Source organism: Hippoglossus stenolepis, chromosome 11, assembly GCF_022539355.2.
Source record: "Hippoglossus stenolepis isolate QCI-W04-F060 chromosome 11, HSTE1.2, whole genome shotgun sequence".
In the NCBI taxonomy this organism is placed as follows: domain Eukaryota; kingdom Metazoa; phylum Chordata; class Actinopteri; order Pleuronectiformes; family Pleuronectidae; genus Hippoglossus; species Hippoglossus stenolepis.
This window is the reverse complement of record NC_061493.1, coordinates 22,411,548-22,555,726: the sequence shown is the minus strand read 5'-3', so window position 1 is coordinate 22,555,726 and position 144,179 is coordinate 22,411,548. Positions and strand designations below refer to the sequence as shown.

The following is a 144,179-nucleotide window of genomic DNA, read 5'->3' as shown; positions in this document are numbered from 1 at the left end:
ATGATATATTAAGAAATGTACACAGCCACTTTTCCTGTACATATCAAATTTAGAATAAAGCGGAAGGCTGTTCCATCCTGTTTACAACCTGCCTCTGCCTGTCCCACCTTTTCTTTTCCTCTTTGAACCGGGATCAGACGAGTCTTCGATTAAGCAGGAAGTGGTTTCTGCTGTCGGACGTCAAACCTGTCACGTCTGCTCGCTGACGTCTTGTTTCCGAGCGCGGTGGAGAACCTGACGGACACTAAAGACACAACTCACAATGTGAAATGTCATTAATTCCTGTGGGGAAACGTCAAAGCAGCTGATGCACAGAAACCAAAAACCCAAAAGGTGAAGTGGAAGTAACATTTGGCTTCTGTGTAAACGATCTGTTGAACGTTGGGATGTAATCTCCCCGCACACCTCCGTGCTTCCTGTTATTAAGTCCAGCCTCGCTCCCATTGTCCCACACAGGGGACCTGTTGAGCTACTGTTTTTGTTCCGAGGGTCAAAGGGGACATCCTAACCAAATACCAGTAATGCTACTTGAGCCCGTCGGCTGGACGTGCTGGGAGGAACGGAGAGAGGAGGTGGAAAGAGAGACGTGGAAGAAATCCCTCCACCTCATCCTGGGCTTTCATCCTTCACGGCAGTCTGTTGTTTTTATCGCCGACTCCATGGTGTGAGAGTCAGAGGGAGAAGAACGTGCAGGGAACTGTCATCACGCCAGATTCAGACCTGAGGATGTTATTCACTCTTTGAGGTTTTGAATTATAGGACGTCTTTATTATTCCTAATTTGAGCATTAATTCAAACAATGGAGGAAAAGTTCATATTTGAACTGTAACGTTTCGTTCAAATTCAAAACATTAACTCTAGAAGCTCCGTCTGAAGTAGTTTGTACTTCGTGATCCAGCAGAGGGAGTTTACCGTCGGTAAGTACGTCGGTAACGATTCGTTGCTTTGCTCTGAAAATGGAGGACGCTCGCAATCAAAGACGTCCTGAGGCGAACAATCAGGACGCCGACGCATCCGAGGAACGTGTGTGGAAGTGTCTTACGTTTACGATTTTCTTCTCTGCAGTCGGTTCCTTACTGAAGTTTTCATGTCCGTCTGTTAGTTAGCAGCTTTACACAAAAACTACCACACGGATTAGCACGAAACTTGGTTGAAGGACGTAACGTCGGCCCAGAACGAACTCCTCACATATCGTCCAGGGGCCATTTAATTTGTTTTCACTTTCTGTAACATTCAGCGAAATGGTGTTTTTTGACATTTTCACCAGTTTCCCAGGGAATCATTCATTGATTTTGATGGAAAAATGAGTAGGGGCCACATGTGTAAACGAACCTCCGTCCTGTTCTGTTTCACTGGAGTCATTAATATTCCAGTGTTGCTGAGAGGCTGGCAGATTATACAGAGAACTTCTGATCTCTTCCCAACAGCAGCCGTCCAACAGGTGATTCCTTTCTACCGGCGTCTGGGTCGCTTCTTTTGCCAGAAGCTACGCGAGAGATTAAAAAAAAAAACCCTCCACGAAAGAAGGAGTAAGAATTTCCCCTCAATTTAATCACGTCTTTATTAAAGGTAAACACAGGATCACACTTAAGATACTTGGCCAGGTTTTTATAATATCTGTGGAAAATTACAGATAATCCCCAAGAGTGTGGGTGCTGCTATTTGCTGCTTTAAAAAACAACTTAATAAAAAGCTGTTTTATCTTTAAAACACGTGTGTACAGTCCAAGGTGTCACAGTCAGATTCTAATAGGAACTGAAACAGAACATTTGCATTTAAATGACACATAAGTAATTAAAGTAAAAAAAAAAAAACTAGCTGCTTCATTATTATATTTAACCTCTTATTCTGTTTTTAATGATAAAATAGTAATTGAATTTCACACAATTCATTTGCTTCCTTCCATAGTTTGATTTGCTTTCATTTGAAGATAGAGCTGAAGTCCGGCCCACAGAGCGGCAGCAGGAGCCGTGATTGGCCAGATGTTACACCGCCGAGGTCGGGCCAATCAGAATTAAATTATAATCTTCGCTATTGTCTCTTTTATCTAGATTATTTTTTTCAATGCATTAATTAAATGCAAATGTAATTTATGTTGTAGCTGTTTGGAAATTAACAGTTTTTTTTTAATTTCATCAGGCCCTGTACACACACACGCGCACACACACACACGCGCACACACACACACGCACACGCACACACACACACGACCTAAGAACAGTCGAACTACAGGATTTGTTGTAGGAACAGAACATCACCGAAGCCAATGAGGAAGTGGCTGTGAAACCTGTGTTCTCTCGAATCACCTGCAGGGGGCGACTCTACCCGTTGCAAAAAGATTTCTACAGAAGTCTACGAGAAAATGGTGTCAGCGATTGACAGCTAGTACCGTCCAATGGGTGCAGGTCTCAGGTGACTTCAACTGTACATGTGGCTACGAGGGGAACCAGCCAATCAAATCACGTTCAAATAATCACCCAAGCGCGAACCAATGAAATTACATTAACGTGAAAGCAGAGGCAGAAGCAGCTGCATTGTATTTTACGTTTACTTCTCTTTAGCGTTATGTATAGTGACACTGTTTTCCTGGATTTTTGCTGTTATGATGACGAACACACCCACTGTCAAAGCGCGTCAGGCTCCACCCCCCGCTCCTCCATATATGGTAACGTCTGATCTCAAAACAACCAGATGGCGTTGGACACAACGTCAAACTGGAAGCTTCCCAACAGCAGCTCACAAACCAGTGGGCGACGTCACAGTGGATGAAAGGCCGCATGCAGCAAGTCAACTTTCCCTCCTGTGTGTTTCTTTTTGCTCCTTCTCCTCTGGCGGCTGTGCAACATGTTCATGTGCTTCACATCAGCCCCGGAGCAATGTCACGGATCATTTCCACCGCGGCCTCTCTGTCAACAGACCGAACGAGGGGCTGCTAAACCTTTTACTTTACAGCCACCGCCGCCGTGCGAGCACCGTGTCGCCGTTAACGAAGCCTATTGTTTAGTTTAATGTCACGCTCACCTCGAGCAGAGGGAGGCTCCACCGCTGAGCTCGCTGGGAGGTCGGATAAGGTCCTATTCAGAGGTGACACCTGTTTCCCCCCCCAGCCCTCCTTCGAGGAGCGAGAGTTCACCGATGACACCATCCCTCTGGAATCCTGGGAGGAAGCTGGAGAAGCGGGGGAAGACACGGGACCGTAAATCAATACGGGAGACAAAGGGAAATTAACTTAGGAAGTTCTGCAGATATAAACTCCTTCACAGTTGTCACACATCTGGAGAGACTCTCGACCTTCGTGAAAAAAAACAGGACAAATTCTGAAAGCGAACGCCGCTGCCTCCGGGTTCTCACTTTCAAAACGTTCAGAACTTGTTCTCCAACGTACGTGCACCAGTTTTCAGATCCATCCTTCTCAACGAACTGAGAACAATAATGAATTTAATAAATAAGACATATTGATATATATCCTGAACTGTGCAGTCCCTGGTTAGGATTTGGTGCTCTCACCGCAGGTTCGATTCCCAGTCAGGGAACTACTTCTAAATGGCTCATCTGCTTCGTGGAGCCTTGAACTGAAGCAGTATTCCCCCCCCCCTTACACTTACAAACATGGGCGGCTGTGGCTCAGGAGGTAAAGTGGGTCATCCACTAACCAATCTGCTAATTACTCTACTTTTGCTTTTGAGATTTTCCCTCCTGAGATTCCCGGCACATATGTATAATTTAATAAGAGTCTTGCACTTATTTGACGTTTTTATTTAGTTTCACAGCTGTTTTACCAACTCAGACATGAAATTAGCCTCCTGTGGAGAATATTATGCAACAGAGATCTGCTTATTTCTCACAGGTATCTGTTGTTGGGCAGATCATTGGAAAGAGGTTCAGTGTTTGGAGACTGAGCAGGATATGTGACGTTATTGTAGCACACATTAAACTCATTTAGGTGCGAAACTCAAAAGAATACATTTGTCTCCGCACCGTCCTCAACATATTAAAAAACTGAATTAGACCCAAAAGAAACATTAGAATACTGATAAACTCAGAACATCTCCCTCGAACACGTCGCTTCACCAGCACAGAGCAGGAAAAACAACTTCCAGGAGCCTCAGATCCTACAAGCATTGACTCCGACAGGATTCTGTCCAACTTCCCTCCGGCAAATGCTCCATGAAATGACTCTAACACGCCCTGCTCTCCCCTGCTTAGCCCCACTTAGCCATGAAACCCCCCCCCCCCCTTCCTGGGTCTCATGCCTCCCGTAGTCGGACACTGAGCCGTCTGATGCTGGCAGGTTCCCAAGCCTCCGAGAGGATGAGCAGCTTGTCTCCGTGGTCTCCTGCAGGAACTCTGATCTGAAAGGAATGAGACGTAAACGTGAGTCACATAAATGTTCTGCCTCTCAGTCGGAGGAAGGACTAACCCGTCAGCGGCGTGGGATTTCTCTAACCCGACAGGAAACTACTGAGGTTTACCACCAATCAGCTGCAGCCGGGGCTGATCTCAGAAGACGCTTTGAAAGTTGTCCTGAAAAACCTGAATTTCTTTTCCAGTTTTTATTCTGTAGGGAACCAGACATTTGCTGAGAAAAATTATTATAGACAATTGTTAATGAAAAGGAGCAGAGAAGCAATGAAAATTGGTCCGATTAACTGACTTGGACATTTCTGGACAATTTGTCTTTGCAGAGACACTGAAATGGAAAAAGTCTGTGGTTTGTAAACTCACCTTGTCCAGATGTTCTCAGGAACGTGGTGTTGAAAAGCAGCTGACTGCTCCACCTCTTCTCCAGGTTGTCGTGACCCGCTGCTGCTCTTACGCCTTCACTTCCTAACTTTCACCGTCCAGTAACAAAAGTTAAAATAAAGGAAATGACCTCGGGGGTTCACGCCACAGTTTTATTAGACGGAGACAAGTTTACAGTGTTCGCTGGAAACCAGATGTTGAGTGATCACAGGGCAGAGACAGGTGAACAGAGGGGAAAGCACCAGCACCTGTGGAGAGAGACCATCTGGAGACAGTAATGATCGTGTACCAGAAGTTTGTGTGAGATTCACAGCCTCAGTGTTGCAGTTGGATAAATGATGAAGTGCTTTTTAAGGACAGAGACATCGTCACGGACGTTAGTAAAATCTATTTAGTGTTGGTCTTGATTTCCAGTTTTTACATGTTGGACTCGAGTTTGTTGTTTTTGTATTTTCCTCTTCTTTTAAAATATTTGTACCTTCTGATCTTCGGGGTCATGGACATTAACACACACGAGTTAAAATGACCTAAACAAAGCTTTAACGTAAAGGTTGACTTTCAACTTTATAGTATATTTATTGAGAGCGTGTGTGAGAATAATTTAAGAGAAATGGCCGAATATATTCAAACTGTGAGCGACTTCTAAAGTATCTGTGTGGATTTGCACAGATCCCATTACCTCCTCTCTTCCTCCCACCTGCTGATTTAAAGATGCTGATAGCGGAGGACTGCGTGATGATGCATCACTTCTTCTCTGTTCGTCCCCCGTCTTTCTTCCCAGGTGAGAAGACGCCCGCCGGGGGAACGTCTTTATCCCGTGTTAAGTGTAATGTCAGGAGCCGCAGTGCGACACTCACTGTCGGCGAGCCTCCTCTTCCAGGTTCACATTTCTTCTCGTTCGCCACAATAGACTCGTGGATCAACCCTAAGCAGGGTGTGATTAATCCCTGAGCCACCGGACGAGGTGTCATCCTCTCTCTTTATCCCATCAGTCATCTGACGCCGCTGGACGTTAATCACCTCTCGCGTCCCGGCGTGACCCCACAGACGGTTGGTTCCTGGTTAAAGAGCCACAACGAAAACCCAATCGCGGGCCGGACGCCGCCTCCTGCTTCCTTTGTGTTATTGACAATGAAATGTGTAGATGTTGCAGAGGACGGACGGGGAGTGAGTTCTGTGATGGTGCCAGCAGGGATGAAGATTAATGACAGCGCCAGCCCCGTGTCTCCTGTTTAATAATGCTTGTTCATCACTGTCGCCGCACGCCGACGGCCCCTGCGCCGCGCAAACACGTACACAAATGAGCTAAACGCAGCAGATTCCACACACATGCACACAAACACACCTCATAACCGGGCTGAGAGATTACTTTTCCCACTTCATAACAGTGTGTGTGCACGCCGGAGTCCCGTGTGAAGCGTTTCCCTCTCGCCGCCGCGGTCTGGGTTTTTAGCAGATTTGCATACAATCGCACGGAACAAGCGAAACCGCGGGGACGCGTGGAGCACGTGTAAACATCTTTTTTTCTTTTATACCAGTTGAAAGCAAGGTGCTCAACCATATGCTTCGCTGAGGAGATGAAAGACGGCTCGAAATGAAGAGAAACAACCGAATGAGGAAAAAATAGGGGACCTCTGGCCTTTACTGCTGTGAGAATGAAAGCCATTTTGTCTTCAGTGTTTCTGCCCCCCCCCCCCTCCCCTTCCCCTCTCACTGTGTGTGTGTGTGTCTGCCGCACACTTTCTTTCTCGGCTTCCACTTTTCTCGCGCAGGCATTTCTCATCGTAATGGAAAATAAAGACTGGCGAGTGGCCGAGATAGCTGCTCCAAATGAAAAACATGGAGTCAGTGACCCGAGGCCGACGCCTGTCCGTCTCGGTCCTCAAAGCCCCGGACGAGCCCGGATCCCACTCCCGCCGACGTCCACCTGATTCAGAACATACTGTGGTGAGACGTTATAAAGCTGTTTGGAAGAAGGGCGTTGAAGAGGAGAATCGTTTTTTATTCCACGTGTAAGACAAATTCCGACGGGCCTCGATGTCTAACGGGAACTTCACAGACGCATCTCGCCTCCTCATCTCTTTCAATTCTCCGTTGGCGTCGAGTGTTTTCTTCATTTTATCTCCCGCGAAGTAGCTTTCATCAGTTTACCCAAAGTTTTTTTTTTTTTGCGGCTGCCGAGAGATAGGAGCCGAATAAAATGACTGCGGTGCCGCTGAGATTTCAATCAATGGTACGAGTGCAGGTTGTTGTGAAAATGTTGTGCTGTGGATTTGACAGCCTGATCAATTCCAAGTGTCTACGGCGAATCTGCAAACTGATCACAAGTGGAGAGACGATGCCGCGGAGCCGCCCTCGCTTCGGGGCTTTAATGTTGTTTTTCAAGTAAGTTCTCAACAGTCAAGGGCGATAAAGAAAAAACACTCGGCTGCGTCTCCGCGTGTTTTCTGATAAGATTCCTCTATAGGAGGCCGCTTCATATAAAGAAATCCACACAAATATCCACATTTCATCAGCTCTCCTCGTCCCTCCAGCCTAGCGTTTTGACAGATTGCCCTCCAAAACCCCCAAAAAAGCTAGCTCGCCCACCGCTGCGCCGCCATTGTCCAGATTTGGCCGCCACTCGCGGCGTGTAATGGCTGAGAGGGTTAGTCTGTGCTTAGCCCACACACATCCGGCTTATCTCGGACTGCAGAGACCCAACGAAACAAAAAGGTTAAATAAGGGATTTGGCGCCATAGCGAGGCTGCGGCAAAACCATTCTCCCGCTAGCACGAACTCCCTTTCCAGATGCTGGTTTAGTTCCTTATTTCAGTCGCGCGGGCTTTAGCTGCAGCGCCGTTGTCCTCGTGTGGCTCCGCAGACTTTAATGCTCAAGTCCAGTTCGTCGCCTGAAGCAGGACTGTTGGGATTTCAGGCTTTTGTTTCCCAGTGGGGTTTGAAGTGGTCAGATTTAAATATGTCTGACGCTCTACTGTCAACAAGTGAATATATATGTGGATTCAAATAACAGGAGAATGATTTGATTAGATAACGTTAAACTTGTATATAAATATATACATTAAACACAATTTATTGAATCAAATCACTCAAGTTATTTGATTTATTCACACCCTTTACATTGAACTTGTGTAATAAAGTTACCTGGATATTCAATATGTCACTGAAATACATAAAGTCAATAATAATGAGTCTATTCTGAAAGAGCCACACAGACTTCTAGGAGATTGCTGAGTCAAAGGGGGTTTCTAATCTTCTAATTGGTTCAAGATTTTGCATATTTCCTAAAGAATTATCTTTATTCTCATAATATTATATATTATGACTTTTTTTCTCATTTAATTATGACTTTATAACCTTAATATCTTCTCGAAATCTCAGATTAATTTCTTTAACGTGACCTTTACCCTCCGTTATACTCACGCACTAATTTGGATTATGCATATTTCACGTTACAGTGTGTTATCGCCGTGGTGTCTCCAGCCGGCTGTCGGGACAAAGAGCCAGATGAGACAATCTCCTCCTGCTGCGGCTTTTTAAATTATGTATTTATGATCAAATGTTATGTGCGGAGAATGAGATTCAATACATTTGGCAGCGATTATAAAGAAAATCAGCAGCAGTGGTCGGTTTGAGGCCTGAAACTTAATCTGTGACACATTTTTACAGCGAGACAAAAATGCTTGTATAACTTCGCACCGGGACTTGAACCCCCGGGGGTTTCAGACTCTTTTTTTTTTATCCAATCAGCACATTATTACATATGCTGAACATCCCTGTTATCACACCCATCTCGTGGAAACTTTAATTACCATCGAGGCTGGAACTGGAAACACGCTGCCCACATTTGCATATATGTAAATCGTTGTATAGATTTCTTTTCTCTTTTTGTGTGTGTGTGCATGCGGTGGTAATAGATTTTTTTTGTTTCCGCCTTTAACCCCATGTTAACGAAGGAGTGTAACAAATGGGCGTTGGGGTTCCTCCCCTCGACCCGATGTCTGCGCTGTCAGCAGAAGCGATTAGGCTTCCTGTGGTCAGACACGACAGTGAAACGGCTAATTACACTGTCGTCGTCTCCTTCTGCCGGCGTGCAGCTCAGCCAATCGCTGGACAATGAAATTAGCCATCCGGTTCACTAAAGCTGTCTAGAGGAAAATATTGTGTGTGTCTGTGTGTGTGTGTGTTTGTGTGTCAGCAAGTCAGCCGTAAAGATTCATGTCTGGAATCTGAAAGCTCGTTTTTTTTAAAAACATAAAAAGCATAGAAATTATCTCTTGTTTTCATCTCACTTTTGAATTTCATTTCCCACCACGAGTCGGTCTCATAATTTACGAGACGCTCGCAGCGGACTGTGGGAAACTGTGTTTTTAACTACAGACCGTGTTGTGGTCGTTTCTTCTCTCTCTCTCTCCCTCTCTCTGTCTCTCTCTCTCTCTCTCTCTCTCTCTCTCTCTCTCTCTCTCTCTCTCGCGCTCGTTCTAACAAACAAAGCTGCCAAACACCAAGTCTTTCATATTTTCCTTTTATGATATTATCATCCCAACCCCTTTGAAACAAGAGAACGCGACGGAACCACTGGCTTGAATGACGAGTTGTTTATTTTACATTTTTGATTAATGTGGGTGAGATAATATCTCGTGTGATATCGTGTTGTATCTCCTCCGCTGTGATGTTGCGTCGTGTTTGCTTTGAACACCGTGATGTGTGGAGGCTAAGATGTCTCACACAAGCACATTTATGGAAAACAGGAAAAGCCACAGCACGACAGAAACGAGCGACAGCGGCAAACATCGTTGGACAATGTTTTATGACGAATCATTTAGGTTCATTAGACCAATTCCCTTCTTCTTTTATACTTGTACGATAAGAGCTGGACGGTCGTGTGTGGGACAGTTGCGTCTTGCTGTGGTGGCTCGTGCTCCACTGACTGACATCGGTTCTACACTCAAATAAAACTTGTTTCACATGTGAGAAACATTTAGTTTAAAGTCCAGAACAGACTGAAACACTGGATTTCACCAAAATGGATGAAGAATGGATTCTGGGGTCGGAAGAGACATGAAGTGATGTCTCCACACCGTCACCAAGACAGTAAGTGGATCTGTTATACGTTTAATAAGGTAAGAAAAGCTCCTCTGAAGTGGTGAAGACAGAATATGCAGACGTGTATGATCCGGTGTGATGGAGCTTTGGAAACTACATAGAGTGTGACTCCATGTTTCCCTCTGACCTTTCTGTGAGCTCTGCTAATGACGTGGAGCTGCTGCCCCGCTGCGTGTGGATCTCCCTCAACACGTGGATGTTTAGCGATGCTTTGACATTTAACCTTTGCTCACATCTGCTGTGGTCCGCCTGCTGCCAAATCGGATATCATTGATTTCTGTGTCACATCCACGCTGGGCACGTTACCTCCTCCTGTTCGTTCAGACGTCCCCCTGAACAGATCGGGTTCCCCACGTTCTCTTGACATGTAAAGTGGCTCCTGAGCTTCCTCTGTTCGCAAGTATAATCAGCTCGGCCGTTATAGATCTTCATCCCTCTGCTTTTCTTTGTTTGTAAACTAGATTACACAAAATCAACTGTCCTCAAATAACCTTTTTTTCACTTTCATTAATATCGCGAGATAGGATTTCTCAAGGAAGAAAATGAATGGATCCTGATGAAAATAATCGGGCATATTAAGAGGACTAATATCTATGAGTGTGTGTAATTTGGTGCAGCTCGATTGAATTTAAAGGCGACTGTTGACGAAGACGATGCAGTTGTGTTTCATGTGGGCTTAAAAGAAAATGGAAATGGCGGGATTTGAACTAGGAACCTTCTTGCTGTGAGGTCACTGCACCACTCCCGCCATCTTGCTATGTTCAATTCCAATTAATTCCTCAAATGTTAACAGGTCCTTCCTTGGGTCGTCTGCCACCCGTCCCCAAAGTTCCGGAGGAATCTGTCGCGTAGCTTTTGAGTAAAGCTGCTGAGAATCGGTTTTGAAAACACAACCTCCCAGTTGGAGGTAATTAGACACAGAGCACCTGAAGGTAGAGTTCTAAGAAAAGGTCCCTGATGAGTGTTGGAAGTTCAAAGATTGTGACTTGAGCTCACCACCGGCTTCAGTCGCAGAGCCACCGGTGTCCCTCTGCAGACCTGAGAGGAACAAATCACACCGTCGGGCTGAGTTCTGCTTTCAAAGCCTTTTTTTTCCATCTTGAGTTTGTCTGAAATGAGTAAAATCCTTTCTGTCAACATTCAAATCCATTATATCTACAGGCTGCACCCGCGGCTGGGGCAGTGAAACAAAGGAGACCCGGACACTGTTGCATTTAAATGTTGTTCTCTGCCCAAAGCATCATATCACAAAAATACCTCTTGAATATGCGACCCTCGGTAAAAGGTACAAAATCTAATTTACACTCTGACTGTTTCCCTCCGGTTTGCATTAGGAGGTAACCAAAACAGAATCGTGCCAGAGGGGCTGAGGTCTAAAATGGTTTAAGCTGTTAGTCGTTGCCAAAGGTCTCATGAAAAATATCATAATATCATAACCGTATGTAGATGTTGCTGTTTGGAATCATGCATTTGTATAAAATAACCCAATTAAACTTTGACCAGACTGGAAGCAGATCAACGAAATGTGCATTACTTGCATACATCATGCAGAAATATGTTTTTTATTGTTGTACATGCGTGAAGTCTTCTGCAGGAACTCATGTTCACTTCTGCTCACATCCTCACATCCTCACGTTTGTCATGCATCAGATGGTTCTGTCCATTTACACGCTGTCAAAATAAAAGCAAGTCCACGAAGGCTGTGGTTATGGATATAATGTAGATGGATGTGTTCGCCTCGGTTGTTAGGAACTGCAGCAATTTTCTGATTCCATCGTGCAAAAGACTTTCAGCATGCACAAGTGTGTCGGGTTGTTTTCTTCAATATTAAAAAGTATAAGATGCAAAAGTAGCATTTTTAATAAACCATATGATTAGGTATCAGATAACCAGTTACAAGAGATGTTGATGGTACGACATGCGATTTACACTTTTTGTGAATTAGCTTCTTGACAAACTAAGAATTCGAACAATTCACAACTACAACGTAAACGGAGATAGAGAGATAGAGAAGTCTTGTTCTGCTTTAACAGCGTCGGCCCCTCGTGATTGCAGATGGCCCCGGTGGATCCATCCCCTCTGTGTTCTCCGTCTTCTGCTCTGCCCTCTCTTCTTTCTATTAAATGCTTCAGTGGGAGTTACAAGCCACTCAATCATTTCCTCCCCCTTTGATCGAAGCTGATGGAGGGAAAAGAAAGTCTCATTGTGCTGCGGCTCCCGGGTGAAGAGGCTGGACCCCCGGGGGTCAGCTGCGAGCTCGCACTGATATTACATCATGTTTATGCAGGAGGGGGCACCGGCTCATCCTCGGCCATATGTGCCAGCGTCCTGCAGGAGGACTTTGATCTCGGCTACCTACTGCCCCGCTGCTTCCCCGGGGTCAGATACAAGTGAAGGCCATAACTTCTCCTAGATTAAAGCTGCTAAACTTCGCCAGGGGCCAAAGATGCTGCCGGCTGCCCTTCGACCTTTGACCTGTTCCGTGAGGGCTGAAAATAAGGAATAGAACCCAGCGTTAAGTGGCGTTGTGGAGCGGCGAGCGGCGGTGCAGCACGGCTCCTGGTGATATGAGCGTATCAAGTCAGTTCTGTTTTTATCCCTCGTTCCGTCTCTCTCTCTCTCTGACCATTTCTCGCTGTCAAGGTGATGTTGCCGGGCAACAGCCAAAAGGAAATGGGATTCGGCATAGCAAGGTCAAGACTGAATGCCTTAAAAATCTTTCACTCGCTCTCACACTCTCACACACACACACACACACACACACACACACACACACAGAGACTCACATGCATACAACTCTGACCGTGAACCTCGAGGTAGATGCTGCAAATCCCCTGAAATCCTCCTTGACTTTTCTTATTTCAGGTCTGATTCCGAGGTGCTCGACTCCGTGCCCCGCCTCTATCCGGCCCAGGCATTGGCTTCCTCCGGCCACTTGTGGAAAAAAGAAAAAGGGCGGGGGGGGTTGGAGGAGTGGGATGTGAAGAGGAAGCCGACTTAATGCGCCGAGAGAGCGTCTCGCTTTTCCACTGCAGAGGTGTGGAGGGATTACCGGCCCGGCTGCTGACCTTGACTGAAGAAGAGTCACGGGGACGATCGTTTGGCCATTAACCAGCTGTGCTTCCGCGGTGATGGTACAGAAACACACGATCACTTACATGAATCATTGAGAAGTTCAGAGAATCTCAAGTCCAGACTAAAAGATTACATGTATCTCCGGATGAGAAAGAGGAGCCGTGCAAGAAGGAGACTCCAACAAAGATGTCGACTTGGAAAGACGAGGGCGGGTGTCGATGTTCTGTAAACAAAAACACGTGGAATTTCGCAGCAGCATTTCTCATTCCTTGTCTCCTCCCTATATTGATTGAGATATTTGTATAATTTATTTTATCTCAGTTTCTTGTCCATCTCGAGTTGGAAATGTTACACACACGCCCACTCACTTTTCTTCGTACATGTTCGAAACATCTGTGCAAGTGTCCGGAGCAACTGACTCTGACATTAGCTGTTCTCACACACAGACCCTGCAGGAAGAATTCTGGGAAAATGTCTGGACTTCACTGAAGGTCAGAAAACTGCTCTAGAGACAAATCTGAGAGACAAACATAGTTAGTCTGGAAGTATTTTGCCCGTGTAATAATCATCTAATGAAACAACCTGTTGTGGGGGGTCCCAGCTCCTGCAGTAAGAGTTTGTCCAGTGATGTGTCAACTTCTTTCTCCCCACTTTTATTTTGTAATGTACACAAAGTATTGAGCACATTTGCCTTTTCTCTGATAGGAGACAGTAACATTTTCCTTTTACTAAATAAGCTCAACATAAAACATGTTCCAGTAACAAATGGATCCAGAGAGAATCATCAGTAGCATCTGCTCCGGTTGTCGTTAACTCTTCTTCCTCATCAGGCGCCGCTGAATCGTCTCAGTTCCTCAGTTTCTGCTGCTTCTTCTTCATCCTGTGAACTTTTCCTGTCCGGATTTGAAAGATTAGCAAAGATGTTGAAAATAAAAACGCTATCAATTTTAAATTCTATTAAAATGCTCCAAAACATAATTTTTCCTCGTGTCATACTCGCAGCCAACCGAGCAGCAGCTAATTTAAAATGTGTGTTGATGGATCCTGTGCCGGTGCATGCGACACCATTTCCTTTAGGGGGTTCTCAAATATTAAAAGCAACTACATTTAGTTCTTTGAACAAGTAAAACTCTGGGTTACTAATGTCAGCTTTGATGATCCTGAAAAATGGCACCTGAGGTCGCAGCACTGATTCAAAGCAGCTCGTAAAATTAACTTGACTCCACTTATTTCCAGTTTCCTCATTAATCATCCCGAGCAAGTTGTGGCCGGTGAGCAGGTCCGGAGCTCAGGTTTATGCAAAGAAAACAAAAAGAATGCAGAGCCGCAGAGGAAAAGAGCCTGCGACGTTTCAGCCCTTCGCACGCCGACACTTGATGCTGTGGGGATTTTTTTTTAGTTTTGTGGTGCAGGTATTTAATTTGTCTGGCAGGTATGCAGGGAGCCGAGCGGAGCAGGAGGGGAGCAGGAGGGGAGCAGGAGGGGAGCAGGGAGGCCTCATGGGCATCAGGCAGGAGGGTAAACAAGCTTCAAAGCCCCAGCAGAAGCCTCAGACTTGACCCCTGACAACTCATTAGTTACACGCCAGGCAGCATCTGGAGAAATGGCACCAGGCATCATGGACCGTGTCACTGCGATGCTCCACACACAACCACAGAGATCTGCAAACAGGGCGTTCTGTTAATGGATAGAAAACAATTATACTTGTTTAATCCGGGAGGTAATTCTTCTAGATATTAGAGACACATTCGCTGCAGCTAAACACAACAACAACTTCCCTTCATGTCTTTCTATCTGCAGGATCTCACTTGGTTGAATGAGGTTACAGGGACTTTCCCCGGCTGCACATAAACGCACCTCTCCGGCAAAATGACAACACAGCGTTTCTGCAGAGTTCATATTTTAAATGAGATTTTTTTTGTCCCGCGCCACGATACATTCCAGCTTTATTGAGGCCATTTGCTCCCCGGACCACATGGATCAGATAAACCTGATTGTACAGTGTATCCCAGGCACTTGCATGGAAATCCATCAGCGCGTTCTCTTATCATCGCAGGAAATCATTGATTTATTACAGGCAGAGAATACTGTACTTGTCAAGGCGCCGCAGCCCCGCTATCGCTTTGATCGTGTAATGACAAAATGCAGCGATGAAAAGCTCATACGGTGTCGCCGCGTGTCCGCCTCCCGCCTTCAGACCTCACGGCTGAGCCCATCAGCCCCTCCGACGGATCCTCCGGTCGTCCCGTGATGGATAACCGCGAGGCAGATGTTTCAGGAAGTAGCCCATTGATAACGCTCCTGATTGGAGAGCATCACCCCCCCTCCCCCCTGCCCCACCAGCCCATCCATCACTGGCTGAACTAGGAGGCTGCCCTCGAGTGTCAGGGACCAAGTGTTGATGGAATAGGTGCTGATGAGACGCACTGATTTGATGTGAGGGCTGCGTGGCGTCCTGAGCTCCTGCAGTAAGAGGGGCTGTGCACATGCAGGATGTAATGAGATGCACATGTAGCAGTGGTGTGTTGTGGCACTATATTATGAACAGGGTAGAATAACGGATCGAGGCACAGACTTTTATTTTGAAATATGCAGATCACCATTTCCGCTGTTGTGTTTGTTTTGTGTCTTAACGACTGTTGAAGTCTTGTTAGTCGTGATTCTTCATGTGTTGCATGTACGGGATGTGCTGGGCATTTAAGTGGAGACGGTTGAGCAGCTGTCTTAGGTTTGTAGAGTTGCATCGATAACAACATCAGCAGCTGACAGCAGCTTAAAGCTCCGGTTGGTAATCCTGGAAGAACTAGCATGAGCAGGCTACACTTGTGAAATGTGCAACCGATACCCCCCTCTCCTATCGGGCCTCTCGCCAATAAACGCCCCCCAAACCACATGAACGTGCTCTGCCTGACAACCGCTGGAAGACGACTTTTCTAAGACTCGCTCGCTAACTTCTGGGTATCGTGGTATCGTCTCTCTGGCTGAAGTCTCCGTCCAGGCAGGTCGGTTAGTGACAAATGAAACCAGGACCACAGGCAACTTTATTTACTGATGCTCTTTCAACAAATAAGATTAAAAGTGTTTCAGGAACATCTCACCAAACCCTTTGAGGAAACTAAAAAGCATAAAAGAGTCTTTCCAGGTCGCCAACGTTGTCGTTTCCAAACCAGACAAAGAGATCCGGCCCTCGTGTGCTGCTGCTGTATTCCGCTGCAGCGTTTCCTCTGAGCCTGTCGGTGGGGCGCAGAAAGCATTCAGCTCTGAAGGATTTGAGAAACAGTGCAATCGTCCTGAATTTAAATAGGTTCAGGGCCCCGCGTGCAGATGGCTGCGTCCACAGCCAGATACGGCGTTCAGTAGTTCAGAGCCCACTCTCTTCTCCCTCTAATCACACCCTCTCTTTTTCTCATTGCTGTCTTTTTTTACAGCCTCTTTATCACCCGGCTCCTTCGTGCACCTTGCACACAAACACACCTTCAGAGGCACAGGCTGTTTTACTCTTTTTCATTCTCTTCTCCTCTCTCTCTCCGTCTAACATCCCCCTTTTCCTCCCCTCTCATCTCTTTCTATTTCCCAGTACTGAGGAACGAGATAAAGAAATGTTTTTTTCTTTCACCACCAATCAAGTCGGGACAATTACACAAACCAGCAAACACTTTCTCTCTCTTTGTGTCTCCCTAACGTGCCGTCTTTTATTCCTCCCTTCTTCCTCCTCCTCCTCCTCTGTATTTCCAAACACGAGGAAATTAGATAAAGAAATCACTTTTGGTGGCAGGTGCAATGGCACAAAGTGGCGAGAATACACCTTGAACTCTACCTTTCTTTCCCCAACACACACACACACACACACACACCTGTGTACACTCCCTCAAACATTTATTTCCTTTGCTTCTCTTCAGGCGCACAAACTCAAACTGTGCAGATAAGACTTTGCATCGCAGACTTTCACATTTCGCTGAACAAACTCTGACACAATGAGGGAACGATGTTGCCGCCGCGCAACCGAGTGATAGATTAACACCAAAGTAGCAGATTAAAACAAATGGGGACCAGCGAAGGCTTCCAGACATCTCGCATCTCATCTGATGTAACAGTCCGGGAAAATGAAATGTGCTGCGAAGGGGCAATTCCACTATGTCATGCATGCTAAGTTGTGTTACTCTCTGTCACCGTGATGTGCTCAGAACTTCAGTCGCTGGCGGGAAGAGGCACAAACCGGCTTCATGCATTTAATTTTGCAGGAGCATTGAACAAGTTTAATACAACACCACAAACTAAAGGCTTAAAAATCGAATTTTATTTTAAATCTGTACTGGAAGAGTGTTTGCAAGGGCTTCTGTTTTTCACTGACTCTTCACTGGGTGAAAGTCTGAAATCTGTCTGTTGTCATCGGATTTGACTTGACAACAGACAGAGGTTGATACTTTATCATTTCGCACTTGCTCATAACGCTCGTGAGACGTTATGATGTTCAGGACCTTTGCTTGAGGAAAGTTTCTCTGTCCCGGACTTCCTGAATCCCCCCCACACCCAAAATAAAACTTAGACAGAAACGCAAAGTTGCTGCTGATGGATTTGGTGCTTAGGCTTGTGCAGGAAGGGACGATTCATTATTTTCAGACATAACTTTTATTTGAGTCATTTGTGCAGCGGTATTGATGGTGGGCACGCGCACGTGTTTGCATCCTGCCTGGCGTGAAGAGAAGACACTTAATCCAAACAAGTTAATTAGCGAGGAGATAGCATCGGCTCGAACGAGGCTAATGAAATAAACACTGTCCTAAAAGAAGAGATTTAGCAATTAAGCTATTGGAGCGCAGAGTCATTTATGTTCCATTGTGCTGTCGTCTTTAATTGTGGCAGTGTGATGAATACGGCTCCTGTCTTGTATAACTTTGTGTGTGTGTGTCTGTGTGTGTCTTTGTGTGTTGAGTAATAACAACCCTCTCTGCTATTTGTTTACCAGCCTTTGTGTACTGAAGGACAGTATGGCTGTCTCCTGTCTTACAGCAACAACACTGACACTTAGTTTGAAAACTATTCTACACTTCCTGTGCGTGAGATCATGTGTTTGTATTAAACGGCGAGAGTTGTTCGCGTTGTTGTGAAATTTGTGTGTTTGACTTATTGAAAGTGTATAAGTGTGTTTATACAATACTGTATATTTACGTCTGCACACATTTGTGTCCTCTTACATGCAAGTGGGTGAAATTCCGGTGCTCTCACTGTATAAATACAAAACTCTGACATATGTTCCTTTGCAAACTTAAGTTCAAGTTCAAGTGTCCTCCATTCTCAAACACACACACACACACACACACACACACACACATGTAGGAAACACAGCCTGCTCTCGGCTGCGTGATGTCCTCTGCTGTGGTCCTGTTGTGGCTGATGAATGGCGAGCAGAGGCCTCTACGCGACTCCAGGACCCACTCCACAGGCAAATCCCTCGACTCCACAGCAATCCACTTCACACATCAATTTGTTTGTCCAGCCAGCTTGAAAGTCATAGCAGTCCTCTGGGCTCCGGAAGGTTTTCACTGCTCTGGGTTTTGTGTGACGTCCTCGTGTACTGCACCTGTTGCTGTGAATGAAGAGCCTGATTGTCCATCAGCACCTGAAACCTTCGTGGCAGCTGCATTTTTACATATATACACATCTTATCTGCATTTATTTACTCTGTAAAGTTCCTGTCGTACAGAGAGAGAGTACAATACAAACCCAAGGTCTGATTCCGATGTGGCTGAACACCTGAACGATACCCAGAGCCGTGGGTCACTCAAATAACTTGAGCTTAGGGAAACATGGTTTTGGTTAAATAATGAAAAACTTCTCATGCCTCAAATGTTTTTGATACTTAACCAAGAACCCTATGGGAGGGACAAACCTCTTTAGATACAGTCTGTAGGACAAACGCAGGACATGTGTTGATAGCGAACGTCTCACAGACACATTCACGGTACTGTAAATACATTTAAATCGATACCTTCAATTCAAACACTGTTAATTTCTAAAATAATTCAGTCCAGCGTATCAAATTCATTGTGCTCCAGTGATTTGGAAGCCGGTCGTTCAGTGGTATGTGTGTGTGAGTCTAGTTTCTGTCTCTGCCTGATTAACTGACGCCTCACTTTGTTTTATCTCGTGCATTAAACCCCAACCTGTGTTGTTATTTCTTTTATTTCACAGCCAAAGCACATTAATAAACATTCAAATTAAAAAAACGAAAACTCACTTTGTAGCTCAACGATTAGAATCATCCATTATGTCACAGTTTGTTTGTTGTTGCCTTTATAAAGAACACGCTGCCTGTACACATGCATGTGTGTGTGTGTGTGTGTGTGTGTGTAGTTAGCGCGTCTCCGTCCACCCGGTCGTTCCGTGTACGCGTGTGAATTCAGGTGAACGTAAACCTCGGAGACAGATGCTCCTGCACAAGTCATCTCTCATGTCCCCCTCCTGAACAATAGCCCATTGTGGCACCTCGGCAGACTGACAGATCCAATATAGCCCCGGCAATAGAAAGCAGATTAAGTCACTGCATCATTGCTTACGGCTCCTTTTTAGACGCCATTAATTGCCTTGATCATTGGCAGCCATTCTTTAGCTCCGAGTAAAGAGGTTTAAGAAAAATGAACGCAGGGACGGGGACCGCCATTTCAGCGGCGGTGGCGGCGGCGGCGGCGGCGGCTGAGCTCGTTCACTGTCGCCGTGCGTGTGTGTGTGTGTGTGTGTGTGTGGAGCATGGAGGCCGAGCACAGGCGTAAAACCTTCATAACCAACGCGTCAAGACGGCAGCCAGAGATTTCATCATGACACATTAATAATAATAATAAACCCGCTCCTCGTCTTTAGCTTCAGACCCAACAGCCTCAATAAAATTTTTATTTCTATTAAAAGTCCTGATACACACACACACACACACACAGTCTCTTAAATCTGACCCTATCTACCGGCCTCTATTCACTCGTCTGATTCAGCGCTGGGACAGTTTTTGTCTGTCGGCCCCGGTGCGATGTCGCTGCTCGAGGATTCGTCAGCTCCGCTCCAGAACACGAGGGCGCAGGCGGAACTTTAGAAAAAAAGTTCAGACAGTGATTCACTTTCAAACTAGAAACAGGAACCACAAAAACCCCAGATTCTACATATACACATGCAGAATCTGTTTATAGAGATTACACACTGACAATAAAAGATTTTTAATACTGGAACTGTGGAATATTTCTGTCTGGCTGAGTCACCTTCTCTCAACACTACATAATGTGTGTGGAGCCAGAAAGGGAACAATCAGAGAAGATGGAGGGTCCGAGCTGATGTCTGTGATTCACAGACGTCTTCTTTAAGATTTCAGCAGAACAGCCTCTGTCCTCCGTCCATTTCTTCGTCTGTGGCGGCTTCTCCGTCTCCGAACGTCTCCCACGAGCCTCAGCACCAGGACGATCCCACTGGATGAATATTTCTCTGCGAACTTTTCTTTTCTTTTCCTCTCAAAAGTAAATTGGAAGCCTCGGCCGTCAGCACTGAGCAGCACTTTGTGATGAATGGCTGTACTCTGTGAGGAGCTCCGTGGAGTAAATAACCACCAGCAGCAAAGACGAGGGCCTGAAACGCTGCAGACAGCAACAACTGAGGGCGTAAAACCTGAACTGCAGCAGTCGGAGGGAGAGAAGACACGTTTCTTAATATTTATTATCGCAGGGACGGAGGGACAGAGGGGTATTCATGTAACGCCCTGCAGCCGTCGGTTAACGGTTGAAAGGCAACTGAAGAATTTAAACTCTAAAGTGCCAGAAAAGTTTCACTTCTCCCTCCACTGGCATCAGAGGAGCTTGTTTTTTTATTCCATTCCTCCTCGTACATTTAATTTGCTTGGCACCGGTTTGTTTTGTTCCAGGATTTCAACCAAATTCATTTTACAGAAGGCTACGTTTCTCATTGGAGTTTAATAGATGCCGTTTGATCACAGGAGCAGGATTTTTACATAAAATCCCTAAACTGGGGGGGGGAGCACTTTGTGAAGTGCACGTGTGAAGCGTGCACGAGGCGAGGAGAGGTTGTACAAGCGATGTTGTGACGGTTGGTGGGTTTGAATTAGTTTTTAGACGGTGACCGACCACACGACTTTGTAAATAGTTGCATCGTGATGATAATGTTTGATTGTGCTGCTGAACATCCAGCGAGTATAAGACGATACCGTGGATTTAGAAGGGTTTACTTCCAAATTACCGAAATTCAGACGTCCGCCTCGAACAGTATTACTTGGACCTAACCGCTCTTCTCTGGTATTTGACGGATTGTGGACTTTATCGCCACCTTCTGGCCCAGCTTGCTTGTCGGAGAGTTTGTCTGTGTTTTTGTGTTCTCGCTTGGACGGAGATAAAACGTGGAGGGGAAAGTATTTGTTCCAAAATATATCCACTGAAGAGTGAAAAGCTGTTTTCCTCTTTACTGGCTAACGTTAGCTAAGAAAGAAAGCGTAATTAATTCACTAACTACAAACAGCTATTGGCGAAATTATGTTTTCTTGCATGTAACTCAATAAAAGTATTTTCCTTATTTCCATAACAACTCTTATCTATATTTTTCAAAGGCTGGATTATAGGTCATAATTAAATAAATAGTTTTAAGCTTATTAGACGATGAATCAGATTTCAAATCTGTTGTTAAAATACGAAGCTACAACCAGTAAGAAAAGTTATACTTTCCGCTTGTGTTTTTTGTGGAACTTTGACGGTTGGTCGTGGCGACTGTACGAACTCTACAGACGTAAGCTGCAAGCTAGCAACAGAGCTTCTTCAACTTCGTCCTCTGACTGAACTCAAAACTCAAGAAAAGTACGACAGGAAGTGATTTTAGCAGTTATTTCCATCTCCGCTCGTCTCTGTATATTTCAGGAGCAGATTCATAAAGTTAAGCATATGCTCTCATATTTAAACTCTTTCAGCAGCTCGCACCAGACTTGTCGCCCGCGGCAAAAAATTCACATCTCACAGCGTCTCCACATTGTCTGTGTATAATTGCTCTGCCTCTCAAATTTCTACTTCAATATTCCGTCCAAACACGGAGCTGGAGATACTGGTGGGTGGATTTGTTACGTTTTTTGAAAAGAGCCAGAAAATTAAATTCCCGGCTACAAGTCTCTGCAAACAGAACTTAATGGCTGCACCTTTAATATTCATCGTGCGGATACAGTTCTCCGTGCGAGAAAACTCAAAACTGTCAAATGAATCCTTCAGCAGTTAAGATTGTTTGTCTTCGGCGAAGGCTCACACTGGATTTCTAAAGTTTCCTTGGCTTTATTTTTTAAGTTCATGTCTGATCCGAAGTAGTTTCTGTGTTTTGTTCCATTACTTCCTCCGGTTGTGTTTCGTCGTCTCCTCCCCTCCACGCTGAGCTTCGTGCAGTCGGCCGGTACCAAGATTAATTTGATAGTAACCTGGCTCCGACTCTTTTGCTGGAAGTGCAGAAATATCCATTTGGCAACAGCAAGCAAGGACTTTTGGAAGTTCGCTGAAATTCCTCTGTTGATAGCAGAGCCAAGATACTTTCGCTAAACTCCGTCCAGGTCGTCTCTCGTTTCCCACCTCTGGAGAGAATAGAGCGAGAGATGTGGAGGAACTTAACAGCTGCTGTCGCTCTTACTTCTCAGAGATGCCGGTTGAATGACAGAGAGACATTCTGGGCTGTGGACAGAGCCTCTGGTGAGTGAGTGGTGTTGGGTGAGAATCAGTGGGAAGCTCTCCGCTCGTTCTTCTTCATCCACTTAAAGTGAAATGAAATTCTCGACACCTGCGGCACAGAAGTTGTCGACCGGTGAAAACAACTTGAAACAATGAGCCGCTCGGACTCGGCCTCCGACCTCTGACACCAGAACAGGTGGATTCTGTCATTTAGCGTCTTTACTGCAGAAAACTGTCTGATGGAATCAATAAATCTTTATTTAAAGTTGGTGCTCTCTGATTATTTTTTAAATTTTGCCTTAAAGTTCCCTTAACTTAGCCCCTGAATTGGGAAGATAGTGAATCATAAAAACCATAAAATATTCATGATGTTATCCATTAATCATCCCAAAATGTTTTACCTTAATTAAAACATGATGGGTCTTATATTCAGGATTTTAAGAGAAACTTTCTGAATTAAACTCCCTAATCAATGTGTATAAAACTTAATAAAAGCCTGAATGGTTAATTTAATTGATTTATAATATTGACCTATTTATTAAGTTTGAGATTATCTAAATAATAATTCTGACAGCCTAAAATATACACAGTATTAAATGCTCTTTTTAATTCAATTATTTAAATGAATTTATAAAATACTTAAACTAAATAACCCTTGAAATCTACCTGAATTGTCAATGGTTTATCAAACTGAGATGTTTTACCAAAACATTTTACCTTTTGGAGAAGTTGAGGCGTCTCTAACATATAAAACACAATTTGATTCACAATTATTGGTTCAGGAGTGTTTTTGATTTAAGTTTTTTTTTTTAAAGTGGATTTTATTCTTTCACACTAAAACACTCTGAAGTAGCTCCATCTCTCGACAAATATATAAAAAGCTCGCAATTTCTTCCACCTTGATTAAATTTAGTTGCAGATCACATATACGCGAGCAAACTTGCGTTACCTTGGCAACTCTTGATCCCTTTTATTATTCTCATAGAGCCGCTGACTTATTTACAATATCCCAGTTTGAGGTGAGAATATTACGAACACTATTGTTCATCCCTGATAAATGAAGGCAGAGACTTGTTGTTGATTGACAGTAAAGTTCTTTCTATTCCGAGCATCTAGTTATTTCCCTGTTATATTGGCTCCATGCACTTGTGGCTTTAAAAAACATTTCCAGGGCTTCTGGGCTTCAGTAAGAATTACCAGTGATAATATTCAAAGCTTGTCAACATGCAGGATTCGAGCAAGACGAGGAAGTTGTTGCTTCCACTTTTCAGGTGATTTTGCTAAACTCACAGTAGATTTGTAATATGACAGTTTTCTTTGGCTGCTTTTGAGGACAGATTGCGTCACAGCGTCGGGACCGGTCCGTCCTATTTTGACTTTCTTGTCGCGTCCGGCTGCAGCTCTGTTGCTAGGCGACAGCAGTTAGGTTCAGGACAAGCCGGCGATGGAAATCCCGGGGAATGCCCCGTAGACCAGTCCGTCTCCATTTTGGTTTTGACCTTCGCGATCTATACGCGGATTTGGGACTCAGCTGCAATAATTAAAAATAGAGTTATAACATGTACTACTCTAATATCCATCAGCACAACGTGACCAACCTGAACCTGAATGCATTTCTAAATGTTTGTCCGAACCCCACCCTGCCTCATCGGGATCAGACGGGCTCGGGTCTGGTATCTGTATTTAATAGTTTGATCTTCTGAATAATAATCCTTCATCAGGTCTCTGTACATTCCGACGGCACCATCCCTACGTCCCTCGAGATGATCACTCAGATCAAATAGTCATGTTCCTGTTGACTTCATGTCAAGTGACTCGCTGAGACGATGGAGCAGGAGCAGCCAAGACCAAACAAAATCCAACACGTGCTGGACTCGGCCTCAACAGGCATCTTACCCACAGACTCTGAGGCTGAAATGAATCTTCAATGCCTCAAACCCTTGATCATCCAGTCGACTCTTTTCTGCCAGATCCGTCCATTTTCATGCGGACATCATGTACTTTGATCCCGTGTTTAAAGACTCTCAGTTTGGACGCTGCTGCTCCTCAGTCTGTGTTTGTGCTTCACGAGATGAGAGAAGCTCAGGATCAAGAGTCTCCTAATTGATGCGCCTCTTCCTGATCTCAGCATATGGCAGCTGACACACTGGGTAATGTGGCTTCCCAGGCAAGAGAGAAGCCTGGTGATTCACACACGCACACACACACACACAGACACACACACGCACACGGGCTAATGAACATGTTCAACAGTAGATTGTAGTGAGAGTCTCTGCAGACAAATCAAGGGAGACTCTTAAATTGGATAGAAGAATCATGCATGTGCACGCTTGTTTAATCCCCAGGGTTTGTTCCTGCACACACACGCCAGATACCATCAAGCTATCTCATCTAGGACGAGTGTGCCGCGCTTTGTTCTGCCTGGTGTTTGTTCCCAGAAGAGGCGGACGGTAAATTTGCGACTAAAGCGGCTGCGCTCTGCACATTAGCATAAAAGACGGAAGCAACACGAGGGATGAAGCAGACGGAGGACGGATATAGTCATTCTGGTGTTTACATGTCTGCTTTAATAAGGTATCTGATGGTTTCGGGGGGGCTGTCGAATCAAAGCACGCGCGTGTGCACGTTCGGCAACAAGTGTGCGTGCACGTGCGAGAGGGGAAGATGTTTACCGCGCCGCACGGCGGGGGGTGTTTGTCGGTCCGTCTGTCTGAGTGTGAAGTTCAGTCCGCCGTGTAAATTCTCCTCCCGTCTTTTGATCAGCGAACAAATCAAAGCTGCTCAACTTTTTCATTTGTGCGGCTCCTCCGACAGAAACACGCGGGATCAGAGCGAGGATTCCTGCGCTTCTGCAAACAAGCTTTGCTGTTGTTCGGCGAGGAAGGTGCCAGCGTTCAAAGTCGCGGAGCGTCGCTGACTCACAGAGACAAGCTGTTGGCTTCTGTTTTATCTTTTGTTTTGTTTTGTTTTCACTCCCCACACAAAACCGACGACTTATCTCACTGGATTCCCATACGGCGACACAGCCAGCCAGAACATTAGCCAAGTGACAAACACTATCCCCTCCTCAGCTCGCTCTGCGGAGGTCGGCCGTGTGGAGCCAGGTGGCAGCTTCCTGAGCGGATTTCCACCAATAAAAGGACAACTGATCAATCTGGTCACCGGGCCATGGGGGTAATTTCCAGTCGGGCCAAGTGGACATTTGCTCAGGGAGAGTGACTCCAGTGCAGTGCTGTTAACACCGGCATCGACTTGTTACTGCGGTGGTGTGAAGTGGACAGTCTGCGGTGGGGATGGATCTCCTTGTTTCTGCTGTTTCTGGATTTGAAATAGTTTAGAAACTAGAAGGTTGTTATCGACCACCTCTGATGAGACTGTGATTGGCTCTGCACCAGGTGTAGGATGATAATAATGTGAATGATAACAATGAACTGAGATTTAAACAGCATCTTTCAAGGAACACAAGGGCACGTTAGAGGACAAGCAAAACAAAGGACGTAATAAATGAAAAAGAAATGATGTTAAGCAACAGAATAATAGAAATGCTTGCTGGAGATTTTAAGAAGTGCCCAGAGATGGGGTGATGGGATCTCTGCCGGTGGAGAGTTCCAGAGGATGGGTGCCGCCACACTGAATGAACTCATGTCACCAGAGGTTTGCAGGCTGGTGCAGGAGATGGAGAGCAGACCCGTGTCTGTGGACCATAAGGAACAAGATGTACGAGGTCCAGGGGGTCAGACAGGTACTGGGACACCAGGGCATTGAGTTTATAGGGAGGAGGATTGATTTTGTGGAAGATGCAGGACAGTTCTGGACATTCAGGAGCCCGTGAGTGGTCCAGAGCTGAGGAGACAAAGATGTGGACGAGTCTCTGCCACGGAGTCAGAGTGACGATCAGAGGTGGATTTAATGCTGATGGATCATGTGGGTGAAGTCCTTGAAGTTCACGTGTACCTCTCCTCTCATTTCCACACATACGTACGTGGAAATGAATGATTGCTCATGGACCACAATGCAACATCCAAACAACAGATGCACATGTCGAACAGCTGGTTAAAGCGTCCGGTGGTTAACCCCGCCCACCTGTCCCTCCACGTGTATTCAACATGTCGGATCTGCGTCCACACGTCATCTTACATGTCTGCTGTTCACTCCATAGATGATGACGTATTGATTCACATCCAGCAGGTTGAGATGCATGTACATTAACCTCTGTGGGATGTTTTTTTTTTCCCATGATGCCCTGCTGTGCGATCAATAGGGCCGCGGACTCGTGACATTTGATGTTTTTACAGTCTGTGTGTGTTTGTGTGTGTGTGTGTTATCACAAGTCAGCACTGCACAGTTTCATTATTCTGTTTTTAAATGCGTTGCTCCACGCGAGGAGTTGACGTTTACCATCCAGCACTTTATGCAAATGTGTCGTAACTTAAAAGCGGCGAGCGAAACGAGTGCTACGTCAAGGTCAGAGTCCACGGAGAGCCTCCTTTATACAGCGCGGTGAAGATGTTCTGTCTGCAGAGGGGGGGTTTTGCTTGTCTTTGCTTTTCATGATGTAATAATTAGTTATAATGTGATTTTCACCGTCTGATATAAAAGAAGAAGCATCACCCGACTTCCAGACACAAGCTTTAGATGTCGTCTGGGGCTGGAAATGTTTATTTTCATTAGAAATGTCCCCGGAACACAAAGTGTGGCGGCCTCTCTGCGGCTGTTTGGCATAAATATTTGACATAAATCACTTTCCCTCTTCAAACCACCAAGGAAGGGAAGTGAACTGGGTGACATGCAGTTAATGGATGGCTTCTGGCTGCCTGGAGCCTCTTGCTCATCGTGACTAATCCCAGTGACTAATCTGGTTGTAAATGATAGAACCGTCGTTCTTGTCTTCAGAACGTTCTCCACACGTCCTATTCCTGTACTGTAGCATCCACACGGCTGCTGGTAAGTGATATGGGTTCATTTATTTAACTGTATGGAGTAAAAATAACCAGAACTAAAGGAAACACATGTCTGTTTCACTACTGTTACAGTAAAATGTAAGTAACCTGCTCTTTGATATTCTTTGGTCGACCTGAGTTAGAGGCTTTAACATATTTAAACGTATGATGACAGTGTCTGGTTGTGAACTTGGTGGAATGGGCCTAAATATATATTTTGGTGCAGATCTGCATTAAAGCGTGAATCCAGAAATTTATCTTTCAGTGTTTTTTAACATTTCAAGATGAGGTTTATTGACGTTTTAATCCCAGGGACTAATTCATGACTCTTGAAGAAAATCAGGCATATTGAGGGGACTGATAATTATGTCTCTGAGCAATTAGGTGCACATCCAAATTAAAAATCAGGAGTAGAAGAGTTGCCACCCATCCTGCAAAAAACTGAATTATAACCAAACACCAACTACACCTTAACTTTCTCTTCTCTTATAAACCAGTAAAGTCCGATAACCTTTCCAGCTTTCATGACGGCCGTCTGTTCCCTGACTGATTTAGCAGAAGATGGAATTTAATAACTCGACCCCTCGTCTCTGGGTGACTGCTGGCTCAAATCCCTGGAAACCCCACGTTAATGAAGCTTTAAGTGACGAGCGGAATAACACATAAGCTTCGGTCTGGTCTCATTATTGAGGCTTTCACAGAGAGTTAGCAGCTCCTCGGCAAGATTAGATATCAAAGAGTTGAAAACTCAAGAGTCCTGTCGAATAGGAAAGTAAGGAGGTGAAGATAATAGATAAAGTTTTCACTCCACCTTATGAAACCTTGATTTTCATACGACTATAGAAGATGGACGACATGACAGCGCCGCAAAATGAAACCAAGTCATCTTGATAGCCCCCTGGTGGCAGGCTGCAGTATAGCGGTCATGTTAGCAGATGGGACTTGGACCAAGTCAAAATGCGCGTTTACATTTTCCTCGAAGATGGATGCTGTCATTTGTGGTTGTTATCACATCGATGTTTGTTTCTGTAAAGTTTAGATTTGATTTGCTATAAAAACAGGGTGAAACGTCATGATTGACAGATGAGACTGACTCGTGATTGGTCGAGAGCGTGTATTGGCGGTACATAACGTCAAAAGCACAAGATGGCGGCGCTCGTATCCAGTTTCCATGTGTTTCCAATATCTTTACATGTATACAACAGGAATAGGTGCTGCATTGTGATATCAGTGTCTTCTGCATGTGTCTCAGTGTATCTCAGATCTATTTTATATCTGATCGTCTCCGTCGTGCACTTTCTTTTATCACGGCTTGTTTTTAAAGTGAAAAGCAATTTCATGGCAGGTTGCTGAGGCTCCATTGTGTCTGTGTTTGTAGGCAGATGCTCGTGGTAAAAAATAAAAGCCTTGCCGCTCCTTCTGAGTATAAGAGAGGAACAGAGACGATTAGTGCTGCACGAGCCTGACGTCCACTCACAGCCCATTTCAGTCCCTCTCATTAGATTGCATTCCTGCAATTTCAGCTTGTTCCTCTCCACTGAAGTGGTGTTCAACAACAAACTGCTCGTCTTTCAGCTGGAGAACTGCAGAATGTTATTCAAGAGAGGGTTTTTTTAAAGGAGACGTGTAAAACTCAGGTTTATTACTTTCATCTGTGTTGTTACCTGAAAAGGTTTTCATGCTCCAATGTTCAGAAAACATGTCACTGTTCCTCGTTTCTTGTATAAACATCCATCGTGAGGAAAAACCTGCCCTTTTTTAGGGTTTTAACAAAACATCAAATTCATATTTTGTGATGAGATGTTTATCCAGCTGCTTTATTTCACGACCAAACTGAACGCTAATGCTTTCATTTGGGATCTTTCATATAATGAATCTAAAAGGGCTGCAGCAGGGACATTACAGTTCTGAGGGACTGACACACGACTGAACCCCGTCGTCTGTCTGGCGTGTCACAAGAACCACTTTGTAAAAAGTTACGTCACTCCCGGTTGCCTCCTGGTTATCCAGAGCAGGACTGTGACGTTTCAGTTTGCAGCAGATTTGTGTTGAAGTGTGTTCGGACTGAGCTCGGGAGGAATCTGAGCGGCGGCGTGAGCGCGAACAACATCGATTACGATACATGAGCAGACACGTGAACTGAAGGACACGCAGCTGCAGGAGCTGTCACGCTATCACACACAGAAACACACACTGTGCACACACACAGACACACACACACACGGTTACAGTCTTGTCACAGCAAAAGAACAATCGGTGCACTGGGGTATTCAGTCCATTTGTCTTTATAAACCTGTGGCACATAGTGTAAAACCCCCAAGATGTAATTTTCATTTATTCTATTATTGAATTCAAGTGGAGACAGTTTCCAGTGATGAATTCAGGGAAAAGTATGGTTCAGTAAAGTTGTTTTAGGTTGGACCTTTTCTTTTTAAATCAATCGTCATGAAGGTTCAGTGAATACGCAATATTTTGTAGGAACTGTAAAAAGATAGATAAAGATGTGCAGCTGCTGATGAAACTTTTTAGCTGGACTGGAGACTGGTTCGGTTTTTGTGATCACGTTTAATATTCAAGACAACTTCAGGATTCTTATTTAGCCATGTGTTAGCGACACATTTGTTGACATATTTCGTCGTAGAATAAAACGTGAACAAACGTCTCGATCTCGTGTTAGCCACAGACTCTACAACGCGTCGACTGTTTAGGTCGTAGCAATGTAGAGAGATACCACTTTGTGTAACGTCAATAAAACTTTAAGACTCATCCCTGAAGTCTCGTCACGTAGATTTTCATCGGCAACTCCCATAATCCCACGCTGCCTCATGACATCATCCAATACGGTCCTTTGTTATTGTTTTGATTCAAAGACCCAAAGTTATTCTACGTTTACCTGATCAATACTATTGAGCAGAACCATTTTAATAGCTCCTGTTATGTTTAATAGTTTATTTGGTATAAATCAACAAAATGTGCCAGATTGACCCTTGAAGCTCGGGGGGTGGTGGAGCGACCTCGGCCGCCACCTTCCCGTCGACCCCCTTTTTCCCCGGCACTAACTGGAGGAGGCCCAGACGCACTCTATTACCTCTGGAATGGCAGTGGAATTGAATTAGCCCTGGGTGGCTTAAGCATGTGGGCTCGTGTGAACCTGTTAGCCGGGGTGCAAGTGCATCATCTTTCACAATCAGCCGGCTTGTGTGATGTACCCGGGAAAAAACCAGGCTGCTGTGGCTCTGCAGATGGAGCGGCGCCTCCTCGCTGGTGAAAATCTATTCACTGGCTCTTCTCCTTCTCCTTGTGGCGAGAGACCCTGTTGGCGTCTGGACCTGAGGGGAAGAGAGGGAGAGATGGGGGGATGTGACGGCACATTCATGCAATTTTTAAAAAATTTTTTATCAACCTGAGTTTTGCCCTAGGAGCCAAATTGTGATTTGTGAATATGCTCTATACAATTAATTGATGATTTTGTAGGAAGTACGTTTAAATATACTACAAAAAAAACTTTCAAATCACTGGATTATAGGTTAGTTTGTGTTTCCCTCTGCTTCCTGTGTGAGTTCAGTGACTCACGTGCATCGCTGAGAACTTCAAGGAAGGAAGTATAGCATCGATTGTCCCAATGGGAGTTTGTTTTCTGAGCTTTTACCTTCGTGTATAGACTATTGTGTCTGACGCCGTTGACAAACAGCCGTGAGAAGCCTGTCGTCTTCATGCATCTCTCTCTCTGTGTGTTTTCTTTTGCTAAATTTCGAAGGCAGGCTGTTGGAGGAGGAGGAAGCTCGGCGACAATGTTATCACAAGGGAACACCAGGAAACACGACCCTCGGGTTCGGGCAGTAAACGGCTCTGCGACGGCTCCGTCTTCCTGTTCCCATACGAACCTGTCGATGGTTTGGGTTATACGGTCGTTACATAGACTTCATGACCAAACTGAGTTTCTCAGAATCAGCTTAAAGGAAATCTCTCACGTGTGAAATGTTATGACAAAAATATCTCCGAGCACTGCTAAAAATTTAAGATTTCAAAATTAAAATTGTAAATAACATTAACATGACACTAAAATCAAATAGAAATAAGTTATGTTTTGTAATTGATAGATTACATTTGCATCTAACTACTCACTTATGAATACCGTGCGCCTTTTAACTGCATTCTTTGTTGTATCCTCTTCTTTGAGTACTTAATATGTCGTGTACTTACATGTTCTGTCTACTTATATGTTTACACCGGGGATCAGACCGTCTCTGTCCTGTGGATACGGCAGAATGGACAATAAAGTTGACTTTGACTAAATATTATATTTGCAAAAAATGCTGTATCACTTTCGTAGGAATAATATTAACTTTGTTCCTTCGTCTCCTTGATGTTTCATCTCTTGCATTTTGATCAGACGAAGTTTCCAGCAGTAATATTCACTGGTTTTTACGACATTTTGCCACAATAGCTGCTTTCATCTAATCTCCGTGGACTTTTAAAGGCCACTGGGCTTTAACCCTTTTCTGATCTGTTGAACTTGAGTGAACAAACATCCTTCTGTGCCCGAGACACATTCTCTATAAGACTCATAGTTCATATAATTGGTGTAATTTCATTTAAATAACCGCGAGTATTGTTGATACCTGTAAATTCAGATCATCAACATCCATTATTTCTTTAGTTTACAATGCTTCTACTCTTGTATTCTTAAAAAACAAATTATTTCTATAAAATGAAAACTAAAACCATGTCCTCAGACTTTTTTGGTCACAGTGTAAATTATTAAAATATAATATTTTCTTTCCTATGAAACTCAGTTGAAAAAACTGTATTAATAGTATAAGTCACACACACAACCCACTTTTGAAATTAAGATATTTTATGTTCTTTTTCTTGAAATGTAAATCTTAGTTGTGCAGCCACAGGCGCTGCAGTATTTATATCACATTATACACATATATCGCTTATCACGCTGTTCACTGAGCGTCCTTTACCGGCTTTCAGCACAGTCACCGAGGACGTCCTCCGCCTGCAGTGGCTTCTCATCCACTCGTCATGTGGCTGCACGTAAACAAAGCACAACTTGAGTTTGACGATGTGGAAAAAGCTCCACACATGGTTTGCTCCGCGAAAGCAGCAGGAGCAGCTCTGGAGAGCGAAAGCTGCCGACTCGACCCGTCACGTTGACGGATCAATCAGCCGCTGGCGCAGGTCCCGGTGGCCCCTTGGCTTTGTGGTGGGACCTTATTGTCGGCTCGGTTTGAGACCCAGCACCAGGAATCCTAATCCCTCCCCGGTGCCAAACCACCTACTGACAACTTTAATTACCGCCTCAAACTTTCCATCGGAGAGGTTTCTGAAGCTCCGTCATATGAAGGTGGCCCGGGTCAACGAAAGCAGGTCTTATTGTGGAGTTGGAGTATTTTCAGCAGGAAGGGGACATTGTCTGATGTGTTGTGGGGGAAACACCAAGTTGACGTCTGATGAGCGAAGGCTGCTGGAGGTGGTAGGTGCGGTGGAGAAGGTTGGTTTAATTCAGGGGGAACCGTCAAACAAACAAGAACCATGAGACCTTTTATGAAACCCCACAGGACTGGTTCTTCCTCCGGTCAACAGGAAAACCCCCCAGTTCTGGGTCTGGGGTCCCGGAGCTTGATGTAATCTTCACTCAGGAAACACTTCTCTATCTGACGTCCCCAGACACCACACGTCTTCCTCTTTCTTCTCACTTGGGACCAGAACCAGTGTCAACTTGATGTGATCGCCACACAAACGATCCTCCCTCTTTTTATGGGTTTAAATAAACAATGTCCCACAGTCCCACAGTCCCGCTGCTCCCCAGTCTGTGATAAGGCCTGACTGCAGATCTTTGATCTTCAAGACTGTTTCCTGTCCCGAGAAGGCAAACACAGGAAGTGTTGGACTTTAGGCTGAAACACAGCGGTAACAATAAGACCAGGGTAAATCAGCGTGTGGGGACAGAAGCCACTAAAAGGGCCCACGGGAAACTTTCATATCTGCACCAAGGAAACAAATATGTGCAGGTAAAAAGTATCCCTATAATGCAAGTACATACTTAATACACAGAACAATACCACAGTAATAAATCAAACTTACAATGTTACTACAGGGAAGCAGCGGTGGACACAAAGACATTAACGCTGGCATTTGTGATTCTGTGACTAATTGTCCGATCACACAAAACACTGGTTGATGATAATGACGCCTTTAGGATTATTGTTATTTAAGTGTGATGGGATCAGCGTTAAATGAGGAATTCTTTTAATCCCCTCTTGTTGTGACAAGTAATCCAGCAGCTGTCACTCCACTCAAACCCAGTAACAGCTCAACTGGCGTCCATCTGGAAAATACACAGGTGTGTGTAGTGCGTACTGTGTATTCATTTAACATCTGTTCATGTTTACAGACAGAATACGGAACACACTCATTACAAGGTTTTATTTGTTTTTTTAATATAGCTGAGCTATTAGATTTCTGTGTGTGTGTGTACAGTATATGTGTATATATGTATATTTTGATTCAATCTGATGTTTCAACACTACTCCAACGTTTATACATATATATATAATGTAAAATTTATGTTAATTATAATATTTATATTTAAAAAACAGAGGCAAGTAATTAAAAATCAAGCAATACACTCTGCATGGTTGATTTCAGTCAGATTGTCCTATTCAGTATATGTAGCATATATGCATCTGTCCCTTTTTGGGATTGTTTTGTTGATAAGGTCAAATCTGAACACAAATAATTAAAAAATATATATTAATTATGTTATTTTATTCAGGGAGCATTGCAGTACAATCATTTTTTTAATGTTTAATATTCATTATTTATCTCTTTTTAAGGACAGGGGAACCAGAGCAGGTCGAACCCAGGACCCTGTGCGGCTGTTAGGCTGCAGACGACCACAGAGACGACCTCCACTGTCGTCGGAGCCTTTCTACAGTTCTACAAAGACCAGGCTCAGAGTCGAGAGATTATGAAAACAGGGCCTTGATCTCAAGGTCGCACATGACACGACACAATAAATGGATTGTACACACGGTACATAGATTTGGTTTAGTGATAACGGATCCACCAGCACACAGGGTTGTGTTGAAACCAGTGTTTTCCCTCCATTAGGAAAGAAAAGTGTGAAAAGAATGTGAAAGAGTGTGAATTTTGAACTAAAGCTCTGACGTTCTCGGGGGGTGAGTGGACTCGTGCAGTTTCTCAACACAGGACTGAAGGAAGAAGACGTCAGTTGATGCACGCGCCATCTTGAATATGAGATTAGGAAGACACTAGGTTGCATTCAGGAAACCTTACATGCTCTCCCTATGACTGAAACGTCCGAAGCACAAAAAGAGGTCTTGTTTACGAAACGCCACATCACGACACACAACGCTGCCCCGAGTCCCAAGGCTGCTCGAGCGGAGGCCGACAGACGACTAATGACTGGACGAGGGCTCCTCGCAAACGGCCTCATGAATTAGTTATCGCCTTCCCTTGACCTGTGCGCGCTGATACAATCTCAGGCAGCGTCCGCAGCCTCCCGAGGGCGCCGGGGGGTTATGTAAGTTAAGAGATAAGCAGACTGAGTGGAAAGGACGCAGAGCGAGCGCCGCGTCTCGCCGGCAGAATTGTGATTGATGGTGGCAATCTGTCGTTATCGCTCGGGTCACGTTTGCTTCGTTAGGATATTTGATAAACTGCAAAGTAAAGTCAACAGAACTGCAGATCTTTGCGTTTGCAGGATTCACCGGTGAGTAAAGATGTATTTTATGAGCCGCTACACGTTTACTATTCACTTTGTAAAACTGTGAAAACTAATTATACTGGTTATTATTACTCATACACTCATGTGTCATGTCAAGGATCTAATTATTTAACTATTTCATAAGCTAGTCACATATGTAGTATATTAATCTGAAAAGTTTCTTAGCATATAATGGAGTAAAACACACTAAGTGCCCCTGGAAGCAAAGTGAAGTAGATATATTAGTTGCGTTATGTACAAATACAAAATCCTTTTAAAAGGGACTTTTTCCAGTTCTCTGCAAGTGTCAATATCTGTATTTCCGTGACGTATAAAGATGATTGAGCTGAAAACCCAACAGGTAAATCATCTGAGCTCCATCGTGGGATCCAACATCACTTAAGTTGCTGACTAAATCCATGCAAACTCTTGCAATTAGCTTTAATTTCCTGCCATCAGTCCGACGAGTTCAGCGTATTTGTCATTTTTGGCGTCTAATGTTGGTGAACATATTTATTTCCTCACTTGCTTTATAAATATGAGAGTTCTTCCACATCTTTAAACTCAATCACTAACACATTATGCCACGCTAATGGAAAAATACTCACTAATTCAGTGCCCGCTTGTGTTTTATGATGCCTGCAATAATGACTGCACATTATAATGTTACCAAAGGGCCTTAACGAGCGGAGCCTGATGTAAAGGGGTCCGCAGAGCACAACACGAAGTGTAATTACCATGTCATACGATGAAAAACGACGCTCCGGGAAACAAAATGGCTAACGGGGTCACGCCTTCACCACACAAGGCCCAACGCGACTTTAAATCAATGGAGTTATTTCCCCGGTGCTTCAGAAATAAAGGACTTTATAAGCATGTTTACTCCTGTTGCTGTTCTGCTGCTGAACACAGTGGTTGAACAGATGCTAACGTAAGAATGTCGGAGTATTTTCATATCAACGATGTATGAAAGTGGTTCTTCGTCGAGTCATAGAATCGGACGGTATTTTTTACACAACTCTTCAAAGTGTCGCAGCCTATTTTAGCTCATTGTTAATTTTTTTAGCAAATTTACTTACGGCGATCAAACCGACTGATACAACCTGCTCAGCTCCAAAACGCAGATCGGACAAAGTTAGCGACTAGCTGGTGAAGAATTTAGCATTTAGCAGCTAACGATATTTATCTCACAATGAAGATGTGCAGAGAAACATGACTTCAAATGAGAACTGTTGTTGATCCATGTCTGCTAGAAATGTGTTGTGTGCAGGAAACAGTTTGCTAACACGTTAGCCGTTAGCTAACCTTGTGGCCACCCATAAAACGATTTGATGTTTACGTCATGTATACGGGAAATGGAGCGCAGAAACTCAAAAATGTATTATTACTAAGTAATAATTTTCCATTGTCTCTGCACTCTCAGGTTCATACGACAGAGTATTAGGTCCGTATCGAAGAAAACTAAATTCTGAGATTTTGGGAATAATTTAATGAGTCTTATTTCAAAAGATACAAATGGAAATACACAGAAATAAAAATCTGTGCGATGTGCCAAAAGATATTAAGTGTTTTGTTATTTCTTATTCTTTATACCTGAACTAAAATATGACAAGATGCTCCACATTCCAGCTGATAACCTGATATCCGCCCTCTAAAAAGACACGTAGCCTAAAATGAGAGATTATTTGTCAGCGGCCATTATACTCTGTCGTACCTTCATGTACTGGAAACATCAACAAAAGAGGCTTTTTGGTTTTAAAAGCCTGAAAAGAAAATGGTGGACTGGTCACACTTTGGTGAGAGCCGTGTCACGACTTCCAATCAGAGCGTGAAGTGCATGTCCTGACTGCAAAGTGGGTAAAATGGTGACACATTTATCACAGACTGTGCGATACCCAACTGAGCATTCGTGCAATCACCCTGTTCTCACATCTAGAGAGGGTCATATGGGACGTAGGACCGCTGAGGCCTGACGGAGCATCGCGGCCCGCTGTGCCCGCGAAGTCACGCAAGAGTCACAATCTGTGCCGCTTCTGCTTCACGAGGCGTCGGCAGATGGGAGAGAGAGCGGCGTCATCTGGTCACGTCGCGGCGAGAGGGGCGCCGGGGCGACCTTTGTGTAATTAGAGAGATGGTCCCTGCCGGTCGTCCGCTGAGCCGACACTGAAACCTGTAGCTGAGGGACGGAGACACTCGGCTCTGCCTTAGAGAAGCAGACAGAGATCAGGTGGGAGTCAAAACCCTGTGAGACTCATGTTAGAATCATGTTTCACTTGCGAACAATAACTGATTAGAACTGTTTATGTGGCAGATTTGATTCAGAGGAGTCAACATCATCAGTTTGAGCCTTTGATCAGAATCCAAAATTACCCTTTTTTAAATAAATAGGTGCATTAATGGATGAATTACCAAATAGAAAATTATGGGAGTTTATACAGAATATAATCAAATGTGGTTTTTTTGACATTAAATTATGATATGAATGAATATTTGAATGCATAATGTCAGAGGCTGCAAACATCAATCAAAAAATGACTCATATATCAAACACTTGAGACAATTACCACATAATTAACTGATCATTATTATGCAATTATTTATGAATTACCAACCAGAGCATCTGTTTATTTATTACAGAGTGAAATGATCAGTATAACAAAGGTTACTAATCTGTGCTCGACTGCTTTAAACGTTAGACCCGGAGATGCAAAATGCAAATATTGATTTTCACCTGTAGCCACATATTTACTGTGACAGAGAGATTTAAGGTTTTTACAAAAAGCTTTTCTTTTCTAAAATCCTTCACCTTGATGATGCCTGAGCTCAGATACTTCAGAATTCATTCACTTGTCACAGAGACGGATGTTTGATTCAAACTTCAACCCTGTTTAGAAACCTATAGACTCTTTAGGGGGCTGTGGCTCAGCGGGTCGGTGGTTCGATCTCCGACTCCTCTAGTCTGAATGCCGTAGTGTCCTTGGGCAAGATACTGAGGCTCAAATTGCCTTACATATCTGTGCCGGCAGCATGTGAATGTGTGTGTGAACGCGTGGATACGACTTGTTACTGTAAAGTGCTTCGCGTGGTCGATAACACAGGAAAAGCTCCATATAAACACATTTATCCTCTGCAATATAACTGAATCTGTCTAAATAATCAAATACAAAACCGTAAATAACTGACATATTGTAACGTTATCGTCTGAAACATGTCCATACAACCCCCGAGTGAAATCATTCACCACAGACACATTTCACCTGCAGGAGCTGCTCGGCCAGTTTATAATTTTGGACCCAGGGATTTTATTCATAATTCGTCTTGGACTTGAACAACCCTACATTTTTCATCCTGTCACACGTGAACTTTAACGTGCACTCTTCTCCTCCTTCATTCTGTCTTCTTCTACTTTCTTTTCTTTGGGGTAGCTGCAGGGGGGGGGCACGGAGAGGAGAGGACCCCCATGATCAGACCAGATGGGATGGATGACTGCAGGGTGTGGGAGTGAGTAGAGAAAAAAACGTCAGAATGAATAGATGGACAGAGGGAAAAACGTCTGGATGAGGGTTATGCCGCTGCATTATGCATCATGGATCCTCAGCCCGGGTGTCTTGTGTTTACGGGGGTTTGTGTCGAGGGCGCCACTCCTGCTTCACGCTCTGCAGTGATGGACCTGTTGCCATGGCAGCAGCAAATCAACTCATTAGCAAATATGACTCTCGGCCCATAGAGGGGGGGGCGGGGGGGCGCTGACTTTGACGGACAGCAGACGTTGAAAAATGGGTTTAATTTTCACAGAGTCGGGCGCCGATATATGAAAAACTGAGAGGACGGTGTTAGACGTGTGCACGAGCAGTGATTGGACGATGCTCCGCTCACCGGGATCCGTCCACCTCTCGTTCCACTCCACCGCAAGTGGAGAATATATGAGAAAAAACCAGATGTTCATTTTGAAAAGATAAATAACTTAGGTTCATCGCATTTCTTTTCTTATTTTTAAAAAGTCAAAATTCACAAGGTGTCAGGAGCGCCCCCCCCCCCCCTCGCCACAGAGCTGAGACATGATCATCATGCAAGTGTGGATGACGCTGAGGGGGGGGGTTCACACTTCAAAAGATTTTGCTTTTGCTGCAGTTTTATGCAGAAGAGGTGACGGAGCTGAAATATGAATCCTATCTTTGTCTCTAAGTGCTTCATGAAGTGAAAAGGCGTTTGTTTGGGACTATTTTCAGCTGTGGATTAATACACAGGATATATGCATATCACTGTGTAGGTAGGAGGCTGGTAAAGGGCTTTGGCTACATTGGTCATAGTTTGTTGGTTTTATTAAATTTTCATATGATTTGTTGACGACAAATACAAATTGAAAGTCTTCAGCATCATTTACTTTGTGTATTTTATATTTTAAATATAGTTTTAAATCTGATTGTGTATTATTTTGTTCAGGGATTGAAATATGAAAAACCTAAATGAGAGTCGTCACTCAATGATTCAGAGAAAATCCTTTGAGAAAATCCTGCTTCCTTGCAAGGTTAAAAAAATTCATATCTGTGCACAGATTCAATATCTATTTTTGTTTCAAAGCACATTTCATACACAGGTAGATTCACGGTGCTGCGCAGGGACATCGAAACAGCACAGAGACAAAAGTAAATCAATTTGGAATCTGAACGAGTAGAATAAGACAGATCAAATAATACAAGAGGAATAGGAAATGAAAAGAATAAATCTGTATTAATATCTAAAAACATGTTGAAAGAATAATAGAGATAAAGTAGATAGAAATGTGTAAAAATAATAAAATACAATAAAATACAAAGATGGAATGATGTTGTAAAGTAGTTTAGTTGAAGGCACTTCAATCTGGTCCTACACAATATATGACATGAAAATACATAATTATAAAGCATGCATGTGTGTTTCTCAGTCGTCTTTATTGCACAGTGTGTTATGTGTCCCTCTGGAAATGAGAATAACTGCCTTTTACTGCATGAAATACATTTTCCAGGAAGGAAGATAAATAAAAACAACTTTTTTTTTCTTGCAGCTTTCAAGCAGATTCCCAAAATGTCCAGAGTTCAGTGAAGTTAACCGACGCGTCCGCCCGGGAAGCAGAAACATCTAAATTGCATCGTTCTCCTTCTTCTCCCTCAGACATGATTGACGGCTCAGCTCCATGCTGCACTCCTCTTGGGGGATAACAGGTGATCACCGGCTCAGCAAACAACATCAAAACCATAACAGCGAGCGCCAGAACAGCCGTCCTCTCCTCGCCTTGAAACCACACCTGGGTTCCGGGCGACTCCAGGAGAACCTTGCCCTCGGTGTGTGATCCCTCTAATGGAAAAACGGTGTATAATGGAGAGGAGAGGCGGTGAGCTAATGAAAAGGGTGGCGGGGTGACATTTTCAGAGTGACGTCTGGAGTGGGATGACATTTGCAGAGGAGAAGCCCCGAAGACGGTCTTTCAGGAAGGATCTCTGTGTGTTATACGGCAGCAGCACAGGAGACGGGGACGTGGAGCTGATGCTCGACATGACTCAGACTCGTTTCTGTCTCCAGGTAGCTCCACTCGGCTGAATCGTCTCGCGCACAGATGGAGGACGGGCGTCGTGGTCACTGTTCGACGTGAAAGATTCCCTCAAAATGTCAGACGTTCATATTTAACGCCTGCCATCTTTTTAAAAAGGCTGTAGATTTTGCTAGCCGGCATCATTATGTCGCCACGGAGACGGATTAATGTTATGGAAGCCGGGGGTTTATATGACCTAATAAATCCAGGGGGGTTGTCGCCGCAATCATAAATTATTTTCTCTGTGTTATCGACTTCAATCATAAGAGGATTAAATGAATATGGAAGATGATTATGACTTAATTTAGGTTTTCCACAGGTTTCAATCACCTCATCCATGTCAACGCCTGATCTTAAGATCTGTGTGAGGTCAGGTAAAGACATTTCAATCTGATGAATCTGTGATAGTTTCCTGCTTAGTCCTGATCATTATAGTAAATGGTGTCACAATTACATTTGCAAGGTTCCAAGCAGCAATGGGATTCTTCAGAGGGATTGAATATCATCTCAAAATTCAAGAATAAATCTCCGTAGAGTGAACAATACCAAATATTTAAAGCATAAAGTGGAAGGATCTGCACAAACATCTCATCAGTTACAAATGAGAGGTTTTTTTTAACACAAAGCACTTCACATTTTGTATTTTAAATATGTTCACGTGTGTGTAACTACAGAGATATTAATGTGACAGATACTGAAACACACCTTCCACATGGAGAAGGTCACACACTTTCATCATCTCCCTTTGCGAGAGTTCTTTCCTCTGACATCTCCCGTCAGGAGTTTGACATTTTTTAAGGAACACATTTGCTGCTATCCAACTTTTTTTTTGAAGGTCACGTCAAGAGCGACCAACATACAGTCAAAACGGAAGCATTCAAAAATAAAATCCAACAGCTCTAACTTCCCGCTCGCCATTTTGGCACAAATGCGTCAAATGCAACTAAAGCGCCCGTGGAATCTTCACAAGCCGTCCTCTCGCCGAGGGAGCGTGTCCGCGGAGAGAGAATCAGGTCAGCGAGCGACGCAGATCAAGGGAGAGAGGACGTGTCCCCGGCCACACGGGGGACGTAATCAGGACGGCTTTGTGCAGGGACTGTGATCCATCTCTGGAGAGCGGCGCAAAACAGGGTTTGAACCTTTGATGTCCCTGCCAATGGGACCATCCGTGCGTTCTCCCTGGTGATGAATGTGTTAATAAGCGTGTGATGACACTGGCCTGACAGTGGGAAACACGACAGATGTTTTCTTAATTCTTTATTTGCCATAGTGGGATTATTGGGGGTGCGGGCCAAGAACATGGAGCTTGCAGGAAAACTGGGGCGGGAGTTCTCATCGGGTGGGTGATGGGAAGTCAGTGTCGTCATGTGACCAGAGAAAATATGTATTTACAGAGAAAATACTAAAATACTGAGTACTAACAAACACATTAAACCCGCGCAGCTATTTTATAGTGTAATATAGACCTTAATATGTATTTATATGCTCATAAACTGAAGACTTGTCAGTGTCTCTCATTTTGTTTGAGCCTTATGCATCATAAAAACTGTTCTTTAAAAATAAAAATGTTATTTGTCGCTGTGTCCTCACAAAGACAGAAGAACAACGAGTGAGAATTAAATGTGGACGAGCAGGTGAATCCTCAGAGTCTCAGAAGTTTCCCTCTTTTTCAGATCATCTTTGTCGTCCAGTCTGAGAAAACACGTGAAGTTTAGTAAGAACAACGAGTGTCCTCACGTCCCAAACATCTACAGAATCCCTCTGTTTACCACCGTCCACGTTTGAGTCATCTCCAATTCCTTCGTAAAACAATCAAAGTATTGTCTCGTGTCTCCACATCAATAACAGGTTTCGCGTTATTGCTCCTGGAGAAACCGACAACGTGACATTTACTTTGAACGATGACGCGTAGTGTTTGTGCGTCTCTGTGCACTCACACATTTTGATGGATGGGACGGCGCGCTGCCGTCTCCGGCTCTGCGGTCGGAGTGTCTCTCCTGAGTCATCGAGCTTCTGAAGGACTCTCTGCGTCGCTCCGCTGCCTCTGTGAGCTCTGCTGTGCTCCATGCACGAGTTTCACAACATTCATAGATAGACGTGTTTTTATCTATCTGTGAATGTTGATGAGAGAACAGCTGCTCCTGTTGTGGCCACTGATGAGAAATGAGAAACTCCTCGATCACTCTCTCCACCCTCTGTTGTTCAATTTGTCTAAAAAACCATTTGAGTAAATATCATATTTGAGTTCAGAAAACATGAATATGCACATTAACATTTAGATTTTCAGCTCTTTAGTGTTTTATTTTGGCGAGTACATGCAGCACACCTGTCTGAACCAACGGGTTGTTCCATTCCTGTGTCAGAGGGGTTCCTGTTCACCTGAAAACACAAAGCTCCATCCTTCTCTTTAACCTCTCTCTCTCTCTCTCTCTCTCTCTCTCTCTCTCTCTCTCTCTCTCTCTCTCTCTCTGTGTTGACAGTAAAACAGATATCCAGCCCCTCTGACAACACAGACAAGCTCACAGACGTGCTGCTGACGCACAGACGGATGCACTTGTAGAGAACACAGACATGTACACTGTCAAGATGTTACGAGTATTACTTGTTTTCAATTGTATTTTGTTTGTTAGTTCGCACAAATACGCAAAAACTACTAAACAGATTCCTGTGATATTATGTTGACGGGTGGAACATAACCCATAAGTTAGTTTTATTTCACCTTCTTTAACATTGTGAGATGTGTTTCATTTTTGCATTGTTTTCTTCGTGGATTGAGAACAATTTATGGAACGTGATGAAAATAACAGGTATATTTACATCCAAATAAATATGGTTTCATGAGGAGACTGTTGGGCCTTGATGGAGTTGTGAGCTCTACTAGTTTTAAAAGGGAATATTTCAGAAATGACAAAGTATAAAAATAATTCCTCGTCTTCACGACACTGAGGTGGAAGGAGATGTTTTAAAAGCACATTAAGATTAAAAATTACCTGAATACAATACGATGCTGTACTTGTTTTAGTCCAGTTTTTCTCTACTTCTACTTCTCGAGTTTAAACTAGTTTATTCAAAGTGAGAAATCTCTGTTGGTTCCAGCCGACGGATGCAGCAGGTTATGAAGTGTGTCACATGCAGCGTGTTCCTTTAAGTGCGTCTCGTGCCTCACAAAAGGCACAGAGTGTTTCATCAAAGTGCATCGCGTCCCGAGTGTTGCAAATTAATATGTTAATGATATGGTAATTATATTATAATTACTACCCTTTCAGTTTCTTCATTTTGTTTTGCAAGAAACCCATTACATCCCGTGGAAAGCGATGCTCGGTGCCCCGTGGTGTATTATGTGCACATAACGAACTCCGTGCACGAAATGCAGCGTGAGACATTTGGGGATTTTCAAACATTACAGCAACGAGACTTCGATCTGAGCAGAGCAGCGAGGAAACGATCACTTTATGGAAAAGGAAACGAAGAGAGTGTTCTGTGTTGTATTTGTGAACACTGTCGCCACAGTTCAGCGACCACACCACCACCACGGGTTCTAACAAAGAGTCGTTATGTGACACGTTCACGGTTCGTCCCCGACGAGTTTAAATGCTCCTGCTTCACGGAGACTTGTCTCCTCGGTCGCCGAGTTCTTTGTCGTTTGGTTTCCAGTGAGATTTGGGTCTTTCCTTCGCCAGAGGCAGTCGCACATTTACAGTTCAAACGACGAGCCGACCGAGCTTCACTGTGATCATAAGGTTTGACCCCCTCTTAAATGAGACCGTTGTCGAGGCTTCGACTTCCTGGAGGAGATTCTCAAAACCAAGATTCGAGCTGATTCTGTAACAACTGAAGATAATATCGTAAAAAGTGAAAACGCTATGTAAAGACTTCCGTTTATATTTAGACCATTTGTAATTCCCAACAGAGAAGAATCAGGATTCAGGGGCACTTACAATACGTTCCTACAAAAACTGCTTCTGAAACAATTTTAAACCATAAATTATACTAACGATCACTTTACTTTGACCTTTTTTACCAAATAGTTGTAGTTTATGGTGCAAAAAAACCAGGACATGAACCCAAACTGGCTTCTTTCCTCCCAGCAGTGTCATTTCTCCATGAAATGCACTTTATCATCTCGTTTATGCTCATTATGATCATGTATGTTGCTTTATTTTAACGACTCAGTGGCTTGTTGTCCGGTTTTGAATTCTTGTGAACACGATATCTAGAGAACAACTTCAGTGACTTTCTTCAAATATGGGAATAAACGCGTTCACTTGGAAAAAACGAGGTCATTGTGACTGAATCCGTTTTTTTGTGGCCTCTCAATTCTGCCTCGAGGGAATTCCGTCACATTTGAACCACGATGAACTGATTCTGCTCCACTGGTCAAAGGTCACAGTGACCTCACGAGTCTGGAAATAACAAGACAGGCAAAAAGGTGCAATTGAAATAATGCTCAATATCACAAAATGTTTTAATTATTGTTTTCCTACTCAAGAGTTGTTGTTTTGGGCCGAAACATTTTTATCACGTCATCAATTTCTTCAACATTTCCCATAAAACGTGATGTCACAGTTTGCAGTTTCGAATATTTTGTCTGGTTTTAAAGAGGATAAACTTGTTAAAGTGTCAATTTTCAGAATCATATCCAAACTGTATCTTGCTGTAAAGTAGTTTCACCTTTGTGATATAAGAGAATCTAATGTGCAGCCTGTTGGTGCACATTGATAAATGATAAATAAAGTCTCAAAAGGGTTTTAAATCATGAAAGAAAACCACGTACATCCACTCAGCCTCAGTGATGAAGACTATAAAGAAAACACATCGAGTGTCTCGGCTCCTCCAAACAAGTGTTTCCAGCCCTTTTGAAGTCTGGAGCAACTCAGGATCTGTTCCTCCTCAAATTCACTCGGATGAATTCTTAATATCCTCCCTCTGTTTATCTCTTACAGTTGACGTGCGTTATTTGTGGCAGACGATTTTGGCTCGGAGGTGCGTTGCTACACACATTGTGCTACAGGAGCCACGCAGTCGGTGAGGATTACTGCATTTCATGGAGAACGTTGCCCCCCCCCCGGGATGTCATTACTTTAAACCCTCCTGCAATTCATCAATTTCTAATTAACATTTGCATACTAGATTGTGGTGGAGGGGACGGGAGAGGTGGTGGGGTGGGGAGGGAGGGGGCCTCATACACATACATTTATGCTAATTAATTGAAATAAAATGAGCCCGGAGCTGTAGATGGGGCGGAGCAATGGAATGCTTCGACACCCAGTGGGCGGGGCGGGCGGGATGCTCGAGTGCTGCCGGCGACGCCCGCTGCATCCAGAGGAACCCGGCTCTCTGGAGACCTGCACCAACGGGTGGAGGGAGCGGAGGTCTCTGTGGTGCAGGGGGTTTGTGTGACTGTGTGTTCTAACGCGTCCTACGTGGTTTACACACACACATCGGCCAGTTGCATTCATATGAACCAGATCTGGATACAGATATTACCTCCAGAGGCGAATTCAACGTCAGACGAAAGCAGCTGGGCCCCAAGATTGGAGGGAAACTACGAGGGGCCAATATGTACTTTGGAGTAAATGTATGTTTGTGTGTTTGTGTTTGTGCTGTCCAGATGTTTTGCGTCGAGGCAGCTTTACGCTCAATGCAGAAGATGACATGTGAGATACAGTGAGGAACACAACCTGTCATTTAAAGGAGCATCTGAGACGAGCGTTCACGTGTCCGTCCGCGATTCTTCATTAAAATCCAATCAGCCGCATTCAGCTGATAAAGAGAGCGGCTGATAATAATCCATAATCCCTCCCCTTAGTTTCATCTCGGGTAACGATTGTCCACCAGAGCAGTGAGATAACTGAGACTGATATTTTCCTTGAATAAACTCGGGAGGATTAGATGTATAGCGTCAGTATCAAACTGCGCTCGTCATTTGCATGTGTGTGTCTGTGTCTGTGTGTGTGTGTTGTGTGTGTCGGAGGAGGAGGAGACAAAGAGACAAGTGAGGTGCAGCGACTTCGCTCTAAGCCAAAGGTTCGTCGAAGCAGACGCTCGACGTCTTCTCGTGTTGTTGCCTCATCCGAGTGGAAATTGGAGTTCGGAGCACGGGCGATGATAAATTTTCTACTTTGTATGCAGATGCAGTAATTTCTGAGTCAAGACTTGCACTCAAGGCAACAAAAGTCTGATGCCACTTGGTTTTATGAAGTAATGGATTATGAAAAAAACGAGCCAGACTCCTCCTCGGCGACAACAGCAGCGAAACCACCAGGTTATTTTTATACAACTGTATAAATGGTCAAAAGGAGAAAAACGTACGGGTGCGATCACACTTCCTGCTCGTTTCCTTTGGCCCAAACTACGGTGCTAGATTCTACTTGGTGTTACATCTTTTTTTTTGTTTTTATTCTCTCTCACTCAGATATTAGACGAACAACCGACTGTAACTGTGGAAACAGGTTTTTGGTGACGGGCCATTCACGCAGGTTTGACAACTCGTCAGCGAGATGTGACTCTGACTTTCAGCCGAACAGGATCAGGGCTGAGACTCTGTGTGTTCGTGCACTAAGTGTGTGCACGCTGTCCAAGCACGAGGATCTGATTGCTCTACTGTGTATTTTTAAAGCTGCACTAATCAGTGTTAGAGCAACAATAGGTCAAATGACTAACATGACGTGTCAGCGATATATTTATCTGGGAGCAGTGTTTCAACTGTTTCCAGCTCATTGGTTTGATTTCATGGTTTTAACTGAGTCGCGCTGATCCCGTCAACAACCGGGAAGCAGCCGGCTGTTTCTCCGTCTTAATAGATTGTATTCAATTTTATTGTCAGTGCACATAATACAAGTACAAGCACATAATACAAGTACAAGCACATAGTACAAGTACAAGCACATAGTACAAGTACAATGAAACGCTCCAATGGATGTTCCTTACCCAGCATCAGATAGCAGACAGAGGCTTCATCCATACTATTACATTGAGTATTAAAACTGTTTTAAAAAATGAGCGTTTTAATTACTGTATATTATTATGTTATACATTATGATGTTATACAAGTATAATGGCTTTAAAGAATCACAGAAATATCCTGATTATGTTAATGTTCAGTTCAGTGTTGGAACTTTATTCACAGTTGGAAGACAACAGTGAAATAAGTAAATAATCACTTGATATAGTCTCTCATAATATATGACACCAGGGGAAATAAATGTTAACTTCATGAGCTGCTGTTTATTTGTGTGAACACATTCAACCAGTGGGTGGAGGGGTTTTCTTTGAGGGAGTTGATGTGTAACAACACCTGAAAACACACACATCACGTAATGGTTCACACCCACTGGCCATGTGTGGCCCGGTGTAAACAGGAAGCTGATCTACTCTGCAGCTGGTTGGATGAGAATAAGAAACAACAGCTTTTCAGGGCAAACAGCTTTTCCAAACCTTTCCTTCTTGGGCTTGAGAGTCGTGTTAGTGTGGTTGTCGCCATGAAAGCTTGGGACTTGCTGGTGAACTTAGTGGAGAGTTTATCAATCACCCTCAACAAGAGCGAGGACAGCAGCTTAATAACCTGATGTGAGACAGTGGAGAACAAATTCCTCACGTTGCCAGAAACACAACTTCAATTAAACACAAATAAACTCGTCCCTGAAAACCGCCCGAGCCTGACAGGTGTTCTTTATAAAATATCGTCCGAACCAGATCCATGACCCGTTGGGTTGAACCAGGTTCGGATCCCAATACACACTTGGATCCTCAATGTGTCTTGGACGTGTTCACACGTGAACAGACCCGTTGTGATCAGATCCCCAGGACAGATGTTAATAATGGTTCAGATCATGTGTCCTCATGTCATTTATGAGTTCCTCTGTCTCTGCTCCACATTAGAATAATCCCCTGATTGTCAGCGGCCCTCTGCGCTGTTGAATACTATCAATCACTTTAACAAGTCACCCACATCGAGGGTCAAGATAATAACATTATTATTAAGCCATTATTGTCAGCTCACTACGTTTAAGGTCACGTTAAACGAGCTCAATAAATTCAGGAGAATACCCGAGGTGACGCCGCCGCGGAGACGTATCAGCATCCCTTTGTTCCGCGGTGCTAACGCGCGCGGTTCAAGGACAACGGGACCTTTTCGTAATAATGCTCCTAAAAACGATTCACCCCCCTTGTACCGTGATGAATCTACTCTCCCTTTGGGATGAAATTACATGTTGCGTGTCAATCTGCGGCGGAGTAATACGCTCCGATTATCAAGCAATGCACCCGAATCTTCGACCATCTCCGAGGAATGCTAATCACTCCTCTATTGGATTTTTTCTGTGACGCCTGCCATTAATCCTCACCGTCGTCTCGTGTGATGAAACCGCGGCTCTCTTTTGAACGTAATTAACTCCCATGATCGCTTTTGAACCTCGCTGCATTGAGTGCTGCGATCGAGAGAAATTACACTGGGCTATTGAGAGTGTTTAATGGACCCACGAGTGTCAATTAATGAAGAGAAGCTTTTCTTTTCATGTCCACTAGCCCAGGTTTTATTAAAATGCACTTGTGCTCAGCCTCAGCTTTTGAAGTGAACAGCCTTCCAAGGTGTTACAGTAACCCACGTCCTGTTGTGATTGGCCCGAGGGTGTCAGACCTCCATCACTCTGACTCCAGACCCAACTCTGCCCCCGGTTTGACTTCAGCGCTTCAGGCAAGGATTCGGTAGAAGAGAACAAACTGTACACTTCCAATCACGTTGGATCACTTCTGGCCCCCGAACAGACATGAATGTGAAGAAATATCTCGTTGACATTTCTCTTATATCTTTTAGGTGCTGAAGCGGCTCCAGGTCGTTACTACGCACGATTAGTCCAACCTCTGATTTGGATTTTATCTCATTTTAAACCACGTATAGATAAAAACAACAAGAGAAATCGTTCTTCTTCTGTGTTGAAACTGATCACACTCTGATGGTGATTTTTCTCAAGCTATTCACAGGCACTGATGTGAATATAGAAGTATAACATATAGAATAACATCTGTTTGGCTTAAGAGAGGGGGGTCGAGCATTTCCTCAACCTGGAGGCGATGACACAACGTCACGTGACAAAGGTTGAAATGACCACAAAACAACCAAAAAATGGAAACGTTACTGAAGTGGTTTCATACCCTAAAAGATTATTGTACGACCTGACATTGGTTAACTTTTCAATTTGGCTCAAAATTTCCATTTGTAAAACATTAGCTGGGTTACGTTTTGTACCAGGCAGCAACTAACTAGCTCATTGTCTGGATCTCAGTATCTGTGCCTCAGGCTGTCATTAAGGTTATTGTAGGTTAAAAAATCATAATCAAATAAAACATCCAAACATATTTGAATCCCTAAACATTCCTCAGGGCAACAGTACCACATCACTGAAGTGTATATTTGCTGTTCTGACGCCGTACAGGTTGTTCTGAGCTGTTTGAAACTGCCACTGTTCTGCTAAATCTCTTCATCTCAGTCTATTTGATCGCTGCTAATGAAGTGAGGTTGAGGGAAAAGAGAAGAAACGGCGCACTGCATCAGTTTGTCCTACAACAGGTCCACTCATTAACCTCACCGCGATAATCCGCTGCAGCGAACCCACAGTCGAGACACTTCACGTGTGCAAACCTGCTGTCAAGCTCCTGTAAAGTGTCTGGTTTTATTTATGGCTCCGGTGATGAGCCCTGACATCACAGCATCTGTGCTGAACAATTATTCCCGCGATCCCCAGAGGAGAATGAGATTATGTCTCCTCCCTCCACGAGCTCTGTGGCTCACAGCTCTCTAATTCAGGGTCTCCAGAGGGAGGCAGGGGCGCCGAACACAGCGCGGCAGCAGATTGTGCTAAATGACAGATTGTTAGATGCCGAACATGAAAGTTACGAAGCTGATCTTTTCTTTCCACTGTACCCAGTGTAATATTCATGCAGTCAGAGCTGTATATGCATGGATACCTATAGATAGATATTGATATCGGTAGCTACAGAGACGGATGGAGGTGTAGGAAGATATAAGCTGTGCTTCAGTTCAGGGGCTGCGTCCTTCAGAGGACCAACTAATGTGTCCTTTCATCCCTGAGAAACAAAGACTCCAATCTCAGGATTCATGGTGCTTCGGTGACAAACCGTTTTTTCAAAGAGATGCTGGCGCCAACGAGACGTCTGATGTGTGGGTATCACCAGACAGCAAACAGTACAGATGTTAGAAAAACAAGGGGCAATAGAACTTTCTTGTCATGTCCAACTTCAGCTTTGTTGCCAGGCAACAGCAATAAGGGGGGGGGGGGTTGAACTGGTGACGCAGATCACAGGAAGCCTCATTTCGGTTCAGCCTCCTCCGTGGACCTGGTAGACCGCGTCCTCCGAAGGATGCAGCCGCGGAACTGTTTTCCAGAACGCTCTTTGGTTCGGGTCTTGTTATTTTCTCTTCTGCACATCTGGACCGTCTCTGTGAAATGATCAGAATTGATTTGGTTTCGTCTCAGCTCGGCACAGCTGCAGCCTCTCTCTGTTGGGATGTTTCCTCGAATGACCACACTGTCGGTCACCGGGCAGCTCTAAACAAGTGGGGGTGAAAGTGTTAATTAAGGTGAAGCTGAGGAGCAACGAGGAGGCAGATGTCAGAGGAGGAGACACTTTGACTGTTTCCCTTCTCAAGCACATTTGTTTTGTTTCCTCCAGGTCACTTCAACTCCGCTGTGTGTAACCACAGTGTTGAATGCACCAGGTAAAACCTGCTGTGAGGACTAAAGTCGACCAACATGGATCTTTGGGAGCTGATATCAATATTATGGAGTAAAACATTCTTATATTATATATATACTGTTGTTATCAAACTTGAAATACCTTTATTTACAGTTTAGCTATTAACTTTATTATAAACTAGTGAGGCTCTAACACAGTCTCCTCATTTAACCACATTTAAATTAAATAAATCTGGATTTTTTTATTGGATCTGCACCAAATTGCACAAACTCGTAAATATCAGTCATGTAAACACGCTGGTTTTCTTGCTCAAGATCCATAAAGTATTAGATAAGAACATTTCTTGGATCCGTGGTAATCCGACAAGTATTTTACGAGTAATCCTGCTAATTAGCAAACTCAAATGAAAACATAAACTCTTTGGCAGAGGAAAGAACTAAATGAAAAGAAAACACAAAGGCATCTAAATATGTAGTTTTAATACATCTTTTATGCACTGTTTATTCTGTACAATGAGTTTTCATATCCGCAAATATAAAAGCAGACGTCTGTCTGTGAAAGTCTCATATTGACCGATTAATCCTCGGGGCTCCGGTGAGGTCGGCTGCCCACTTTCACTCTTGGCACTTGGACTTGAAAGATTTCAGCCAATGAAAAGTTTGTGAACCATATTCAGTGAAGCAAATTAAACATATTCAGATTTACAGCCAAGCTGCTGTGACGGATTATTAATCAGAGGAAAATGTTGTCAATAAAAATCCAATCAGAGATGGTAAATCGTGGCGAGTGGAGTGTTTCGGCGCCGCTGTCACCTCGCAGGTTTTTTAAGGATCTAATGTACGAGAGTGACCTTCAGGGTAAAACACAGGCAGAAACAGAAGTTAGATTATGGTAATCCAGGTTCTCTGGAGATTAGACTGTGGAACCTTGCCAGAGGTGCAGGTCTGTGAAATTCAGGAAATGGAGATTTCTCTCTTACCATGAATACTCAGTCGCTTTTAGCACCAAACCCAACAGAGAAAATCTTGATTTTTGAATTTGTGGCACAGCCAAGAAATCTGACGCCATGAGTGAAGTTAAACATTGAGCAATCTGGATTAGTCGGCTTCTACTTTTGTAGCCCCTGATGCGGTCGGATGCGTTCTAGGGTTCTGATGTGATGGGAGGGGGGGGTCACAGGAACAAAACTGGCAAGCGTTTAACAGATAATTGTTAAATATTCAACAAATCAGTCTTCCAGAGTTTGCCCAGCCTCGAATCAAAAAGCGTGGTGGGCATCTTGAGTAACTGATGCATAGCTAATGACGTGGTGATTAATCGCCTGGCGCTCGACTCGCATAAATGTTGCTGATCCAAAGATGAGAAAGGGAGGGAGGGGTGGGGGTGGGGGGTGACAACAAAGACCCCGCGATGTTCTGTGACGCGTTCAAGGCCACGGTACATTGTCGAGCCATCGCTCATATAAAAGCCGTCTAATTAGAGAAGAAAGGCTCAGTGCCGGGTGTGTTAATAAGTGATGGGTGTTAATTAGGTCCGTCCAGGCATATGGAGATTTGCTCTCTGGATTAGAATCTGAGTGATGACAGAGGGGGAGGGGCCGGCCGGCGGGTCTGGTTCTGCTGGCTCTCGTCGGGGGCACCGGGGCGTCTGTGATGGTCTGTGGTTGGTGTTTGGACAAATACGATTCGGTGAAACCTCCTCCTGGTTTTGCAAAAGTCACAGTTTTGCTGCTCTTGTCAGTGGGGGTGACTGCGTCTGACCGATTCCACCCCCCCGCTCAACAAGTGCCATCCGACAGAGGAAAAGACACAAATTACCGACACCCCCGGTCGCACTAATACCGTCCTTATTTAAATGAGGGTCGACACTTTCCTCATCAGTATGCAAACCACACAAGAGCATCTATTAAATACCAATAATTTTCTGCATCTGAGCGTCCCCCTGATGTGCACGCGATGCCATCATCCCATGCTGTGTGCCTAACTGAGACAGATGGTCCCGACCGGAGAGGCATCGCCACCGGCCGCCCTCGTCTCCCTCGTCTCCCTCGTCTCCCCTAAGAGGCTACCGGAGGAGGCACCGGGCTAATATTAGCCACAGATAAGGACGGAGCGAGGACATTTGGCTTCAGCCAGAGATGTAGGGAAGCCTTCGGTTCAGCTAAATATAGCCTGGAGAGACGGGGGGAGGAGCGCCCCGCTGGCTGGGAGGCTCCACGTCCCTTTTCAGCTCTGAAAAATGAGTCTCCCCAAGTGCACATGATTCAATTGTCGCCGACCCAGGTCAGGATTTAACCCTATTTGTTCCCTACAAATATACAAATACTTTTCAAATCTACCGCAGCTGCAGAATTTGCATGTTTGTGCTGCGCGTTATTTCATTTTAAACCAAATGAAATACATGAAGTGAATTTTTCTTTTCAGAGATACTCTTAATTGGACTTATTCCTGGGTCAGTGGTTTTCTATCCAAAATATATACTACGACATTATTGAACACGTCATTGTCAGGACACAATTTTCCAGATGTTTTCTAATATTGAGACAGTATTTAATGATCATTAAAGGGATGAAATATAACGATAAACAACAACAATAAATGTACTTATTGCTCCGTTATGGTGTTAAGAGGATGGACAACACTCACAAGGTGGAGGAGGGACTAGTGGAAGTTTCTCTTTCTCTTTGAGCATCTTGGCTGATACTAAATATTAATGTGCTGCAGAACTGTATTATTTTGATTCATTTAATGCTCATAATGAGCAGTTAGTCCAAATTGGATCTGCTTCGTGGATTAAGTTGACAGATCAAGTCCCGTCAGCGGCAGGTGAAAAGGCAAATTTCCCAGAGCGGATATAATGGGTTTCAGATTATTGCTATTTTAAATGTTGTTTTTCGGGAAAACTGACACTAACTCTGCTTTAAAGTGAGTGACTCAAGTGAAAGGATGTAATCAGCAGAAAAAGAACCCTGATCTCAATATAGTTTCCCATTAAGACTGTGTTGAGCTGTTGATATTAAAGCTGAGACCCTGATAATTAGAACACATGCCCCTGCATGTTTTTTTTATATTTGTGGCTACGTTGCTCAGCGAATAGTCTGAAAATACAACGTGTCGGGGCTTCGTTCCAATTATGATGAATATGTCAACTCTCTTCAAACATCTCAGCAAACAGCTTATCGTCATGTAGGTCTGTTGATTTGAGCCCATTAACATAGTGTATTTTTGTTTTTATAATATTTAACTAATTTGTTTTGCATCTTATTTAATAGCAGATGAAATGACGTAAAGGTTTTGACCTACAACTGAATTTCAAATATCAATGTTTAATCTGTGTAGAACGAGTATTCTGAGAAACCCCAGACTAAAGTCCTAATAATACAAGAACAAGAGGAAGGTAAAAGATCATAATATTATGAGAAGAAAGTTTGAATATTACAGATGAGTCGTAATATTACAAGTATAAGGTCCAAATATCGTGAGAAAAAAAATCATAATAATGCGAGAGGAAAGACATAATAATACAAGTATAAAATTGTAATATTATGAGAAAAAATCATAATATTACAAGAAGAAATAAAACATTTGCAAATATCCAAGGAGAACCCGCTCTCTGCAGAGTTCCACTCTTCCTGGATCCAGAATCTGGAATATCGTTGTTCCCTCAGAAAATGAATACTCCGCCACAGCGTTGCACGTTTTCCAGTGTTTGAAATTTAAGGGCAGAGAAAACATAAAAAAGACGCAGCATCTGCACTTGTCAGCTGTAATCAGCTCTTCACGATGATATCAAACGCTTCACCCACATGTAATTATGAAGCTTGATATTTCCCTCCGCTTGTTTTCTCCCTCCGCCTGTGTAGTACCTGTCAATCTCAGACTTTTCCTCCAGCGTGTGATTAACGTGTGTTCGTCTTTAAACATCGTTTACACACCTGAGGAGTGTGTTGAGAAGGTGTTTACCCTCGTTGTCAACTCGACGGAGGCAATGTTTGTGTTGAAATAAAGGGGCCGAGGATCAAGATTAGAGTTTAGCATTAAATTGTTATTAAATACAGACGGGGGCAGAATTAAAACGTGGCTTTAGGGTCGAGATCTAAAGCTCTAAGTTTAGTCAGAAGCCTGTAACTCACTGTTTATATATAATTCAGCCCTTCGGTGATGAGATGAGGTTGAAAGTCAGATGTGAATTCACATTTCAAAGGAACGCTCACTTGAAAGCTTCAGTATTAAACATTTACTGTGTTTAGGTTTAGCTGTGAAATGGTTGTCGGCATGAATGTACATTTGATGCGGATTCTAACGACGTCCCAGTTTCTTAGCACAATTAAAATGAATTTTAAAAAATGGACATCCACAGACATTTATCCCACGGTTTTCATTCAGAGGACGATTTGTCAAAAAAATATTTATTCTTTCCAGAACGAGCCCTGAGGGGTTTTTGGTTCTGTCACGTTGATGTGGATAATCCATACAAGGGGAACAAAGATGGACGACATGACAGCTGCCCAAAAGCGAAGCCAGATCATCTTGATCGCCCTCTGCTGGGTGACTGCAGTATCGGCCTTTAAAAGTAAACCTAGTTATGTGCGTTAGCTAGCTGCTAGCACTGTGGCTAGCTGTTTACTTGAACATACATCAATATTATAAGAACTAGCAGAAATAACGTAACATTTGATTTCTTTGTTTGGTTCGTGTCCCATCTGCAAACAAAGAGGGGGCGGGGCTTATCGCCTGTAGTGCAGCCAGCCACCAGGGGGCGATACAGATGTTTTGACTTTACTTTTTGTCGTGTCGTTCATATATGGTTATTACCCTGACAAATTTCAGCAAGTTAAATGAAATAAGTGAAATTTAAATGAGGCTAACTTTCCGATAAGCTGAAAGCAGGATCATTGATGATAAACTAGGACTGAGTGCTTTTGCATCGTGTTGGTTCAGATCACGTTTGATGCTCGGCTGTGGTGCACATATCTGCGGAGGCCTGCACGTCGTCTGCTGGCCCCGTCTTAACCACGCACTCCTACACACACACGCATGCACACATGCCGTCTGCTCGCCGGCTGCTATCATCTGCTGGCACGAACACGCACCAGCCTGTGCCCTCCGGGGTTCTGGAGGCTCGTGGGTGGGAGGGCAGGTTTCCTGGCAGCGCCCCGGGCTCTTCACCCCGTACACCGGCCTGTCTGTCCTCAGACTCCCCTCCTGTCACTTGGAGGACTCTTCTATCGGGTGTCTGTCACCGCTGCCCCCCTGTCTGTCTCTGCAGATAGCTAACACATGTCCAAGTCCGAGTCGCTGAGTGACATGCCATCACGGGGAAGGGTGGGTGGGACGATGTGGCGTGTAACAGGATTACAAGAGAGATGCTAGCTGCTGTGCGCCACTGAAAAACACAGCGGCCTCCTCGGATTACCGATGATGCCGAGAGCCTGTCACTGCTCTCGAGTCAGATCTGCACTGACGGCCTTTCAGGATTGACCGGGATTTACCCAGAGTGAAGCTAATACGTGTTTTTAAAGGGAATCACAAACCCAATGGCTGATTGTCGCCGCCCCCACATGTATGTACGACCTTTTCTGGGTAAAAATACTTCTCATTCATCCACAGTGGATATTTAGCTTTAAAGATGCATGTATAGATATTTATTCTTCTAATATTGTTTCCACTTTCAAAGGAGACATATGATGGTTTTTCAGTTCTGTGTCCTGTGGTTTGTTATGTAGGTTTTTTGTGAATCTAAAAATTCTGCAAAGTTGAACTTAAATTTCCCACGAGTTCAATAAAGTTTCTATCTTTCTATCCATCCATCTAAAAATCCAGATACTTCCGTAACAACACAACGCCTTGATTTGCATAATGCACACTTATCGGCTGGTTTGACAACCTTTTCTAGTAATAACACAAATTAAAATGATAAACCTGAATATGAGCTGAATATGTCTCCTTTAAAAGATAAGAAATTGTTCTCCAAAAAAATTCAACACTGTCATAATTGGGTTGATGGTTGTTCGTGAGTCCTCAGCTCCATCAGTGCTGTCGGGTCATTTTTATTAAGAACAAGTCTAATCTCACTTTTTCCCCTGGGGAATGAATGTTATTTTTTTAATATACAAATTCTAAATGGATGTTTGTTTATGCCGCCTGACATCAGGTTTTTCCTTCTGATAAGGAAAAGAGTTTCAACATTTCCCCAATTTAATTAACTTCGTTGTTAGAACTGTCCCCGATATCAGAGGGAAGCTGAACTTCAGTCACTCAGACGCTCATGAAATGTGAAAAGCAAGTTTTTTTTTTAATCACATACCAACAGGAAAAATATATATATATCTGGTCTAAATATCTGGACCATGACAGGAAGTTATAGTTTTTTGTCAGTCATTTTTCAGTTTTATTGTCGACAATGAAGGTTTGAAGAAATCAATCACAATATCTAATAGTTCGTATTGTTTTTCTTATACCAATCGGATAATTTCACACATTTACAAACCCAGAGAGTGGAGAGCAAGAAGACGTTTCCCTCAGTGGATATAAGAGCTGTTGTCTCTGGGTGAAAAGGTGAAGATGCTGCAAATATGCAGAGAAAGAACAAATCTGTTGTTCTTCTTGTATATATTAGCTTTTTCCTGCTGTGGATGGAAATGTGCATCAGTCCTGTGAAATAGAACCGGAACGTTCTCCACAGATGGTTTATTCTAAACATTACTGTCGGATGTAAACAGTCACATCTATTAACGGTTTGCTAGTGAGCGCTGCATCATTCTTTAAAGTTTCCTGAGTTATCAATCATTCCTCTCTCTGGATATTAACTCAAATGTGAGAGCAAAATGTTTTGTCATTGTTGTCTCTGGTGCGGAGGCTTTTTCTTTTTTTACTGGTTTTGACACTCACGCTTTTTTTTAATCATCATTATGTTGATAATCCTCATGGAACCTGTAATTATGTGTTGAATGGATCTTCACCCCCCACCAGGGAAATCAATTAAATCTCAAAGGCTTTTTTGTTTAATTCATGAGATTTTAATTCCACCGGCGAATGAAAACTAATAAAAACTTCCATTCACAGATCAGTCATAGATGTGCAGCGTTTTATCACATTAACCAGCCTCATTTAGAGAACATGTCACTAAGTGCTGATACATCACGGCTCCCTCATCAAATATCACAATCCAGCTTGTCAACACACTCTGTTCACACCATCATTTACATTTCAGGCGTCTAAATCTCGCTGTGAACATGAGAGGAGGTAGATTCTGATCTTGATGTTGTGGATGGGAGCGTTTGCGGTTGCAGGGGTTGAACTCTGCAGGTCACCGGGGTCGCTCCCTCGAACGGAGGCGTGTTTCAAAGCAGCCGATGATCTTCAACAAGTGGAACTCGCGGGTCAGTGTTGCGGCGTCACGCTAGATTAATCCCAGGACTTGACGCGGCGCATTGCCGATGACTGGGGCCGCTTGAATGAAACGTTGAATGAACTCCCATCACTCAGGGCAGGTGGGAGTGAATTCTAATCCAGCCTCGGTGCCGCGCGGTTTACTAATACAGCACTCGGTGTGCAGGGCGCCGAGCGCGCTCGACCCTGCCTGCTGCAGTGAGCAGTGAATAAAGACCAGGATCAAGGCTAAAGTTTGAATCCAGACTCGGAGGTTCTGACCTTGAGGTTGCAAACTCTGTGTGTGCACTTGGCAGGAATAGTAATAACCAGCATGTATATGTGCGTGTGTGTGTGTCGGTTTCACTACCACAATTGTGTTCTACACTTTAATACAACAACTACTGCTTGTTTGAGTAGAAATAATTGGTCTCATCGCTTCAAAAGCCCAGAATCCAAAAGATTCGTATGTTCTGAAGACGTCAGAGCCATTTTTATACCAATTAAGAATAAGACACATAGATCAAGTGTTACGGCAAAACAGTGTTTATAAAATTGGGGGACTTAATTTGTATTTGATTCAACAGAGGGCTGCCGGGACATGAGGGAGAGAGAAAGGGGGTCGACATGGAACAAAGGCCCTGGACTGGATTACACATTCCACAGTTTAACACCTTAGAACCATAAGAGTTGTTGTTGGAGAGTTGGCTCTTGGGTCGAGCAGCAGGAGGAAGGACATGACGTCACACGTTTCTGTTTATATCACATCAACAATGGTGTCGGCTCTTATCTGCAAAAGCTCTCGAAACCTCATTGTCCTTCCAAGTTTATCTTCATCGGCATCTTCGACATGGGTGGCTCCTCTTTCTCCTCCTGAGATGTTTGTGTTCTTCCAGTTTTGCACATGGACTCACTCAGACATTGATCAGGCGGCGATCTTTTAAAGAGAGAGGACAATACTCCGAATAGTGCTGCTGGATATTTGGAGCATCTCAATAAATTTAACTTTCTAAGTGAACAGTGAGTTCGTGTCAGGTCAAGATTCAGCTTCATCTTTCTCTCTCTCATATCTCTTCAGCACTTCAGAGCTCAGCTGTCAGTCTGTAGTGGTTCATAAAGCACAGTCTCGTGGTGAAATCATCTATTAGTCAACAGGGTGGTAAATAGAAAATAAGCTCGTGCAATTTATTCCTATTCAAGTGTTTTATGGTCATAGTTTTCACATATTTCCACAAACCCACAGATGCCAGACAGGATTTAGGTTTCCAGTATATACAACACTTACTCAGTCACTTTCCTTCCTTCCATCCATTAAATCAGTCCATCAATTCAATCAATCAATCAATCAATATGAGGGTAGTGGGGGGAGCTGGAGCCAGTCCTAGCTGACATTGGGTTCGAGTTGGGGAACATCCTGTCTTAGAGAGTCTGAGAAATGTCATCAACACACCCACTCGCTCGCTGTGACACCTCTGGACATTTTCCTGCTGTAATCTCACATATGGTCGTTCTCATATACAGCAAATCCGGAAAAACTTCAGGAGAATGTCCAGACCTCTGTGCATGTTAGAAAGCAGTTAAACTGACCTGCGTGTCTTTAGAAAACCCAGGAACATGCTGACGTCCCTCCCAGTAAGAAGGTCCTGATCATAAACCAGTAAAAATACCTTTTCTTCTAGAAAACAATAAACCCTTTAAGTACAGATCCCATTAGAAACACATCCGTGTTGTTGCGCCTGCAGAGTAAATGTAGTTGTCTCTATATTTACACTGTTGAGCAAAGAAACATATCTCATAAGAAATGTGTGTGTTTTGATAAAACCCGTGACATTTACTTGGCATTTGAATTCACCTCCACACTGTTCTCCTGCCGACGTACAGGAATCAGATTAGACATTTATATTGGATTTAAATCCCCGGATCAGAATTTCCCTCTTGAAACACCTTCGAGTTGAATTCCCATTGACATTTACGTCCGATTGCTATTTCAGATACAGCGGCGTGTTATTTAGATGTCATTTGGATAGCAGGCGTTTCCACTTCCCTCAAAGATCACTGATGAAAATGTTCCCAGCGTCTCTTCTCCGGATGAAAACGTGATCGCCTGTGAAGCTGACACGTCCATTACACGTCATGATGTGACAGTCGGGGAGTCGGTTGTGAGATTGGATCATGTATGTGTATTTAGTGTATTCAGATAGTGATCACATGGGCTCAGTGTGTGTGTGTTTCTGTGTTGTTGCAGATGTTCTTACGCGTCTTTATCTGTTTATGTGTCACAACAAATCGTTATAAAAACATGCTGCGTTCACACGTCCATCACACGTCTGACGGACGGAATCGTCTCCTGGATGAGCGGCAGGTAACAAAACTCCTCTCGTGTTTTACTAAAGACAAATCTTGTGCAGTCCGTCATTTATTACTGTAACTTCTGAATGCTAGATTTTATATTTGACTAGTTTTATTTGCAGAATGATGGAGAGGAAACACTTCATCAGGACATCATTAAAATTGCGCTTTAGAATTATTTCTGTGTGTGCGATTTGTTTATAATTTCGATTGTGTGAAGATTGGTGTTGTGTGGTTTGGTTTCATGTGTTTCTTCTTCTTTTTTTTGGGGGGGGGGCAGTTTGGTTTAATGTTAAGCCCCCTGGGTCCCTTTGTGCCGGGCCCCCAAAGTCTCTTCAAACACTCCTGTAAATTGGATGTTGGTTGGTGCAGTATTTACCTCGGTGGTAGCACCAACAAATGCTAAATTGTACCGACTACTTAAATAAAGTTGAGTTTTAGCTTCACACTTTTCTCTCTATGTCCGTACTAGTCATGCTTCCTCTCTATATTCCCCTAATACTACGAAAAATGTAAACATGACAGGAGATAAGTAACAATAACATAGAAAACTACAGAGTTGTCTTATAATATACTTTATATTTAATGAATATTATAATTTACTCTTATCAATTTTATTTTTGAGAGATTTTCTTCACTAAATGTTGGTTCAAAAATGTGTTTTTGTGTTTTTGTCTTCTTCTGAGCGGTTTCATATCTACAAGTTACACATGTGTGATTTGGAAACGTGAAGAGTATCTAGTATCTAATCTAGTGTCCAATGCTTTTCCACATTCATGGGTTCTGGCTTTTTCAAGCATATCAGACAGAAAATGTTCTATAAATAGCACCGACAGATATGGGGTGTGTCATAATTTCACATCAAGCTAATTTAGTTTTATTTGAGGTGGCTGACGGCTGAGATATGGCTGACGGCTGAGATATGGTTGGGAGGGGCAGTAAGGTGTACACTGCTGATAGTCAGAGGAAGAACGGTCAGTTTTATGATCAGCATATCAATGTTGGGAAACGTGAGAGATGGCTGGGGGGGGTGTAAAAGTCCAAATTAAATCATGAATAGTAATAATAATTTAGTAACAGTGAACTTTGGGTGATGCTTGCTAGCCAGCAGCATGACACTTTCAACTTTTTATAATATTCAGCAGAATATGAATCAATCAATCTCCTGTTATTTGTATAAAGCCCTTTTTCACATATCACAATTTGCCTCATGGGGTAACAAAAACAAGCAGAATTAAAATTACTCCAGAATACGTACATTTTCCCCACTTTCTAATTTTCTGCAAATATTGGTATGAATTTGAGCATGTTAAAGCCCTCGAAAAGCCAATTCATTTGCCTGAAAATAATTTTTAAAAAAAATTATAATAATAATCCTTACAATTTCAATAGGGCCTCCCACTCTGTTCGGTGCTCGGGCCCTAAATATGTTTGTTAATTGAGTTAAAAGAGACGATGCACATGAATGAACATGCACTTTGCCTTCGGTTCATGTCTGAATCAACTTATCAAAGTCGTGTTTTCATGGTAACCTTTAGTTTCCCACTCTACACCGAGGACGTTAAACCATCTCTATTTCACAAACTTCAAGTTTTCCAGTTTGAAAACTCAGCAGCTTCACAGCGTATCTTGAACCCGACCAGTGATGGACGAGCACCCAGGGGACAAACCCAATAAATTAGCGGCGCAGCAGCCTAATCATGTTAGCGATAGCCACGGACATCTGGTAAACACTTCAGCTGGAACCATGCAAACGAACTCTGGCATAATGGACGGCCAATTATGTATTTGACGGATGGGGCGAGCGGACGAGGAGTTTGGTGCATTTCTGTGTCTGTGAGGGAGACGACGTGTGTGTCTGGATTTTTTTTATTAAAGAAAACCTACTGCGATGCTTTTATGTCGTGTTTGTGGGGGTTGTTCATCGATGTGAAGTGGAGTCCAGAGGTCGGAGTGAATAGGAAAAGGACTTATGGACGGTATTGTTTGTTTATATATACATATACGCACTTACTGTACATGCTTTGTGTGCTTGTGCATGTAAACAAAGGATGTGTGTGTGTGTGTGTGTGCGTCTTCATTTCTGTGCACAACCAGACCACATTTATATTCATATATGAATCTTTGCTGCTGCAGACGTGTTATTCTGTGTTTCTTTCCATGTGCGTTCACATTTCTCACATGCATGTCAGTATTTATGCAAATGTCCGTGCTTATGTATATTTAATGTGTTTATCTACACGTTTATTTCCCTGTGTGTGTGTGTGCGTGTGTGTTTTTTTACATGCGTGTGCACATGTGCATGCACCCCCCCTGCGGACTCCTCATCTGTGCGTGACAGCGTGACAGATTTACATTACAGAGCTCACCTGTTGGCGCGCAGGGGGGGGCAAAAAAGATAACTATCCATATTGCCATGGTAACTGCCTCCCTGCTGTTCCCGGAGATCCACAGTGCCACAATCCAAAGGTGTGTGTGTGTGTGAAGGGGGGGGGCTGCTGTTGCTCGTGGGGGTTGGATGTTCTCTTCCAGAGGAAAAGTCGGTGACATGGCGGGTAGGTGACAGGGATTACAGCCTCAGCCGGTGGTAAATAATACGGCCATGCTGCTCGTCCCTGTGCACAGAAGCCTTTTATATTTCCGAGTTGTTGCCTAGGAAACTAGAAGCAGAGAGTGGCCCTAATTTTCGTGTTGGACTCCGTGAGACAGACATGTCGAGCTGTTCATGTATGTGATGGATGCAGCTCGTGCTGCATAAACATACTTGGAATATGCACGATGTTTTATCCCGAATTAACTCTGTCTTTTGTCCGCAGCTTTCCACAGAGAAGGTCAGAGGTCGGCGGGCTGATTCAGCTGGATGGAAGATTGCCAATTACACTCGTAGTGGTTTTTCCCTCCTCGCTGCAGTCGGCTGCTTCTGAGACTTCATTCTTATTTTCGATCATTTCTTGTTTTGACACCAAATGATTTTTGGCGTCTGGCCAAAATCCTGTTTACATGTGAATCAATTTGAAGTGAATAAACTCGAACTAACATAACGTGCAGATTTTTGTTTTTGCCCGAGGAAGGTGCAGTTTCAGTCCAATAAGATTTTCCTTGACTGACTAAACATTTATCACATTTTTGTCCAAGAAAGTCAAAGAAAATCCTGACGGAAACATGACGGCGTAATTTCCTTTTCAGACGAGTCAATCTGTCGCCCAGTGTCTGATCCTCCATATTCAATAATTCATCTGCTGTACACTCATTAACAAACGACCTTGGAGTTGTGGAAGTTACTCAGCGTCCATCACACGACTTTCCCGATTGGTTTGTTTTCAGCACGACCAGATTAAATAAACGATTCTACCCCCACGTTGTTGGTCAACTCTATATTTGGCCGTGACAACATTAATAAAAACCTTTCACTCTGTCTCTTCCTCCCTTAGTTCTCACAGGCTCGGTGTCTTTCTGTCCCTCGTCCTGCGTCTTTCTCTCGGCCCCTCTGTCATGTGGTGGACAATAAATCAATAGTGTATCATTGAAGGAGACGTCTGTGGGAAAGTGGGGGAATAGGAGACATCATGGATGAGAGAGAAGAGAGAGACCAGCAAATGAAGTCTGTCGCTCTCTCTGTCTCCCACGAGGTTTCTTTGTCTATATATATATGTGTGTGTGTGTGTGTGTGTGTGTGTGTGTGTTTCTGGGAGGGTGAACCATAAACAGCCACAATAGAGAAAGATGAGATACTTTTTTTTTAGTGCTGTGTGTGCATGTGTTTGTCAGTGTGTGTGTGTGTGTGTGAGAGACTCTGTTATGATGTGAGCCCAAACTGTCAAACTGAGAGATGAGTTAAATATTTCACTGCGTGTGTGTGTGTGTGTGTGTGTGTGTGTGTGTGTGTGTGTGTGATGCCATGATAAAAAGAAAGTACTGTCACACGATGCACACACATGACGCCGTGTTTTGTCCACTCGATATCTCAGTCTCTGTTATTTTGTCTCTTTGATGGAAGGTGCACTTCATTCATAATGTATCATGAAGGCGAGTGCATATAAAACATCAACCGTCAAATTCCAGACATTACAGAGCCTGGCATCGGTCCCACCAGCACCGCCCGGGGCAGCTGCACACACCCACACACACACACACACACACACACACACACACACACACACGTATGCACACATGCATGTGAGCACAACCACATGGGAGTAAACCAAAGCACTTGTATTCAAATATTGATCTGCAGGCTTCTGTTTCCAAATCAGACACACTTATGAAATTCACTTAGAAATGTACTTCAAAGACGGCCAGTGTCCAAGGGTGACTGTCTGCAGCCAGCAGTGTGTGTGTGTGTGTGTGTGTGTGTGTGTGTGTGTGTGTACTTGTGCTATTAAGGGTAATTTATGATGCCTTTACTTTATTCTTTATTCTTTATTCTCTTGATAGGAGATTCTATCATTTACGATGTAACGTCCCTGTGCCCATGTGAAGGAACATCAGTTTCCTTCCATCTCGCAAAGTCTCTCCTCAAAAAGTTCTGTCATTGTTACATGTTCCTTCCTCGTGTCCTGTGGTCGTCTTGTTTGAACTATTGGCTTCACCGCTCCGTTTGATCTGGATCCATCAGAAAGACATGCACAAATATAGATGAAATGGAAATGGAGGACGGACAGAAGGCTCCGCCCGTTTCCCTGATCGTATCTAACGTTGAGCATAAATTAGCCTTCAGACCTCAAAGAGTGAGGACAAGTGGGGACACTTTAGCATGCTCAGCTAAATATAACACAAACAAGGTCATGTGATGAACTGAATCATTAGCTGGGCTTCCAGGTTCACGTGCTGCTGGTTATTAGGTTTGAGGAAATTTACACTCTTTACAACTGCAGCCAGACCTGCTTGCATTTGCCAAAGTCACTCATTATTCCTGATCCTGAAATCCCTCTCTGTCGTAAAAACACATTATATATAAAACACAATGCTAATAAAGCATAGGTCTAATCTCTGTTCGCTTCATTTAACCCCCAGCTTATTGCCGACAACAATAGACGTCTGCTCTTGTTTACTTACATGTGATGTTCATGACCCAACTTTCAAAGAGCAAAGTGCAGATTCTAACAGTAAACCTGCAGCTGTTGTTACTGTAAACTAAAAGTGCAATGAAAGAACTGAAAGCTTTGCAGACGTTGTTCCTCCGACTGGGATTTAACCATTAATGGTTTCAAGTCAAAGTTTTATTTACAACATCATAAACTTTTATATATCATCCGTCAACTATTTTTTATAGTTGGAGTGGGGGTAATGGCCTCCTGAGCAGAGAATGAGGTCATACTCGCCGTAATCCGAGTTTCTCTGTAAAGGTTTTTGTAGCCCGTCCAATCTCGCGTGTACGTTAGTGCATGTGCTTGTTAGTGCACGTGAGTCCCTCCTCGTGCACATAAAGCAAGATGGCAGTGATGTGAGCATTGTAGCAACATTGGCGGCGGAGCTGGCAGGTTCTCCCAGTGTCTGAACTGGTTTCCTTCAGTCCAAAGACATTCAGAGCAGGACTCTGGAGACTCTTGTTGTCTCTAAATGTCCCTGCGATTGGCTGCCGACCTGTTTCGCCCATAGTCCGCTGGGATTGGCTCCACCCCCCCCCCACGACTCTCAAAAGGATAAACGGCACAGATAATGGATGGATAATGACAACATCTGCTCTTCGAGTGGGTTTAAACTCACGCATTCGCTTGAGGACATTGTTTTCTGCACGATTCATACCACCAGCGCGCTGACACTCATGCACCAGCACACACAGACAAATTCCCCTTGCCTACAATAGATCCTCTGTTTAATCAATACTGCCAGGCAACGAGTGAGCAGGCAACAAGAACAACAGTTTAACAAATATTAAGTCAGACAACCAACATTCAGCAACGCGAATTGATGACGACTATTACCAGAGTCGTAAAAGACATCTGGTAACGAAGATTTGTCCGAAGGCAACCGAAGGAATCGGGCTTCAGAGCCGTTTGCATTTCATTCCATTTGCATGAATTCAGTCCAGATCAACGACTTCCAATAAATAAGAAGTTTAAATTCAGTAGTTATCGGATTAAAGATCAGACTGAGAGAGAGCGAGTGATGTAAACTTTAGCTCTAGATGAGGCAGATTTCCATGTATGGTGCTAAGCTGCTTATCTCATAGTAACACATGCTTAAAAATGTTGGTATCTTTTGAGCATGTGGCGAACATGTGTTTTTCTGTATGTTCACGCCCACACACAAGCCGACCTGTTTGCATACGATGCATCGACGTATAGATTCGTGAGCGTTTTCATGCGGCTCCACTTCCTAAACTCCCTCAATGAAGAGGGTGAACAGCTGCTTGTGTGTGTGTGTGTGTGTGTGTGTGTGTGTGTGTGTGTGATTACAATTTACACTCACTGATTGGCCTGTAAACAATCGTCTGGCCTGACCAAATAATCAATATGATGGAGTGACAGTGTCTCTACTTTCTGAACGAGTCAGTCTCTGTTTGTTTCGGCCTCGGGAACCAACAGATAACTCGGTTTATTAGTCGTCCCCCTCGTTTCCAGCTCAGCACGATTTGACCAGGAGGAGGTTTTTAGAGATAAAGTCAGAAGTGACTGCGCTGAAGAGGTTTCATATAAAGAACCTGTACACAGAGATGCTGCTTCTTCATATGTCAAAGTCAAACTCCGGGAAATATCTGCCCCAGCTGTTATTTATGTGTAGCTTATTACGTGCTAACACGCTAAATTAAGACGGTGAACACGGTAAATAATATCTCTGATAAACATTGGTGGGGATCTTAGTATTTGGCGTCTTGAACAGAAGTAGAACTGAAAATGTTTTTGATTTCAGTTGTTTATTTTAGGGTTTTTCTATTTTTGATAAATATCATGACCCCCGTGTGTTTGTAAAGTGCCAATAAAGTGATGCAGGAATAAATTGTGAATATCTGTTCTTGTCTTTTGTCGTCGCGACGTCATTTTTAATTAATTTTCTGGGCTAAAGTTGGAGGTCTCTTCAAAGGACGTCTGGATCTGTTGACTGAGATAGTTTCCTAGAGTTGTTGGTGCTTTCTAAGAACCCCCACCTCCTCCTCCTCATCCTCCTCCTCCTCCCTCTGCCTTCAGATTCCTTTCAGACCGAGGTGTCACATGATTGATAGTAGTCTCTGTCCACCCCCACGAGCCTCACCTCCGTTTTCCATCATGTACATACCCACCTCACGGGACTGCAACAGGGCGTTCGGTCCTCCGATCCCCTTTTAATTAGAAAACGGAGAAACGGAGGAGATTGCTCAAGACTCTAACGCAAACCAGCTTGTTTCCCGGACGGTATTAGAACCGGCTGTGGTGGTGAAATGATCCATATTGTGTCCCAGTTTGTTTCTAATCCATTCGTTTCCAGTGTTAGTTCGGTTTAAACGGCCTGGTGGAGTGATTGTTTGTGTTGGAAGTAAATCTGCTGGAAGAATCTGTATTTCCATACATTTGTGGGACAAATATAAACGCTCGCAGATTAAACGACTTGTTAAGATGGATTTCTTTTTCTTCTGCCGTGTGGTGGCGAGCTGATTTCAGACCCCGTCTCCTGGAGGAGAACAAATCGGCTCCTTCATGGCCCAGTGAACCATCGACTCGGTAACCAGCAGAGTCCGTCAGATAGAAAAGATGCATGGCGCTTTAAGCCATCGCAGGGGCCTCCGCTCTCCAGCCCTCCTCCCCCTTCCTCCGCTTTCCATTCCTCCTGCACTGGGCTCGCAAACCGCTGCTCCATGACACCGGGCATCACACACAGAATAAAAATGAGGTGAGGCGGCTGGAAAATTGAACATGTTGTCAGGCCGCAATTGCTGTTTTCGGTGATTTAGGAACTGTAGGTCGCTCTCGATTAGGGTCATTTATTTTGGGTAATGTAAATACAGCGATCGTGGGGTTGGTCATGTGAAGAAGGGGAATGTTTGCTGAGGTTACTGGTAATGGGAGTGTTACGGTGAGGTATTATGGTGGTCAGTGGGTTTTCCTGTATCTGCACACAGGGAGGATTATTACTCTATAGTACTTTGATATATAACCATATATACAGGTGATAAATAATGTTCACATCTGACATTTTGTAAAGTAAATCATGAAGTTTATTACGAGAAATCGTATCTGTTATTTTCGTTTCTACTTGGCGCAGTAAAGTACAGATACTTTATACATTCGGTTCTCCGTGGCTTGGACGGTGTGGAGGTTCTGCTCCATGATGTCACAGCTGCTTCCATCTCCTGTTCTACCACATCCCAGAGGTTCTGCTGGTCCAGAGTCTGTTTATAAAGATAGACGACACGACAGCTCCCAAAAAAGTGAAGCCAAAATGTACTGATGCTATAAAAAACATCATGATTGACAACTGAGTCTGACTCGTGATGTGTTTTGACACTGCACATTAATTAACCTGCATTCTCCAGTCCAACATGTAAATGTACCAGATTGAGTCACACAGGCTTGTTTTCAGCTGCAGCTCCTGGCAGGTTGATGGTAAAAAATCCTACAAGTGACAAATAGACATGTGAATCCAAACAGAGAGACTCTGGCTCTGAATGGCAAAATGGCAGCGTCCATATCTGGGACATTTTGGCTTCACTTCTGGACAGTTGGAGACAGTGGCGCTACGTCATCCATCTTTATATGAGATGGATGGAAAGGTCACTGAACTCACATTCATGACACCAGCTCTCGACGACTTCTGCTTTGCGACATGAAGCATTACCCTGCTGGGAGCGACCAGTAGAAGATTGTAAACTGAGGCACGTGGTCGGCAGCAACATGCACAGAGGCTGTGGTGTTCAAACCCTGATTGATTGGTATGAACGGGCCCTGAAGTCTGCCAAATGCTGGCCCCGCCATCTGCCTGCCTCGCCACAGACTCATCAGACCAGGACTTGTTTCTCCACTCTTCAGCTCGCCAGTTTTGGAGAGTCCGTGCCCACCGCAGCCTCCGATTTCTGTTCCTGGCCGAGTGGAGAGCGACCTGTTGTCGCCCGTTGGGTTTGACGCGTCGTGCATTCAGAGATTCCTCTTCACCTCATTTATAAACAGTGGTCATCTGAGTAAGTGGTGTTTCTATCAACCCCGACCAGGCTGCTCGTTCTCCTCTGAGAACCACTCTCATCAAGGCTCATCCGCCGAACTTGCAGCAGAGTCTATCTGCGTGGTTTTTAGTCACGGCTCTGCTGCCACGTGATTCGTTGATTGGTCGATTAAGCCAATCAGCAGGTGCACGTGTCTCCCTACTCACACAGGAGTCAGATCTTTCCTTATTCACTACCTCTGGATCAGAGACAAACTTGACAGAATAAGTCTGGTGTATAAAGGTGCAGGAGAAATATCAGCCCCTTCATCTGCAGAGCTGCTTTTCTTCGCCTGCAGCTCTGCCACAAATGAAAACAAATATCAGGAGATTATCTTAATACGATGGCTGGAATGCGAGCGGCTTACACGCAATCTTTGATCTCTGCTTTGTGTCGTCGCCTCGGTTTAACAGGAGAAAAAATAAATGACTGTTCAAAAGCTTGTTTTCCAGATACAAGGAATCAAACACGGGAGGCTGGATGTTCACTCACAGCATGTGGGTTCGCTACAGATGTGGAAAATCACACGTTTTCCCTCAGTTTAATACCAAATTTCACTCAAACAGATTCTTACCATACAAAAGTCATTCATAATAAGTCATATTAGGTCATATATGTCATATTATTCAGTCACAGAAGTGATGACAAGAAGAGGTTTCCAGTGTTGCCTGATGCTAGTAAAAATGCTAAGCTAATGTCAACCAACAGCAAGGGAAAACATAACTTCTATGGTGAAGGCAACAAAATACTTCCTACAACAGTTTAGACCACGAACATCCTGTAATGTGTGTGTGTGTGTGTGTGTGTGTGTGTGTGGTGATTTGTGGTGAGAGTTTGCTGGTGTGTAAATGTCTTTGTTTGAGGTAAATCACCTCGACACACCAGGAGGTAACGTTCTGTAGGAATGTGTAATAAAACTCGCTCTCTTACTCACTAATTAACTTCTCAGGTCGTAAGAAGGCAGCCGAGGCGAACTCGCCGCTCCGAGTCGACCTTTGACCTCCCTGATGGCCGCTGCGCTGTAATTGCTGCGTCAGCTTCTCGGGCCGGTAGGAACACGTTTGAAAAAAAGGAAAAGGTGATGTTTTATCTGTCCAACACACCTCTCTCTCGCACCTAACACTGTAATTACGCTTTAACACACACACACACACACACACACACACACACACACACACACACACACACACACACACACTTAAGTAGTAGCTTATTAGCTTATTAACAGAAAGAAAATCGTCATAAAAGTATTGTTTGTCCTAAAAAAAGACAAGTTGATAAATTGGTAACTTCAGGCTTTCCCTCTTTCTCTGTTTGTATTGTCACAGTAAGTTTTAAGTAAGAGTGTAAATTACTATATTACTTTTTTTTCATTGTCCTGAGACATTATAACTCCAACTATAAGGTTCCATTTCCCAAAAACCAATACACGAGCAACACTTCATTGTGCCACCTCTCTCAAACACACACACACAAACACACACACACACAGACAGACACACACGTCTCCCCTGACGAGCAGCTCTTCGTATCACTTGACAAAGTATCAGGGTTTTCTAGGAGTGTCAGATTTTGGCACTTGCACTTAAGCCTTCCCGCGGAGCCGCTCAGTGCCAAGCAAGGGCTTAGGCTAAATCGAAGAGGACGGTGCCAAGAGAGAGAGAGAGAGAGAGAGAGGGAGAGAGAGAGAGAGAGAGAGAGAGAGAGAGAGAGAGAGAGAGAGAGAGAGAGAGAGAGAGAGAGAGAGGGGGAACCGGGGGAAATCTCAAGCGTCTGTCCCTAAAAATACGCGAGGAAAACATCATTCTGTGCAGAAACGTGTGAAGAGTGCGACTGGTGTTATTTTACATTTAAGAGCCTGATCTGGAAACTGTAAGAGGATCAAAATCTCAGCCAAGTACTTTGTAAGGGACAACTTTGCATGCCAGTATTAAAAAAAAAGTTTTGTAGGATATAGTCCGTATTTTAACACTTTTAACACTTTAATATAAAAATATATATATATCTGCTGAAGCAGTGTATGGATGGAGGCACTGGAATAACTCTTAAACACCTCAAATTGTATTAATATACAAAGTACATTTACTTAGTTACTGTACATTTTTCTTGCATCTGTACTTTACTTAAGTAGTTTTATTTTCAGGTACCTTCAACTTTGACTCTAACGCTTCATTTTCACTATGCATTGCGTTCACATTTTTTGTACTTAATTGTGAAAAGGTGGAGGAAGAAATAGTTAATATGAGGTCATGTAAATTCCTTCAGCTGAGTGTCTGTGCGTTGAACCTGCTTTTGCTGACTCTGTTGCGTAAATCTACTTCACTACTCGACGTGATCTGATAACTTCTGACTCACTGTAATGTTGCTGTTGTTGGATGGAAACCGCGAACATGTGGGGCGACTGAGTAATGAAGCTCAAATCCTCCTGACAGGCAGAGAAGGTTTGACTCCCGGCCGTCAGATATGACTCAGCAGCTAATGTTACGGATCTTGAGATACGACTCAAGTTGATAAAAATCTGATTTTTTTACATACGGCCTTGAAATTCCATTATTTATTCTTGGAAAGGTTGATGGTTTTCAGTGGGTCAAAGACCTTTAGAGATGATACTAATACTCAGTGTCAGAACTGGATATAAAGCTGCAACATGCGGAGGAACACAACAGCTGCTTGGATGCATTTATTCACCAAAATCTGAGAAAAGGGCAAAATATGTTTAATAAAAAGCAAACATCTTGTGCAGGGAGTCAGTGAAGCTGTGTTCTAAGTCATTGCTTCATCCTTCAGGCTGCGTTTGATGACCACTTGGGTCAAGGTGGCAGAACTAGGCCGTCCCATCTCCAAGGGTCCTTCAAACGCAGCTGACAAATGCGTCGTTGCATCATTTCATTCCTGATTAACGAAGGATTAAGCGGAGGGGGGTCAACGTATCCCAGGATTCATTGCATGCTGGTGCTGAAGCTAACGAGCTATTTCTGCGGTAGCACAGCTGATCAAAGCAGCAAGTGATGTAACGGCAATGGCGTCACAAGCCTGTGACCCACATAGGAAATCCTCTGTAGGTCAGAACGTCTCATTTTCGCGTTTGTCTCGCTCAGAAGCCCCGAGTCCTCTGAAGGACGCGGCCCCTGAAAGGAGACACGACCGGAGAGTGAGCAACGCGAGGAGCCGCTTCACACCGTCACAGAGGTGCCGTCGATCAGGCGTCAGCGAGTGGCAACGAGAACACGAAGACATAGAGCCGCGGTGACATTACGGCTGCTGCAAACCATTCCTGCATTTTAGATGCAAGCTGCTGCGGCTGCAACAGTAAACCAGCTGACAGGGCTCTTCCCTGTTCTTTACCCTTGTGATGTATTGTTCTTGTTATTTATCACTGTTACAGGCTCCTTCTAGTTGGAGTTCATGAATAATATATTTTTTATATTTTTTTGTTTGTTTTCAGGAAGAAACTTAACCACATTAAAAGTTAAACCACTTGTAAATGTGAGCCCGGGAGTATTTGTAGCTTTGTCATTATTATAAAGAACATTTTAAAGAAATGAAACATTATGATTTACAGTCAGTGGTGTATGAGAATAATGTTTCCTTGGCCACTAGAACTAAAACGTTTTTTCAAAATTACTGTTGCACATTATTAGTTTTCTATGAAGTTTACATTTATTTAAAATTATGAGTATTTCCCAGGCAATAGAAACTGTGTGTGTATATATGTCCTGAACATTTCTTTATGATTATGTATAAAGGATCATTTAATGAACTATCAAAGACGTTCAGTGACAGACGATGTGACACCTGAAACTTCTTCTGGCTCCTAATGAGCAAACTGAAAAACACCTTCCTGTTTAAATATTCAGTGGCGACACCATATGGTTGAATTTGACAACATGTGGCTTCTCGAGAATATGACTGATGATTAAACGTATTGTTATCTCCATCAATCTAAATAAAAAACTATTGGGCCCATATACCCATGATGCACCAGCCGAGACGAGCGGGGGTTCCTCATTACCTCCACAGCTGGACCGTGATCATCACATTGTCCTGTTTCGAATCTCCACCTCGATAATGACAGCAATTATCACAATTCAAGGCATTTTGGCCACTGTTGTCCATTTCAATAGAAGCTCATCATTAGGCCCATTGGGACAATAAAGAGCCTGCAGAGCCAGACTGCACGAGAGTGTGTGTGTGTGTGTGTGTGTGTGTGTGTGTGTGTGTGTGTGTGTGTGTGTGTGTGTTTGGGGAGATCTTATCAGTCATACCATGACCTAGTGTTGAGTTGCAATATGTTTTCAGAAAGTGTGAATTTCGTGTGTACTTCTGCAGGAATCTACATATATGAGTGTGTGTGTGTGTGTGTGTGTGTGTGTGTGTGTGTGTGTGTGTGTGTGTAGGGGAGCTTTAGAAACAGCTGAATGGAGCAGGACTCATATTAATGCATGTGATTGTGATGACGTGATCTTTGCGATGTGGTGGTTATTCATGCATGTGTGTCTCTACACCAGTCGTGGCACGTGTGTTGTTCTTTGTGTAAATATAGTTGTGTTTGTTTGCGTTGTAGAGTCTTGAGGTTTGTGTGGATCTGAACGACGATGATTTCTTCCATGATAATTATAAGGAACATTCAAACTCACCTTAAAACTATTTTCTATATAATTAGATTTCTTGGAAAGTTGTGATAGTTTAATATGTTGAATCATTGATTGTATTGTTTGCAAATATCACCTGTCAGAGTCCGTCACTGTAGTTTTCCACTGTTTCATGTTTGTGTGACCTGAAATCATCTGGATGCATTTGAATGCAGGAGGCAGCTCTTACTGCAGAGAGTGGACGAGGCACAGACAGTCTCCCAGCCGTCCAGGACATTTACCACAAGCTGTGTCTGCAGAAGACACACAACATCATCACGGAGAACAACACACACCATCATCAAAGGACGAACAACACACCATCCTCACTGAGAACAGGCATCCAGCACGCAGACTGTTCCCTCTGTTCCCATCAGGTGCAGGAGCAGGGCTGCACCGGCCTGAAGAACAGTTTCTACCATCAGGTTCCTAAACTCACAGTGAACTCTCGACTAACAACCTCTGACATCTGGTTTCCTGCCTGTTTGCACTTTAGTTGGAAATAACTTGATACACACACGGTGCAATAACTATTCACACACACACACACACAGTTAAAGTAGTTACTTCATTTGCACCTTACACATGTACAGATAAAACTTGAAACTTGAGATGCACGTGCATAGTAACAGGCTGTAAAACCCAGAGTTAGCCAGTAGCTGCTGTTGCTCTCAGCCCACCTCAGCAGGCTAATGGATCACTGTCACTGCCTCCTGTAATTACTGTGATATGACTGTGTCATTACGGAAATACCGCCCCTCCTCCATCATTCCACAGCCATTAGATGCACGCGTGTGCACGTGAGTGGGCGTGCGCTGCTCGAGCGTGCACGTGTGCACTGGCGGTGTGTATCTCTGTGTGTTTGTGCAGAGCAGGGGGATGTAAAGATGGTTTGTTAGGTTAATACAAACCTCTCAGTTCTCTAACTTCTGTTCCAGCATCTCAACCATCGACTGAATATCAAAGACGGACGACGTGACGGCTCCGCAAAGTGAAGTCAAAGCCTCTTGATCCCCCCCTAGTGGCTGGCTGCAGTGCAGGTCATCAATCCAGCCTCCTCCTTGAGATTAGTTATTCTGAATCTTGTTCCAGCTGCACATGCTAATTGGATTTTTCGCATTTCAAAGTGCTTTGGTTTCCTGTTTGTTGTTGAAGTGCTCACTTGTTTATTCACAGGACCTCTCGCCGCTCACCAGGTATTTTCTCACACAGTTCCTCACCTTTTGTTCTGATGATTCAAACAGGAGAAGAGGAAGCGTTTCCACCGACGGTCACGTAACATTGTTTACGAGGAAATCGCTGTGTTCCAGTGTGTCACTGGCGTGTTGCACATATGACAAAGATCTTGATGCTATTTATGAAAAACACAACCTGTGACTGAACCTTTAAAATCCCCCTCAGCACATTGAGAATTCAATACGTCTCAGAATTTGCCTCGACGCAAAAACACACTCCCTATAATTAATGGACACAATCTGGCAATAGAGTGATTTATTGGGCTGTTATTGGCCGTTTTATTAAATCCTGATTAATGGCTTTGAATTAAAAGCACTTTGCATGAAAATAGAAAAATATGAAAATATCAGCAGCGTTGATAGAGAATAAAACAGTTCAGATCCGTTATCATAACACAAACACGCACCAGGTTCTGTTCTCGCTCCACAATTTGCGTCACCAGCATGTACTTTGCCACCGAGGCTATTTCCGTCACGCTTGGCAGTGTTATGAGTGTGTTGTGCTGCCAAAGATCTTGTGTGGTTTTTTTTTCATTGTCTCCACTCATACGAGTGCAGGAGAGAATCTGGAGATCAAATCTAGAATCTCAATGAGAAAAGTCACATTTGAAGACTGAGTGGAAACTTGAGAGTGTGTTATTATCTCTGGATTTTGAAACACAAACTGTTTCTGATGTGGCGTGTCTCCTCGCTCGCTGCCAGACCCGCGCTCGCTGCTCATTGGCTGATCTCTTACTGTTTCCGTGTCACTCAATCACGCCCGGCTTTGCCTCCCTCGCTCCCTCGCTCCCTCATCCCCCGTGTTTACAATCACGACCTCACACACGTCGTATTTGTCTTCCTCTCAGCGTGCGATCCCTCCCTTTGTGTGGTTGTGTTCCAGCGGATTAATGTAGCTCAGCGTTTCCCAATATGTTACAGAATCTCACAGATTAAAGCCATTTGTCAGGCTTTGATTTAGCGGAGTCGAACCGATAGTAAGTGCTCGATTTTCTCACGAAGGAGGCGACGGATTCAAACAGCGGCTTGGTGTATTGTAGGAGCTTCAGTAGGTTCCTGATGACGTCGGAAATTCCAGTGGAATTAACTTTTATGGAGCAGCTGCTGACCTGTCAGTTCGTGACTGCTCCTGTTCCTGAGCTTCTCAGGCTCGATGCATCCAAACTCTTCTCATCTCCACAACTCACGTTTTCTTTGATTTAGACATCGAGAAGATGGACTTTTGTACTTTGCCTTTTAGTTTGGTCCATGTCCCATCCTCTTACATGGAGGAGGAGGGGTTTATCACCCACACTGCAGCCAGCCACCAGAGGGCGATCAAGTTGATTTGGCTTCACTTGGACCTGTCACGTCATCCATCTTTAAATCCAGGCTGTGGTTTGCACTCAAAAGGAAGTGACACCTGAAAGTGCTTGTTTATTTTAGATTATAGTTTTACTTTTATGTTTTATAGCATTTTAGCACAGCACTCAATCTGTTGCTGAGATGTCGGATTTAATCTGTTCCAGCAGCTGGAATTCACTCAAACTAAATGTTTAAGAGCCGAACACAACCAGAGTTCAGTTAAAGCGAATGCAGCTGTAATGAATTACTTTGCATTAGGCGTCAGCAGCTCCTACAAGTGTCTGATAATCACATCTTTATCTTCATTTATCCAGAGAAGGGGAACGAGCGAGTTCATTACAGACTTTAACCTGAGAGGTGCAGAGTTGTGCTGTTTAATCCAGTGAACTGAACAGTCATCTGTACGAGTTCAGTAACAGTGACAGATGCATTTCAGGAACAAATCAGATTTCAGCCGGGCTGCCCTCTGCCCCACCCCCTAGGTCCGCCCATGTAAATACACTAAACATCCCAGTCTGATACATGGTTCTGACATAAGCTGTTCTCTCCTCTCATCCTGCATCAAGATCACTGAGAGAAATATCGATCCTCTGTTAAAGTTCAAATGAAGAAAGAAACCAAATCAATTTTCAGCTCATTTCATTCTTCAGGATCCTTCATTTTCATTTTGGGATCAGATCAGATGAAGAAAGACGCGTAATTTATATGTTTGAGTTTGATTTTTGAAAGAAATTGATATCGATGAGTTTATTAACGGGATCAAACAGACAGAGACATTAATCTTGTCTCTTCAGTGGGACGAACACACGCGTTGACATCACGGTGACACGGATCAGACCCGCATGCCGGCGTGAGTTTGCGTGCGCAGTCGTTCCTGCTCCAGCCCCTGCGTGCGTCGGGAGCGCACAGAGGGCGCACCAGCGGTGTCGGTTCGCTCCAGCCTCTCGCAGCGCGCACGCACACACACACACACACACACTGTGAATGTGAACAGGAATTTGGGGGGAGTGGAAATTCCGCTTGTTCCTCTCACTGCTCGCGTCGTGTTCCTGACATTTCTGCTGCTGCGCTCACACACACACACAGAGAGAGAGAGAGAGAGAGAGAGAGAGAGAGAGAGAGAGAGAGAGAGAGAGAGAGAGAGAGAGAGAGAGAGAGAGAGAGGGAGAGAGAGAGAGAGAGAGAGAGAGAGAGAGAGAGAGAGAGAGAGAGAGAGAGAGAGAGAGAGAGAGAGAGAGAGAGAGAGAGCTGCAGGTTCTGGAGAGCTGAGATGTTCCTCTCCGCTGATTCCCACTGATTCCTCCTCTCCGCTCCCACTTGGAAGTACGTGCATCGCCGCCGTTTGGCACCAGAAGTGTCGGCTTGGATGAGGAATCGAGGGCGAGCTGTTGCCACTTTTGGCGAGAGGATTTCTCCCTTTTGATTTCCTCCTCTGCATCTGGATTATTCTTCATTATTCCTCGTCTTTTTTCTCCTCCAGGAGATGGCAAGTTGTTGCCCGTCAGACGCAGGGACCCGCTGCTGAGAGCTCGCAGGATGATGCTGGATCTGTTACTTTGAGACAACCTGCGGTTCATTGGACGTATAAAAACCTCCCCGGACGTTATTTCTCTCGCCTCGTCGCGTCTTTATTTTCTTGTTTTTTTAATTCCCCCCCCTTCGCCTGTCATGTCTGTGTTGTACCATCACACACGGATGCGCGGTGGATTGCTATTGTTCCTTCTCACCCAAGTCGTCTCGGTCGCCTCGCTGACACAGACCGGTAGGTTCTTTGGTTGTGGCCGCTCCGTGTGAATAACTGAGTCTTGACAACAGGCGGCTCGACTCTGTACAATTGATCCATTTTGCACCATTGTTGCCTCTCACCTGTTTATTCCTCTGCTTTCCCTCGGAGAGCTCGTCTGCAGGGATTCAACTTAGACCAGGTCGACACTTCTATCCTCCGAGAGGAATGAAGAACGACGAGTATTGAGCTAAATACACCAACACATGATTAATGCAGGCGTTTCACTCATTCTTAAATATCTACAAAGTGCATTACAGTCACTGCAAACTTAAATGTTTAAATCCTATGCGCACAGGAAGCTGCTGTGTGGTGCTGTCCTCATTATAATAGAGATATTACGCGTTTTGCGCGCTTCATCCATCCAAAAGGCGCATTTGTGCCTCGGCGCTTGTTGCTACTGGAGCTCGATGCAAACCAATTTAATAAATGAAGCTTTGAGAAAATACAATCTGATGGTGTCTGTAGCAGCAGCAGCAGCAGACACACCTCACCTCCATGGGCGTAATCACACTTTATGACAGGGATGAGAATTACGCACGGCACTTTATCTGAGATCTTAGTGTGTCACCTGTTCCCGGGCTGATAGAGAATGAGCAGCATGTGGATTTCTCGTGGTGACGTGTGGATGTGTGTTTGGCACAGGGAACATACATGTCGGCATGTTCTAGCTCCAGTGGTTGGATGTTTGGATTCATGATGCTCCGCAGCTGGAAGTCTGACTTCACCTCACTCCATCCCCGCTGCAGCATGTTTTCCCAAGTGTTTCCCCCAAAGTCAGATTTGTCTCCACTAACCGACTCGAACAACTTCTCCTGTGCTGCAGATAAATGCGGGGGGAATATAGAGATTGACGTCGCGGACTACCTGACCTCCCCGGGCTACCCCGGCGCCTACCCGCCCTCCCAGCAGTGCGTGTGGGTGATAACTGCCCCTGATCCGGGTCAGAAGATCCTCATCAACTTCAATCCCCATTTCGATCTGGAGGACAGAGACTGCAAGTAAGAGTTCAACCCTCACCCTCTCTCCTCTCTCTCCTCCTCCTCCTCCTCCTCCTTCTCCTCTTCCTCCCACCCTCCTCTGCTCACCCCCTTTCAATCCTGCCTGGATACAGCAGGAAACTCTGCCACCTATTGGTGAAGGAGTTGCACATCTGCTCCCAGGAAAGTGGAGGTGCAAGTTTGAGATATGGCACCAAGGCTTCTGGCAATTACTTCAGAGGAAATGGGTTCTGATGAGTTTTGTAATTCCTGCTTGATAAGGAGGGGGATGTTCCTCTGGCTCGAGGAGAAATAAGTGCACGGCTGCTTTTTATTGATGTGGTGGCGTTTGCTCGTCGCAGGAATAAAGAAACTATCTTTACTTTTCATTTTGGAGGCAAAGTGTGCCTGCGTGTGTTCGGAGGAGGAAAAGCATTTGTGTGGATTTGTGTTCGCAGGAACAGGATCTGAAGGATCTGATTTCCTTTTACAAACTGTTAGGTATTGAAACAAATATAAGCTGATGTGTTTGTCTGAAGCTGGTTTTTTGGTCTGTTTTCTCAACATGAGCCTCATTCACCTACTGTGAGAAGCAACTGTTGAAAAGATGCGTCCTTTTCAAGGGCCAGAGTTTTGATATTTAACTCGTTTCAGCCATTTCTCGAACTAAAAAGCCCCAAATCCTCTTTTTCCATCATGTTTAATCTTGTAAATAGAAAGATTTGCTGCTCTTTGCTGTTTTATATGATAGTAAAATGCATATATTTGGTTTAAGAACTGTTGGTCTGACTAAACAAGCAATTTGACGAGAGGAACTTGGGCTCTGAGAACTTGTGATGGAAGTTTTTTGAAACTATTTTTGCCATTAAATCGCACAATTGATGAATGACTAAGCAAGAAGCCGAGTCTGTAAATGAGTGACGATGAATGAAGATGAACGAGAAAGCGTTTCTCTGCACACGTCAGTCGGGAGGAAGTTTGGCTTTTTAAGATTTTGTCGCATAACGTGCATCAACAAATCATTCCTGTGTGACGCTGCCTTCATGTGTGCAACCCTGCAAATCTGTAAACAAGCACCATGTCGACACACACACACACACACACACACACACACACACACACACACACACACACACACACACACCCTCTCTTTGACACAGAAACACACATTCGATTGTGTGCATCCACACAACAACCCCTGTGTTGCTCCTCTCCATAAATAAGCCAGCTTTTATGTCGGCTCCTCTGTCTTTTTTAAAAGCTCCATAAACGGCTCCTGTGTAAATCACCCAACCGGCCGGCCGGCGCTGCCTCGCAGATGGGGTCCTCCCAATACTATGGGATCAGGTTGCACCACCAGGGGACTAATAAACCATTAGCAGCCCAGACAGATAGTGGATATTGTGTTGTTCAGTGGATTACACACCTACATCAGTGTTGGGACCGACTTGCTGCGGCAGGACGTAACTCTGCAGTGACCTTACTTCCTATGATAACCCAGGGAGCCATATAAGTAGGCAATCATGCTGTTTAAGTATTTAATGAAATGTAATAAATCGCGGTGATAAAAATTTATTTTGGGGGATGAGTGGCTGGCACTGTGGTACACCACCAACAGAGTGTTGTCCGCTTAAATTACTTTTCCTTCGGTTAATGTGCTGGAAAGAGGCAGTAAAATCAAATTTAACACGAACTAATCGTTTTTGTTATTACGCTCTTATTTAAAGAAAGAGCAGATAGGGCTCTTCTGTCTGATGGAGAACAAGAGGAGGGTGAAACTAACACGTTTATCATTATTTCATATTCAGAATTGGACTGAGTGGAGCACATACCCTCACCAAGGCCACACGGTCTCCTCAAATTCACACAAGCTGCACCAAACCGCACAGACCCGTAGATATCAGTCCACTTAATAAGCCCGATCCATGAATTGTTCCCTGGGAAAAAAGATGTTAAAACAATGTTCAAGAAAACAAAATTCCAGGATCCGCCCCCTGGATCTGGGTCTGCACACTTACTGGGTTCCTCCCTGACCCATAATGCATCCCTCCACCAAATGTTGTGGAAACCATCTGGTAGTTTTTTGTGTAACCCTGCAAACGATGAAAACATAACCTCCACGCCGGAGGTAGAAAAGTGTGAAAAAATGAAAAGACGGCTTGTGAGATCTTCCCATTCATCCGAGGAGCCTCTTCCTGACGCAGCTTTTCAGCTCAGCTCGTCCAGACACACGATTCCACGTCTCGGTCACGAGAGCAAACATTTCCACAGCTGACACCCGGTCTGTGCTGCAGGAATCAGACCTGTGACGGTTTCACCAGCCAGGCCACCCTGCAGCCACCTGATCGGCTGTTTTCTTTGGCGGCCTGTGTTTTTTTGCTCGATGGGTTTCCTGATTTGTTGTGTGAGTTTATGTTGGATGGTGACGGGGTGTATCTCATGGCTCTCTTGGCTTGGCAGGAGCACTGTTGTTTTTGGGACAGAGTCAAATGTTCGAAATATGCCCATTGAAGGGGCCTTAAGCCTTTGGCAAGACCGCAGTCCCACTTAAAAATTTCCCTGAGATGATACTTAAGAGTTTTATTTCTCCGTTTGATGCCGCTGGTCTCGACGCCAGCTCCAGAATGTGATCCCGCCGTCTGCGAGGCCGTGATTGGAAACAGCAGCAGAACGAAATGATGCGTGTGTGAATCTGAGATGTTGAACCTCTGCTGCCTTTCACACTGAAGTGTCCATGAGCAAGACACGGAATCCTGATCAGTTTTAGTGTCTCGAATGTGAAGATTCTCTGTGGTTCTCTTGTTTTTTAAAAAGCTTTTTTAACCAGACTATCTTCAGACCAGCATATGAAATGCTTCTTCTACTGTTGGCACCCCTGTGGCACCTCCGACTGTCGCCGGGTGAACTGCAGAGTCGTCACCCTTCACCGATGTTTCGCCACTTAAGGCCTCGTCTACGCAACTTCAGATATTTATAACTTTCAGTTTACAAATCATCTCCGTCCAGACGAGAACACAACAACTACAAACTCTCAAACGAGCATCCAAGGTCCTCTCTCTCCCTTTGGATCATCTGAGCCAGAAGCTCCTTTGTTCCTCATCGACCTGACGTTTTGAAGGCCGATAGATTCGTGGAGAAAATTGACTGAAAGTTTGATCGATCATGAAACAAACTGACGAGCTGATAAGAAACGTAACGTAAAACCAAAGCTGAGGAACCTTTAGGATCTGAGCTTGTTAGATGTGGACATTCTGAGAGAAAACAGCGTTTTGCTCACAGGAGAGTTTCTCCGTCCTTCTCCTCAGCTGTGTGTGTGTGTGTGGGGGGGGGGGGTGGGGGTGCCTCCTAATTGAAATGCATTGTTGGAGTGGCACCCCCTCCTCCTCCTCCCCCATCAGATAGCATGTCACCGCTCGCTCCCATTTCTTCCAGTCCCATAATTTAATTACTGGACCAAAATGGAGCAAACATGTTCCAGTGCAGTGAAACATGGCTCCAGTTACGAGCCAACCAAAGAAACCAAAGCACTGGCGTCCGCAAGCAAACGCCAGCTACGTTTCCGACATCTGTGGTAGAAAATTTCTACCCTGCCCCCCCATGACCCAGGGTTAGTAATTATGATCCCTAATTACATATTTGCCAGCAGGGAAATGTTTTCTACAAGGTTGATTCATGAAGAAAGAGAACTGAGACTTTCGAGGAGTTATTTACTAAACTTAGATCATCTACCAGTTTGGAAATAATGACACTTTTAACAAACAGACAATTTAAAAGAGAGCGTACGACACAAATCATTAAAACTTGACACAATTACAAAGATGCTAATGTTTAGATTTCATGATTAAACAGATTAATTTGTCGTTCGCAAAGTCTTTGTGAGCTTCTGTAAAACCGTCCATCTGGGTGATGATCTTTTACTTACACAAACTCTCAAGTGACACAGTTTGTGCTCAGCGAACAGACGTTGGTTTAGACGAGAACCAGTAACACTTTTGTTCAGACGCACCGAGATCCGTCGACTCTGCCTCCATGAGCCAATCTGGAGCGGCACCAGAACGGGCCCTTGTCTCACGTCCACGTCGGAAATAGCGCGGCCGACAAAGTGAATCCCTGCGGAGCGCGGCAAAATAGAGCAGAGGCGCGGGTAAGGAACATGCGTCGGTGGCAGGATAATTTGGGACATTTTTTTAGTTGTTGGCTGAACTGTTACCTCCTACACGAAGCTGCACTGGCACCGCGTGCAACACACACACACACACACACACACTCACACACACACACAGGCAGCACAAACTTCCTGTCACTTACAGTATGCTTCACGTGCACTCTTTTGGTGCACACAGCTACAATGTGCACACTCTGCAAATTCTACAAGACACATTCTTGCTCAGACAACAGATCCAGACTTCTCACCTTCGTCTGGTCTGTTTCGTCGTCTTTTGTGTGAATGAATCCAGATGACACATAAATACAAGCAGCACATTAAAGAATAAACCTCATATTTCATCCATAAACATGAATGAGAAGGACCAAATAATATAAACTTTCTAAACTTCACACAGGTTGAGTTTATTGAGGGTTTTTGGATTAGACTTATTGTTTTGGATAAATTCTGGAAACTGAGTGTAAAACCCAGAAAGTTCAGACCTTTCGAATCCAAGCTGAGACAGAGGAAGATGAGGCAGGTTCAGAAAAGTGGGGAGAGAGTATTTACTGCTCTCGTCTTCCAGTGGACGAGCACAACGTAGAATATTTAAAATGTACAACCTGACATTCCAGGGACATGAACAACAAACTCTTCCCCCTAAAGAACGAAGAGGGACGGAGTCTGAGAGAAAAACAAGAAAACCGAAGCCATGAAATCCCACAAGCTGTCAACATGTTGATATTCCGACCCATGAGTACTATTACTAAATCATTAAAAACCTATAATCATGATTCATAGCTGTATCCTGCACGGTCACAATCACATTGACAAAGTCGTCCAAAAAACAAAAACATCTGCCAAAGTATTCAAATCTGCTTCTTCTTCCTCCAGGACCATATTTTTTGCAAACGATGACACACACTCATGCACAAATACACAAAGAACACACAGTTTACAGAGGTGAAAACAATCCCAGCCACAAAGTCACGGCTTGTAAATAGAGGGAGATGCTGTAAATTCCCCCTGAAGGACCTGAGGCTGAGTGTTCCATGATATGACAGAAAAAAATGAGACACGGTCACAGGACCAGCGTCCCACCGCCCGGGATTTATCACATGAGGGTGGAATAATGTGTGTGTGTGTGGGGGTGTGTGTGTGTCTGTAAATTTTAATACTTCACTTTTGGCAATGAGATGGACAGATGGATGGACTGTTCATGTCCTGTTCATGAGTCAGTTACTGACAGGATGGTGTATCAAGGTATTTCTGGACGATAGAAGAATGGGGAGAGTTGATGAAGAAATTAAAGACGAACGCAAAAGCTAATAGATTGTTGGATTGGACGACGGATGGATGGATGGATGATGTAATTATAGATTGATAGATGGATAAATGGATGGAATGATAAATTAAGTAATCGTTCGACAGATGGACGGATGGAGGGACACGAATGGAACAATGGATGAGTCAATGAACCGCAGATGGAGGATTAGATGGATAAATTGAAGACCGCATGATAATGGAAGGATGGATGATAACGACAAGACTGACAATGGATGGAAGGAGGGATGTGCTGCTGATAGGTGAAAGAATGGAGGATGAGTAAGAGATGAATGACGATCTAATGATTGAAAGACAAACAGATAGATGGAAGGACGGAGTGACAGATAGATATGAACGAATCAGTGTGATGAATAAATGATCCACAGGATGAAGGACGGATGATTGATCAAGTAATCAACCGGCCGATGAAAGGATGGCAGGATGACTGACAGAAGAATGGATGGATGAAAGGATGGATTGCTGAATGGATGGATACACAACCATCACAAACAACAGCACAAACAGTTGTTCTCGCGAAAAATACAAAACGTTAGTCAGCGACTCGGCTGCCAGTTTGTGTTTGCTTGTGTTTGTGCCACATGACAAACGCTCTTCTTCTATCTCGGCCCTTCTCATGTGGCTTCAGACCGAGGCGTCGTTTCACCAGCGTCGATCCTGTGTTCAGCCTTCGCCAGATTCAAAGAAGGGGAACAAAAAAAAAAATAGAAGCGCTCCTTCCAGATGGTTGTGTTTTTCAGTCCCACGGCGGCCACAGCGAACAGGGAGCCTGAATGTGCTGCTGTCACAGAGCAGTCAGCCCGTGGCGTCCTTCCAAGGAAAGTTGAGGCCCGGAGCCTTTCGGCTGATTGTTCTGAGAACAGATTCCTCTGTTTGTTACACGGAGGTTTGAAAATTAGGTCAATGAACGATGACTGTACTTATTTTTTGGGGGGTTTTTACCGTTTGTTGTATAAATGAGCCGTTCTCTTGACTTATGTAAAATCAATCCCTGTATTTCACAGATTTGTTATATTAGATTTGTTATTTGCAACCCCCTAAAGTCTTAAGAGATTTAAAAAGTCGGGATTGAAGGGTTTAATGATTAGAAAATAGATGAACAGCCCGTTTTCCAAACTACATTTCCCACATTGCACTGGGTTTCCCTCTTAGCTAAATGAAAGTGTCCAAACAGACGACAGTACTTGAATCAGTAAATCTCTCCTGGTCATTGAGTGTCCTCCGCTCAGAAGTGAAAATATTACCGGAGTGAGAGAACCAAAGATACAGAGACAGAGATCTCCTGGAAAGAGAGAGAACGAGGAGGAAATCTCCTGGAAAGACGCTGTGATCTGTGGGATTTGGAGTCAGCGAAGCCACGTGAAGAGAGAAGAGAGGAAACGAGGGATGAAGGAGTCAGAGGAGCACAGACGGACTCGGAGAGACAGAAGCCTTCAGGCTGGTCGGCTTGGTCGGTCGGATCCTGACCCTGTGACAGACCTCTCACTATCTCTCGTCCTCCTCGTCCTCCTCGTCCTCCGGCCTCAGGCGTTTTTTCTCCTCTCACTTCTTCACCTCCTGCTCCGTCACTTTCCCTCTCTCTCTCTCTCTCTCTCTCTCTCTCTCTCTCTCTCTCTCTCTCTCTCTCTCTCTCTCTCTCTATTGCTGCTTTCCTGAACTCTGGACATTTTCTTTAAATCTACCAGAATCGCTGAATGTGAGAACACAAATGTCAGAGTTGGGTTTTAGCTAATTTTGATTTTTCTCATCTTGGCAAAAATCTTAAAGTATGAATGTGTTTTTTAATGCAAAGCTAACGGAGGCTTTACGGAATGCCTGTAAACTCAAGACAACAAAGTCATTTATAATTAACCAAATGTTTATCCTGTTTGATTTATTTGCTAATAGCCTGTCGTCAAATCGATATTTGCCGTTTTTGAGGACGCCGCAGTGGAAAGAGACGATATCACGTTCCCACTTGACCTCATGACCTCACGAGTCAACGCTCGGCTCAGTTCCCTCTCCTCTCTCTCTCTCATCTTACACCTCTGTGCGTTTTGCAGAACTGAAAACTGCAGACGGGGGGGCAAAGTTTCTGTCGCTGTCAGCGATGATCTGATTGTTAACACACTGACAGCGGGCATGTGACAGGATTGGGATAAAACCCGTGAGGAACCTTGTAGGTTCACACAACTCGAAACCGGAAACACTGAACGATGAATGTTAGTTTCACAGTCGAACAAAAAAAAAAAAAATACAGAAACCTACCGTTTTTTAAAATCCTCCCTAACGTGGATAGAAGTTTATTTTAAAATACCCAGTGATTTTCCTCGTGTTTAATTATACTCGTTGGCAGCTTGGTGCCTGGAATCATATTTTTTTGGCCTAATGTATTCTTGATAGTGGAGAACGCCAGGAAAGGCAGGAGAGAGAGAGGGGGGGGTATATATACTCCAGATATATTGTACACGCTTCACCAGGTGATACTAACCAGTTCAGAGTTGAATTGCTTCCATCGACACAGTAGATGAGCACAGGACTCGAGGAGGTAAACACTGGTGGAGAAACAGACTTTCACCAGATGACTCTTTTCCGTCGGCAGCACATTGTTTGTGCAGTGGAAGGAGGAGAGTGAACTTTGGATCCGGCTTTTGTTTCTCTTACGCTAAATCCACATTGTTTGGATTTGCTTTTCCAAACAATTACGGGCACAAACTCCGGATCCCGCATGAATCAGCTCACATGTGAGGAACACACAAGAGGCCGAAGACTGACACATGCATCAGCTCATATAGGAAACGCACACGCGCAAAACAAAACCAAACAAAACGATGTAAACACAGACCAATTGTGGATTGACCCCCCCACACACACACACACACACACACACACTTTCACACACAAATGAAAACACATGTCAGATTAGATCCTTAACGAGCAGATTAACGAGGAGAGAGTGCGGCAGGGGGAGAGACGGGGGGACCCCAGTCAGCAGCGGCACACACACACACACACACACACACACACACACACACACACACGCACACGCACACAGAGCTGCAATCCGAGGATTTGCACAACGCTCTCTCGCTGATACACTCCAGATGTCCTGAGTGCAACGCAAACACTCCCATGCACGACAGTGGGCCGTGTATCAATGGAAACAGCTGGATTCCACGGTGACGACACAGCTTGTTTTCTCTTTGCTGTTATTTAATCTTGAATTATAGCTTATTCCACTTAACACGGGATGCACAGTGAGCAGGACGACGACAGATGCTCGTGAACGAGCGGGCCCCGGAGATCCCTGGACTGGTCGGTTGAATAAATCGGGAGAATCTGTCCAGTGAGGTGTTGGTGCAGGAATCACATTTTAATGTTTATCCTTGTCTGAGCCTCTATTCTACCACACGTCTGTTTTCCACACACAAGGGATTCTTCAGAGACTCGAATCACGACAGACATTCTTCCACAAAAGTGTGCGTCATCGTCAGTTCCCTCAAAAAACACGCAGTTTCTTCATAAACACAGATAATGCTTCTTTTATTTCGCTGCCACGTTGGGTCCCGATGTGACTTAAAAACAAAGAGAATTAGTGTTTTCCTGGTGAAGACGATGTCGTAACGAAGAGAAACCTTGAAAGGAGGAATTCAGAACAGCACGGACTTCCCCAGATGTGTATTTTTAGTGCGAAGCTCGTTCTATACCACAAATAACAATGTGACAGCTGTGATGTAACCCAGTTGCCGCGGGACATAGACACATATGTAAATGGTCTGAGTTTCTAAAGCACTTTAGTCTTGATGACCACTCAAAAGCTCTGTATAGTACAGGTGGGGATCGAACCACTGACCGACCCGCTCTGATCCTGGTGCCACCCAGAAGCTGCGTTTAAAGCTGGACGACATGACCGCTCCCCAAACTGTAGCCAAAGCTGCAGTAAAGATGATAAACCCTGCCTCCTCCATGTTAGCAGATGGGACATGGAACAAAAAGTCTCATAATTTTTTTCTCAAAGTCCTGATTTACTCCCGGGACTCTTGATTGGTCGAGCACGTGTTCATATCCACGATATTTTGAGGAGACGTGTCGTCTTTATTTCCAGTGAATGGTTGTTGACTTTCTGTTTCTCCAGATACTGTTGAAGAAATGTAGAAAATACTTTGTCACCACGTAGAATTAAAAACACCAACGACAACTGCATCTATTGTTCGGTGATGCCGGCTCATTCTATTGTTCTGTGCTTAAGTTCTAGAATCAGAACAGATGGTTTTGGTTACACTTTGACTAATACGCCTGTTTCCTTCGAACCTTTTCCTTTAGTCAGCAGCCGTCTGATTCAAAATAACTCACAACTCATGGCACAGATGACGCGTGATGAGTGTGAGTGTGTGAGTGTGTGAGTGTGTGAGTGTGTGAGTGAGAGTGAGAGTGTGTGAGTGTGTGAGTGTGTGTCTGCTACCTTCGTTTCTCCATGGGAGGTCACCCTGAGGCGTTTCTACCCGGACAGAAACGACACATTCCTCCACAAGCTGAGAAAGAAAAAGTCTTTATTGTCCACGCGGCCAGTGAACAGCCGTCGGAGGCGGGTTTCCCGTCACACATGTTTAAAAAGGACAAAGCCTCCGGGGGGGCGTCTGTCCTCCTCAGACGAGGTCGAAACACAGTTTGACCTTCTGACTGAGCTCCGACCCTCGCACCCCGACACTGACCCGTCCCCGAGTGTGACATCGAGTCGTCACGGGCCGGAGCTGAGCAGACGAATCACATGAACACAGTTAACGTTGAAGAAAGGGTCTTGTGACTTTCGGGCGATCAGGATCCTGAGCAGGAGGTCACTTTTAAATTTGACATGGAGAGAGGTGAGTCATGGGTTTTCTGCATCAGTCGGATTTATCTTTTATATCCAGAGATTCTGCCAAGTTCCTGCAATAAAGGCAATAAAATGTAGAATTTCTCAAAAGCAATACAATCTATTCAGAGGTAATTTAATCACGTTTAAGTTCATGTTAGGCCATTTAACAATTGAGTTTATTCTGGACTTTGTTCTTTGCTAAAGAGGAAGTGGTCTTATGAATCGTGTTGCCATGACGCAGATCAGTCAGTCCGATAGGGTGAAACAAAAGAAAAATCTAATTAGCAAAATGTTTGATCATATTTTATTAATATTTAATATATTGTGTAACCAAATCACACCAAATTAGACCATGCACTTCCGTGGGCCATTAATAATTCACGTGTGTGTGAAGTGTGAAGCCGATAAAATGAAAAGTTCTTGAAATGAGTTCCACATTCAGACAAACAGAAAGACAGTTGCGCAGATATATAAATATATTATAAGTGAAGTTTTGATATTTGAAGTAACTGATATCCACAGCTCATGTGTAAATGTTGCAGTAAATCGCGCTTGTCCCCGAGATTTATTGTGAAGGAATCGTGCAAAGTTGCACAAATGATTAAAAGTCTTTTCATGTACAAAGTACAAACCTCAGATCTGAGCCTCACGCACCGCTCTCTCCTCCCCAGCTCCACTTTTAAATCATAGTAACTGATCCTCGAGCAGTAAAAAGTAATGTGATGATTTTATATTATTGCTCCTACATTCAATAACGCTAACGTGAAGTGAAATACGACTCGATAACACAGATGTCGCCGGGTCTGGTCGACACCTTCACCATTTTGTGTGAAACAGGTTATTTGGCCATAAAACCCAATATCCCTTCATGAAGGACGAGTTCTCCGTGATAAGGTTTCTCGCTTCCAGCCGACCCTCGTCCCGCTGAGGCGTGAGCAGCGATCCGCACAGAGCCGAGGAGCGATTGTGGTTTTTTATGTTTTCATAACTGGAAAGCTAATTAAGCAAATGGGCTAATCTCCATTTAACTTTCTTCATTTACCCCCGGAATGCTTCTCGTTAAGTCACGACACCGGGAGGCATTATTGCTCAATGGTATCACAACGTTGCGCGATCCTCCCCTCCCCAGCTGTCTGTCTGTCAGCGACACACTCCTACACTGCAGCCGTCCCAGGTGGGGTTTCTATGTGAGCGTCTGCAAAGCGCTGGGTAATTAATGTCACGTGTTTCCGGTGCATGCAGATGAACTCGTCGAGGGCGAACACATGTCACGGAGCAGTGAAAGTGACACGGTGTTTATTGCTTTGCCCCCGAAGTCGCCGGAGAGAGACGTGTGGACGGAGCGCCGGATGACAAAGGGCCCTTTTCCTCCCACGTCTCTCAGGTGCAGACGGAGGCGTTCGGCTTCCCAGACTCGGAGAAACGCCCCTTTCCTTGTGTTTGCTCAAGTGTCACGGCAAGGTTCAACTTCTTACAACTTTAAGCTCACCTCGTTTTCCACGAAAGAACAAAAAACACGTTGACCCCTCGGAAATGTCGACTTTTTTCTTTTTTCAGCTTCTCCAACGTTTGAAACTCCCGACGAGCGTTCATGCCAAATCTGCTTTCATCCTTCAGGGTCTTCCAAAACAGTCTGTGTAAGAGAAAGGGAAAAAGATGGGTGTTATCCTCCCCCCCCTCTGTCGGATTAAAGCTTCCTAAATGAGAACAAATTCCACCTCCTCCACGTCTCCGTTTTAATTTCCCAGCAGGATTGTGCTGCCGCAGCTTCGTATCTGCACGGCCGAGGTGAAGGATGAGGATATTCACACTCGCTGCTTGGCCCAATTTATTTTTTAGGCAGAGTTTTAGCTGCTCTCTGTGTGTGTGTGTGGGGGTGTGTGTGTGTCTGTGTGTGTGTGTGTGTGTGTGCTTGAGATCCCTCTGGTTTTAATGGGATTTGCTTAAATACTTATTCCCAATTTTTGGACGTGCTATTCATCGTTGCACTTCAGGCTTCCCGAGCAACTCTCCAAGTTTCGGCTCGTTGTGTTTATTTTGAGTCGATAGTATCTGATTAACGGTCGTGTCGTGTGTGTGGGAGAATCTGTGGCAAATGATCACTTCTACAAACATGTAGAGTGCGAGTGTGTGTTGTGAGTGGACTTAAAGTGTGCGAGGGGCTGGAGTCTAGTGAGCGCTCCGAGGTCTGATGAGTAATCCTGCAAACATTGACAAGTGTGTGTGTCTGTGTGTGTGTGTGTGTGTGTGTGAGTAACATTCAGAGAGATAATGTGGGTTTTTTCGATGAACACGGGGGAGGTGAGAAACAGTGACGGGTGGACTGGTGTGTGTGTGTTTGTGTTTGTGTGTGTGTGGCAGGTGGCATTGTAGTGTGTTTGCTGTCCACTGACTGAAGTGCAACACACAAGTACACACACACACACACACACGCACCATCTGCAGCCTCCCAGCGAAGCTCAACACGACTGGTCATACGAGTTCATCATCTCAGAAACACAGAAACCACCCGTGTGTCACAAAATCTGAACATCGGGGCCTCCAGCCTTCTGTGTGTGTGTGTGTGTGTGTGTGTAGTATTACTCACTTTGTCAGGACATAAATCTGAACCACATTTTTTTGGGACTTATCTTCCAACTGGGAGCAAAACCTTGTTCCTGACAAACTAAATAATTCACTTTAATGGTTCAGACCTGAGGGTTCTGGTGAAGGTTGGGGTTTGGAACGCAGCCTCGTGGTTTTGGTTATTATATAAATCAAGGTTATGTCTTCTCATGAGAGGATGAGTGTCTCTCTTAAAGGGGCTTTATGCATGTTTTGCTTTGGTCAGAGACCTTTTAACGTCTTCACCTTCGTCTTTTCCTCGTCTCTTTCATCCTGAGATGTGTGTTTGCTTTTTGTGTGTTTGGTGTCTGAACGCAGCTTCTGTCTGACGCCGAGTGCAGCAAGTTCTCATATTTTTCTCCCATAACGTTGTGAAGAGCCGGTTCTGGGCTCTGAAAGAAAGAAACCACCACATTGGGTGCAGCAGTAAATGAGCGCACATGCCAGAAACTTTATTACAGCACTTGATCATATTTTAACCTCTGAAAATTTGGTTTTGGCTGCAGCAGAAGTGGAATATCTCCCTTTAAAGCCACATACATGGTTTAGAGAGACGTGCAAAGCTCTGGAAGAATCTTTTCATGTCTGGAGTGGAAGGTGGAGAGCAGACAGTGTTTGCTCAGATGAAGGGAAAGAGAGGTGGATGGAAGAAGTGATGAAGGACGGAGGAAAAGAGCGACGCTGTGACGCCGCTCGGCAGAAACACTGAGTCACTCCTCTCGCCTCTCTGTGCAGAAGGTGAATTTCACAAGCGCTCAAACTTCGGCCCATTAACGCTCCTGCGATTTCCATCCAGATGTGTGTTACAAAGTTCGCCGTCGGGGGGGACGCAACCCAAGCAACACAACTCAACACCGTCAGCATGTTAATGAGCTGTAGTGGGTGGGGGCGGGTGCTGAGCTCAGTCCTGGGAAGAACGGTGGGAAGGAATGAGGAATTCAGGGCTGTGTGAAAATTCCCCTCCTGTGTCTGGACCTTGTTTGTTTTAATCTGCCCCATCCTCAGTGGGTTTGAATCCGCTCGCTGCTGCTGCTGCCGTTCGCTCGCTGCCTCAGAGGTTACTGATCAAACTGTGCACAGTAATGTGACGCCGCTATTTTTAGATTTGATTTTCGTTTTGTTCACTGAATTTCTGCTGGCGCTCTTTTCTCTTTGTCTGATCAGCCATTATGGAAATTTGAGTTTTGCTGGTCCAACGTTCGAGGATGATTTCGGAGGATTTGGGGTCTGATTCCGACGTCCTGACAATCGCAGGGACGTCACCGATCTGAACACGTTCTCTGGTCACATGTTCACACATTACAAGCGTCCATGTTAGTTTCTGTTCTAAAGTCACGTTGGATCACGTGAGTTTCTGTGAGTTCCTTTGTCTCGGGCTGGACGGTCTCGCGTGTTCGTTCTCATGATCGATGATAAAACGATATTTCTGCTGCATGAATGTTCATTTTTATTGAAACTATTCTCGAATCCTCTCGATCTCAAGGCACGTATCTAGAGTCTTCATCATAATATCTCACCTCTGTGAGCACTTCAGGACTTTATTCACATATTTATTGGCTTAAAATTCAAGTCTTTATTTGCTTCCTTCCTTTTTTTCACCTCGCAAATATGAAATGATGATAAAATTGGTTGATGTGCTTCCATAATAACAGCACAACAGAGATGCGAGTTTCTGTTTTATTAAAGCTATAACTCTTTATTAATGTTGACCTTAATACATATAAATAAATACAGATCATAAAGCTCAGGCCCAGAGCAGAAATGGGGAAATGAGGCTATGACCTACATGATTATATCTGCATCGTTGTTGTGGCTGGAAAGAAGAAGATTGTTTCTAATGAGACTTAGTGAGTAAATAAAACTCGATACAGTAAAAGGGACAATACGTACATTTTAATAATTGAGCAGCTTATTTGCACATAAGATTTTGTGTTAGCCGACATAACCCATTACTTTTGAAATAATATTCGGCTTTCTACTTTCACTGCACGTGTCTGTAAACGCTTGGGTCAGATTTGGACAAAAAACTGAAAGCCTGCCAAGTTCGGACAGAAAGTCGCCCCTCGCACCCCCGATGGATGATGACAGAAGAACATCATCACATCTCATGTCTCTAGAGGAGTTTCCTCATTAAATCCACTCAACTTTAAACCTTTCATGAGACACGCTAACCGATTTCTTTTCCCGTCAGTTTGAGAAGTTGCACAACCCGATTTGTTGTTTTCTCTAAAAACTTTCAATTAAACGGTTCCAGACTTCGTCGTGGAACCAGATGCAGAAATGTTTTTTAACTTTCCCTGAACTTCCTGTGCCTGGTCGCTCATTAAGCATCTGACATTCAGTCCACTTGCACTCTCTGTCCTGCACCTCGCTCTGGGTACCAGCGCCCGGCTAATAGCATGAAATTTTAATTTCAAACATCTGCCGCGGGGGGCGTCCAGATGGAATGGCGACCGTCTTGCCCTTGAGCAAGGCATTTGCTATGGACAGCTGCACGCGGAGGGCATGAATAGCTGGTGTGGTTAATGAGTGATGTGAGGGGACGGAGAGGAGGCTGCGGGGCTGCAGACTGAGAGACTCTCTCCTTAACTAGAGTGTGAAGAGAAAGAGCCACTTCATTAAATGGCCTGTCTCAGTAAACACAGACTGCCTCCAGGACGGCGTGAGCGAGCGCAGCCATCTGCACACACACACACACACACACACACACACACACACACACACACACACACACACACACACACACACACACACACACACACACTCTCTCCCCATGGCTCTTCTTTTATGAGTCTCTGTAAGACACGGCCGGGCAGGGAGGGGGGGAGTGAGGGCCAAGTTTGACGCTATGAATAAAAATGCCATCACCCAAACATCAGTGTCGGCACTGAGACTTTTACAGTTCAGCAGTGTGAGTCCAATTCCTCAGCCGCCTGCGCACACGTGGAGAAGAAGACGGAGACAGACACAAAGTCAGAACAGCTTTTTTCTTTCACCTCCGGCTCAAGTAACTCGATTTAAACACTGGAAATGTTGTTTATGCCGCGAGCCGTCAGCGCTGCAGATGCTTTACGAGCGTACACAGCCTGAGAGGGACTGGATGTATGTTGAACTGTGAGGAATAGTTGTTTTTCTGTGTAATTGCTGAGTTTGTTTGTTATTCTAATTTGATGTTCTTGTTTTGAGGCGATGATATTGCAGTAATATGCATATTTGTAATGTTTACAGCAGAATGTACAGACAGTCAGAGCACTGAGATTTGAAGGCTCTTGATTAAACGTCTTTGGGTGAATTTGTATTGATCGTTAAGAGCTGAATATTATGGCCAGAAATTCTATTGTCTGGTGAAACCACATTTTACCCTCGAGTGTTTAAAAACAATAAAAATGTCCTTGGTTGGACTCAGGCCCTCGGACATTTGCTGCGTCTCATCATTTCTAGTAAAAAACTCTCTAAAAAACGCAAACTGCCAAGAAACATCTTTAAAAAGCACTTTACATATTTAGAAATGAGGTTTATCTGGATGAAACCTTTCCAACAAAGGCTTTCAGAGGCTTTATGCTAATTACCTCGTCTAAGAAGCATGAAAATTTACCATTTTGATTTCCAAGAACAGCCTCCGGTAAATCCAGATAATACTCAGACACATGTCTGTGCAGAGTAAATCACCGTAGCTCTGTGTGTGGAGCTGCTGAACCGCATGTTCATCGTAAACGCACAGATCCAAAAGATCCAAACGTCTGATGTCTGTCTGAGATTGTGCAGAAAAACATGTTCCCATGTTAATCTCATGAAGGGACTCTTTGACAGGTTCCACCTGACGAGCTGTAACGTTGTTAGAGATCAGGGAACTCATCCGAGCGTCTGGCTGAAGCGTCTGTGTGGGAACGCTTCAGGTGTTTGTGTCTGTTCTGGCTCAGATGTAAGAAATAAAGCTGCAGCAGCAGGACGCCGGGTTGTCGACGCGTTTCTTTTTGTCGATTGTGTAACGAAGGGTCTCATTAGTGGAACATTCCACAGATTCTCACCTGGGAGCGTCGGCTGCTGGTCAGCGAGCTGAGGGAAACCGTCTGTTCTCTGGTCGGAGAGGTCAGAGGTCAGTTTCACAGCAGAAGCTGATGTGGACGGTGCACGTCTTGCTCAAGGGCACCGTCAGCGGATGTAGCCGCTCAACTCCAGCTTCTCTCTGCTGTAGTTCCACTTCAACTTTTGCAGCCTTTTGAAACAGTTGTTTTCCCAGCTGGAGGAAGAGGAAGAAGCTCCTTAGTTCAGTAGATCACATTAAGTTCTGCTTTACTTGTGGAGCTCTTATCAAAACAGGGACAAAGATCTTTGACAGAAAACTCAAATGTCAGCATTGAGGGACTTTAGAGCAGCTTTCTGAAGATTGTGCTGGATGTTTCGAATTAGACGTGATGTTGCTGTGAAGGTCTGAGGCCTCGACGGATCATTTTCACTGAGCTTTCACTTCCTCGCAGTCAGAAACGAGGGAAATCTGAGGCCGGGTCAGGACTGATGGTCATCTCAGATTATCTTCACGCTCTGATGTTGGCTCGATAACATCCGACACGTCTGACATGCAGAGAACTGGACGAGTCACGCTGAGTGGAAACACAACACAGACCAGTTTACTCGTGAGGGGATTTGATTTGAGCCTCGTTTGCTTTCTGGGTTCATGCTTTTGTTGTTAAACGGTTGATAAAATTATTAAGTGTCATTTTGATAACTTTTCCTCATGAGATTTAAAGTTGTTCAACCGAGAGTCAGAGTTAAGGAGATAATATTATAAACTGTATCGAGCACTGAGCATAAATGAGCCTTTACACTTCCTGTACTTGCTCCTATACACAAAAAAGCACACTTCTGAATTACAAATATTATTTGTACAGCCCATATTCACAAATCAAAATATGTCTCATAGGGTTTAACAAGGTGCGACATCCTCTGTTCTTAACCCTCAACAAGAGGAACATGGAATAACTACAATAAAATCCATACTTGAGTCGTATTCTCACTCTGAGGCTGTGGGTGGACAGACGGGTGGACAGTGGGTGGACAGACGGGTGTCGGCTGGTAAAGCATGAGGTGCAGCAGCAGCGGCGGGGTGGGAGGTCCACGCAGACAGTGGAGACTGATGGAGTCTTCCAGTTCAGCTCAGTGGGACCCACAGAGGCTCCCGGTGCCTGGTGTCCTCGTTTCTGTTCCTCTGCACACGTCCTCCAGACAGAACTGGTGTTTGCTTATAACGACGAAAAAGACATCACTTCTCTTTAGATTCAGTCCTGTGGGTGAACATAGAAACAGATATTTGTGGTTCACACAGTCTGGAGACACACCCTGACCTATATATCTTGATTCTGATATTAAATGCACCTTAAACCACGGTGCCTCGCAGTCTGTTGAGATAATGACTGTAAACATTGATCTTGTCACCGTGCAGAGGAAGATGAACCTGCAGATGTTCAACATGCAGCGAGTCCTTTCTGCTTTACAGCTGCTGGATGTGAGATTTGTTTTTCCTGCGAAAACGGAGCAGACAAACCTGGTCGACTCGACCGGACTGATATTTGGCAGAAACACTTGAATTCAGCCAAAATCTATAAGCAAAAAATGACTTCATTGGTATAAATATGTAAATGTGCACCTGTTTCCTGTTGGTGTGCTGAGTCACTGGTCCAGAGGAGTGGCGGCTGCCTGTTTCAAACCAGATGTGGTTGTCACCGGTCGTGGGAAAGTGGTGTTGTGTCCATTATCTGCGACTTTCTTCTTCTCCACTATTAAATCTTTGAACCGTCTCTCTTCTGCGTTATGTTCTTTAAATAAATCACAAGAAATCAAATGTCCGATACTCTTTTGTCCCATTTGACTTTTAGCAAAAGCAATTCTTCATCCTGAACTTTCCCAGATTCAAACGAGTCTAGTTGTAAATTGGATTTGTGGGTGATTTGCTCATGTTTACACTTTTCTTATTAAAAAAGTTAATTGGATTTTCACTTCCTGAACCGAGCTGTTGAGCTCTTTAACACTCAGTCTGTCCCAGTCTCTCCGTCCTTCTCTTCCCATAGTGCACCTGGATTCTTCCCTGTTTCCCTAATTTGTAACACCAGCTTTCTGTGAAACGTCTGAAGTCTCGTAAATTGACGTTTCACATGTTAAAATTAGCGAAGTAGCTCTTTTAAATTGCGTTACCACTAATCAAGTCTCGATCGCCCCGGAGCAGATTGAAACGAGGCTCAGACGCAACGATTACTCGTGCATATGTTCAGCAGCTGTGTGCGTTCAAGTGAAGACTCAATAAACCGTCACAGAGGAAACCAACAGCCGCGCTCAATATTCCTCTGGGAAGAATTATCAATTATGAGCTCAGCTTCATCCAAACTCCACATCTTAACTTAACTTAACCTTAACCTGTGTCTCCTCTCTCCTCCCTCAGGTACGACTTTGTGGAGGTTTACAATGGCGGCGACGAGCTCTCGCCCATGTTGGGGAAGTTTTGCGGGAAGATCGCTCCGTCCCCGATCGTCTCCAGCGGCAGCCAGCTCCTCATCAAGTTCGTCTCCGACTACGAGACCCACGGGGCCGGATTCTCCGTTCGCTACGAGGTCTTCAAGACAGGTGAGCGAGCGGCCGGTCCGCGGTCTCATCGCACGACCTCTGAGAAGTGTCCTCGTGTTGCAGCGTCAGCTCAAAGCTTAAACACTGCTGAGATTGCTCGGCTGTTTTCTGCTCTGAAAGTGATGAGTCGCCTGATGGGAAACAGCCCATTCAGATTCAGCTGTAGCGAAGCCAGGTTCCCACACGGCTCCGGTTTGTTCTGCAGCTTTTGGATCATCGTGCTGCACCTGAGGAAGAATAATCTGCAATAAACACGCTAGTAAAAAAAAACCAGTTTACATATTTCAGCAGTGGCAGCTGAGGGGCAGGAAACAGTAACAGATGAATCACACAACATGTTTTACTGCGCTTGTTCTCTCTGACTTACAAGCAAATTCACTTTTCATAAAACCTTATTGTTTCAACCTCGTGAAGAACAACACTAACTGCTGAGATCTGGGAACACGAGTCAGAGCATGAACCATTTCACTAATTGGCCTCGAATGCTTCCAAAATAAAGGCATTTATGTGAATTTCACCTCCGGTCATAAAGAGAAAGGAAACTCAGCAGGTGGAGAATTAGATGGTTTTACTATCACAGGACGGTTTAATGCACTTTTATCACGCTGGTACTGACGGAATATATTCACACGCTGTGGTTAGAGTGCGACTGATCATCAGGTATTTGAACTAGTCCACAGATTAACTTCTAAAACCTAAATAAAACCATTGCTGCTCTTTGTTTGTAGTATTTTCTGTAACCAAACAACCTGCAGAGTTAATGATCTACTTCATGTTTACACAAGTCTACGTGAACAGTCGTGTGACTTTCAGAGCTGGTTTGAGTTTTAAATCATCTTTTACTTACTTACTACAACTTTAAGATTATTACATGTTATCCGGTTGTTTCGTTTAACCTATAAATGTCATATTATGCAGTCATATTATTCAGTTTATGGATCATAAAACACGTGTACCTGTCAGAGAATACAACAGGCACAAAGTGTTGAAATCCTGGTCCTAATATTGTCCAAGGTCGTCCACACAGCTCGAGATAAACCCTCTGGGACAATGACCCCTACGCCTCAGGCCAAACAAACTCAAAGACCCACAATGCCACTGGAGCGGCGCCGGCTCCCAGCTGGGGCGGGATGCTCGCAGGACGGTCTTACATAAACACTGCCTGTCGGGGAAGGAACCTTGCTCCCGTGTCCTACATTTCTATTTGCTCTCCCCTCTCGGGTCCACTTGAGCCGCTGCCAAAGCGGCGAGTCCCCGGTGACCACTTCGTTTTCCACCAATGGGGACTGGAGATAAATCAGATAAAAAAAAAAGGGGGAACATGCGTTTACGTTAGATTCCTCTTCTGTTTGCGCCCCAGAGAGCAGTAACCTTTCATAGAATCACAGGATCCAGGAATAACAATCCCCGGGTGGAGCCGTGTTGAAAAGTCCTGTTATGCACAATGAAAAATGAAGAGCGTGAAGTGTTCTCTTGTGCTTAAGTGAGGAGTCGGGCAGCGAGACGTCGGGTGAGCGGCCTCAGACTCGCCGAGCGTCTCTGATACCACAACTTTAAAGGCTGCTCCTATCGACTGTAATTTCAGGGAGCCGCGTGGAGCCGTGACTGATGAATGACAGGACGTTATTAGAAAGTCAGTGTAATAAATCTTTAAAGTAGGTCAGCACCAGCTCACAGACGTTAGGCTGGGACATTTTTCATTTAGGGTTTTCTTTTTATAGCTTCCAGGAAGATTTCTGATGATTCATATTTAATCTTTGATCTATAATAAAACCTATATGATTGGGATTCATGGAGGGCCGTAGCGTTCGGGTCACCTTGTCATTTACTTATATGTGATCATCTACCTCAGGTTTTATCTTACAACTGAGTGTTCGGATTTCAAGAGTAATCATATTATTGGTCATAATATTAAGAGAAGAAAGTCGTAATTCAACTAGTTTCACTCCTGGATCCAAACCTCTTGAACCAACTTCTTCTTATTTCTTGAAAAATCTCTCTGAACTGATTGAACCGACTTCCCTGTCGAAACCACCACCAAACATTTCCTCTTTCACGAAAGAGACCGGATCTAACCCGCTGCAGCTCCGTCTCCACTCGGACTTTCTTGTATTTGTGCAGCTGGTGGACGGATGAAGTCGTGTGATTGGTTCGTTCAGGCAGATCTGAACCTGCCGGGTGTGTGAGCCATGTGCTCGTCAGGAAAATCTGAGAAACCGATCTCCTGATGTTGTCGCTGCCACATATTCTCACAAGATAACCTGTGCACACGTCTTTTGTTTGTTTTTGTGTTGCCATGTGCGTACATCTGTCTCCAGTGCATTTGTGTGTGTCTGCGTTTGTGTGTGTGTCTGTGTGTGTGCGACAGACAGGTGCACAGGGACCCCAGGCTCATTTAGCTAATGGGCTGTTTGTCCTTGGAGGCAACAGGAGTGACCTGCAGATGAGATGGATGCTCTGGCAAACAGGAGAGGGGCTCTGAAACTAGGGCAGCTTGTGTGTGTGTGTGTGTGTGTGTGTGTGTGTCTGTGTGTGTCTGTGTGTGTGTGTGTGTGTGTGTGTGTGTGTGTGTGTGTGTGTGTGTGTGTGTGTGTTGGCCTCAATACGGGTGCTCTCCTCTCGAACAAGTTAAAAACAGCCCTCGTGCTCACTCAGGTAATCCCCCTGCCATGTCGCTGCCTTCCCTCTCGCCACATTTAAAATCCATCACAGTCGGAGCTGCATTTTGAAACTTGCTGCTAAACGAACGTCCCTCTGTGCTTCACTTTCTCTCTGCTTCTGTCCTGTGACGGTTAAATTGTGAACCTTGAAATATCAGAGCAACACAATCTGAAAGAAAACGCACAATTTTCTGATTCGTAACTTAAAACACCAGTTAAACGCTGAACAGAACAGTTATAACAATAACAAGTTTACAGAAAATGTAACTGGAGAGACGCTGATTAAGATTCATTTAATTCTAATTATTAAAGTTGTTGTTTTCAGAATGGAATTTGACCTCTTGAGCTCCTGCCCCCATGTGCCGTGTCTTTCTTTCACGTCTGTCATTTACTGAAAGAAAACCTCAAACCTCCGCCACAGAAAACCACGGCTCTCGCTCAGATGACAAGCTCCATCTGGCCTTAAAGATGGCGCTTGGCAGCGGCGGGTGAATCTCCGGCCTAATGAGCGTCGGGCTGTAACACTCGGGCACATCCGTCTCTTATAACCGTGACCACCGCGGCCGTAGCTCCACCCTCTGCCGACCACATAATACACATCATTTATAAACCAGAGGCCTCTCCACTCTCCTGGAGCTATATTTGAACCAACGCTCTCGTTTTATTGCAGGTTTTCAAACCAGGAACACATGTCGCAGCGGTGTGTGTGTGGGGGCACGGACTCTTCTACGGCGACGAGAAGCCGCAGTTGATTGAAGGGCTGTTGATAAAAAAAGATGAAAGAAGCAAATAAAGACGGATGGACAGAGGATCAGCCAATGAGAGACGAGAAGAACGTACAGGGATGTTTGAGGAGCGCGCGCGTGACACAACACATATGTTTCAACGCACAATTTATACAGGGACACACACACACACACACACACACAGAGGCTCATATACGGCATCGAACAAACACACAAACACACTCAGTTTATTTCACGTGGATTTATTGTCTCGTTTGATCCTTTTTGAGACACTTTTAGTTTCTTCACATGTTTGAAGTTGAGCTAATTTCACTAATCACTGAGTTTGGTGGAAATCATTTTAGAAGTTTTTGCGTAAAGCTGCAAACAAATAAAACAAATAAAACAAACAAACAAACAAAGCAACGAGCAGACGCGGGTGAAAACATAACCTCCCTGACAGAGGTGATTCTTTATGATTGAAATTGATTTCTGACCTTGACAGACGAACAGCATCTAACATTCCTCATCCCAGATTACAGCAACCCATCTGCACATTGCACACACACACACACACACACACACACACACACACACACACACACACACACACACACACCACACACAGAGAGAGAAAGTGTGCCAGCTGAGCAGCATCGACTCCGTCTCATCCCTCGCTGCTCATCCTTCCACATCATTCATCATGTCGCCCTTTTAATGACACCACCTGTGTCAACAGGGAGGGTCCACTGTGTGTGTGTGTGTGTGTGTGTGTGTGTGTGTGTGTGTGTGTGTGTGTGTGTGTGTGTACTCTTGTTTACAGGCATGCTCAGATAACATGCAGGTCACATCTGGGCTCACAACATGTGAAGCCTTCACCACAACACACACACACACACACTCGTCTCTCGGTGCCTTGCAGGGATGTTTGACCCTCGTCCACGCCTCACGCTCCTCCTCCTCCTCCTCCTCCTCCTCCTCCTCCTCCTCCTGAGACCAGTCACCGTCTCGTAGCCTCGCTCGTGTCACTTTAGCAGCGGCGAGGTGTGAAGAGGCCGAGCTGACTGACGTCGACGTGGAGAAAAACAGCTTTCGTACAAAAGACGGCGATGACATAACGTCTGTCGAGTTCGCCAGCTGCTCCGTTTGTTCTCTTATCAGGAGGAGTTCGTGTCACTTGTTGTTTTGCAGAGTTTAATATTAACCAGATTAAGACAATAATCTGAATAAGACGCTGTCGTGTAAACATCAGGTTCTGATGACGTGAACCTGAATACGGTCATACTCCCAATAATCACATTAAGACATCATTCTGACCTCGTACTAATACTTCTTAATCGCATTATAGAGTCCGACTGGAATCCACGTTCACATAGAGCGGGTTACTGCATGATGTCATAATCTGTAACCGGACGTCTCCTCGTTACATCGCTCTGATCATAATAACATGACATCACAATACTACACAACAACATTAGAATGAATGTTAAATAACAGACTAACAGTATATAAACACAGCAGCTCTGTGGAAGGTGTTGTGCGTGAGTGCATGAATGAAAGTGTGATAAGTTACGTATCATTGTCAGGAGGTGTAACACAACAGCACACAGTGTTTGGGATGTTTGTGCATGAGGAAGTAAAATAAAACTATTTATATTGTAAAAGAAACAGAAAAACATGAGAGAGAGAACAAATCAGAGCGAGAGAGAGAAAGTGTCTCAGGTAAAATGTCTCAGAGAAACAAGAGGTCTTATACATGAGGACATATAAATAAGAGCCTGTATGTGAGTAACACACAGTGTTTCCAGACAACACTGATATTTGACTGTACACTGCAAACACACTGAGGCTGTGGTCCGCTGGTTATGTAGGCTAGTGTGTGTGTGTGTGTCTGTGTTGTTTGTTGTCTGCGATCAACACAGACACAACACAGACACAACACAGACACAAGCGGCTCCGACAGGGGAGGGGACCAATCACAACACAGATGTTTTCTCAATAAAACAAAGGGTGTGTTGTGTTGAAGCTGTTTTTTTCATATACACATTCAGCTGCTTTATTCTCGATCCTGTGAAGTGAAGTTACTGTAAATTATTTTTACTGATTCGATGTTAAGATCATTTGGAAAACAAGCTTTCTGTCCAACGATGCATTTTTGTCCTTTAAATTTACACAATAAAGTTGCAGCGGCTTTGAATAGTTAAAGGCTTTTATTTTGAAATATTGTATTTTAACCTGTCAACCAACCCCTGGATGTCTCATTTTGTACGAACCCCAAAAAACAGAAATTTAAAAAGGAAGTCGTGCTCAAAGAGGCAGTAATGTGAGAACAGGTTGTGACCTCTGACCTCTGAGGGTCCTCACCTCTGTCCAAGTGAGAATTAGTCACTTTGTCCAAACACGTCCTGACACTTTCTGTATCTTCTCCCCTCGCAGGTCCAGAATGTTCCAGGAACTTCACGGCTCCCCGGGGCGTCATCAAGACGCCGGGATTCCCCGAGAAGTACCCCAACAACCTGGACTGCACCTTCATGATCGTCGCCCCCAAGATGTCGGAGATCGTGGTGGAGTTCGACAGCTTCGACATGGAGCCCGACACCACGCCGCCGCCGGGCGCCCTCTGCAGATACGACTGGCTGGAGATCTGGGACGGGTTCCCCGCAGGTGAGGAGGAGAGGATGATGAGGATAAAGATGTGGGAGGGTACAACATGAGCTCAGGCTGACGAAGGAAATATTTCATCTTAAATCATAATAATAACATTTGTCCCCGTCTTGATCGGCTGGATGTACAAGTGGTTTGAATGTGAGCGTGATATTTTGGCGCTAAGGAAGGACATGTAGCTTCCAGGATTTACCCCCCCCCCTCTTGTCCAAGGTCAACTGTGATTGGCTCCAGTCTCCTGGATGATAAAGTGGTTTTAAGTGTTGAGAAGAAACTTTCCAGTCACATCTATCTGATCAGAACTGGCTTTACAAGATCCTGACTTTCAAAATAAAACTCCAGATAATCAGCGTGTCAGCTCCGTGGAGACGTCTGTGATTTTGTGTGGAAATAACAAATTTAAAAAGGCTTTTCACCAAATGTGGTTTGACTTTATGAAGTCATAAGTAAAAGGATTAAACTGTAATTCTGTTCATGTGTTTCCAAACTGAAACTTGCAGATTCTTTTACCAAATTAAATCATCAAAGTCACGATGAAAAAATGTCAAATACAAAAAGGATCCTCTGCTTCTCTTTGGTTTTTATGAGAATTAATCAGATGATTTACACTTTGACTTCGTTTGTGACGTCGAACATGAAACCTGCGTATACCCTCTAATTTAGTTTTACAACAGGTACGAGTCATAAAACCTGCCTCGTCACGTTAAATACATTTTTCTCAAAGACGGTTTCTTTAATTTTCTGTAGCTCTTGACTTTCCAAAGCATATTTCCACAAAACTATCTATTTATCATATGTATTTCGCAGCAGGTCTGAGTCACTAAGTGCTCAGTTGTGTTCAGGATGTGCCGAGAGAGAAACAGTGTCACAGTTCGCTCATTGTCCCTCGGCTGAACGATGGAGACACAACCTGCTCTGCGCTCGTCGTCTCTTCCATTGTTGTCTAATTAGCCGTACAGTGTGCGGATAATGGCGAGAGCGCAAATACCTCGGACGGGGGCCTGAGCCGGCTGCCAGGATGCCCACAATACTCACCGCTGTGCCCGAAGCTTTGCCTGATTATTGCCAGGATGATGGGGGGGGGGCTGGCATGGGACTATGAGGGACACAAAGACTGGCTCAGGTAGACAGACAGTGACACACACTTTAAAGATGTGCCAGCATACATCACATGCCAGGGCTGTTCCTGTCCAATGATCTGTGTGTGTGTCTGTTTGCATCATGTCGTGTGTGTGTGTGTGTGTGTGTGTGTGTGTGTGTGTTGGGGCATGTTGTGCGCAGAGTCAACGTGTGCGTCGGCGCAGATAACAAAACGTCTCTGTGGCCGGGTGAAGACCAGGATGTTCGTCTTTCATCCCCATCAAACACTTTCGCAGCATTTGCGGGAACATCAAATGTTTTCCCAGCATGCACTGCTGTTACATGTTCCCTGAGGGAGCGGTTCCCTTTGAGGACAAGAGCAGATATCAGGGGCTTGTTAGAGTTGAATTTCACTTTTCAACAGAAGCAGAATCAGATCTTTTATTAGATATTTTAAAAATATAGTTAGTTAAATTGGTCTAATATTTGCATAAAGACGTATAAAGGTAAATTAGGCAAAAACATACTTATCACAAGCTCCACATCTGGAGCTTTAAACAGATGAAACTGTTTGTTATGTGCGTGATGTGGATGAAAAGCTCCAGAAAACAATTCATGGGACTTTTGATGAGAATGTTTGAGAAATTCATTTTAATGTGCAGTTTCGTTTTTTCGGTAAATGACCAAACTGTAGCCACATTTCTCTCGGCCCCCCCGGAGTCCTCGGCGCTCTGCAGCTTCGAGAACAATACAAGTCTCGTAAATATCATAATTGGATGATTTTCACTTCTGCAGAAAACATCTTTCATCATTTAAAAAAAAGCTAAACACTCATCACGAGCCCCAGAAAAGCTCTGGGAAACCAAATCACAAATCTCAATCTTACTGTGATATCATTTTTTTTTATCACGTTAAAAATAGAGGAATTTAATTTTCAAGTTTCCTGTTTCCTAATTTACTATAACTGTGGCCACATTTATCTCCCCCCCCCCGGAGAACTCAAAGCTCCGCAGATTAAAGGAAAAACATGACGCAATTTTACAACATGTTTGCAACATCTCTAAAAAACAACACAACTGAACAACACAAACAGAAAAACACAATCCCCCCCCGGGGGCCGCCGTATGAAGCTGAAAGAAGACGCAGCCTCCCAGCGTCACGATTTCACACCTCCTCAGACGAGGCTGCAAACATGTAAAACATAATCCGTCACAGATTGTCGACGACATGCTTTAAACTAACCGATAAATATAATCCACCAGATTACCGACGCTAAGAATTCCACCGCCATCGCGCTGCGCTGCGTTTCTGATTATTTGCCCCCGAGGCCTGAAGGAACACGTTTGGAGAAATGTGATACGTGTGATTTAATTCTGGACTGAGCGTTCGGCTGCAGATTCTGTATCTCAGCCGAACAGGAGGCGGCGGGAGTCTGGTATTGTTTCCCCCCGCTGATAAGAACAGGACGGAATGGGCAGCAAACTGTGGGCAGGAGGCGACGTCGGCGCTCGGTGTCTGTCGCCGTGAAATCATGTTGTTCCAGGAGATTCCAGCTCCAGTTTGTGCCTCGGCTCAGCTCAGCTCGTTTCCTCAGAGATAAATCCTCAGCAGAATCTGAGACGGGTTTAAAGAAGCAGACAGAATCCCCTCGTTTCAGACTCTTACTGTAGAATAATCAATCTCAACTTTACCTTGATTTGTCTGTTGTGAAAGTTCAGCACTATTTTTATTATTTAATTTAAAGTTGTTAAACTCTTTTTATGAATCTGACAAAGTATTTTATTTGTGGACTGAAGATAAAAGTCTTTGAGGTTGTTTTAAACCTCAGGAGGTTTTTTTCCAAAGTGATTTGTCTTTATTAAAAAGTCATATTTATGCCTGTGACTCAAATACAGTGATAACATGATGTTTAATTAACCGGTCGTCTTGTTCCTTTAGCTCCAAGCAACTCAGAGTCACAAACTACAGACTTAATATTAATATAACAACGAATAATTCCTCCAATCTGATGAGTGGAGTTTGAGTGACGGTGTCTCCTGCCTCAAACAGCCTCAAACAGCCTCAAACAGCCTCGAGCACATTTACTTTTGAAATGTGCGTGTGTCTGCGTCATCTCACCTTTATTCTTGTCTCGGTACAACATCACCTCTGACAGGTGAGAGGTGAGAGACTGAGCAGACGAGGGATCAGCTGCGACTCCACTTCGGGTTTATTTTAATTCTGTGCAGAGGAAATACAACAGATTAAAAAAAACACTCGACTCTCAAGCTTGAATGTTTTTTTTGCCTGAAGTCACGAAACGTTTCCCGGGACGCCGAGGGCAGCGGAGCACAAAGTGAGTGGTGATGAATAATAAAAGCTCTGAGTGATGAAGCTGACGTTCTCCTCTCCTCTTCTCTCTGTCAAACCCCAGTTGGTCCCCACATCGGCAGATACTGCGGCCCGACCTCCCCGGGCCGCGTGATCTCCTACACCGGCATCCTGTCCATGACCATCACCACTGACAACGCCATCGCCAAGGAGGGCTTCTCCGCCAACTACACCATCCGCGAGAGGAGCCTCCCCCTGGGACACGAAGACGAGGGTGAGCAGCTGGATTAGTGTGGATTCATGTCCTCGATGTCTTTGTGTTACAGATCATAGTCTCACAGACTGGTACCATTGAATTTGCCTAAGTGTCCTTGAGCAAGATGCTGACTTCCTTCCAGCATCAAAGTAGCTGGTTTATGTGCGACCTTTGACCCCCGACCTCCATGTTGGAGGGAGGACGAGCAGAAAGACAATTCGTCCTTTCCGGGGAAGGAAATCTGACTTATTTTACGACTATGGCACCATGTGCTTGTTGCACGTGTTCAAACCTGCTTCCAACGTAAATTAACTTTGTCTATAACAAATTTATTACAGGAAATAGGAACATTTTTACGTAATTAAGCTATTTTATATGAAAATATAGACGAGACAAAGTCAACGCTGAACTTCCTTGAGCCGTTAACAACACACACGACAAGTGTGAAGCTGATAAGATGAAAAGTTCTGGAGATATGCGAGACACATACACACACAGATCTGGAATCAGTAGATAGATGGTAGCTGATAAGTTTGAATTAAATGTTCACAGTCAAAGTTTTTGTGAAATTATTTAATCTTTATTTAACCGATTTCTTATCTCGTAGCTCAAAGTTTAAATTGAAAACGTGATTCAGTGCTTGATAAAGACATTTTGACCTGGTTCTCGTCTCCCGCTGAACCAAACAGCTGCTTCTGTCCCAGTAAAGCTTCAGTTTTAGGGTCTTGTCCTTGTTCTGGTTGTGTCCACATGGTCTTTAACATTCTTTAAAGCCATCCGTCTGCCCTGGTTGACTGTGTGACCTCTGACGAGTCTGTAGAGGTTTAAGTTATGCTGGTCCGTATGGTTCCTACACTCCGGTGACCTCCACCTCAGTAAACTCCTGTTGCAGGAATGTGAGCGTGCACAGAGGTGAGTTTACGTAACGTCCTCTGCTGACTTATGGGCGCACAGGGCGCGCTGAACATAAAGTCCCATGTTGTTGTGAACGAGTGTGACCCGGACAATCTCCGGCTGCTTCTTCATATGTGAAAGACATGTGCCGGAAAATGTCCAGGTCCAGTTTTCTGGACTCTTTCTGGCGTTTATGTCGTTGCAGGTCAAGAGCAGCTCGTTGTAAAGAATAGATTTTTATCTTTAACGTGAAAAATGTGCCATAATTTGAATATAACAGTGAAAACAATGCACCATTTTATCACTGCATCACTACAAGTCTTTATAAATCACTGTGAGTCTCTCATGTATGTTGGATGCAGGAGAATCATCCACAGGGGTCAGACTCATTATCTGCACTTTGTTTTCTTTTCTCGTTCGTTTGTTGCCTCAGGGGCAGAAGACGTGTCATTGGGTTTTTATACGTGTGTGTGTCTGTGTGTGTGTGTGTGTGTGTGTGTCTCACATTGACGGTGACTGTTCTTGACAGGGTGATAATATATAGATGTAGCCTTCATGTATCAAACATGTCTGCGTGCTCCGTTGTGCGTCTGAGAGGTAAATCCGACCCTGTAGTGTTAACTGGGATGAGTGCGGAGCTGCAGTGGTGTTAGACAGAGCTCCAATTATCTTAGCTTAAGTAACACACACACACACACACACCCACACACACACAGACACACACACAGAGACAATTACTCTTCCTTCAGACCCCCAGCTAAGCTCAGCAGATTGAATTAGAGCCTCTCGGACCAAAGCACAGTGTCTTTTCTCCACTTTTTTACGACTGACGCTATAAACCAGGGATTCACAGGATTCACACCAGAGGGAAACTGGACCCCCTGTGGTGCTGCGGCCGTTTCTGTTCGGTTCGGGGAAAAACGTAGATGAAAGAGCTCCGTCGACTAATTAACACAATGTGAAATCACGTCTTGATTGAATAAGCAAATGTCCACATTGATTCAGCCGTGACACGAATATCAGAGACAAACCGTTTTCAAGTTAAAAGTAGAAATGAGCCGTTAGATGTTTTAAAGTTGAGTCGTGTTCTCGTCTCTGACCGCGCCCACACGTGAAGCCAACGCATCTCTTTCGCCCCCTGGAGGCTGGCTGCAGTACAAGTCGTAAACCCAACTTAAGCATTAACTTAAATATTGCTTTTAAATCGTGTTTCAGAGAACAGGGTTTTCTATCTATTCAAATAAAACCATCTGGAACACAACGGTTGCCGTTGCCAGTTGAAGCTTGAGCTCTGACGGGACTGTGAGACGCCATCTGACAGAACCAGCTGTAAACAACGTTTGTCTTCCATTCAAACTGATCTTTGCACCGGTCTTGTGTCTTCGGCCTCTTAAGAATTTCCAGAAAGAAGTTCTATCCTGGCAGGAGCTCTGCTGACAGCCACAGCGGGTTTCAAACTCACATCTCCAGCTGAGAATTTAGGGTTTTCTCTTGCTCCGTCCTGCCACCGCCCACAGAAACGGCCTCCAGCCGGGTCTTTGATCAGCTGAACCATCGGTCGTGGAGGCAGGTTTACGCCCTGTCTTTCCTTTTGGGGCGGGGAGGTGGACAGACAGGGGCTGAAGTTTGTCCCTCTCGCCTGCTGTGAGGGGGACAGGGAGGTCACGTCGTGAATAAAAATTATAAACGGGGTGAAAGAAAAGTTTGTGGAGGTGGAGGACGAGAAGAAAAACAGAAAAGTAGAAGCTTTTCAGGACTAAGGAGCGATTTTACTGTCTCATTGTCTCAGAGGATTTTATGACATTTCTAAACCGTCTCTTCAGAGATGCAGACGTGTGCTGTGAGATTATCCAAGAGAACTTTGTCCTGCAGGTTAAAGTTATTAGAAACAAGAGAAAGAGAAAATCTCCACAGTGCACACGACATTAGCTGAAATACTTGAATAATTATTTGAAGAAAAAATATCAATCTTAAGACTCCACGTTGGGCTCCGGGTGAATTTTAATATTCAAGAGTTGAAATAATGAATCAAATAAATTAAAAAAAGTAATTAAAGAAAATCATTGATGCAGCCATATATACAACATCTGGATAATTTTGCATATATACAGCCGTTTGGGAGCTATATTATTTTATTATTTTGATTCCATACACGTATTGGGTAAAGAATAAAGTGAAATCAATGCAAGAGAAAAATAAAGTAAAAGACACAAACACAAGATGTTTAAAGAGCCGAGTGTCAAGTTACGTGTGTCAAACAATCCAGGCTGTTTGAGAAATCAACTAAAGTTTTCATTTAGTTCCTGTAAAAGTCTGCACTTAACCATATGAATATCATAGACATGTGTCAGATTGTGTTATTGTGTTGTGGTTGACGCTGCCACCACAGCAGCCCCCCCCCCCCTGGACCGGCGGGGGAGCGGGGACGGACTCTTTACGGCGTCTGGCCGGCGCTCGCGTCACACTGCTCTCTTGTTGTTCTGCCCGAGTCAGAAACAACACGAGCTGTTTCTCCTCCGATGTTTACGACTCGAACTCGAACGGCTTCTTTGAGACTCTGGAGAGGACGAATGATTCATTCAGCCATTAGCAGCAGAGTTCAGTCCCTTCAGTTGACTATCTGTGAAGTAACCTTTTGAAAACTCATCTGTGTGTTAACAAAGAAAAACAAACTTCCCTTTATGGGTCGAGTTCATGTGCAGTGAAATGATGCAGCTCGTGAACAGGGACCCGATCTCCAGCTCCTCATTGGTTGATACTGTGGACTGAGAAAGTGCTATAGAAATAAAGTTGTATTATTATTATTGTTAGTATTATTTTTACAGACAGACTTATGACTAAATGGGTTGGGAGGGCGTTGCAGCAGGGTAGACAAAGCAGGCGATCACCGGGGCCGCGAGCTGAGAGGGCCCCCCCCCCCGAGAACGTCTGTTTACATCAGGCAACGATTGTTTTGCGAGAACGCCCTTAAACTCTTGAACCATCTATGTACAAGTACTTTCTTACAAAAACTAGAATGACTAAATGATGCAATGCTTTTTATTTATATTATTTATATTCGTTTGTGCTCTTTTGCCTGAGGCCCTCAAAGTCCCTGGAAACGCTCCTGCGGTCGGGCAAAGTCATTACATCAGCTCAGAGAGAAATCCATGTTCATTGATCCAGATGATCTTAAATAAAATAATATTATTCACACTTGTATACGACCCTCAGGCCTGATGTTGCTTGTTAATGAGTTTTCTCTGTCTTCGGCAGACTTCGCTTGCATGGAGCCGCTGGGCATGGAGTCGGGGGAGGTGTCTTCGGAGCAGATCAGCGCCTCGTCCCAGTACAACCCCAACTGGTCCCCTGAACGCTCTCGCCTCAACTACCAGGAGAACGGCTGGACGCCCTCGGACGACACCGTCAGGGAGTGGATCCAGGTCAGTTAGTGTCTCCGTCCGTCCGCCGTCCATCTGTCGTCGTGTCTGTCTGTCTGTCTGTCTGTCTGTCTGTCTGTCTGTCTGTCTGTCTGTCTGTCTGTCTGTCAGCAGGATCAAACCCTACAGAGCAGTGTTTTCGTTAATTCTTTAATTTCTATGATATTCCTACTGTTGGGCCTTGTTTTCGCTCTTTTGAGATTGGTCAAACCAGAAATGGAAATCCCTCCGATTTAGTATCTTCCCACGAGGAATCTGTTTACAGAGATAACATCGCGTTTACAATAAATGGTTGAAAAAAGGCTCCAAACGGGAATAAACGCACACAACGATAAAACGAAGAGATGAGATGAAGATGCTCCAGAACATCTGAGGCGGCGCCACTTGAACTCTTCAAGTAATTGAGACAAAAACAAACACCGGCTCTGCAGTTTGGAGTCTGATCTCAAAGTGGATGTGGAGTATTTGTTGGTTCACTCACAGAGAAACAACGTCGCCGGAGTCTGAACTCGTCTGCGCCGCTGAGATCTTCTGCTCACATCTGGGCTGAATATTGTTCACTCATTTGTAGCACTTCTCTGCATGTTGTATGGATACAGGATAAAAGAGGAAAGTCGGGATGCATTATTTAGTGGAGTCTGCCGCTCCTGCACGGTTGACATTTGTCACTTTCATTGTGAAATCTGACGTCGGAGCCTGAAGACTCTCGGTCACAGAGCAGCTCAGTGCTTGAATGTGTTTTAACGGATTTAATCTTTTTCTGGTCGAGGAAAAGTTTGAGTCGTGTTTGTCCACGAATCAGGGACAGGAATCTGTTTCAGCCTTGAACCGAAGAAAACATTTATTATTACTGTGGTTATTATTTCCTCATTGTAGTTAAACTGCTGAACATACAGGCCGTGATGAGGTCGTCACATTATTCGGAGAAGTCACTAATGTTCTACTCACATACGAAGGTTTGTGCACTTTCTTCTCTTGTCGTAACCACGATCATACAAGATTATATTTATTTACAATCTTGCGTTTGCTTTTAAAATGTGATTTAGCTTCTGTAGCCTGTGGATTTCTCTGATTTCCTCTCGGGGCCAGAATCCAGTGACCTGACAGGAGGACAGGTCACTGGAACTCCAGATATACGTAGGAGTCCTGGTTCACTTGGACCTGGGCTTTGTTTTTCTCAATATGAAAACAGTGAGGTGCGGCCGCGGAGCTTCAGGACCGTCCCATTGTCCGGGACAGGAACTCATACAGGAAGACTCACAATGCCCCTCGCAGTTAGAACAGGCCGTCGCTTCCTTCCTGAGGGGGTTACAGCAGGAAGCAGACAGCAAGACGGCCTCAGCGCTGGATTAGTCCGAGTGCCTCTCTATTGTCTGTCTGGGGACTTCTTCCAGCTACCGGGCAGCAGCTGAGCCTTCTGGGACATCATGATATGAAGGACAGCGTTTTAATGGAGGTTAATGGGTGTGTGGATGGCGAGAGCCTGGATTTACCTGAAGGTCGTTTACATGCAACAAACATATGTGGGATTAAATCATATAATCAGCTGTCAATCATGATGTTTCACTTCATTTTATAGCATCAATTAACTAATTAAAACACTTGAGCAAACATCAGTGTGATATGAACTACTAAAAATAACAGAAGTCAAGATTTCTAACATGGAGGAGGCAGGGTTAATGACCTGTACTGCAGCCAGCCACCAGGTGGGGGTAGAGATGCCTTGGCTTCACTTTTGGAAGCTGTCATGTCGTCCATCTTTATATCATATGAACACTCATATGTGTCACTCGTCCAAATTGCACCAAATTCACGACTGGACTTCGTTCGGCTCCCAATAAAACACCCACCATTTTGTAGAAGATCACTGGAGATTATTAATAACTAAATACACAAATACAGACGGACGGAGATTCCTTGAATTAGATGTCACACAAGGATCCGGACGTCAGGTAACGACGACTTCATGCATTCAATTACAACTTCAGTTTGCAACCCTGCGAACGAGACTTGATTAGCAACCAGGCCCGAGTGCAGGCCCGGACCACCGGGGACGCCAGAGGGCCCAGGTTCACTTAGCGGCAGTGAGTGCACAGTGATATGATTAATAATAGATAATGTTCCAGCACGGGAACACTGGTTTGTGTCTGAGCCTCTGGGCAAAGTGTTACCAAACTGGCACGTGAAGCGAATCCGCAGCGTGCACTCTACCTGCAGAAAACTTCAATATACGACGGGACACGTGCACAATGCACCGGCGGTGGGTGGAGCCAGGGGGCGTCCGTTTGTTTACACCTTCACTTTCCTTGTTGTATTACGTCTACAGAGCGAGATGCTGTTTGCTGGGGTCAGGGCAGGAGGCAGGAGAAAGTAAAACCATCTCTGTAAGATTTTAATTGGATATTTTATAACATTGTTAAGGAAGCTCTTCATTTTTAACGAGGCCAGTTTAACCTGCTTGGAACGTCTCACCCGTGAACCTCTCATTCCAACCAGCTCTCTGTCGACTCCGTATCTTGATTATTTTTCATTTAAAACACCACCAGGCCCCATGTTTTGCATAATTCACTTATTTTGTGGTGATTTGATTAAACCGCGTCAGTAAGATATCGCATGAGAAAGTAACAGCAGCAGGTTTCGGCTCCTCTGTGCGGGTCAGAGGGGATTTTCTTGCAGCTGATGGAGCGAGTTGAATCCAGACGTGAGAAGCGATGACTCAGAGCGGTGCCGGTGTTGCATTCAGGGAAAAAACTCGAGACAGATGACGAAATGCACAGGGTTTGCTTGTCCTCACCTCCGATGATGTAATGTTTGATATTAGAGTCGCAACAGCAATAACAAAATGAACCAGTTCGCTCATTGTCTCCGTTTAAATGGGAAAAACTACTTTCAAAGTTAGCGAACACAATAAGGAAACTGACAACACGACCACCATCAGACACACGCCGGCCTGCAAACCAATCAGTGTCAATTAAAGGAAGAAGCAGCCTGACGAGGAAACAAAGATCGTTAGTGATTATAATGTGAAGCCAAATCTAACTGGATCAAATATAAACAATGGAACAAACACACGAAGCCTGGTTCTGATTTTCAGTTTTTTTAAGAAAAGTCAGATACAGAGAAAGCTTTTTAGTATTATTATTATTATTATAAAACTTTATGAACCAACCACAGCATGAGGAATAATGCACCTGCTCCTCGACGTGCCCCTACGGTGCTAAATCTGAATCCAGGAGTTTTCCTTGTAATGTTTTTATTTAAATCTTTTCCCATTTTTCACGTTTGATCCCAACAATTACAGTGAGAGTGAAACCTCATTCCTCACGATACAAAGCACCTGCTACACTTCGCTGAGCACGGATCTGCGGAGCGTCCACCGCCGACCTCTGACCCGCCCGGGTGTTTTCCATCACGCTCGCTGTAGGTGCGGGGGTGGGGGGGGAGGTGACGGCCGCTCCTCGCTCAGCTCACCGACCGTGAGATTTGCGGCGGCGACCTCTCAGTCACACGCTCTCTCTCTCTCCTCCCGCGGCCCGCGGCCCGGTTCTCTGTGTGAGGACAGTTTTCTGTTCCGCTGGCAGCGACCATCCCCCTGCCACAGTGATTTATAGCCTCGGACGCGGAGCTGCTGCTCGCCCTCCGACTCTCTGAGCCATCTGAGTTATGACTGGTGTTTTTTTCTGTGAAGAGAATATCCCACTTTATTTGATTAAGTGTGATGCGTGGCCAGCTCCGCACAGCGTGGTTTGCCTCACGGCTTCCCATTCATCTCAGTTGAAAAGAAAATTATGACTTGGTTAATTCTTGCATGTCTGCCGCCGCCTCCTCTGCAAACACCTCTATTATTCATTTAAAGGCATTTATATTTTATTGATACTATTTTCAGGTTGCTATTCATAATGTTGTCGGGTGATGTTACCCTTGGCAATTTGGATGGCGGCAGACAGTTAGCTCATTATCTTGCTTTATGATGAATCTGTAATAGTATTTTTCACTGCAGTGACTCATTTCGTCAGCGTGCTGGTGTGTGTGTGTGCAGTGAAATGGAAATCCTGCATTTCATAGCAAATATCCACATTTTATTGATGTGAGGTTTGACAGCAGATTCGATGCTCATGAAGAAAATATAAAAAAATTTTACTTATGCAGCAGGACCATAAAAGCAAAGTGGAAATGAGCTTTGAACTAACTTTTAATGTGGAAATTATAGATCAATCCACGTTTGCAATATCAAAGATCGTTAAAGTTGGGTTTTAAATACTTGACTTCATCTTAAGCACAGATGTGTGAGATTACTGTCTTGAAAAAATGTACAAAAAGTACAAATGCTCCACCCGGGCTCCATATGTGTGGATGTGTCCCACACTGGTCAGCGGGTGCATCTGGACCAGTGGCAGTAAAGTGACTTGTTATTGAACTCATGACGTCAGCACGGGAAACGCTTCCTTCCATCCTGACTTCAGGTATTTATAGACGCCCTGCTGTTTGTCTTCAGGAGCTTTTTGACGCCACCAGGAAGAGCTTCAGCGTTGAGCATCTGGAGAACACATTTGGGTTTTTGTGTGAGCGGAGGTGTGTTGTGGAAGCTGGGGCGGGGGGGGGACCGCATCACAAAGGATCCTACAGAGGGAGTTTGAGGGTCTCGGGATCCAGAGCAGACCTCTGGAGTGAAGCCACAGTGATCTTATGAACCGAGGGGAACCTGCACTGTGTCTGTGCTCATCATCAATCTAACGTTTTAATCAATCGGGGGGTAATTCAATTAAATTTATCACATAAAAACAACGACTTAGATCTAATTAACTTCGGTCTAATTTGGGATTAAAATCCCGAGGCTGCTAAACGGAAGTGTTTCAGAAATGGTTCCTCGTTTTCATCGATGCCAAATCATCGTAAGATTCTGTAAACGTTAAGTCATCGGATTAACGTAATCACGTTAAAGTTCTAAATACAAACATTAGAATGTGATTTCTCAGAAAGGAGATAAAGGAAATCAGATCAGACGCTGTGTAAAGTCGAGTTTTGTAATTTCACTACACATGATTTAGATGTGAGTGTGTGTGTGTGTCTGGTGTAGGTTATAATGTAGTAATGACTACCGAGTACTCAGGTAATGTAGTAATGACTACTAAGTACTCAGGTAAAAATGTAGTAATGACTACTGAGTACTCAGGTAATAATGTAGTAACAACTACTGAGTTCTCAAGTAATAATGTATGAATGACAAATGTAGTAATGACTAATTAATACTGTTATTAATACAGTACTGAGGGCTCAGGTAATACTGTATTATTGACTTATATAGTAGTAACTATAGTAATCAGGTAATAATGTAGTAATAACTGCTGAATACCTAAGTAATACTGTTATATTAAATATAGTAATGACCACTCAGTAATAACTATTAGGTACTCAAGTTATAATGGAGTATTGACCAATAAATACTGATGTACTGATGTAGTAATCACTACTGAGCACAGCAATAATTAAGAATAAACTTCAGCAGATGTAGTTTTCCTGTATTTCTCAGTAAAGAAAGTTGTGCATGCAGTGAAAATGTGTTTTTCTTCCTCTCCTCTGGATCCTCGGGGGACGGCACTTCCCTGAGTCGCCACTGAACCCTGAGAAATAACTGACTGTTTCTTCACTATCACTGTTGGTGCAGTGTCCTGTTCTGGCAGGAAGTAGCGGGGCTTTTGTTCAATCTGCTTTAGACACACTCAGACTGAATTATGTCTCCTTCCTGCATTTTGTTCCCTTCATTAAAAAAGCCCGAAGTGAGACTGTTTTCTGTGGCGAAGATGGAGGCTCTGCCAAGTGTCGAGCAATTAGAAGATGGAAGAGCAATTAGCTTTAGTCGTCGCACTGAGGAAGTCCGGAGAATGGAGCTCTGAGCGGCCGCTATAGAAAACATGTCCTGACAATAGATGACTGTCTTCAGCAGCTTTACTTCATTCAAACCCCGGGGAACCGTCCGTTAGCTCATCTCACACCAGCAGCACATTTATTAAACCTTATTTATCTTGATTTAAAATAAGAGATAGATTTTTTTTAAATGTTATTGCTCAAATTTAAGGCCGTAAACAGTCTCACTCCCTAAATACCTCTGTGAATTATCGATTAACTCTCTCTCTTTTACACAGACGTCAATCTGACCGACCCATGCGACTTAAAGGAGACATATTCTCATAGTCAGGTTCAATTGTGTTATTACCAGAAAAGGTTTATAAGCTCTAATGCTCAGAAAACACTCGTTAGAATGTCCAATGCTGCAGCTCCTCTCTTCAGCCTCTGTCTGAAATGCTGCTACGTGCATTACGCAAATATAATATATCATATAGACTTTGGGCTTTTTAACTTTGCATAAGTTTTAGCCTCACATGAAACCCTCTACAACACACTCGAGGAAAGAAGATGTCTCTGGAACCACCGTGGAACATGAAACATCTGGACGCAGCTCTCGAAACTAACTGTCGTTGTTGTGTTTCCCAGACACGACGTTGGGCCGACAAGTTGACGTTGTGTCATTTTAAAGGATTAGAAATGATCGCAAACCACTAACTCTCAGTCTTCTATGTGACGTCTTCGCTTTGTAACTCAACTCACAGCAACGTGTGGTGTTCGTGGGGGGGGGAAACATCTCGTGGGAATTAAGATCCGGATGCAGCCGGGGAATGACGAGTGCGAACAATCCCGCAAAGCCTCGTTTCCCAGGGGTCTCCCTGTCAGTCACAGAGCGGCGGTGAATCTATTTTCTACTTTCCTCCTGAAGAAGCATCAGTGGTAGAAAGTTCAAGGCCTCTGGTTCCTTCCCATGTACAGTATCATGCTGATATAATTACACACCATGTATTACCCAAGCATCCCACACACTGAAGGCTCGAGTGTATTCCGGTCGCAACTGATGATTTTCAAACTCAACAAACAAGCAATTTAGTTTAGTTTGAGTGGAGTGAAATGGAAATGACCTCGTTTAATACCCGGTTATGAAAATAAATCGATTTCACTTTGGTGCTTTGATACAGTTCGGAGGAACTTGATGCGATAACTATATACGGAGCTGCAGCCTCGGTGAAGTCATCTTCATTTGAGATAAGCTTTAGTATTTGTGGACTGATTTTAAAAAAGAAACCCCGACTGTAGAGCTCTGTGTTATCGCCGCTCCGCTCTTTGATGATTACCATCTTTCTTCTTTTTCAAGCCCATTGAACGGGCTTGTTTCTCGACGTCGCTTGGCAGCAGGGAGATTAAAACGCCTCGGCCGTTTCAAAAAAGACTTGTTATCTGTTGTTTGGCCCGTAGATGATAATTTGGGGAAAGAGAGTGTAGTCACGAGATGAGATGATGTCGCTGTGATTTCATTTTCAGAGACTTATTTGAAGGATTTCTGCGAAACCGCCGGTGAAATAAGGAAAATCACATGTTCATTCCAATCACTCTTTGAGTAAAACCAAAATTAAATCTCTTCCCAAATAAAGAGGAGGTTTTATAAGGTTAAATTCGGATTCTTTTTTTAGGACGTCTGCGGAAACAAGGTTTGAGTTTGTTCGCTGTTCTGGGAAATTAGTTTATTCAGTTTATTCAGTGTAGTCGTACAATCAAACCGGTGATTGAGCCTTGGACGCTGACAGATGTCGGTTATTTAAAGACGTGACAGGTAATCAAATGTTTCAGCAGATATCAGTCGAGGTCTGTGGAGTTTTTTACAGTTTGAAAATCCTCATTTGTCAACAACTAAATCCTCAACATGGAAGTTGAGTGATTAGTTCCCAGCTTCGTCCTAAAGTCTCCATATCCACTCCGGAGGTACCGGAAACGTGAAGATGAAAATTGATCTCTGTTAAATCTGGTCAGGAAGTCAGGGATGTGAGTTTGGGAGATCAAATTAAAGTTAAAAACACAAGTTAGGTCAGCACGTATGTTGCCTGAGGGTCAGAAACACAGGAAGTGACCCCCTGATGGCTGCTCGGTGAGTTTCATTAAGACCATTAAGTGATTTAAATGAGTGTATCAGTGTTTTTATCTGCTGCTCTATCGGCTCTTGTGGGACATCACAGTTAAAAAAAACTTCTACAGACTATATATATAAATGTAGATACACACTCACCCCCCCACAGGTCACACACTAGTCATTAGTGATGCGGGTGGACAAGCGTAAAATTGATCCTGAGCTGGTTCACACCACACACACACACACAGACACACACACACACAGACACACACACTGTTCCTCTGGACCTCAGTCTCAACTGGTTTGAATTAAACCTAAACGCAAAACACATTCAGCTTCATCCGGTTGTAGAAAAAAACAAGTTGAAAAGAGCAACAAGGGACCAATGAGGAAATATCTATTCCGTACCTACTGTGTTAAAGAACAAGATTCATGGTCTATATACTGGGAATTTATGTTTTTTTTTTAAGTGTCTTATTTCCACAATCAAAATGACTGAGAGGATTTTAAAAAGCTATTTAATCCGTCGGCGCCTCGTCTCATCAGGTGTAAGTGGCTATTTGAGGAGAAAGTGATGGAGGAGTACTCATTACTTCCAATACTTGTCAGCAGTTTAGTAGTGAAGCATAGAGACAGTGTAATTTCCCCTCAGAGGTCTTGGTTATGTGGTGCGTCTGTCTCTCCTGCGTCCTGCTCTGAATTTTCACTGTCTACTTACGGACGGCTCACGGTATAATTAATGAGATCCGAGGCAACTGAGACACCGGCACGAGCCAGAGGAGCGTTTGTGTGAGGAGAGTTTGTCTCTTTACGTTTAAGTGAGCACTAAGTAGAACGTTTTAACTCACAAATTACATCCCCTCGTAATGTAAAGAGGAAATCTCTGAAGAATGCTCCTCTTCTTTTTTTTAGAAAAATCTGCTTCTTCTTTTGATGCGCTCGCACTCCCTGACATTTTAAGATCCGCTCAGAACAAACACAACCTTGTGCTGCAGCAGACTCGGGTTTAATTAATCTTCCAACATTCAGAAAAGTTTTGCACCTTCGGGCTCTCGTTTCCTTTAAGTGTTTTTTTTTTTTTTTGAAGGGGGCTGGTGAAAGCTTCTCATTCTCTGTCCCTTTGGATGTTCCAGCACGAATCCACTTATCCCTCGTGTGCCTCAGATGAACTCCAGTCACTGACACAACTTTGTCTGTATATTCCAGACACTTATTCACATTTAGCCACATATTTCATCCATTATCCGTTACTTTCAAATCTATATTTCAAGCAATATTCATTACTAATATACATACTGTTTATTTAAACCGTAATCCTTCATTTTCAGATATGTATTGAAACAATAATTTACTTTTTAATACATATTCTGACCATTTATCTATGATATTATTCTTACCTATATATTTTGCACTTTTAAAATGGATTTTGCCCATTTATCCATATTTTGTTTTAGTTTTCTCAACCCTTACATCACTATTTCTTACCCTTTTTCACATTTTAACAGTAACTTTAACTATTTCAACTTCCACCACGTTGGCCTGACACACTCCATCACTGTTCATACTCATTCGGTTGTTACAGCTGAGCAAACATGTTGGTGTTTTTCTTTTGAATCTAGCTTCTTGTGGACGAGCTGCTCCGAGTCGTACAGCCCCCGTTCTCCCCGGGGTCTCTTCCTGTTGATCCTGAAGCCTTCCACTGACTTATCCTCGTCCTGCTCTGTGTTTCCAGGTGGACTTGGGATTTCTCCGGTTCATCACGGCCATCGGGACGCAGGGAGCCATCTCAAAAGAGACCAAGAAGCATTACTTTGTCCGCGCGTACAAAGTGGACCTGAGCTCCAACGGAGAGGACTGGGTCACGGTGAAGGAGGGCTCCAAGCAGAAGGTGATGAAGTTAAAGACGACTCACTCGTTGCCGTAACAACCCCTTGTTTGTATAATGAGTAATGAAGGACTCGTTCTAATCGATGGGGGGGGGGGAGTGTGGACGACTGAATCAATGTTTTCTGAGGCTGCCGGCGTTTTGGCAGCGCGCCTAATCCCAACGTCTGCTTTACATCTTCACGTCGCTCATCGCTATCTGAATCAATTTCCACGGAGGAGCAGCGCTGCACAGGAAGTTCCTCTGACTGACACCGCTGAAGGAAAACAGACCGAGTTTCTCGTTGAACAACATTTTGATCGACAGGCTACAAGAGCATCGTGCTAAAACTTCACGTGTTCAAATCTGTTAAATGAAGCCGAGGAGAAAAACGTCTGGTGCCTCGTGTTTCAGCTTCAATGGAAAGAAAGGCTGAGACGTTAAGTGAAGTATATTTAGTCACAGGTCAGGGGGTCAAGCCAGGTTTCGCTCAAACCGCAACACGCCAGGAAACGGAAGCAGCAGGAGAAGTTTACAACAGCAGAAGTTGTTTCTCTCTAATTCCTGGTGTATAAATAGATTGAACATATTAAGTAACACTAACATGAAGCGATTATCAGTCGTAAAAGTACTAATCCGTGTTTTTCTCTCCTTCAGATCTTTCAGGGGAACCTCAACGCGATGGCCGAGGCTCAAGCTTTTCTTCCCAAACAGACTCTGGCTCGCTACGTCCGCATCCGCCCCATGACCTGGGAGCAAGGCATCTGCATGCGCTTCGAGGTCTACGGCTGCAGAACGTCAGGTAACCAACTCGCACGTGAACTCCTCGTGCACCGACTCACCGCCGACATCCCGTCAGGGCTGGAATCCCTTTTTTTCTTTTTGCACTTTTCATTCATATGAAATTTCACGGATTTCTTCTTCTTAATTCCCTTTGTCCTTCCCCACAGGGATCATTAAAGTTTAATGTCATCTGAAGTTTATCTAATCTAACACACACATGTACGTTTTTCGCTCACAGCCACATTCGGATGTTTATCTTCTGAAAAAAAGCTAATTATCTCCAGATATTTGAATATGGGTCAAATTCTTTTTATTCAACATGATCCGTTTTAACAACTGATTACTTTTCCTTTTTAAATAGAAATGTAAGTTTTACAAGAGTTAAACTAATTTTGTAAACCTGCACTTTCACACTGGAGACAGTTATACAGACATGATCTGATTTCCAGGAGCCTGATATTAATTTGTACGAATTCTTGATGTGCCTTCTTTTTTTTTTTACATTATTTCTTCTTACTTTAACCTCTTTTTATTTAACCTGATCCATTTTAAGAAATGATATGTTTTTAAATAGATGTAGAAACCTAATGATGTGCTTTCACACATCCAACACGTTTTTGAGACATTGGAGACAGAAAGAAAAATGTTCTTTAATGGACAGAAACCTGGTTTTAATTTGTATGAATGCTTAATGTACCGTATTGAAGACACATTCAAAAGGCTTTTACTCTGGAGGAAACGAGTGACAGTCAAACAAAAATTACCTCGACGAGTTCGACCCGCTCTTGGCTGCAGGTCGACGTCTCTTTTCAAACCGCGTCCGCTCCCTTTATTTTTCCATTTTCTCACTTTTGCACATCGTGAATCAAGCGAACATCTTTCTGGCTGCGGGAGGAGAACCTCCTGCTGCTATCTGTTGATTTAGAATAATCGCCCGCGTTCCAAGGCGAGTGCAAACTCCCACAGAAGGACAGCGTTATTCATTACAGAGGAGCAGCAGAAAAATCATTACTCATCCTCCAACATTATATAAACCTGGGTCCTTGATGTGCTACAAGCCACTCTCGGTAGGAAGCTTCATAAAGTAGAGATTAGACTCTTATTCATGGGAGAGCAGGCGGCAGAGTGCGAGACACGAGATTCACGAGATATAATGACACAACTGGGGAAGTGTGTGTGTGTGTGTGGTGTATTTGCACATGAGGAACTATTAACACTATTCACTCCTGAGCCAAGTTTAAACTTGATCCTTATTTAATCTAAATTTAAAGGCGATATAGAAGGTTCCAGTGTTTCTGTCCTTTAACAGCTATAGAGGTTTTTATGAATGTAAAAGTTCTTACATGCTTTTTAATGAAATGCCTTAAAGTTATAGGCGTGATACATCCCACCATCTGGAATCGAACCTCCAAAACATGTGAACGTGCACTGACGGACAACTTCTAGTAATCTGCTTTTTCGTGACTCGCTCGCTAACTCCTCCCTATCGTCTCTGCGTCAGCGGTGCATCTCTGTCCCGGCTTGTGAAAACTCAAATCATTGTTCGTTTTTTATTGACGGCCATCGGGACGTGAAGAGGATTTGAACGAACAAGATTTTTTTAAATTCAGAAACAACTTAACGACCCTTCCTTTAAGACACAAGCTACTTTTCAAACACACGCAGACAGTCCTGGAGGGCGTTTCCGTAAAGAGCATTATAAGTTTACATTATGGAGGAATCAACATCGTCGGAAGCACCAGACACGACTCTGGACAAACACAAATATCCCACTGAGACAAAGACGGGTTCAGGCAGGATATTAGATTATTGTGGATAATGGATTGGACTTGGCTCAGGATGACCAGACCATTGTGTCCAAGTATTTTAGAAATGTCATTAAGTTTGCGTATTCCGGGAACACCAACAAAAAAAACCCCCACAAGCTGACGTCTCTCAATTATTCAGTAATTATCCCCGTTTATTTCCGAATGCTTGACCGACTGAGACGGCAGCAGACGGACCCAGTTGTGGGACAGATTGTATCACGGCCTCGAGGTCACTTGAAGCGTTTCCGTCGACGGGGGCGTCGGCCGGTGTCACGTACCCGCGAGACGTTAAACCTCTGTCGAAGATTGTATCTCGACCTGCGACATCCGGCTTCATCTTCAAAAAAAAAGACCCATCCCAGAGAAGACAAATGGATCTGTGGTGTTTCTACTCTGGAGTTTGAACTGCATATAAAAAGGTTTAAAACACCAGAGGGTATCAAGCAAAACCGCTGAGTACAGCAGTGTCAAGATAAGGACGGCAGTGGTCGTCCTTATCGCGCTGTGCGCCTTTTAAAAAAGTTTCTTATCCTGTGTTCTCTCTCCTCCTCTCTCTCCCTGTCCAGACTACCCATGCTCGGGGATGCTGGGGATGGTGTCGGGTCAGATCTCGGACGCACAGATCAGCGCCTCCTCCTACGCCGACCGCGGCTGGGTAGCTGAGAACTCCCGCTTGTTGACGGGGAGGTCGGGCTGGACCGGGCAGCAAACCAAGCAGCCCTTCAGGAACGAGTGGCTGCAGGTGGGTTCACGGGTTTAGTGGTCGACAGGAAAGTTACTGAGCAAGATGTTGAGCAGAGGTCGCAGGTTAGGAAGCACAGATGTAGACAGCAGCTCTGTAGTATAAATAAAGGATTTATACTACAGCTGCTCTGGATAATTTCAGGAAAATGTCCGGACTTCGGCGCAGCTCTGAAAGCAGCCAGGCTCAGTTTCTTTCTTTCTCCCCCCCCCCTGCAGGTGGATCTGGGCCAGGACAAGATGGTGAGCGGCGTTGTGATCCAGGGAGGGAAACACCGCGACAGGAACGTCTTCATGAAGAGGTTCAAAGTGGGCGTCAGTGTGGATGGAGAAGACTGGAACTATGTGAAGGAGGAAAACACCACCAGGCCAAAGGTTGGTTCACTTACACTTCTCTCAGAAAGACGACGTGCTGCACTTCTTTGAGGAGAGAGGGAATCTATTAAATGTTGTTTAAATGTCAGAACGTCAGTTACATTATCGACCTGAAGAGACGTGTCTTTTTATTTTGTGACCTATGAGTGTTTAGCAGTACGTGGTCCACGTTACAGCCGGGCTGAGAGACGGGTCGGACGACAGGGGTGGACCCTGTAAAGATCAGCTGCCACTCACATCCTTGTAAAAATACCACAAAGTAAAAATACTCCATTACATGTAGAAATCCAAATCCTGCTTGAGCAAAAATGTACTTAAAATACCAACAAGTATTTCAGTCAGGACTTCTGGAGTCAGAGGATTTAAAGAGAAACAAAGGAGATTCAGAAATTGAATTTACTATGAACGGAAGGAATAGACTTTGGCGCAGGAAGTAGAGCATCACAGGAAGCGCTCATTTGAATTAGGTGACACTTCCTCCGGAGGTCAGAAGCTGGTGCTGGTGAAGAGGAGCCGAGCGAAGGGCTTCTGATCGGGGGAACTCTCTCTTCTACAAACTGCTCCACACAAAAACACTTCTACTTCTTCATCCAGTTTTTTCCTCCCCCTCCCTTTTCTTTATCTTACAATTTCCACGCTCTCTGCCGGGTTTGGCGGCGGCGTGTTGATGCGAGCGAACGCAGACTAACAGAAAGTAAATTACAAGAAAGCCAGATAAAAGCTCCTCTGGCTCTAATCTGTAATTCCTGAAAGCCGTCGTTTCATACGGACGCTCGACTGCAACTGGAATGAAATGTTTAGTCAAATTACAGACTGCTCTTCATATGAAGTCTGAAATGCTGCTGCCTGACGCTCTCCACTAAACCAACGACATATGGAAAAATAAAGCTCAGGGGGAATTAATGTTGTTGTCGGGGCAAATAATATCGAGACGCAACAAATGAATAAGAGCCAGAAGAGGAGAGCACGAGGTTCCACACGAGAGCAGAGCAGTGAATTTAATGAAAATCACGAAGTCAGGTCGCGGCGTCGATGTGTTCAACGCGTTTATTTATTCCTTCACTCGCAGAATGATTTGTTCTCTCACTCATTCGCCCGACACCCGATCTGAGGTCCCGTAATCCTCCTGTGGTGTCATTAACTTCTGCTCCGCCGCTGCAAGGACACAGGCAGAGATATTATGGAAATCAACCTGCTGACGGGTATGGAAATACGACTCCTCTGTGATTCCTTTATCAACAAAGTTCCTTTATACAAAACTTCATTATTTATACAGCAGCGAAATTCAAGTCTGTGCCTGAACTGAGTTAAAAAGAAATTATGAGGATACAAAATTAAAGTCTCCGAAACACATGGAGGGATTTCCACCAAACTCTGTGTCAATGTTCCTCGAGAGTTTATCTCTAGATGAGTCACGTTTTCAGATGATTGGTCAAAGGTCAAAGGTCGATAATGAATAAAATATATATTTTTGAATTTGCATTTTTCCTGAGCACTTTATGATGTCAGGGCGGCGCAGTGGAGCAGCGGTTCGCCTGCATGTTCTCCTCATGTGAGCATGGACGGTTGTTTGTCTCTATATATATCGACCCTGTGATTGGCAGGCGAACTGCCCGCCTCTTGCCAAAGGTGAGCTGGGATTGGCTCCTTACCCTTCGTCCTCCTTCAGAACTCGATGATCATGTGTTGTGATCAAAAAAAGCCCCAGAACCACCAGTACATGGCCCCTGCAGTGAGATGATACGATGTTTACGACGTGTGTTGGTGTCGGTTCAGCAGTTCTGGTTTGTTCAGAATCAACAGTCTGACTCACGATGACCCAGCAACTGACGAGAAACACCCACCACCAGAAGTCGGCGTTGACAGGAAGTGTGAGGTGACATCAGAGTTCTGAGGATCACAGCTCGACCACTAGAGGGACGTTAAAGACACAAACTCATAGTTTCTAACTCGTCCCCGAGAGGAAATTCATGTCGCTGCTTTAAAGACGCCTCCTCCTCCTCTCCTTGCCCGGCCCCGTTGGTGCGACGTCCTCCTCCTATGTGTTCCAGATGGCGGGGGCGCAGGACGAGGTTAGCCGGCAGACTCCTGCTGACTTACCGCAGACGGAGAGGTGGACGCTCCTCTGTCGCCGCGCTCGGCCTCTACGCTCTGTTTCCTGTGTCTTTTTTTTTTAATAAAACCTCTTCAAAAGACGAGGAAGGAAGGAAGGCTCAGTGAGGCCCCGGCTGCTCCTCGTGGATTTAACACACACACACACACACACACACACACACACACACACACACACACACACACTGTACATAATGTATGTGCTCATGCATAAAGATGAGTGAATATGTGGTGTGAGACCATCCACAGGGTAGAAGCCCTGGAACAGGTTCTGTTAGAAAGATGTTGATTAAGCTCAAGATTTCACATGAAGGTTAAATAAAATATAATATATGTTGTAAGTAAGACGGATGCTCTGTAAGGAATCAAACGTCTAATTGTGCTACGGTATGATAAAGTTATTAATACCAATAATGTGATGGCCTTTCTTAGAAATATCACATTAATGTACAATTACATATCAGCTGATGTTCGGGAAATTATAGGAACGTTTCTAGAAAATGAGCTGGACCTCGATACCACGGCTCCGCACAACGACCACGTCTGTGCAGACGTATATTTCTGTTGAAGGATGATAACAGTCGATGATATGAACAGTTGTCTTTTTACGAAACACATGTTTTTCTCATTCAACTGAAACCAGATGCCGTGATGTCACATACCTGCTGTTAGATAATACAGATAAGTGTGATAGCGTCGCCACTAAGGGGCGATTTAAAGTATTTTTATCCACAGACTCTCTGCAGCCTTTAGTAAATCACACACGGGGAAAGTTTCGCCGCTCAGACACTGAGTGTGTGTGGTGTCCGACCACTTGGCTCCTGGAGCGACGGTAAACGGTTTCATCTGTGCTGCTTCGCGTTGGGACGATGAAAGGATGAACTCTGGTTCTGATTTCCTGCCGTTTGCTTTGGGTTCCTCCTCTCGTTCAGTTTCTGCTTCTTATCAAAGTGCGTGATCTGAAGCAGAGTCGGGATCTGAACAGTTATTGATTGTTTCATTCACATCCGGCGCGGGACCAATGACTTTCACACTCGGTTTGAACGAAAATAGAAAAAGATGAAGAGGAGTCGGATTTCTTTCCCAATCCCTCGAACGGAAGAATTATTTTTCTACTTTCATGTTCGTTCATTATTATTCATCGTTCTAACTTTCGTAAGAAAAGTCTGAACTGCACTTTAATGAGTTTTGCAGGTACCTCAACCAAACATGTAAGATCTCAACTCATCCTGATTCGGTCCCTGACGAGTTCTGTTTCTGTGTTTCCCTGCAGATTTTCACTGGGAATCAGAACCACGACACTCCGGAGCTGAGGTCCATGGGTCCGTTCCTCACACGCTTCGTCAGGATCTACCCGGAGAGGGCCACCAACGAGGGCCTGGGCCTGCGCCTGGAGCTGCTGGGCTGTGAACTGGAAGGTCAGTCCAGATTAGAGTTCAAGCGACGCTGAAGGAGCGTCAGTGTTTTCTGTTCTGACTCTTTTTCAAACTTTATAACTTCTACATTCACAAAAAAACCTTTATAACAAGAAAAAGAGAAAGAAAGTAAATCTTTACACCTCAATCTATGTATCCTGGTGTAAAGTGGAAGTTGGAGTGAATACAAAGGTCTAAAGTAGAAACTGTACATGAGTAAAACTTTGCATTCAAGTAGAACAAGTTAAAACTGGATCCGATTACCGGGGGAAACTTGACTGTCGCCCCCCCCCCGAAGGTGATTTGTCTCAGCACATTATGTTTTTAATATCACTTTGTCAGACCTGGGCTGAAATTAAAGCGGAACGCTCCTGTGGTTTCTGGCCTCGGCCGAGTTGCTCTTGGTGCAGAGCAGCGCTCAGCTTTCACAAACCATAACCAGGAACAGAGCGACGCAGCCGAATTACAGTCAGTGACGCTTCACCCTGGATGGTCGAGATGTCTCCGGGAAGATGGCGGTTACAGGGGGGGGGGGCGTTGAGCAGCAACCGAGAGTAGAGAGAAAAACAATACTTATCTAAGCAGAGACAGAAAGCATGGAAACCCACTGTGGTGTCGCCCGTTGGTTTGTGAGCTGCTGTTTTGAAGCCTCCAGTTTGATAAATGAAATGACACTGATTGAATGTCTCAACCAGGCTTCACACCTCTTAAAGACATTTTAATGGACTTAAGTTCATGGACAGATAAACAGACTGTCAGTGTGTTTTATTCTGATGCACTGAAACCTATGAGAGAAACAGCAGAGAGTCATGAAGGTGTAAAGCACAAACACACACACACACACACACACACACACACACACACACACACACACACACACACACACACACACACACACACACACACACACACACACACGAGGTATTTGACAAGCGTCCTGAACAATGGAGACTGTGCTTCCATAAAAAAACCACCCTGTCGTTAGGTTTTATTGTGGAGGGACCTCGAGTCGGCGTGTGAGACGACGTCAGAGCTTTTAACCCGAAGCCGTAAAACAACATGTTTACGTTCGAGTGACGAAGTGACTGTGACGGGAACAAAGGAGGAAGTGAGGTCACAGAAATGAATGGACGGACTAAACATGTGACTTTTGGCCAAGACAGTATTAAGATGCTGATATTGGGAAGTAACACATTTCAGATAACAACACATTGACCGATATGTGTGTTAAATAAATGGCGATTATTGTCATAGTGAAAACCGTAGGACAAAGAAATGTAATCGAGGCTTTAGCCATAAACTTTATTTTCAATTACTTAAGAAAACATAAATACAACAAGTGTGGAACTTAATCTTTTCTGCATTGCTTATTCTATAAAATATAATATATAATATACACATAAATGCTGTGAAAGCCTCAAATCGGCAAATTGTTTATGGGCCAACTGATAAATCTCTAATCTAGAGTCAATGTTGCGTCTTTGTGTTTTTTCTATTAATTTCTATTTTTCTATTTACATTGGTTTTGGGGTAAAATTCACAGAAATGCACGCAGACTCCTCCCCTCGGGGATTTCCCTGTGACGCTGGCGACTCGACGGCGCCGCAGATCTGTGGAGAGAAATCGAGTCTGTAATTCAGCTTTCTGTAGAAAACCATAAGTCTTTCTCTGAGTCTGTCCAGACGGATGACGTCAGTGTGGATCTCATCGACCTCGTGTTCCACGTGTGAAAACATCTGAGCGGCTCCACCTCAGTTGATCCAAGTTACAAGACACAAGATGTCAGCGGAGAGGCCAGGGTTTTAGGGAGAACGTGAAAAAATGATTGTTACTGAGTATTTTAATTTTTGTAATGAGGGAGAGAGAGAGAGTGTGAGAGGCTGAAGAGCATTATCTCTACTACTGCAGCAACTGTGTGTGTGTGTGTGTGTGCGTGTGTGACTCCCATACATCTTTGCAAAATGCTCAGAATCGCTCAGCAGTCATTTGTATATATATATATATATATATATATATATATATATATATATAGTATATATATATATATATATATGTATATATGTATTTTACACCCTCACTCAAAAATAAGTAAAATAAATTCTCAAAAGACACGTGGATAACAATTGTCTGTCATTATTTGGGCGCACAGGATGTTGTGTTGTGTTGTTGTAAACATGTTTGTGAACAGATTACATGTCTGACGGAAAGTATCACAAACAGCACAGGACCAGTTGAATCAAAGGATAGAGAGATTAGGAGTGTGTGTCTGCATATAGAGGAGGAGGAGGAGGAGGAGGAGGAGGAGGGGTGGAAGAAGAGAAAAGAGGAGTGTGGTTGGTGGTGTGTGTGTGTGTGTGTGTGTGTCTGTCTGTCCAAGATTAATAGTTTTACTTCAAAAGGAAAGAACAAAGACGACACACACACACGTGACATGACACAGACTGTATGTACACACTCAGATGTACCCAAACCATATGTGTACCCTGTAAAGGACTAACAGATGTACATGCACACACACACACACACACACACACACACACACAGACACACAATCTCCCCCTCGCTCTCTCTGACACCGTCTCTTTTCCATTCAGAAATTACCACGACAGCGCCCCCTACCACGCCCATCGCCTCTACACTTCCCATGACCACGGTCCCCACCACCATGGCGCCGACCACCCATTGGTACTGCAACACCCATGGCGCGACGGAGGCGCCCGACGACTACGACTCGGCGACAGGTAAATCACCAAAACTGCTTTTTAAAACCAAGTTGGGAAAGAGCTGAATGAAAATAATAAATATTTCAAAATATATAAATGTTTGGATTAGAATTATTCATGCTTGTTGACTCGATGTATCTTGTTGATTTTGACGGTTTGGAAACTTCTCCCTCATCCTTCTCACAGTTTTAAGTTTTGAATCGTCTTTTGAACGTTGACTATGAAGGAGATAAAAATTGATTTCTCCTCAAGTGAGATGAGCGTGTGTCGGCATCTGTGTGGGCGGGCCCCGCCCCCTCTGACCTCTGACCTCACTTCCACTGTCCCATCTGTCTGTAGCAGGAGGCACCGCAGCGGCCGACCCAATCGTGGACTTCATGCCAGGTGAGGATGTCCAGCGCCATCTGCTTCCATGTTTACTCCTCTCATCTTTAATTCATCCCTCTCTTCTCCGCTCGCCTTCTTTCCTTTCTCATTTTCTCTCTTTATCTTTCTTTCATCTTCTCTTCTGTTCTCGAAACTGTACAGAAACTCTGAAGTCAAAGTAGACGAACATATTAATGCAGCAGATTAGTGCGTCGGTTTAGGTGTGTTACCGTCCGCACACTGTAAATAAAGATGGACGACATCCCTCGATCGCCCCCTGGTGGCTGGCTGCAGTCAAGGTCAAAAATCCTGCCTCCTCCATGTTAACAAATAGGACGTGGACCAAACTAAAGAGTCAAATACATATTTCTCAAAGATCATTGTCATTTTAGGTAGTTCGGGTTCAGGTGCTCGTGCACATAACCTGTTTTCAGACGTGAAACTGGAAGAAACACAAATATCTCAGGATGAAGAAGAGGAGCGGCACACGTAGAAGACGAAGATGAAGACGTAGACTTGGAAAGACGAGGAGATTCCAGAGCTTTAGGAGTTTATATTGGTTTGTTTTTCTGCATTAACGTCTTAGTATCATTTCACAGTTTATTCTCCCAGTAAAGACACTAAACTGCCAGAGAGAGAGAGAGAGAGAGAGAGAGAGAGAGAGAGAGGGATGAATACACAGAAAGGTGGAATAAATGGTCGCAGTGACAGAGAGAGGCAAAGAAAGCAAAGAGAGGAAGTGCCTGCAGGAGGAATGAATAGAGATGAGATAGAAAAAAGCTGGGTGAGAGGAGGGAGAGGTAAAAGAGAGGGAGGGACGGAGGTGCAGTGAGAGAGTGGAGGGAGAGAATAACGGCCTCTCGGGTCTCAATTAGAGCCGAAGCACGGCGTGAAGACAGCTCGGGGTTGGAGGGGAGGAGGGCTGCAGCTCCACGGTCATCCCTGCATCCTATTAGCCTCTCAGAAACAACATGTCCAGTGTTTGAGACTCGTGCATTCGTCTGGGTGCGGTGGTGAACCACTGCCGCCAGTCGACCGCTGGCACAGGCTGAGAAACAGGGAGGGAAATGTCGTTTTTTTTTTTTGTGTTTGGTTTTATTTTGTCAGGGGCCACATCCGCATATTGGTGGCACCACGCCCTTCTCTGTGGAAGGTCCCTCTGTTCCTCTCCCTCGCTCCCTCGCTCCCTCTCTTGATGTCCTGATCCCAAACATATGTTTGTGTTGTCGCTGTTTTTCGCGGTTCCTGTGTTTCAGGAAAATGCCCGGCAGCGTTCGCAGCGCGCACGCAATCACAACCCTACCCCGCGTCTTTCTCATTCCGTCGGTACAAGCCTTTTGTTTCGTGCAATATGTTTCTCACAAGCTACACAATTTATACCGAGTGTACAATACAGCAGGAACAGCTTTGTAATATCGATGTTACAAGGCTCGCTTTTTATTTCTTAGGGCCGTCTCACCCTCCTCCACCTCCGTCTGAAACTTACAGGATCGTAGTGTCTGACTTTGCTTTGTGCAGCTTGGACGCTTGATGTGGTTCTCTGGAGGTTTTTTTAATCAGCATATTGGATGTGAAGAATGTAAAGATGTTATTTATTAGAGTTTTACATCTATAACCAGTCCAACAGTACTTAAATACATGAGTTACACAACTTTCCCTCATCCACCACCACCACCTCTTCTTACTCCCCCATCTCTCCCAGCTGTGGAGTAACACACAGTGTCACACAAATGTCAAATCTAAAATGATCGCCCTGTGGTTGTATGCCACCGTCAACCAGTGAAGAAATTCAAAAGAGTCGGATGGACGGGCCTCCCAACAACATGATGCCACATCACAAAATATTCCCCTAAAGAGCAATTTGCTGCACAGCAAAATAAACAATAGTAAATCATAGTAAATGACAGACATTGTTCTGTCCTAACAGGATATACAATGGGTCATCATTGACAGAAAACTCAAAACAAGAACAATTTTAAATGTCACTCAGTTTGTCGTTCCCTGCTCCTAACAAACGTTGTTTCTCTCTTTTCTGCAGCGTACGTGTGGTTCGCCTGTAACTTTGAGTTCTCGTCTTTCTGCGGCTGGTCCAGAGAAACGGGAAACGGCGCCGAGTGGCTCATCCAGACCACCGGCGCTCCTGCCGTCCACAGAGGACCGACACACGACCACATAGGTACGAGCCGAGCGTTCTTCTTCTCACCGGCGTCACTGGACAGATGCTGTGGGAGAACTCTGTGTGGAAAGGCTTGTCTGACCCTCTTTCTCTAGAAGTTAATAATGAATTTCAGATAAACACTGTAATATATCACAAGACGTGCCACTAAATCAGAATAACACAGAATTACATTTCCAAAATCATGAATACAACATCAAATAGAGATTTAACTGCAGAAACAAAGTAAAAGGGGCCTTAAAGTAATGATTATTAAAGTGCACTGACTCTGTTAAATAAATCAACAAATAAACACAACCCCCTGAAAACATCAGCAGCGTTTCAGAGACAGAACTCTGATGGAAGCCCGATGTCTTCAGAACGCTCTGAGCCTTAAAATAATTGAAAATGAACGGACGGCCGTGAAATGCTCCAGAACTGCAGCTCAGAAATTCATCAACATGCCTCCGCTCTGCGTCCTTCTCTCCATTCAACGCGCCTGTGATGGATTTCTTTCTTCTTCTGCTGCGGCGGCTCTGAAATGAACGATTTCACCTTGATTTCTTGACTCGACCACGTCGCAAATATAAAAAACGAGCCCTTTGTGATGTGGAGTCAGATGTTTTCCTGCAGCGACGCTTATTGAGTCCTGTGTTGTCAGAAAACACAGAAACCTTGAATCTGTTTCGTGCCTCGAGGAGCCGCAGGAGTGAAATATTAACAGTTACACAAGACTTTTATTCCATTAAAGACAGAGAATTATACATTATGCAAACAAGCGAACGGAATAAAGTGAATGTGTAATGAACTCTGGGAGTTTTGGAAACCTTGTGTCCGTATATAATCCAAATAAATCTACATCACTGAGTCTCCGTTACATTCCTAAATGGTGTTATATTTAATTTATGGTAAAAATTCTGATTTAAAGTGTTTAATAATTTGCAGTCGTGTGTTTCAAAGCTGCCGGGAGTCTGTTTCTTACCTTGTCTTGTGCTGCCCCCTGCAGGCAGACCGGGGAACTTCATCTACATGCAGCTGATGGACACAGAGGCGTACAGCAAGACGGGCGAGGACGAGGCGGAAAAGAGGGCGAGGTTGACGAGCCTGCCCATCACGGCGCCGGACGCCGACCTGTGCATGTCCTTCTGGTATCACATGTCCGGTGACCACGTGGGGGCGCTGCACATCAGGCAGAGGAAGGAGGCCGAGGGGGAGCAGATGCTGTGGACGCTCAGGGGACATCAGGACAAACGCTGGAGGGAGGGACGGGTCCTACTGCCGCACTCCAGCATCTCGTATCAGGTACGGAAACACACATGGGGGGGCGAAGAACTAGAATCTAAAAGTTTTGTGTTTGTGTTTGTGTTTTGTTTGTGTTTTACCCCAAACCGATTTAAGTTGGGCAGCAAATTCTCCTCTTTTTAGTTTATAGATTTAGATTTATTTAGCTGAAGATAATCAGATTTCTAGCTCCGTATCTAAAGCTCCTGGTTCAATGTGAATAACTGGTTTTCTTTGGGGGTATTTCCAGGTGGTGGTGGAGGGTGTTGCAGACAGACACAGCACAGGTCACATCGCTGTGGACAACATCCAGATCATGGATGGGCTCAATGCTGAGGACTGCAAGGGTGTGTAACACTTAGACCACACTTATAAAACCTACTTCTTCCAGTCATGTGCTGGTAAATAAAAGTATCAGAGCAGGAGGTGAATTATAATATTTACCGCTTTTCTTTCTTCCAGATCCAGAAGCTCCTACGTCTCCACCGACGGACATCTTCATCCTACGTAAGTTGAGTCCAAATTTGACATCATAGTGTCTGTATTTTCATTTTGGCAGCGTTTACTCTTCAGCTCAGTCAAAACTCTTCGTCCTGGGTGTTCAGATCAGTGGAATTATTCTTGTACTTGATATTTATTACTACAAACTGACTAAAGTTAGTAAAAGTGCAATATTTGCCTCTGAAATGTAGAAGTATAGAGTAGCAGAAACATTGTATTTAAGCATATTACTTGAATAAATGTACTTCCGCTGCTGCCTGTTATATTTATTAATAATAATAATAATATATTTCATTGATATCCTGCTTTAAACAAAGCTCAGAAACACTCGGTTAAAAACAAAGAAGAGCAGATAAAGTAGCGATGTGAGATAAACATCATGAACCAGTTCAACTTCCTCCTTCAGTTTGTGCTGGCACCAGTTCTGTTGTGGTGCGTTCACAGACAATCTGACGTCCGAGATTTAAGAGTCAACGTTCCCGAGCTCGAGAGCCGGGCTGAAATAAAACCAGACAAACATGGATGTCGTCACAGAGAGAAGCTGAATCTGACCTTTTAGGTTTATGGTGCAGAACTCGTAAAACCACCCGTCTGCTCGTTGACACAAGTAATGAAAGGTTTTGTTTTTTATTTGAATGGAACAAAACTATAATTCTCTCTCTCTCTCTCTCTCTCTCTCTCTTGCAGCGATGGACTCTCTCTCACTGGAGAACAGCGAGCTCGGAGGCCCGGGCAACATGCTGAAGACCCTGGACCCCATCCTCATCACCATCATCGCCATGTCGGCACTGGGCGTCTTCCTGGGCGCCATCTGCGGCGTGGTGCTCTACTGCGCCTGCTCGCAGGGCAGCATGACGGACAGGAACTTATCCGCCCTGGAGAACTATAACTTTGAGCTGGTGGACGGCGTGAAGCTAAAGAAGGACAAGATGAACGGACAGACTAACTACTCAGAGGCGTGAGGGCGGGGACGAGAGACGGAGCCGAGGATGCTCCGCGTGGACACATGATGCAGCCAATCAAGCGAGAGGAACCTGGGGGCCCGAGGCCTCCAACGGGACAGCAGGGTGGGCTGAGAGGGAGCCGATGTAATTTTATTTCTCAGGAGCGGCGGTGGAAGGGACCGACCTGTAGGGGGCACTGTGTATAAAGAATCTGTACAGCAAAAAAAAAGAAGAAGAAGAAGAAAAAGACAACTAAGGATTCTATTTGTTTTTTCTCGACGTGCTTTGTTGATTTATCGTCATCACTTGCTGGTGTTGAGACCGACGCAGACGAAAGAATCGTTTGTGTACTTTTATGGAAAGAAAATATCTGTTTGTTTATTTGTTTTGTTTTCAGACGTCATCGTTTGAACAGGGCAGAGTGTGTGTGTGTGTGTGTGTGTGTGTGTGTGTGTGTGTGTGTGTGTGGTCATTACACTCATTTTTATCTATATCCATGAACACATATTTCTCTCGCTCCCTCTGTGTGTGTGTGTGTGTATGTGAGAACATGCATGTGTGTGTGTGTGTGTGTGAGTGCGTGCGTGCATGCATGCAATTGTGTGTGAGGTCATTACACTCATGTTTATCTGTATCCATGAACATATATTTCTCTCTCTCCGTGTGTGTGTGTGTGTGTGTGTGTGCGTGTGCGTGTGCGTGTGCGTGCACGGCGGGTACCATCCTGACCCGTTGACCCGTGTCTAGTTCCAACAGTGCCTTTTATTTCCTCCAGTTTTTCCGTTGCCTTGTTTTCTCATCAGCTGGTTCTGTCCGGGGTTCCCACACAAACATGCGGGAAAAAAAGTCCAGAGAATGAATTCTGAACTTTTTCCAGATTGTGATCATCACACTTCAGTGTCTTCAGTGTCGTCGCTCGTGCTGGAGTCGATCTGCAGATCCTCTTTGCTCGACGGCTACAGACTCAAATGTTCAAATCCAAGTTAACAGTTACGTTTTCAGAAGATGTGTAGGAGCCCTGAACGCCTCGTTTTCATGGCACACGACACATCCAACATATTGTACATAGGTTTTAATATATTTGAGCGCCCCTCTTTTTTTTATATATATATATATATATAGAAAAAGACACCAGTGCCGCAGTATCCTTTCCACGTTGAAATCAAACTCAACTTCATCTTCAAAATTCAGAAAATGTACAAAAAAGTCCTGATTTGAACAGACAGAGACAGAATCCTGTCGTTTGTGTTTGTTTTGAAAATGTGATCAAGTCGTGAGTTTTGTTGCTGTGTCCTGGGAACAAGACGTTTTTTTAACAATGAGGAAACAAGGATTTATGATTGTTGAGGAAGGCCTCGTGGGAAGTGATGCTTTGTGTACAGGGTAAAACGGACAAACTGGGAGAGGGATCGTTGGACTGAAATGTAAAATACGTTTCTCACTGACAAACAAAATGACTGTTGAACGTTTGGCCTGAAACGTGTCCAGAGTCAGAAAGACTTCACCAGAGAGGAAGTGGAAGGCTCTGACCCAGAATCAACGTTTGCTGTGACAATGCTGTGTGTGTCTGTGTCTCCAGTGCTGACTATCAGAGGAAGGATTTATACATGAACTTTTATCAGAGTCACCCGGCGACAACAACGATCATCACGTCCTGGAAACGACAAACAGAATCAAGTCTCGTTTTTTAGAACCAAGATGAGTTCATCAGAGCAGAGCAGAGACCCAACGGGGAAAACCCAGTAAACCATTCAATTCAAATACAAATTTTTATTTCTTTTCATTGTTTAAAACAGGTGAAAGTCGGATTTGCAGTTAAAATACTGTGGTTTGATTCTTTCCTGTTTGTGTTACTCACTGGGAACGACCCAGACCAGTGTCCATCTCACGGCAGAAAAGAGGTTAAAACCAACTTCTTCTATAAATTCTGTTTCTTTTCATCATTTACAACCGGTTGTAAAAATGTAATTTGCCGTTAAAAACACTGGTTTGTTTCTTTTGCTTTTTACCTGAAGGAATCTGCTTCATAAACTCCACTCATCTGACTTTAATCTGCATTTTAAATCCGGGAGCATGTTGGTAACTGTCAACATTTCAGAATGGTGCAAAAGGGTTTTATTCACCGTGTCCTCTTGAAAATTGGATTTTATAAACATGCAGGTTTTTCTTTGCTCCATCATCAGCGTCTCCTTTGAAAAGTATTAAGTTAACGGTCAATATGGCAAAAGGCAGAAAATCTAATTAAACTGACTTGTTCTTACTTTAAATTGTTCAGTGAACGTTGGTTTTAAAAAACTAAAAACAATAACCTTTGTGTTAATATTCCTGCTTTGTTCTGTTTTAGCTTCCATCAAACGTTTCATGTTCACACTGCACGTCACAGGTTTAACAAGTTGTGAGTTGTTTCTGCACACGAACCTGTTTTCAAACAACACGACTCAAAATGTGAAGCGAGACTGTGGCCCAGCGGTTCGTTTAGAATTGATTCTCGGGCCCATTTTTAAGGTTTTTCTGTTTTGCCGTAAAAAGGAAACTTCCTCAGTTGATTGATTTGAATCAGATCCTCGTCTGGTTTCAGTAAACGAACACGTCACATCAAACGAAGCTGCTCTGGCTGTTGAGAGGCTCCTGATTCTCACCGGTTCAGTCCTCTTCTTTGTGTTTTTGAGTCTGACGGGAACTTGTGTGTGTGTGTGTGTGAGTCGGTCACGTGTTGATAAAACTCTTCCTCCTGAGCAAGAAAGGATTCTGCAGCACTCGACGTGAAAACAAATGTTGCACTGATATATTTAAAAAAAATCTATGTGTTTATGATGTTGATTTAAAAAGAGAGAAGGAAGGTAGAAGAGTGTTATTGTTGCTTCTTTCTAACAGTTTCAGATGACAGTGTTATGATTCTGAAATGTACAATTTACAGAGATGTTTTTCATTCTGGAAAAAGCTTATATCGTCTCTTTGAAACGTAACAATTTTATTTACCTGGTATAATATCACTTTGTCTTTTTGTACCGTCACTGATGTACGTGCCATTGTTTTTTATTTTCATTTCATTTTTTTCCCCCCTTGTATGACAAGAAAAAAAGGTTTTATTTTCAATACTGCTTCTGTAATTTTTTGCTGTCTCAGATCCAGAAAAAAAACAAGAAAGGAAATAAGAAAGTTTAAAAAAAGATAATTATGGGGACAAAGTGAGGCCTTAAGTGACTAAAAGTATTGTTTGTACTTTGACTTTCTGGTCAGCACCCACACTCATCCGTCCCTGTCGTCTCAGACTCTCATCATTGACTATTACATTCCAAAGAATTGGATCAAATAAATGTTTTAAATAAAACATGCTTGACTGTTTCTTTCTTTTAGAGAATGGTTTGTTTTAAAGGGTCAATTTGCTCAAATTACAAACTTAACAGACCGTATATAAAGATCATAGACTGTAAATAAATATGGACGACACATCTCCCAGTATCCAAAAATGAAAACAAATTATCCCGGACATAAACAATGACATCTTTTACAGCTGACGCCATTTGGAGCCACAGTCTGCGCATTAGCAGCGAGTGGGTGATTTACACAATATTATGACATTATTGTATCAATTATATCAACACAATATCAATACATGTTTGTTATATATAACATAATCACAACAGCCCTAATACCAACGTATTGAGAGGGAAATGTTTGTTTGAGAAATTCTATACCTTGTTACCAGTTTACTATTGTTTTTGATGTTTGTCAATACCCCCCCCCAGGACTGTGGATCGATAGTGAACATCAACAGGAGGAGGATCAATAATGTACATCAACAGCTCACTCACAACTCAAGAGGATTTAATGCACATTTAAGAAAACATGTGCAACTTAGCAGAGCACTTTGAGTTGTGGTTCAAATGTGCGATACAAATAAAGTTGTCTACGTAGCCTAAGTCCCTGCTGAAGTGTGGAACATTAAAAATACTCTGTCTTATTATGTTCCTGGCCTGTTTGCCATGCCCTGCTTCCACCACAGTGTGGCAGTACCGCCTGTAGAAACATTCAGATTCACACACTGAAGAGTTTGTCTTTGTTATAAAACTGTTTCAAGTTTCATGACCCACATTAACTGACAACTTTCTCCTCAGCTCAGCGGCGACCACATGCAAGAAGACGTGTCCTGCTCAAAATGGTGCCACAATACCAATATACATGATATACCCATATTTTATAATTGGATTATTATTATTGATGCACTAACGTGTCAGCAGTGTGTTAACGGTCACTGATTTGCATGCAGTTATTCATATGTTATTTTAATACATAAACATGCAACATATATAAGCCCAGGTTTTATTTGTACAATCCTGTAATAAGTTACTGTCCTTTTGCACAGCTAACACAAAAAGTTCAACATGTCCCTGTTAGCGAAGACAGTGTAAAGTATCTAATACACTTGTGCTTGTATTAATTCTGCTGAATATGTAAAAGAGGTGGTGATCGCAGCAGATTGAAGTTGTGATGAATGTGTGTGGAGCTGAAACTCAGCAGACTCTCCCTGGACTAATGATGTGAGGCATGTGCTGGGATGAGTGTGTGGTGATGTGGAGATGTAATGGAGATGGTGACTTCATGTGTTGTTTGACCAGCTGCTGTGTTCTCATCACACACAGATTACTGAGACTAAATGTGGGAAGCTCATCTTCGTGCCCTCACTCTGAAAAAAGGGAAGTGGCTTTTTCAGCATGTGTGTGAATGTTTTGGCTCATGTTTGTTTCCCACTCCTCCTTTATTTATTTACTTTTCACCAAACTGTTGAAGGAACATTTTATTTACGAACACTTTTGCTTAAACGCTGGTTTTTCTCACATTATATTGTCGTAATGTTAAATTTAAAGCAACACTATGTAACTGTTACTGAGCAACAGCGCCCTCTGCAGCAACACATGGTGATTAATTCAGTTGCGCTTCATCTGATGTGTTAGGTTACTATTGACCCGCAGGGCTGGAATATCACAGGAAGTGGTTAATGTTAGTGGAAAACCAGTGGTACGCCACCAGGAAGTATGCATAGACTCCAGACTATCAACAAATGGAACCGAAACCGAAGTGGTGAATGTCACCAGACGCTTTTTGGGAAGCGAAATCTGAGACTGGGCTGTAATGGGCACAGGGAGAGTTTATATCTGGTATTATCATTTCTGGGTTTGAATTAGATGTCTGTCTCCTGCATTAACTTCTCTGTTTTTATTTCTATTTCTATC

General features: G+C 44.1%; 2 protein-coding genes across 7 annotated transcripts in view; both read left to right on the top strand.

The window, feature by feature from the left end:
* pard3ab (par-3 family cell polarity regulator alpha, b) overlaps nt 1-91 on the top strand; it is a 197,905-nt gene extending 197,814 nt beyond the window's left edge. For all 6 annotated transcript variants that reach the window (XM_035171370.2, XM_035171371.2, XM_035171369.2 and 3 more), the window contains one exon: nt 1-91. This exon is cut by the window's left edge and continues 3,932 nt beyond it. The gene's annotated coding sequence lies outside the window, so the exon portion shown is untranslated.
* Nucleotides 92-78,793: 78,702 nt separating this feature from the next.
* LOC118117684 (neuropilin-1a) lies at nt 78,794-142,276 on the top strand. Its single transcript, XM_035170133.2, has 18 exons — nt 78,794-79,376; nt 80,224-80,398; nt 99,737-99,918; nt 105,740-105,967; nt 109,461-109,631; nt 113,763-113,929; nt 123,610-123,765; nt 124,399-124,543; nt 126,899-127,074; nt 127,293-127,448; nt 130,834-130,978; nt 133,570-133,716; nt 134,038-134,082; nt 136,103-136,240; nt 137,226-137,521; nt 137,751-137,847; nt 137,963-138,007; nt 138,689-142,276. The coding sequence occupies exons 1-18, from the start codon at nt 79,283-79,285 to the stop codon at nt 138,961-138,963; spliced, it is 2,838 nt and encodes a 945-aa protein (XP_035026024.2). The 5' UTR covers nt 78,794-79,282; the 3' UTR covers nt 138,964-142,276.
* The last annotated feature ends 1,903 nt before the right edge of the window (nt 142,277-144,179 follow it).

Bases quoted from the DNA above. Each gene is read 5' to 3' on its own strand.
- LOC118117684 (XM_035170133.2), top strand. From the start codon at position 79,283: ATGTCTGTGTTGTACCATCACACACGGATGCGCGGTGGATTGCTATTG. The intron at 105,968-109,460 runs GTGAGGAGGAGA...GTCAAACCCCAG, and splicing joins CTGGGACGGGTTCCCCGCAG to TTGGTCCCCACATCGGCAGA. The intron at 137,522-137,750 runs GTACGGAAACAC...GGGTATTTCCAG, and splicing joins ACTCCAGCATCTCGTATCAG to GTGGTGGTGGAGGGTGTTGC.